This window comes from Arachis hypogaea, chromosome 18 (assembly GCF_003086295.3).
Source record: "Arachis hypogaea cultivar Tifrunner chromosome 18, arahy.Tifrunner.gnm2.J5K5, whole genome shotgun sequence".
Lineage (NCBI taxonomy): Eukaryota > Viridiplantae > Streptophyta > Magnoliopsida > Fabales > Fabaceae > Arachis > Arachis hypogaea.
The window spans coordinates 123,889,657-124,010,968 of record NC_092053.1 but is presented as its reverse complement, the minus strand read 5'-3'; the positions used below and the strand labels follow the sequence as shown (position 1 = coordinate 124,010,968).

Here is a 121,312-nt window from a genome sequence, read left to right as displayed (position 1 = left end):
TGTTATTAATAGTAGATATTATGAAAATGGTAATATTAAAGAAAATAATAACTCGAAATTATTTAATTTAATTTAATATTCATTTATAATTTTATACCTACAATATTTATAATAATACACTAATTACATCTAATATTACAGAATTATTCTAATAATAATAATAATAATTAAAGAGTATAAAATAAAATAAATGATAATTAAAAAATATAAGATAAAATAATTTTAAACTAATTAATTAAATTTTTATTCTCTTTCAAATAATTTTTTTTTGGAAAACCAAAAGAATCTTAGTAGAAATAATTTTAATAATCGAAATTTATCATTATTATTAGTCCATTTAAATAAGTATTAAGGATATATAAATTTTATTTTATATATTAAATAATTTATTGATTAATAACAAATTTTTAAATAAAATTTAAAATATAATAAATTAATCTTTGACTTATCAAAATAAAAGATACGGTCAAAAATAAAAAAGCTAAGTTAGTATCCTAATAAATAAACAAAATAAAAGTGGATACAGCTAGCCTGTGTCCATCATCTTTAATACGTAATTGAGTTAATATTACTTATATTAAAACAAATGATCTCATCAGCTTTTTTCCTTTTTCTTTTCTAAATATTAAATATACGATCTTTAATAAATTATTTGCAAGTTGCAACCATAGCCGCATAAAAATATACATGAATTTGCACTTTGCACTTTACACTTTACAATATTCATTCATCTTTCTCCGATGCTAAAGTATATATGAACGTGCGTGGGACTTTCACACAATTTTTTTTACTGTGTTTTCAAAAGAAAAGAAAGAAAATTGTAAAGGTCGTTTAATAAGCACGTGATCAATATGATCAGTAGACTTTAAATATTAATAAAAACAATAAAATACGTGTAAACCTTTTAATTTATTAAATATAAAATATCAATTTATATTTTTGAAAAATAATAAATTCTCCTCTAGTCCTGAATGAAATTGTTATATATACACGAGAAGGAGTTAGATCGTGCTTAGTTGTATTTTTTTCCAAAATAAAATTAAGGATAAAGTATTAAATTAGTCTCTTACGTTTAGATGTAATCTTAATTTGGTTTTTAATATTTAAAGTATCCTATTTAAATCCAAAAAAATTTCATTTAGTTTCAATATAGTCCTACCGTAAAGTCAAAGTTGAATAATTAATGGAATGTCTTACATGATAGCATTACAAGAACAAGGTCGATAATTTGGAGAATAAATACAAGTTCTAAAGGTACAAAATTAACCGTGGATGCATCAATATATTTATTTATTATTTTTCTTATAATTTAAATAAAATATGATGAGTTTTTCTAAATTAATATTTGTGATGACTAAACATTATTAAAATAATTAATTACAAAATTATTAATTTGATTTTCATTTAATATATATTAATTAATAATTTTGTTGCAGGTTTTTAATATTGGGCCGAAAATGAAATTCTGGTGCAAGCCCAATATGCCTATGAACACTCAGCTTTGATATTAATCTAATTGTGATCATAGTGGCTGAAACAATGTTGTGTTTTATTTGGGCCAAATTGAAGTTATTATTGCTACAAGCCCAAATTAATTTTGATGCTACAAGAACCAATGCTTGATCCAATATCTATCAGGAAAGCAAATGTTATCATTTGCCTCATGCTTTCCCACGGATTCCATTTCTTTACTTTGGATGGATTTCAAATTTAATTTGCTAGCATTGGAAACATAAATGTGAGAGAGAAAAATTGATTTGATGGGTTCAGTAACTCTACACGCTACCTTATGCAAGAGAAGTTGGACTTTAATTTCACTTTATCATTACCCATTAGCTAGTGTTCAAATTTCTCTCTCCTCTTTCTCATCTTTGCTTCTCTTCTTCGGTTATTACACAGGAAACCATGAAAGCAAAACTTAGCTACCAAATTGAAGAAAGAGCAAGCTACAAGACCATCACAATGATGGCAAGAAAATATAACAAAATAAAAGTGTGCTGTGGTTGAGATTTTCACCAAATATGGTTAGATTTGGTGAAGTAATCTCGAGCTCTTCATGCTCAAAAAGAAGGAAGAATATTCGGCCAGCAAAGAGACTCTTGGAGGCGTGACTTGTCTTTGATTCTGCTCAACCACCACAGGAAGTAGCTAGAGTGGCGAAGTGATGGTAGAGGCAGAGATTGAAGCAGATGAAGTCATCATCATCATGAGGCATCAAGGGCCATAAATTCATCTTGGAGAGCAAGCCAAGCATAGAGAGCTCGGATTGATGAAGAGTGGTGACCAAGAAAGGACTAGAGGTAATTGCATGTTGGGTTTTGCATGGTTATCTCTTCTCTCTCTGTGTGGCCGAACCGGTTCTGTTTCTTGAAGAAGAAGAAGTTGGCTTGGGTTTTGGCTTCAAGTGTGGAGGCTTCTCTCTTCTATAAAAAGGGAGAACAGCCACTGTTTGGAGCAAGGAGTTAGAAGTAAGCAGTGAGAGTGCAAGGCACAGGATTCTCAGAGCTACCTAAGCTAGCAGTTTTTCTTCTCCTTCAATGTATTCTGTTTAGTATTTTTCTATTTAATTTTGTCATGTCTTGAGTCTCATGAAAAAAGGCAAACAGTGAGGTTTGTATGAAAAAGCCATAGAGCGAAAAAAGGCAGAGAGTGCAAAATTAAAAGAAAAAGCCATAGATGTCTTAGAGTTCCTTTGTTCATCTATGTTGTGTTTCATGATTCTGTGGGAATCCCCTTGTAAGTTGTGTTAGTACTTTACAGTCTGTAATCAAGAAGATTATAGTGAAATTCCATCATGGTTGTGATGGAGACTGGATGTAGGCTGCACTGCAGTTAGCAGCTGAACCAGGATATATCTGGGTGTAATTTTCTCTCTTCTCTACTCCAATTCTATTTCTATTGCACAGGAGCTCAAACTGAAAAATATCTCGTGCCAAGTGACGAGACAAAAAGAAAAGTCTCGTACCAAGTGACGAGATAAAAATAAAAGTCTCGTGGCTAGTGACGAGACAAAAATAAAAAAAGTCTACTAAAGTTATCTCAAAAGCCAGCAAGTGTTACTAAGCAAAAAGGTGGCTAAGATTCAACCCCCCTTCTCTTAGCCACTGAAACCATCAATTGGTATCAGAGCTTGGTCTCAAAGAGATCAATTTTTGCAGCTTGGAGAAAATATCCAGATGGCAGAAAGCAGTGGCTCTAATCTGGTGTCCTACAATAGTCAAGCAACAGACCGCCTATTTTCAATGGGAAAAACTATACCTATTGGAAAGAGAGAATGAAGATCTTTGTGCAAGCAGTAGACTACAGACTCTGGAAGATCATTCTGGATGGTCCTCAATTTCCAACTATCACCAGTGCTGAAGGAATAGTCTCTCTTAAACCAGAAGCAAGGTGGACCGAGGAAGATAGGAAGAAGGTGGAGCTAAATGCCAAGGCTGTTAACTTGCTCAACTGTGCTATCAGCTTCGAGAAATACCGGCGGGTATCACGATGCCCAACGGCAAAGGAAATCTGAGACAAATTGCAAATCACTCATGAAGGAACCACCATTGTAAAGAAGACTCGGACAGATATGTTGAACATAGAATATGAAATGTTTGCAATGAAGGAAGGAGAGTCCATTGATGAATTGTTTGAACGATTCAACATCATTGTTGTTGGCTTAGATGCTCTGGGAATTACATATCCTGATTCTGTGCTTGTGAGAAGAGTGCTGAGATGTCTCACAAAAGAGTGGGAAACAAAAGTTTTAATTATTCCTGAGAGCAGTAGTTTAGATTCCATGACATGTGATGATTTGAGAGGAAACCTTCTTGCTTTTGAAAACACCTATTTGAAAAAAGATTCAAAAAAGAAAGGAATTGCTTTTTCTTCTATGACTAACCATCTGGATGACGAATCCAGTGATAACTCCTCTGAACATGAATTTGTGTTATTTGCCAAAAAATTCAGGAAAATGATGAAACTCAAAGGCAAAGGCAGCAACTCAAGGAAAGTGAAGAAAGACCTTAGCAAAGTAACCTGTTACAACTGCAAGGAAATGGGGATTTCAAATCTGATTGTCCCAAGTTAAAGAAGGAGGAGAAGCCGAAAAGAGGAAAGAAGAAGGGACTGATGGCTTCATGGGAAGATTTGGAAAATGACTCAGATGATGATGAGAAAACCGAGACCAAGTCCCAACCATGTCTCATGGCAGATCACATAGATCAGGTGTGCCTAGCATCCAAACGGAAGGAGAATATGTGGTATATGGATAGCGGATGTTCTAGGCATATGACCGGAAAGATAACCTTCTTCATAAAGATTGATGAATATGATGGAGGACTTGTCACTTTTGGTGATGATGCAAAAGGAAAAATAGTGGCTGTTGGAAAGTTAGTAAAATTTTTTCATCTTGTATAAATGATGTTCTTCTTGTACATGGCTTGAAACATAATTTACTTAGTGTTAGTCAATTATGTGATTTGGGTTTTGAAGTTATTTTTAAGAAATTTGTATGTTTGGTCGTGTGATGAGCGGATATTTCATACGCTTTTTGGGGATAATTTCATATAGTTTAGAGTATGTTTTAGTTAGTTTTTAGTCTAATTCTAGTAGTTTTTAGGAAAAATTCATATTTCTGGACTTTACTATGAGTTGTGTGTTTTTCTATAATTTCAGGTATTTTTCTGGCTGAAATTGAAGGAGCTGAGCAAAAATCTGATTCAGGCTGAAAAAGGACTGCTGATGCTGTTGGATTCTGACCTCCCTGCACTCAAAGTGGATTTTCTGGCGCTACAGAACTCGAAATGGCATGCTTCTAATTGCGTTGGAAAGTAGACATCTAGGGCTTTCCAGCAATATATAATAGTTCATACTTTGCACAAGGATAGACGACGTAAACTGGCGTTCAACGCCAGTTCTCTGCCCAATTCTGGCGTCCAGCGCCAGAAAAGGATCAAAAACTGGAGTTGAACGCCCAAACTGGCATAAAAACTGGCGTTCAACTCCACAAATGGCCTCTGCACGAAATCTCAGCCCCAGCACACACCAAGTGCGCCCCAGCACACCAAGTGGGCCCCAGAAGTGGATCTCTGCATCATCCATCATAGTCCACTCATATTTTGTAACCCTAGGCTACTAGTTTAGTATTTAAACAACTTTTAGAGACTTATTCTGGATCTCATGACATTTCAGATCTAAACTTTGTATTCTCTGACGGCATGAGTCTCTAAACCCCATTGTTGGGGGTGAGGAGCTCTGCTGTGTTTCGATGAATTAATGCAAGTATTTCTGTTTTCCATTCAAACACGCTTGTTCCTATCTAAGATGTTCATTCGCGCTTAACTGTGATGAAGGTGATGATCAGTGACACTCATCACCTTCCTCAAACCATGAACGTGTGCCTGACAACCACCTCCGTTCTATATCCGATTGAATGAGTATCTCTCAGATTCTTTAATCAGAATCTCCGTGGTATAAGCTAGAACTGATGGCAGCATTCATGAGAATCCGGAAAGTCTAAACCTTGTCTGTGGTATTCCGAGTAGGATTCAAGGATTGAATGACTGTGACGAGCTTCAAACTCCTGAAGGCTGGGCGTTAGTGACAGATGCAAAAGGATAGTAAATCCTATTCCAACCGGATCGAGAACCAACCGGTGATTAGCCGTGCTGTGACAGAGCGCGTGAGCGTAGTTTTCACTGGAAGGATGGAAGGTAGCCATTGACAACGGTGATCCACCAACACACAGCTTGCCATAGGAGGACGTGCGTGCGTGAATCAGAAGACAGAGGAAAGCAGAGATTCAGAAGACAAAGCATCTCCAAAACTCCAACATATTCTCCATTACTACACAACAAGTAACTTTTAATCCATGCTCTATTGTTTATTCGCAATTCAACTGATAAACATAATTGACTTCCTGACTAAGATTTACAAGATAACCATAGATTGCTTCAAACCAACAATCTCCGTGGGATTCGACCCTTACTCACGTAAGGTATTACTTGGACGACCCAGTGCACTTGCTGGTCATATGTGCGAAATTGTAAGAGAGTAATGTGAACAGTAACATTACAATTTCGTGCACCAAGTTTTTGGCGCCGTTGCCGGGGATTGTTCGTGTTTGAACAACTGACGGATTATTTTGTTGCTTAGATTAGGAAAAATCTTTCTTTTTTGGTTTAGAGTCTTTTATTATTTATCCCTTGTTAAAATACTTTAAACTTATAGCTCAGTTATTTAGAACGTGGTGTTTATGTTCATGATAATTGGCTATCATATTTTTTAAAAACCTTTTTCAAAAATAATTTTTCTATTAAATCCTGTGCCAAACTTTAAGTTTGGTGTTTTCAAAAATAATCTTTCTTAAAATTTCATCCTAAGGTCCCATAACTCATTTGGCTAGAGCATTAATTTGATTGGGTTAGAATCTTTTATACTCTTTTCAAAACCTTCTTTTTCAAAAATATTTTTTTCTATTAAATCTTGTGCCAAACTTTAAGTTTGGTGTTTTCTTGTTGATTCCCCTTTGATTTTCGAAAATTTTGGTTTGGTTTTCTAAAAATTTTAAGTTTGGTGTTCTTCCTTCATGTTCTTGTGTTCTTGTGAGTCTTCAAAGTGTTCTTGAGTTTTCTTGTGTCTTGATCTTAAAATTTTTAAGTTTGGTGTTCCTTGGTGTTTTCCTTCCAAAATTTTCAAAAACAAGGAGCATTAGATCTAAAAATTTTAAATCTTGTACTATCTTATTGTTTTTCTCTCTCCTCACTAAATTCAAAAATATCTTTTCTAACTTCCTATCTTTTCAAAATTTATTTCAACCAACTAACCAACTTTTTGTTTGTTTCTTAACTTTTTCAAAACTACCTAACTAACTCTCTCTCTCTCAAATTTTCGAAAATATCTCCCCTCTTTTTCAAAAATTTCTGTTTTTTTAATTATTTTTAATTTTTTTACGAAAAAAAAAATTTATTTCAAAATTCAAATTCTTTTTAGTTATTTTATTTTATTTAAGTATTTACTTCTTATAAAATAAAATAAATAAAAAGATAAATCAGTCCAAGTTATATCCATATATCCATCATGGACATAAGTGGAGATGGACAGTCCAGGAGGACTTTGGGGTCATATTCTAACCCCTCTACTGCTTCATATGGGAGTAGCATATGCATACCCTCCATTGGAGTTAGTAGCTTTGAGTTGAATCCTCAGCTCATTATCATGGTGCAGCAAAGTTGCCAGTATTCCGGTCTTCCACAGGAAGAACCTACAGAGTTTCTGGCACAATTTTTACAAATTGCTGACACAGTGCATGATAAGGAAATAGATCAGGATGTCTACAGACTATTACTGTTTCCATTTGCTGTAAAAGATCAAGCCAAGAGGTGGTTAAATAACCAACCTAAGGCCAGCATAAGGACATGGAAACAGCTGACAGAAAAATTCCTGAATCAATATTTCCCTCCAAAAAGGATGACACAGCTGAGGCTGGACATCCAAGGCTTTAAACAAGGAGATAATGAATCTCTTTATGACGCCTGGGAGAGATACAGAGAGATGCTACGAAAATGCCCCTCTGAAATGTTTTCAGAGTGGGTTCAGTTAGACATCTTCTACTATGGGCTTGCAGAAGGAGCTCAGATGTCTTTAGATTACTCAGCTGGTGGATCTATCCATATGAGAAAGACAATCGAAGAAGCTCAAGAGCTCATTGATACAGTTGCCAGGAATCAGCATCTGTATCTAAACAGCAACCCTTCCATGAATGAAGAGGTTAAAACAGTAACTGATGAATTCAGTACTGTAAAACAAGCTGCTGAATTCAATCAGCAATTAGATTTTCTAACAAAGCAGCTAGCTGAATTCAAAGACAGGTTACATGAGACAAGGATAGCTAATATACATATGGACGAACAGTTTAAGCAAACAAAGCAGCAGCTATCAAAGCAAATAGCAGAAGAATGCCAAGCAGTTCAATTAAGAAGTGGGAAAACATTAAATACCCCACCTCAAGGCATCAAAAATTCAAGAAATGAGCGACCCACCAAAGATTCCCCTGAGGACAGTAAGAGCCCAGAAAAAAATAATTCTGGCACTAAAACGCCAGAAAAAGGGTGGAAGGCTGGCGCTGAACACCCAGACCATGCCCAAAACTGGCGTTCAGCGCCAGAAACAAGGCAGGATTGGCGTTCAACGCCAGAAATGGGCAAGAATCTGGCGTTGAACGCCCAACTGGTGCAGAATCCAGCATTGAACGCCCAAAATGGGCACATTTCTGGCGTTCAGGCGCCAGGAACAGACAGTGAGTTGGCGTCTAACGTCACTCCAGCTTCTGACTCTGGTACGCAATTGCCAGTGAGGGATCAGACACACACAAGTGCTGATAACAACCCCTCTAAAAAGGCTTCTTTAACCACTAAGGTTGAGGAATATAAAGCCAAGATACCTTATCCTCAAAAACTCCGGAAAGAGGAGCAGGATAAGCAATTTGCTCGCTTTGCAGATTATCTAAGGACTCTTGAAATAAAGATTCCATTTGCAGAGGCACTTGAGCAAATACCTTCTTATGCCAAGTTCATGAAAGAGATCTTGAGTCATAAAAAGGAGTGGAGAGAAACAGAAAGAGTTCTCCTCACTGAAGAATGCAGTGCAGTCATTCTGAAAAGCTTTCCTGAAAAGCTTAAAGACCCTGGGAGTTTTCTGATACCATGCATATTAGAAGGTGATTGCACCAAGACAGCTCTATGCGATCTTGGGGCGAGCATCAACCTGATACCTGCATCCACTATCAGGAAGCTTGGCTTAACTGAAGAAGTTAAACCAACCCGGATATGTCTCCAACTTGCTGATGGTTCCACTAAATACCCATCAGGCGTGATTGAGGACATGATTGTCAGAGTTGGGCCATTCGCCTTTCCCACTGACTTTGTTGTGCTGGAAATGGAGGAGCACAAGAGTGCTACTCTCATTCTAGGAAGACCCTTCCTAGCAACTGGACGATCTCTCATTGACGTCCAGCAGGGGGAAATAACCCTGAGAGTCAACGATGACGAGTTCAAGTTGAACGCTGTCAAAGCCATGCAGCATCCAGACACATCAACAGACTGCATGAAAGTTGACCTTATTGACTCTTTGGTAGAAGAGATCAACATGGCTGAGAGTCTCGAATCAGAGTTGGAAAACATCTTTAAAGATGTTCAGCCTGATTTGGAGGATTCAGGGGACATGAAAGAGCCTCTGAACTTTCTTCTGAAAGAGGAAAAACCTCCTAAACCAGAGCTCAAGCCACTGCCACCATCCTTGAAATATGCATTTCTAGGAGAAGGTGACACTTTTCCGGTGATCATAAGCTCCGCTTTAAATTCACAGGAAGAGGAAGCACTTATTCAAGTGCTAAGGACACACAAGACAGCTCTTGGGTGGTCCATAGGTGACCTTAAGGGCATAAGCCCAGCTAGATGCATGCACAAAATCCTATTGGAGGATAATGCCAAACCAGTGGTTCAACCACAGAGGCGGCTAAATCCAGCCATGAAGGAAGTGGTGCAGAAAGAGGTCACCAAATTACTAGAGGCTGGGATTATTTATCCCATTTCTGATAGCCCCTGGGTGAGCCCTGTTCAAGTCGTCCCAAAAAAGGGAGGCATGACAGTGATTCATAATGAAAAAAATGAACTGGTTCCTACAAGAACAGTTACAGGGTGGCGCATGTGTATTGACTACAGAAGGCTCAATACAGCCACCAGAAAGGATCATTTTCCTTTACCATTCATAGACCAGATGCTAGAGAGACTAGCAGGTCATGATTATTACTGCTTTTTGGATGGCTACTCAGGCTATAACCAGATTGCAGTAGATCCCCAGGATCAAGAGAAAACAGCATTCACATGTCCATCCGGAGTGTTTGCTTATAGAAGGATGCCCTTTGGGCTATGCAATGCACCTGCAACCTTCCAGAGATGCATGCTCTCTATTTTCTCTGATATGGTGGAAAAATTTCTGGAAGTCTTCATGGATGACTTCTCAGTATATGGAGACTCATTCAGCTCCTGTCTTGATCACCTGAAACTTGTTCTGAAAAGATGCCAAGAAACTAACCTAGTTTTAAACTGGGAAAAGTGTCACTTCATGGTGACTGAAGGAATTGTTCTTGGGCACAAGATCTCAAACAAGGGAATAGAGGTGGATCAAGCAAAAATAGAGGTAATTGAAAAATTACCACCACCTGCCAATGTTAAGGCAATCAGAAGCTTTCTGGGGCATGCAGGATTCTATAGGAGGTTTATAAAGGATTTTTCAAAAATCACAAAACCTCTAAGCAATCTGCTAGCTGCTGACACGCCATTTGTGTTTGACACAGCATGCCTGCAGGCGTTTGAAACGCTGAAAGCTAAGCTGGTCACAGCACCAATCATTTCTGCACCAGACTGGACATTGCCATTTGAGTTAATGTGTGATGCCAGTGATCATGCCATTGGTGCAGTATTGGGACAGAGGCATGACAAGCTTCTGCATGTCATTTATTATGCCAGTCGCGTTTTAAATGATGCCCAGAAAAATTACACAACCACAGAAAAGGAATTACTTGCAGTGGTTTACGCCATTGACAAGTTCAGATCCTACTTAGTAGGATCAAAGGTGATTGTGTACACTGACCATGCTGCTCTTAAGTATCTACTCACAAAGCAGGATTCAAAACCCAGGCTCATCAGATGGGTATTGCTTCTGCAAGAGTTTGATATAGAAATAAGAGACAGAAAAGGGACAGAGAACCAAGTAGCTGATCATCTGTCCCGGATAGAGCCAGTGGGAGGGACGTCCCTCCCCTTCCTTGAGATCTCTGAGACATTCCCTGATGAGCATCTATTTGCCATTCAGAAATCACCATGGTTTGCCGATATTGCAAACTATAAAGCTGCAAGGTTCATACCCAAGGAGTACAATAGAATACAAAAAAAGAAACTAATTACTGATGCAAAGTACTACTTGTGGGATGAGCCCTATCTCTTTAAGAGATGTGCAGACGGAATTATCCGTAGGTGTGTCCCCAGAGAGGAAGCACAGAGAATCTTATGGCATTGCCATGGATCTCAATATGGAGGCCATTTCGGAGGTGAGCGAACAGCCACCAAGGTCCTCCAATGTGGCTTCTATTGGCCCACACTCTATAAAGATTCCCGAGAGTTTGTACGTAATTGTGACAGTTGCCAAAGAGCTGGTAATCTGCCTCATGGTTACGCCATGCCTCAACAAGGAATCTTGGAAATAGAGTTGTTTGATGTATGGGGAATTGACTTCATGGGACCTTTCCCACCATCATACTCAAACACTTATATTCTGGTGGCAGTTGACTATGTATCAAAATGGGTTGAGGCTATTGCCACACCCACCAATGATACTAAAACAGTGCTGAAGTTCCTCCAGAAACATATCTTTAGCAGGTTTGGTGTCCCTAGAGTGTTAATCAGTGATGGGGGCACTCACTTCGGCAACAAACAGCTTTACTCTGCCATGGTTCGGTATGGAATTCGCCACAAGGTGGCCACTCCATATCATCCACAAACCAATGGGCAAGCTGAAGTCTCTAATAGAGAATTAAAAAGAATCCTGGAACGGACAGTAAGTACCCGTAGAAAGGATTGGGCACGGAGCTTGGATAATGCTCTGTGGGCTTACAGAACAGCATTCAAGACCCCTATAGGGACCTCTCCATACCAACTTGTGTATGGTAAGGCATGTCACCTGCCCGTGGAACTGGAACATAAAGCTTATTGGGCAACCAGATTCCTAAACTTAGATGCCAAATTAGCAGGAGAAAAACGATTGCTCCAGCTAAATGAGTTAGAGGAATTCAGATTCACAGCTTTCGAAAATGCCAAGCTTTATAAAGAAAAATAAAAAAAATGGCATGACAGAAAGCTGTCATCTAGAATCTTTGAACCAGGACAGAAGGTCCTGTTGTTTAACTCTAGACTCAGGCTATTCCCCGGGAAACTGAAATCCCGGTGGAAGGGACCATACGTGATTACAAGTGTGTCACCATATGGTTACGTGGAGCTTCAAGATATTGATTCTGATAAGAAGTTCATTGTCAATGGACAAAGAATCAAGCATTATCTTGAAGGCAACATTGAGCAAGAATGCTCAAGGCTGAAGCTAGATTAAAAGCTCAGCAAGGTCCAGCTAAAGACAATAAAGAAGCGCTTGCTGGGAGGCAACCCAGCCATGGGGCAACAATCCTCTAAGCATTTTTGCCCTATTTTTATTTTTATTTGTTTATATAAAGTTCACTGACACTAAGGTAAAGAATCATTTGCATAAGTTTACAGGGTTACAGAAGGAATCTATACACAAAACAGAGATAGGGAGCTTACTGGCAAGAAAACGCCAGTGAAGGCCATTTTGGGCGTTCAGCGCCCAAAATAGGCATCCAGTGGGCGCTGAACGCCAGTAAGGATAGCTATCTGGCGTTCAACGCCAGAAAAGGGCAACAACTGGGCGTTGAACGCCCAGAAGAGCAACATTTGGGCGTTGAACGCCCAAAACAGGCAGTGTTTGGGCGTTCAAACGCCAGGATGGTGGGGAGGAGCTCTCCTTCTACCCATCTCCTTCTTTTTCTTTTGCTTGAGGACAAGCAAAGCTCTAAGTTTGGTGTGCTTATCCGTGATCACTAAGATCATGGCCCCTAAAGGAAAACAACCCACTCCAAGAGGAGCAAGGGCATGATTTAAAGGAACTGAAGCGCCAGAAATTCTCTCTTGAAGGACCAAGCACCTCACAGACTAGAGGAACATCCACTTCCCAAACCTCAAGGTTGTTGAGTTCTAATCTTAGCCTTAAATCTGTGATAACTGTTCTTATTTTAATTTTACCTTAGGAGTCATATAGTAGTAATTAGTATCTATTTTGATTTTATCTCCAATTAACCTATAGTTTATTTTTCTCATCATCATTAAACATGAATAAAATAGTAGATCTTTTGAATAAGAAGCAATAAAATTTCGAGTTTAAATAAAACAAATTCTAATTGGTTAAATGTGGTGGCAATGCTGTCTGTCTTCTGAATGAATGCTTGAACAGTGCATATGTCTTTTGAATTTGTTGTTTAAGACTGTTAAATATGTTGGCTCTTGAAAGAATAATGAACATGAGACATGTTATTGATAATCTGAAAAATCATAAAAATGATTCTTAAAGCAAGAAAAAGCAGCAAAGAACAAAGCTTGCAGAAAAAAAAAAAAAGCAAGCAGAAAAAGCCAATAACCCTTAAAACCAAAAGGCAAGGGCAATTAAAAAGGATCCCAAGGCTTTGAGTATCAGTGGATAGGAGGGCCTAAAGGACTGAAATCCTGGTCTAAGCGGCTAAACCAAGCTGTCCCTAACCATGTGCTTGTGGCGTGCAGGTGTCAAGTGAAAACTTGAGACTGAGCGGTTAAAGTCAAGGTCCAAAGCAAAAAGAAGAGTGTGCTTAAGAACTCTGGACACCTCTAATTGGGGACTTTAGCAAAGCTGAGTCACAATCTGAAAAGGTTCACCCAGTTATGTGTCTGTGGCATTTATGTATCTGGTAGTAATACTGGAAAACAAAGTGCTTAGGGCCACGGCCAAGACTCATAAAGAAGCTGTGTTCAAGAATCATCACACTGAACTAAGAGAATCAATAACACTATCTGAATTCTGAGTTCCTATAGATGCCAATCACTCTGAGCTTCAATGGATAAAGTGAGATGCCAAAACTGTTCAGAAGCAAAAAGCTACTAGTCCCGCTCATCTAATTAGGATCTGAGCTTCAATCAAAAACTCTGAGATATTATTGCTTCTCAACATATTAGTCTTCTATTTTATTTGTCTAGTTGCTTGAGGACAAGCAACAGTTTAAGTTTGGTGTTGTGATGAGCGGATATTTTATACGCTTTTTGGGGATAATTTCATATAGTTTAGAGTATGTTTTAGATAGTTTTTAGTCTAATTCTAGTAGTTTTTAGGAAAAATTCATATTTCTGGACTTTACTATGAGTTGTGTGTTTTTCTGTAATTTCAGGTATTTTTCTGGCTGAAATTGAAGGAGCTGAGCAAAAATCTGATTCAGGCTGAAAAAGGACTGCTGATGCTGTTGGATTCTGACCTCCCTGCACTTAAAGTGGATTTTCTGGAGTTACAGAACTCGAAATGGCATGCTTCCAATTGCGTTGGAAAGTAGACATCTAGGGCTTTCCAGCAATATATAATAGTCCATACTTTGCACAAGGATAGACGACGTAAACTGGCGTTCAACGCCAGTTCTCTGCCCAATTCTGGCGTCCAGCGCCAGAAAAGGATAAAAAACTGGAGTTGAACGCCCAAACTGGCATAAAAACTGGCGTTCAACTCCACAAATGGCCTCTGCACGAAATCTCAGCCCCAGCACACACCAAGTGGGCCCCAGCACACCAAGTGGGCCCCAGAAGTGGATCTCTGCATCATCCATCATAGTCCACTCATATTTTGTAACCCTAGGCTACTAGTTTAGTATTTAAACAACTTTTAGAGACTTATTCTGGATCTCATGACATTTCAGATCTAAACTTTGTATTCTCTGACGGCATGAGTCTCTAAACCCCATTGTTGGGGGTGAGGAGCTCTGCTGTGTTTCGATGAATTAATGCAAGTATTTCTGTTTTCCATTCAAACACGCTTGTTCCTATCTAAGATGTTCATTCGCGCTTAACTGTGATGAAGGTGATGATCAGTGACACTCATCACCTTCCTCAAACCATGAACGTGTGCCTGACAACCACCTCCGTTCTATATCCGATTGAATGAGTATCTCTCAGATTCTTTAATCAGAATCTCCGTGGTATAAGCTAGAACTGATGGCAGCATTCATGAGAATCCGGAAAGTCTAAACCTTGTCTGTGGTATTCCGAGTAGGATTCAAGGATTGAATGACTGTGACGAGCTTCAAACTCCTGAAGGCTGGGCGTTAGTGACAGATGCAAAAGGATAGTAAATCCTATTCCAACCGGATCGAGAACCAACCGGTAATTAGCCGTGCTGTGACAGAGCGCGTGAGCGTAGTTTTCACTGGAAGGATGGAAGGTAGCCATTGACAACGGTGATCCACCAACACACAGCTTGCCATAGGAGGACGTGCGTGCGTGAATCAGAAGACAGAGGAAAGCAGAGATTCAGAAGACAAAGCATCTCCAAAACTCCAACATATTCTCCATTACTACACAACAAGTAACTTTTAATCCATGCTCTATTGTTTATTCGCAATTCAACTAATAAACATAATTGACTTCCTGACTAAGATTTACAAGATAACCATAGATTGCTTCAAACCAACAATCTCCGTGGGATTCGACCCTTACTCACGTAAGGTATTACTTGGACGACCCAGTGCACTTGCTGGTCATATGTGCGAAATTGTAAGAGAGTAATGTGAACAGTAACATTACAATTTCGTGCACCATCGTGTGTGAGAAAACTGGGGATGTTTTATTTGAAGCTAAAAGATGCAATAATGTGTATGGATTAACTCTTGAGGACTTAAAAGAACAAAATGTAACATGCTTTACATCTCTTGAATCTGAAAAATGGCTATGGCATAGAAAGTTGGGTCATGCTAGCATGTACCAAATTTCCAAGCTAGTTAAGAAAAATTTGGTTAGAGGAATTCCAAATATCAAATTTGAGAATGATCTTACTTGTGATGCTTGTCAATTAGGCAAACAAGTAAAATCCTCTTTTAAACCAAAGGATGGAATTTCTACTAAAAGGCCATTAGAGATGTTACACATTGATCTTTTTGGTCTAACAAGAACACAAAGCTTAGGAGGTAAACACTATGGTCTTGTGGTGGTAGATGATTACTCTAGATTTGGTTGGGTACTTTTTCTTGCTCATAAAAATGATGCCTTTCATGCTTTCTCAACTCTTTGCAAGAAAATTCAAAATAAAAAAGATTTAAAACTTGCTCATTTGAGAAGTGATCACGGAAGAGAATTTGAAATTCAAGATTTTGAAAAATTCTGTGATGACTTAGAAATATCTCATAACTTTTCATGCCCTAGAACACCTTAACAAAATGGGGTGGTTGAGAGAAGGAATAGAAGCCTTCAAGAGATGACTAGGGCTATGCTTTGTGAGAATGAGATTCCTAAATTTTTATGGGCTAAAGCTGTAAATACAGCTTGTTACATTTTGAATAAGACAATCATTAGAAAAGGGCTGAAGAAAATCCCTTATGAGCTATGGAAAGGAACCCCTCCAAATCTTAAGTATTTTCATGTTTTTGGATGCAAATGCTTGGTACTTAATAATAGAGAAAACCTTGGAAAATTTGATCCAAAATCTTATGAAGGAATGTTTGTTGGATATTCCACCACAAGCAAGGCCTATAGAGTTTATCTCAAAGAGCATAGAACCACAGAGGAATCCATACATGTTACTTTTTGTGATTCTAACTTAATTCCCAGTGCTGTGATAGATAATGATTCAGATGGTGAAGAAGCTGGAACAAGTAAAGAAAATCCCAAATCTGTTCAAAGTGAGGAATCTGCCAGTCCAGTTTTGTCTCGTCAGATTGGAGGAGATATTTCCATTTTGTCTCCTGAGCAGACACGAGAAACTAAGACAGTGAGACCACCAGAAGCTCATCAAAGCTCAACACCACTTAGAAAGCCCAGAGAATGGAAGTCTATGAGGGGTTATCCTCATAACTTTATCATTGGTGATCCCTCTCAAGGAGTAACAACAAGATCCTCAACCAAAAGGCAATCCGAACCAAGCAATTTTGCTCTCTTGTCACAAATAGAGCCCAACAATGTCAAACAAGCTCTTGAAGATCCATCATGGGTCAAAGCAATGCAAGAAGAGCTTGCCCAATTCGACAAGAATGAGGTTTGGACACTAGTACCTCATCCGGATGGTAAGAAAGTTACGAGTACTAAGTGGGTGTTTAAAAATAAACTTAGTAAGGATGGACAAGTTATTCGTAACAAGGCTAGATTAGTGGCCCAAGGTTACAATCAAGAAGATGGTATAGATTTTGATGAGTCCTTTGCTCCGGTGGCTAGAATGGAAGCAATTAGGTTGCTTCTTGCCTATGCTGCCCATAAGGGTTTCAAAATGTTTCAAATGGATGTTAAATGTGCGTTCCTTAATGGCTTTATTGATAGAGAAGTGTATGTGGCACAACCCCCCGGTTTTGAACATAAAGATTTTCCAAATCATGTTTTTAAACTCTCAAAGGCTCTTTATGGCCTTAGGCAAGCTCCAAGAGCTTGGTATGAAAGGCTTAGTGCCTTCCTATTGGAAAACCACTTTCAAAGAGGAACCACAGACACAACTTTATTCATTAAAGCATCTAATGATGATATTCTCCTAGTTCAAGTTTATGTAGATGACATAGTATTTGGTTCGGCCAATGAGTCCTTGTGTGAAGAGTTTGGAAAACTCATGACTAGTGAGTTTGAGATGAGTTTAATGGGAGAGCTTACTTTCTTTCTTGGCCTCCAAATTAAACAAACTCCTAGTGGTACCTTTGTTCACCAAGGAAAGTATGCAAAAGAACTCATCAAAAAGTTTGGCCTAGAAAATTTCAAATCAATGGGTACACCAATGCATCCTAACACAAAACTTGAAAAGGATGATGATGGCCAAGATGTGGATGAAACAAGGTATAGGAGAATGATAGGTTCACTCATGTACCTTACCTCCTCTAGACTGGATATTGTTCAAAGTGTGGGTGTATGCTCAAGGTTTCAATCTCACCCGAAAGAATCCCATCTTACGGCTGTTAAATGCATCATTAGATACATTAAGGGAACTTGTAATTATGGGTTATGGTATCCTAAATCTGCTAATTTTTGTGCAGTAGGGTTTTGTGATGCAGATTATGCGGGAGATAGAGTGGATAGACGGAGCACATCGGGCATGTGTTGCTTCCTTGGAAGCTCACTCAACATATGGTCAAGCAAGAAGCAAGCCACAGTGGCTTTATCCACAGCTGAAACTGAATACATTTCCGCATCTGCATGTTGCTCTCAATTAATTTGGTTAAAAACACAATTGGAAGATTACAAATTAAAAATCAATAGTATTCCCTTATTTTGTGATAATATGAGTGCTATAAACATATCAAAAAATCCTGTTCTGCACTCAAGAACTAAGCACATTGAGATAAAGTATCATTTTATTAGAGAACATGTGCAAAAGGGTACTATTGATATTCAATTTATAAAATCTGAAGACCAAATTGCTGATATTTTTACAAAACTCCTCTGTGAAGACAGATTTTGTACATTGAGAAAAAGTTTGGGAATGTTTGATTTAAGCTCTATTGATAACTTGTGAATATTTGACTCTGTTCAGTTTTGTCTCGTAGGTTTGGACGAGATAAAAATGAGGGCATGATGGAAGAGCTATAATTAAGGGGGAGGTAACGCAGAATTTAAGTTTCATGGGCCCCACCAAATATCTTTTGACCCCACCATGATAGTTTTGTTAGTTCCTCATTTTTTTGAAAAATAAAATCACAAAATTCCTTAGTTGTCTTATCAAATCTTGTTGGAAGAAGCATGTTGTCAAATCAAATCTTTCCTTCCAACTAATCCCTTGATTCAAGGAAACTCCTTTTTTTTTTTCAGTTTTTGAAAAACTTCCCTAGTTAATAACCGCGCCATTAATGGTTAATAACTCCCTCCACTATCTCTCTCCACTCCACATTTATTGCACCACTAACCTCCATTCTCCCTCATATCTTTCGGCCTTCCTCACCCTTTCATATTCAAACTTCTCCACTCTCCCAACCATGAAAAAGAAAACTTCCCCCAGGAAAAGTGAAAGGATCCTATTCTCTCAAAAATCGTCCACTCCACAATCTCATACTCACATCCATATTCACTCTACATCATCATCATCACCTTCACCTCCCACAAAGCAAACCGACACCATGAGAAGGAAAGTCATTGCCACGAAAACCTCTTCAAGAAAGAAGAAAGGAAAAGGTCCCGTGGAAGAAGAAGAAGAAGAGTCTCACACATCACCCATTCCGTCTCCACCACCTTCACCACCGAAAAGATCCACTCCCCATGCATCCGAAAAGAGCTCTCAAAAGGCCAAGGATTTCATGCTTCATGAAACCAGAGAACCCACGAACCTTGGTTCAATGGAGTTCAAGAATAAATTTCACAAACCACACTCCCATTTTGATCCTTCAAGGTTTTCAACATGTGCTTTCTATGAATTCCACAAAGAGGTTTTGGAAAAGCGGCATCTGTGCCCCTCCTATCTGGTTAATCTCGAGTCTCTGGCCTCCAAAGGAATCAACCTACAACCCCTGTTTGATGGTCTCAAATGGTCACCCTTACTCCTTATCCATAAAATGGTTTACCTAGGGTTGGTGAGACAGTTTTATGCTAATCTGAGATATATTGATGGCAGCCTTCACTCCTACGTGAAAAGGGTGCACATCACTCTGAATACTGAAACCATTACTTCTGCCCTTGGTTACATTGATGAAGGGCCGAAGGTTTACATGAGTGATAAATGGGACTCACATGTTGGGGTTACATACAAGCAAGTTCTTCATCAAATCTGTGAAAATCTATCTGGACTAAATGGAACCGTTCCTACTCACAAGGCTTTGGGTCCAACCAACTCCCTGCTGCACCACATCATAACCCACATCCTCACCCCACAAAGTGGTTCTCATAACAGGGTAACTGTATCTGACTGTCTCATAATATTTGCTCTTGTTACATCATCTTCCATTTTATTTAGTTACCTCATGCTTAGACATATGTGGGAGTCTGTAAAGAGTACAAAAAAAGGCTAATTTACCTTATGGAATGTTCCTCACATGTATTTTTGAGTACTTTAAGGTAGATTTAACAAATGAGGATGTAGAGAACAAGGTTTCTATGATTAAAGGAGGCGGCGCTACTAAAAAGGGAAAGAAATCAATGGCTTCTGATGATGACTTTGAGAGCCGGCCAGAATCCTCAAAGGCGACCGATTCCCTAAGAGACATTCTCACAGAATTCTCTAACATGTCTGATCTCATGGTTCAATTTCACAAGTCTGCTCGCAAACTTGCATATGAAAATAAGTCGGCCTGAAAGAAATGCCAAGAAAGGGTCGGTTTAATGCTAGAGAGCCTTGATGATGAAGCTGGTAGTGAAGCAGGGGCTGAGGGATCTGACTTTAATCTCTCTGATGATTAAGTTTTTGTTTACTGTTTGATATTGGCACACTTTGGCTCAATTTGTTACTTTGCTTTGTTAGGTTGCAGACTGATAATAGCATACCTATGTGATACTCTGTTAACACTTTTGGATTATGTTCTGGATTATATTTTGTATATTATGTTTCTATGTTAAATATTTCTTGCAGGAGCCCCTTTGATGATAAAAGGGGGAGAAAAGCTGAAAATTGAAATAAAGAAAAACAGGGGATGAAATTTTCGGTTGAAAATTCATGATCACCCTTGTTATATTTTGATGCTTGATATAATATTGAAACTGCATTTGTTTTGATTACATGGATGATAGGTTGTTAATTAACCTTGATGAATTGATGAATATGCATGCTTATATTGAATACTTTGTTTTATCCTAGTTAATATGCTTGATATTTTTGGCAGTTCCTTTAAACTATGTAAAGAATAAAAACTGCCATGTTTTGATCATGTGTGCTTCAAAATATTTTTCTTACCATAATAATTTTGCTCTGATATCTTGACTGGAAAATTTTTTGAACAACATTGTTTTGTACTCCATTGATGTGTAAAAAGTTTGAGCAGACAATCAAATTATTGATAACAAATGAGTTTTGTATATCATTCAAATCTGCTCATAAATCAAGCATTTAGCATCATGTAATAAAAATGCTAAATAACATTGTTACTTGAAGCTTGATTAAACTATTACAGGTTAGTGCTTCCCTTAGTAAAAATAGCATATATTAAGGGAGAGTCATGTGACAATTTGAAAAGGGGAGAAATTCAAATTCAAAGGGAGTATTCTTTACTCAATCTTTAAATTTCTTTCCATTCTAATTTTAATAATGTTTGTCATCAAGGGGGAGATTGATGAGTTTGGAAAACTCTAAATTAATATTTGTGATGACTAAACATTATTAAAATAATTAATTATAAAATTATTAATTTGATTTTCATTTAATATATATTGATTAATAATTTTGTTGTAGGTTTTTAATATTGGGCCGAAAATGAAATTCTGGTGCAAGCCCAATATGCCTATGAACACTCAGCCTTGATATTAATCTAATTGTGATCATAGTGGCTGAAACAATGTTGTGTTTTATTTGGGCTAAATTGAAGCTATTATTGCTACAAGCCCAAATTAATTTTGATGCTACAAGAACCAATGCTTGATCCAATATCCATCAGGAAAGCAAATGTTATCATTTGCCTCATGCTTTCCCACGGATCCCATTTCTTTACTTTGGATGGATTTCAAATTTAATTTGCTAGCATTGGAAACATAAATGTGAGAGAGAGAAATTGATTTGATGGGTTCAGTAACTCTACACGCTACCTTATGCAAGAGAAGTTGGACTTTAATTTCACTTTATCATTACCCATTAGCTAGTGTTCAAATTTCTCTCTCCTCTTTCTCATTTTTGCTTCTCTTCTTCGATTATTACACAGGAAACCATGAAAGCAAAACTTAGCTACCAAATTGAAGAAAGAGCAAGCTACAAGACCATCACAATGATGGCAAGAAAACATAACAAAATAAAAGTGTGCTGTGGCTGAGATTTTCACCAAATATGATTAGATTTGGTGAAGTAATCTCGAGCTCTTCATGCTCAAAAAGAAGGAAGAAGATTCGGCCAGCAAAGAGACTCTTGGAGGCGTGACTTGTCATTGATTATGCTCAATCACCACAGGAAGTAGCTAGAGTGGCGAAGTGATGGTAGAGGCAGAGATTGAAGCAGATGAAGTCATCATCATCATGAGGCATCAAGGGCCAGAAATCCATCTTGGAGAGCAAGCCAAGGATGGAGAGCTCGGATTGATGAAGAGTGGTGACCAAGGAAGGACTAGAGGTAATTGCATGTTGGGTTTTGCATGGTTATCTCTTCTCTCTCTGTGTGGCCGAACCGGTTCTGTTTCTTGAAGAAGAAGAAGTTGGCTTGGGTTTTGGCTTCAAGTGTGGAGGCTTCTCTCTTCTAAAAAAAGGGAGAACAGCCACTGTTTGGAGCAAGGAGTTAGAAGTAAGCAGTGAGAGTGCAAGGCACAGGATTCTCATAGCTACCTAAGCTAGCAGTTTTTCTTCTCCTTCAATGTATTCTATTTAGTATTTTTCTGTTTAATTTTGTCATGTCTTGAGTCTCATGGAAAAAGGCAAACAGTGAGGTTTGTATAAAAAAGTCATAGAGCGGAAAAAGGCAGAGAGTGCAAAATTAAAAGAAAAAGCCATAGATGTCTTAGAGTTCCTTTGTTCATCTATGTTGTGTTTCATGATTATGTGGGAATTCCCTTGTAAGTTGGGTTAGCACTTTACAGTCTGTAATCAAGAAGATTATAGTGAAATTCCATCATGGTTGTGATGGAGACTGGATGTAGGCTGCACTGCAGTTAGCAGCTGAACCAGGATATATCTGGGTGTAATTTTCTCTCTTCTCTACTCCAATTCTGTTTCTATTGCATAGGAGCTCAAACTGAAAAATATCTCGTGCCAAGTGACGAGACAAAAAGAAAAGTCTCATACCAAGTGACAAGATAAAAATAAAAGTCTCGTGGCTAGTGACGAGACAAAAATAAAAAAAGTCTACTGAAGTTATCTCAAAGGCCAGCAAGTGTTACTAAGCAAGGTGGCTAAGATTCAACCCCCCCCTTCTCTTAGCCACTGAAACCATCAAAATATTTTCTATAGAACTAAGGAGAATGATAAATAAATGTATTGATGCATCCACAGTTGATTTTGTGTCTTTGGAGCTTGTACTTGTTCTCTAGATTATCAACTTTATCCTTGTATTGTTATCATGTAGGATATTTCATTAATTATTTAACTTTGATCTTACAGTGAGACTATATTGAAATTGTTCGGTAGGTCGGGTACCGGACGATTCGGATTCGTATCCTGGTTGATGAGGGGGGTCTCGCCTGGTCGTGAGTCACCGGGTTGGAATAGACGATGTCCCGAGCACTTCGTGTAAGGAGGGGGGTGTCACCTGCAAAGACACTCCGACGCTCTAGTCAGTAAAGTGTGCAGGCGAAAAAGGGATGAATGGTATGTGACGTACCTTGGGGGAGGGGCAGGACCTTCCCCATATATACCGTGTCAGAGGTAGGCCCTGCAGGGGTAGGCCCACCTTCTTCGATGTTTCCTTCGTACAGCTGTAGCAAAGCTGTCAGGGACGCGCGTCCGGGTTGGCGACTGAGCGCCTCACTTCTGACCGTTCGGGTCGGGTGGTGCTCGGGTCGGGCTGGCCCGCAAATGGTTTGGGCCAGGCCGTAATAGTGTCTCCAACACGCCAGCGCTAACCGTGAGGGTCGTTGGTGGCGTGTTATCTCTTCTTTCGTGTGTTGTCGCCAGGTCGGCCGCCCGTGGAGGGGATGTGCCTCTTGCGCGCGTGTCTGTTCGTTGCTGAGGTAATCGTTTGTTGCCTCGTTCCTCGCGTAGAGCATTAAATGCTCATAATGGGTTGAAAGCCCCACGCGCAAAGACTGTTTGCCCCTAGGCCTTTTGCGCTCCTTGAGTGGCAGTTTTAAACAGTTTTTCCTTTGTTTTCTTCTCATTTCTTCACTCCAATCATCTTCATCTTCCCCTTCTTTGAGTTTTCCAGAGTGTTGTTTCTGCATTCTTGCGCATTCACTCATCCAATCATCTCCTTCGAATCTTTGCAATTAATCCAGGTAATCATTCATCTCTTTGTTTTCCGCTTCGTGTTTATTTTGCCTTTGCCATTAGTTCTTCTGCATATATGTTGTTTGCTTGGTTTTGTATGGTAGATGGCCTTTAGTGCCAAGTAGGTGCGTAAAGGGGGTTACCATTCCAGGGTAGGCTTTTGTTTGAATTTTTCCTTAGCCATGCATGATCTTAGCTATTGAATAGGTTTAAATGTAGTTTCTGGGTTTTTTCCGGACTCCCGACCTCATAGACTAACTGAGTGGTACCCCCACTGTAGGTATGCCTCGCGTCGTTTCTCGAGCTTCCCCTTCCGCCGTGAATTACGACCCCTACGCCTGGGTGACTTCCGATGTGAAGGACTCCCCGAACCAGATGGGCGAGGAGGAGCTAACGGAGTTCCACCAAGGCGAGTACTTGTGCGGGGGGACTGATGAAGAGGCCAACTACGACGTCTTTGTTCCTGCCCCCAACGAACAATAATACGAGCTTAATTTCCATTCCCCTCGGGTCCCCGACTGGATCTGGTTTTATAAGTACATGTTCACCCAAGTGGGGGTTCGTATCCCATTTTCTGCTTTTCAAATGGCGCTCCTTAATCGGATCTTTGTGGCGCCGTCGCAGCTACATCCAAACAGTTGGGCTTCCATCCGCTGTTTCGAGATGGTATGCGAATATCTGGAGTTGCCAGTATCTGTTGATGTTTTCCTTTTTTTCTTCAACCTCACGAATCCTTCGAAGGAGGGGAAAGCGAGGAGAGGGTTCATGTCCTTCTGATCTGCCCAGGGTCGGAGGATCTTTGGCTTGTTCGAGGACTCTTATCATGGGTTTAAAGACAAGTATTTTAAGGTGCGTTCGGTCAAAGGTCGTCACCCCTTCTGGCTGTCGTTAGAAGGGGAACGCCTCATCCCGATGTACTGGAGCTTCGGGGCGGGATCTAACACATTTATTAAGGTGTCTTATAAGGGGATGTCCGTTGTGGACAGGAGGGTTCCCGACGTGTTGTTGGCTGTTTTTGGGAAGAATCATGTGAATCCCCACCTGTTGATGGGTGATCGGGAGGTCGCCAGAAATTATATTTGTGAGTTGTTTTGCCTTGTATTTTTGCGTTGTTATTCATTCGCTTGGTTGTGCCGGTTTCACGACTAACATATTTGCTTATTCGTTGCAGTGGAGATGTCTGCTTCGGTGACGGGGCTTGAGGGTTTATACAAGACCTTCTTGGCGGACAGTGATGAGGAGAAAGTCGACGGGAAGGTTGATGGGAAGCCAGAAAACCCTTCTGAGAAGAAGAAGGATCAGTCAGTGCCTTCACCTCGTGACACCGAGATGTCTGACAAAAACTCTGCCGGGGCGCATGCTTCCCTTATTCCCGAGGAGACGGCCGGCATTGGGTATTTGTCCTCCACTCAACAAGAGGATGATGACTTGAAGCTTATTCCCACTCCCAAAAGGCAGAGGGCATCCTCCAGCCCTGAAGGAGCTCTCACCGTGATGGAAAGAAACTTCGACGCTGGGGCTTTCATAGACTCCCAACTGATCCCCAGTACGGAAGATCACTTCCTCGGCTCCGAGCTTGCGAGGCAGGCGAGGTGGATGTACCGTATGCTTCTTCGCGGAGATGTAATAGCTCGGAAGGCCGAGTTCGAGTTGTCAGAGATGCAGTCACTACGCAGGAAGCTCGAAACTGCTGCCAAGGCCAACAATGAATTCAAAGCTCAAGTTGAAACGCTTCAGGAACAGCTTTCCGAGACGAGGAAAAAGCTTAAGGCTGTTGAGGAGAAAGCTGCGTCTGCCGAGGAGAAGCTGAAGGCCTCCGATGACACCGTGTCCCATTTAACCGAGTGGAAGATGACTCTGGAGAGCCAACTTAATGCCGCGCAAGGTCGGGTGGTGGCTTTGGAGAAGGAATGTGACGTGGCCGTCTCGTCGGCTAAGGCCGCTCAAGCTGAGGTTGAGGAGTTTAAGAAGAAACATAAGGTGACCAGGGAGCAGGGAAAGAGCGTGATCTTCATGACTGAGGAGGCCCTTAAGGCCCAGGTGAAGATCGTGGCTCCCGACTTCGACACGTCGGCAATTGGAGTTTTCAAAACAATCAAGGATGGCAAGATTGTTGATATGCCCAAGAAATGAGCTCTTGTACCTTATGCTTTTGTATGGATTTGTGGTTTTGTTGTAGAACTTTTGGAGCTTACTTTGTCATACTTTAAGAGTCGCTTGGTCGGCTTGTGATTATCGTCTTCTTTGCTTGTTTGGTAGCGTTTTCGTTTTGTTTTGTTACCGTTTTGTCGGTGTGAGCTTTCCGCTCGTGTTTATTTACCGTTGTGTTGGTAATTCGGCGAAGCCAGGTCGTGGCCTTGCTATCGTTGTAGCCGTTTGTTATGGCTTTAATTTAGGTGGCTCCCGGGGTGATCAGTCCCGGGGTGCCGTAACGTGGTTCCGTTTAATGCGTTGTGGAACTTGTTGTCGTGTGATGTGTAAGTAGAAAAAAGAACAGTAGAGATGTAATTTTTTGACAAGTAAACATTAATCGGTAATTAAACAAGTCTATTACCATAGCGAGTACAAAGGTAAATGATTAAGCTCGTTAGATCGCCTGGCCGGCGCGCTTGAGCTAGGAGTAAAACCTTCTTAGGTTACTTGCATTCCAAGTTCTCGGGACCTCCCTTCCATCGAACTTCTCCAGTTTGTAGGCACCCTTGCCGATCACTTCTTTGACTCTGTAAGGGCCTTCCTAGTTCGCCGCCAGTTTGCCTTCTCCTTGGGTCGGTAGCCCGATATCGTTACGCCGTAGGACGAGGTCGTTTTGCTCAAATTCTCTCTTGAGCACTTTGGTGTTATAGCGCAGGGCCATTCTTTGCTTTAGCGCTATTTCTGACAAATGGGCCATCTCCCTAGCCTCATCTGCCAGGTCTTTTTCTACCGCTTCCTCTACTCTCTTCAGAAGTAATCGTGGGCTCGGCTCGCCGATCTCTACGGGTATCATTGTGTCCACCCCGTATGTCAGGCAGAAAGGGGTTTCCTCTGTGGACAATTGCTCGGTCGTCCGGTAGGACCAGAGAACCGAGGCAAGTTCGTCGGCCCATGCACCTTTTTTGCTGTCCAGCCGCTTTTTGAGGCCCAGCAAGACGACCTTGTTTGCGGCCTCAACTTGACCGTTTGTCTGGCGGTGCTATACTGAGGAGAATTTTTGCTTTATGCCCAGGCCGGTGAGGAACTTCACAAATTTCTTGTCGGTGAACTGTGTCCCGTTATCAGAGATGACGACTTCCGGGATGCCGAATCGAGTTATCACCTGCCTCCGCATGAACTTTCGACAATTGGCTGAGGATATGCTTGCCAGTGGTTCAGCTTCTATCCATTTGGTATAGTAGTCGACAGTGACTATGATGTATTTGACTTGTCCCGGGCCGACCGGGAAAGGTCCCGGTAGGTCGACTCCCCATTGTGCGAAAGGTCGGGAGGACGTCAGTAGGCTTAGTTCGGTTGCCGGCGCTTTGTGGAAGTTGTCATTCTCTTGGCACTTGACACATTTCTTTACGAACTCTTTTGAGTCGACCATCATCAACGGCCAATAATATCTAGCTCGAATGAGCTTTCTTGCTAGGGTTTTGCCCCCGATGTGGTGACCACAGCATCCCTCGTGGACTTCTCTGAGTACGTAGTCCGTTTGGTCGGGATGAAGGCACTTCAGCAGGGGCTGGCTGAGTCCCTTTTTGAATAGTTGGTCTTGTATGATCGCATATCTGGCCGCCTCCCTTCTCAACGCTTTAGCTTCCTTCTCGTCTTTAGGGAGTTTGCCATTTTCCAGGAAGTCAGTGATGGGGGTCCATCCACGAGGGGCCTATCTTTGTCAGGTGGAGGGCGACTGCCGGTTCCTTTATCATTCCTTGAATGAGGGATCTGTTGCCAACTCCCGGTTTTGTGCTCGCTTGCTTAGATAAGAGGTCTGCCCGTGTGTTTCTTTCCCTCGGAACGTGTTGGACTGTGACCTCTCCGAACTGCTTGGCCAGCTCTCTGACCTTCTCCAAGTACTTTTGCAACAGCGAGTCCCTGGCTTGGTAGCTTCTGTTCACTTGCGAGGTAACGACCTGTGAGTCGCTGCACACTTCTGGCCTCGTAGCCCCGACTTCTCGAGCTAAGATCAAGCCGCCCAGAAGGGCCTCGTATTCCGCTTGGTTGTTTGATACGGGAAACTCGAACTTGATCGATTGTTCATATATGACCCCGGCAGGGCTTTCCAGGATGATTCCGGTGCCTCCGGACGTTTGGTTGGAGGCTCCGTCCACGTGGAGCTTCCACCGTGTGCCCGCTTCCTTGGTCGGGTCTCTCGTTACTTCCACCAGAAAGTCTGCCATTGCTTGTGCCTTAATCGCATGTCGAGGCTCATATCTCAAATCGTATTGAGATAGCTCAATGGCCCAAGTCATCATTCTTCCCGCCAAGTCGGGTTTTTGGAGCACTTGACGAATTTCCTGGTCCGTTCTCACGAACACTTGATGGCCTTGGAAGTATTGCCGCAGTCTGCGGGAAGAGGTTAGGAGTGCTAGTGCTAGTTTCTCCAACTTGCTGTACCTTAGTTCTGCTCCTTGCAGCGCTTTACTCACAAAGTAAATGGGCTGTTGAATTTTCCCTTCTTCCCGTACCAAAACTGCTGCCAGCGCTTCTTCCGCTATGGCGAGGTACAGGTAGAATGGTTCTCCGACCTCGGGCTTACCGAGCATAGGTAGTGTTGCAAGGATTTCTTTGAAATGATTGAACGATTCCTCGCACGCCGGGGTCCATTCAAATACTATTCCCTTTCTCATTAGGTTAAAGAAAGGTAGGACCTTTGCCGCCGATGCCCCAAGGAAGCGAGACAGCGCAGTGAGCCTTCCTGTCAGTCTTTGAACGTCTTTGACACAGCCTGGGCTCTTCATTTGGAGTATTACTTGGCATTTTTCCGGATTGGCTTCCACCCCCCTTTGGGTTATCATGAATCCTAGGAACTTCCTGACCTCCATGGCAAAGGCACATTTGAGAGGGTTGAGCCTCTTGCCGTGTCGTCGGAGGGTGGCAAATACAGATCCCAGGTCACTTAGGAGGTCCTCAGGCCGGGTGGTATTGGCAAGGATATCGTCTACGTAGACTTCTACCGTCTTGCCAATGAGGTCGCTGAATATCTTGTTCATCAACCTTTGATACGTGGCCCCCGCGTTCTTCAGGGCAAAGGGCATTACCTTGTAGTAATAGATTCCTCATAGCGTTATGAATGCTGTTTTTTCTTCGTCTGGCCGGTGCATCGGTATCTGATTGTAGCCGGAATAGATTGTGAGATAGCAGAGAAGGGAATAGTGAATCAAATAGCGCAATTCTTCAAGGCGTGTGTTACACACACTTTCCTTTAGGCTTAATTCGCCCCCACCAATATACAATGGTGTGCAAAATGGGTTACTGAAGAATTTCCTGTAGGATACAATGAAGAACACTTGACTTGTTTATGCACTCACACAGTCAAGCCTTACACTAAATGATAATTTACAGAATAATATTCTCTATTCTTTCTTTTGCGCATAAAGAAAGTGTTGAGATAGATTTGTTCTGCAATAATGAAATGAGGAAAATTTATAGATACGGAGTACATGCAACAACGTACTCAACAGACACAACTGTTCAAATAGTTACAACCTTTCAACAGACATAACTATTCAAATAGTTGCAACCTTTCAACAAACATAACTATTCAAATAGTTGCAACCTTTTAACAGATATAACTATTTAAATAGTTGCAACCTTTTAACAGGCATAACCTTTGATTAAGTCACAACTCTATGAAGAGATGTAACTCTTCAAAATAGCTTTTCACATATTTTGAAAATATATCTCACAATCCCCCACCATTTTCAAAATTTCTTTTCAATCCTATCATTCTGGAAGTTTTATGCTTTCAGTAGAGGTATCTTGCGATTTGAACCTTTACCTAGCAACCAGTGGTATTCACTCATCCAAATTTAAAATGGTAGACAAGCTTTGAACCATTTAACTCATATGAGCAAGCGTGCACTGATGATACATAAAATTTTGGTATTATTTAAATGTTATATTTAATATGACACATTTAGTATACTACATGGCCTTGTGTCTTATATCCTTTCGTGAGTGCTTTAAGAGTAAAATCTTAACTCTAAGAACCGGCCTCAGTTCACACTCATATAGGTAGACTCTATCAAAAGTATCCCATAATTAAATACTTCAGCAATAATATACTTGCTATAGGTCTATTAAGAGTAAAGCTCATCCTGTTCCTTTATACCATTATGGTTCCAAGTACTTTTCACCTTGGGATGAAAGAAATTATTATGAGTACTTGCAATTACTCTAATAGTGTACTTTACTGCATTGAACTCAAGACTTGATGTTACTCAAGTGTGAGTTGGGTTTCCACCATTGGTAATTTTTTAAAATACGGATTTTAGTCCCATCCCTTTTGATGTTTTAAACACCAAATCCCTTGTCAATTCTTTCGTCAAAGGATCTGCAAAATTTTGTTCTGACCTTATAAAATTTATAGATATAGATCCATTACTAATAAGGTTTTTAACATAGCTATGTCTTACTCCAATGTGCCTAGATTTTCCATTATAGACTTAGCTATAAGCCTTTGATAATGTTGCTTGGCTATCACAATGCATAGAGATTGGTGCCATTGGTTTTGGCCAAACTGAAATTTCATGTAATAAATCTCTAAGCCATTCAGCTTCCTTGCTTGCTGCTGCCAAAGCAACAAATTCTGCAGCCATGATAGAGTCCATTATGGAAGTTTGTTTCTTGGATCCCCAAGAAACAGCACCCCCACCAAGAGTAAAGATCCAACCACTTGTTGATGCATGATCCTCTGTATAGCTTATTCAACTGGCATTTGTATATCCTTCTAAAACAGAAGGTTCACCACTATACAACAAAGTATAGTTTATTGTTCCTTTCAAATATTTTAATATTCTTCGGACAGCATGCAAATGGTCTTTACTTGGATTGCTTGTATACCGACTTAAGCGACCTACAGCATATGTTATATCTGGTCTAGTACAAGTCATAGCATACATTAAGCATCCAATTATTTTTGCATACTCAATTTGTGAAACAGACGAACCTGTATTGGGTACTAATTTAATACTTGGATCAAAAGGAGTACTCACCGAATATCCTTCAAATTCATCAAACCTTTTTAATATTTTTTCTATATAATGAGATTGAGATAATCCTAAATTATGACAATCTCTAACAATTTTAATTCCTAAAATTATATCTGCAGCTCCCATATCTTTCATATCAAAATTACTAGACAAAAAATGTTTAGTTTTTTCTACCTTTTCTAAATCAGTACCAAAGATAAGCATATCATCAACATATAAACAAATCATAACACCTTTATCATTTTTAACTTTACTATACACACATTTATCCAATTCATTTATTTTATATCCATTAGCACGAACATTTTTATCAAATTTTTTATGCCATTGCTTAGGGGCTTGTTTCAGTCCATATAAAGACTTAACTAATTTGCACACTTTATTTTCTTGACCAGCAACTATAAATCCTTCGGGTTGCTTCATATACACCTCTTCGTCTAGTTCACCATTTAAGAAAGCTGTTTTAATATCCATTTGGTGAATGATAAAATTAAAGATTGAAGCAAGTGCTATAAGCACTCTAATTGTAGCAATTCTTGCTACTAGTGCATATGTATCAAAGTAATCAATTCCTTCTTTTTGTGCAAACCCCTTAGCAACTAACCGTGCTTTAAACTTATCAACAGTTCCATCTACTTTCATTTTCTTTTTGAAAATTCATTTAGAACCAATGGCTTTTGACCCACGAGGAAGATCCACTAATTTCCAAGTGTTATTTCTCATTATTGAGTCCATTTCATCTTGTATTGCTTCTTTCCAAAAATCTGAATCTCGAGACCTTATAGCCTCTTCATAGGTCTCAGGATCACCTTCCATATGAAGGCATATAGGTGCAATACTATCTATTGATTCTCCTGTCCCTTCCACAAGGAACATAAAAAAATCTGGTCCATAAGTCTTTGCTTTTCTTATTCTTTTACTTTTTTTAGGTTCAATATTTTCAACGGGCTTATTTTCTACATTTTCTTCTATTTCTAAGTGAATTTTACTTTCAGGTCTTGGAGTTGAATTAAATCTATCCTCTAAGAAAATTGCATCTCTTGATTCAATAACTGTATTAGCAGAGTATGATTCATTAGATTCAATAACTACAAACCTATAAGCTTTATTGTTCTCAGCATATCCTAAGAAAATACATTCTATACCTCTTTCTCCTAATTTCTTTTGTTTAGGTTCAGAAACTTTTACTATTGCTCTACAGCCCCAAACTTTAAGATATTTAAGATTAGGCTTTTTATTCTTCCAAAGTTCATATGGAGTTATTTTATTCCTTTTATTGGGAATTCTATTTAAAATATAACAGGCAGTTAACATAGCCTCACCCTAATAACCTTTTGCTAGACCAGAATAAGATATCATAGCATTAACCATTTCTTCTAGCACCCTATTTTTTCTTTCAGCAATACCATTCTGTTGTGGAGAATATGGTGTAGTGGTTTGATGAATAATACCAGTGGACTTAAAATAACTAGGATTATAATATTCTCCTCCACGGTCAGACCTTAAGCACTTAATAAAGGTTTCATGTTGTAATTCAACTTCAGTTTTAAAAATCTTAAATTTATCCAAGACTTCATCTTTAGAATGCATCAAATATATGTAACAATATCTACTGAAATCATCAATAAAAGTTACAAAATATTTCTTTTCACCTATAGTAGGCCAACCATGCAAATCACATACATCAGAATGTATTAATTCTAATAACTTTGAATTTCTTTGTACTCTTTGAAAAGGAAGTCTTGTTATCTTGGTTAACATACAAGTTGTTTATACATCTGAATTTTTAATTAATTTTGGAATAAGATCATATTTTATCATATCATTTAATTTATGAAAATTAACATGTCCTAAATGATTATGCTATAAATTAAAGGACTCAGCAATATAAACAGAAACATTATTATTATTATTAGTATTTACAATATTCAATTTAAACATATTCTTACATAGATATCCTTTACCCACAAACACTCCACCCTTAGAAAGAATAAATTTGTCTCCTTCAAATACAGACTTAAACCCGTACTTGTTAAGTAGGAGAACAGAAACTAAATTTTTTCTGACTTCGGGTACATAATATACATCAGTAAGAGTCAGTACTCTTCCAGAAGTGAATTCAAGTTCCACCATTCTTTTGCCCATTACTTGAACAGTTGATTCATTTTCCATGTACAGAATAGTCCCATTCTCTTCTTTGAATGTTTTGAAAAAATCTCTATTCTTGTATACATGTCGAGTTGCACCAGAATCTATCCACCATGATCCAATGTCTTCAATCATGTTGATCTCAGAAATTACAGTAATAAGATTATCTTTTATTGCTGTGTCATTCTTTTCTTTCTTTTTCCTTAAGAAACGACATTCTTTCTTAAAATGTCCTAGTTTTTCACAATGAAAACAATTTCTTTTCTTTTTATTTTTTCTGAAATCACCATTGTTACCTTGAGATTTATTAAAATCTCGATATCTCTTCTTGTTGGGCTTGTTGGATTTTTCATCTTCCATTACGTGAAGATTAGCATGAGCACTTTGCTCTTTAGTATCGTCTTGTTTACAATACTCTTCTTCAAGACAAAGGTGATTACTTAGTTGCTCAAGAGAAACATCATCCTTTCTATGTTTCATAGTTCTTTTGAATTCTTTCCATGATGGAGGGAGTTTGTCAATAATTGAAGATACAATGATGGTATCATCCATGTGCATGTTATGTTGCTTAAAATTATTTAAAATACGCTTAATTTCATGCAATTGTTCCATGACAGATCTACCATCAACCGTCTTATAATTATTAAAGCGAGTGACAAGAAATTTCTTACTTGTTGCGTTCTCGGCCATATATTTTGCCTCTAATTTGTCCCATAATTCTTTTGCGCTCGCAACATTTTGGTAGACATCAAATAGTGCATCAACCATGCCATTGAGTATGTGCCCGGTGCATATATAGTCATCGTTGTCCCATTTTTGCCTGGCTCGTGTTTTTGCAATGGCCTCCCCTTCAACTTCTGGTGGTCTTGGCATGGTAAGAACATATGCCACTTTTAGTATTGTGAGAAGGAAGTGCATCTTCTTTTGCCATCGTATGAAATTTCCACCATCAAATCTTTCTAACTTGACAAAATCCGATGTCATCTCCTTAATTGATGTGGTGACCATTTTTTGTTTTATTGGTGAAAAATTAAGCCTAAAGATTGTGAGATAGCAGAGAAGGGGATAGTGAATCAAATAGCGCAATTCTTCAAGGTGTGTGTTACACACATTTTCCTTTAGGCTTAATTCGCCCCCACCAATATACAATGGTGTGCAAAATGGGTTACTGGCAAATTTCCTGTAGGATACAATGAAGAATACTTGACTTGTTTATGCACTCACACAGTCAAGCCTTACACTAAATGATAATTTACAGAATAATATTCTCTATTCTTTCTTTTGCGCATAAAGAAAGTGTTGAGATAGATTTGTTCCGCAATAATGAAATGAGGGAAATTTATAGATACGGAGTATATGCAACAACGTACTCAACAGACACAACTGTTCAAATAGTTACAACCTTTCAACAGACATAACTATTCAAATAGTTGCAACCTTTCAACAGACATAACTATTCAAATAGTTGCAACCTTTTAACAGGCATAACCTTTGATTAAGTCACAACTCTATGAAGAGATGTAACTCTTCAAAATAACTTTTCACATATTTTGAAAATATATCTCACAGAATAGGCATCCATAAAGCTCAGATACCGGTACCCCGCCGCCGCGTCAACGAGTGCATCGATGTTGGGTAGGGGGTAGCAGTCCTTGGGACATGCTTTATTGAGGTCGGAATAATCCACACACATCCTCCATTTCCCATTATGCTTTCTTACCAGGACTACATTCGAGAGCCAGGTCGAGTAGTCGAGTTCTCGGATAAATCCTGCTTCGAGAAGGCTGGCCGTCTGCTTGGCCACCTCCTCTGCCCTTTCCTGTGACATCTTCCTCTTCCTTTGGGCCACTGGTCTGGCCTGTAGCATGACGGCCAAATGGTGTGACATGAGTTGGGGATCTATCCCTGACATGTCAGCCGGTGTCCAGGCGAATAGGTCGCCATTAGCCCTGATCATTTTCACAAGGGGTTCCTTCAGTTCGTGAGGGAGGTTTCTGTTCATGAAGGTGAACTTCTCCTCCGTGTCGCCGACTCTAAACTTCTCCAGGTTCCCTTCTAGTTCGGGTCTGGGCTTGTCGTCGACCCTGGCATCCAGGTCGGCGAGGAACACCCCTGACGCTTCCTTAGATTTCTTTCTTAAGGAGAGACTGGCGTTGTCGCAAGCGACTGCCGTTTTCAAGTCTCCTTTCATGGATTCCACAGACCCGTCCTCAGCGACAAACTTCATTATTAGCATCTTTGTGCTGATGACTACCCCTAGGTCGTTGATGGTTTTTCTCCCTAGAATGATGTTGTAGGCTGTGGAGTCTCGTAGGACCACGAACTCGGCCATTATCGATCTTCTCGCCTGACCTTGTCCTACGGAGATCGGGAGGGAGATTATCCCGTCCGGTCTGATGAAGTGGTCGCCTAGTCATACAACACCGTGTTGGTGAGTCTTCAGGTCGGCGTCTCGCAGGCCCAATGCGTCGAACACGTTGCGGAACATGATATTTAAATCTGCCCCAGTATCTACGAGGATTCGCTTAATGAGGCCGGTTCCCACTCTGGCCATGATGACCATGGGAGGGCTCTCCGCGACCTCGTCGAACCATTGGTCCTCCAGGCCAAACGAAATGGATGGAAGTCTTTTGGAGTTCCGCGCCGAGGGTGAGAAAACCGCCAGGATTTTGGCGTCGTTTTTATGTGCCGTCCTCGACCCTGGCGCCGCGTTCCTCGCTGTTACCACGTTCACTATGGTAAGGCCGTGATCGTCGTCCTCCGGCTCTTGGCGTCGCTTTGTTGCCCGGGTCTTGTCCTCCCCCTCATCGTCGCGATTCTGTCTCCTTGGCTCCCTAATGAGGTGGGAGAATTCGGCTAGTTTTCCATCCCTGATTGCTTGTTCCAGCGCGTCCTTCAGGTCGAAGCAGTCCTGTGTCTTGTGCCCGTAGCCTTTATGGTAATCACAGTAGAGGCTCTTGTTCCCCTCTGTTCGGTCCTTAAGAGGTTGGGGCTTCGACATGATTCCCTTCTCGGCTATTTGTTGGTAAACTTCCATGACCGGTGCGGTGAGGGAGTGTAATTAGTGAACTTCCCGACTCGAGGAAATGGCCTGGGTGTCTTGCTCGGACCGCCGTCTCTGGCGTGTTCCTTCTGTCTTTCTCCATTCCTGTGGTGCCGGGCTTGATTGTAAGAGGGCTGCCATTTGTTGGCAGCCACGACCTGGCTGACTTCTTCATCATTGATGTATTCCCTAGCTACACATTGGATCTCCTGCATTGTCCATACCAGCTTCGCGGTGAGGTGCTTTCTGAAGTCTTCGTTTAGGAGTCCGTTCGTCAGGTATAGGCTAGCAACCGAGTCAGTTAGCCCGTCGATCTCCAAGCACTCGTCGTTGAACCAGTCTAGATATTTTCTGGTCGGTTCGCCGGACTTCTGCGTGACTCCGAGCAGATTGATCGGGTGCTTTGCCTTTACTATTCTGGTAGTAAATTGGGCTAGGAAGGCGTGGCTAATATCTAAAAACCTGGCCACCGAGCCCTGCGGGAGGCTATTAAACCACCGTATTGCAGGTCCCGCAAGGGTGACCGGGAAAGCGTAGCACCTTACCTCATCCCCCACTCCCTCCAGGTTCATCCTGGCCTCGAAGGCCATAAGGTGCTCCTGTGGGTCTTGGGTTCTATTGTACTTCATGTCCGTTGGCTTGTCAAAGTGTTTTGGCAGCCAGACTTCGAGGATGGAACAATGAAATGGGGTCGCGCCCATTATGACGGGTCCGCGGGTTCTCCTTGCTCTTCCTTCGTCGTCTTCCCGTGACCGTCTTCCCGGTCACGATCTGCGGTGTGTCTTCTCCCGCGCCTGGCATAGATGATGGGGTCGCGGCGCCTCCTTGTGCGTCCTTCCTCCCTGGCGCTCTCGGGATCAGATCTTGGGCTAGCTGTTCGCCGGGAGTGGCTTCTCGGAGGGGAACGGGAGTTGCTTGATTCGGGAGTTTGTTGGTGATGTTCTCGGTCTGCCAGTCGGTGCTCTAGGTCCTGCATCCTGTGACGTAGTTCTTGCATTATTCTGGCGCTGTTGTCGCCAGTTCCCCTGAAGGGGCGTCTTTCAAGAGATCGTGAGGTTCTTCTTGGAGGGGACCTCGTGCGCTCCCGGGAAGAAGCCACGGAGGCTTCTCCTCTGCGCTCGGTCTCGCGGCCTATTTTTCGTGGGTCCAGTACAACGTCCATTCAGGCGTTCCCCACAGACGGCGTCAATGTTCGGTAGGTTGGGTATCGGACGGTTCGGATTCGTATCCTGGTTGATGAGGGGGGTCTCGCCTGGTCATGAGTCACTGGGTTGGAATAGACGACGTCCCGAGCACTTCGTGTGAGGAGGGGGGTGTCACCTGCAAAGACACTCCGACGCTCTAGTCAGTAAAGTGTGCAGGCGAAAAAGGGATGAATGGTATGTGACGTACCTTGGGGGAGGGGTAGGACCTTCCCCATATATACCGTGTCAGAGGTGGGCCCTGCAGGGGTAGGCCCACCTTCTTTGATGTTTCCTTCATATAGCTATAGCAAAATTGTCAGGGACGCACGTCCAGGTCGGCGACTGAGCGCCTCACTTCTGACCGTTCGGGTCTGATGGTGCTTGGGTCGGGCTGGCTCGCAAATGGTTTGGGCCAGGCTGTAACAGAAATTAAATAAAATTTTTTTGAATTCAAATAGAATATTTTAAACCTTAAGGACCAAAATAAGATTACGTCCAAATATAGAGGACCAATTTAGTACTTTATCCTAAAATGAAAAAGATTTATGAAGTTGTTTAGACTTGTGACTTTGTGAGTAGTAAAAGTTATATGTTAGTGGAGAAAAAACAAAGATACAAGTTTAGATATTAGTTTTTGAAGTGTGGGACTATTTCAGAATTGTTTTAGTTAAACATAACTTATAAGGTATCCAAGAAGTATAAATAATATTTATTTATTTATTTATTTTAAATTTTGACAAATCTCGCTTGTGAATTAGGCATTATCTATCGCTGTGCGTATATCAATCATCATTCATAAAATAATGACTTCAACTGTGGACTGGTTTGGTGTTCACATCATGTATGTAAAACCTATGGAGATTTGAAATTTTGAATGTATGACAATTATGTGAAAGAATAAACATTTTTAAAATGGGAACGTGTAATGTGAAATGTATTTAAACTTTGCTTAATATATATCTCTATCAAATATCATCGTAAGTTTCAAAAATATAATCGGATCATCTAGTTTTATAAATTCTAGATAGATATGAAATTATGTTGCCATCTTCACATGTCATATTCATTTATATATCCAGTTAAAACTTAAAAATAATAAAATAAAGTCAACACGCTCGGTTGACCTGTCAGAGAAAATAAATCAACGTTTTTACAAGTTGTAGGATATAGCTAGGAAGTGAATATTGTACAATGTACACCTAAATAATTGATCATCTTAATTACATTTGAAAGATTTAATTTATTTTACTTCTAATATAATAAGGTACACTTACAATAACATCTTATCAAAATAAAAATGATATTATGATAAATGGAATGATAATATTCACTATTTAAAATTTAATTTAATTTGTTTAATTTTAAAAATAGATTTAAATTTTATCTATTATATATTTCATTATGTATGTTATGAATTATTTTTATAATCACTTTCAAATACAACTATAAATATATTATTTATGTAAAAATTCAACAACCACATGTCTCACCCTTATCAACCTTAAGTCATATATATAATAAGATTGTATATCATATCGTGAATTGCAAGGGATCACACTTAGCCAATATGGCAATATTAATAATATAACGAAATGTTGTTTTCATTATTTTAAAAAATAAAAAAATGGTGAGCAAATAATGCAATACAATTTTTTATTTATTAATCGAGTATGATCTTTAATTATCAGGGATTAGCTATCACCTTCTAATAGACTGTACTATTCAAATGTCAAAATTAATTTAAATATAGATTATAATTCTTAAATGCATTAACCATGCGTTACACGTGAGATCATTCACTAATCACTAACTACGTTTTTGAACAGTTAACGATTGATTAGATTTATTTGATGGATATTATTTTTTATGATTATAAATTAATTTTAATTTTTTTTATGACAAGATTTGTTAGAATTATAATTTTTTATGATCAATTTTAATCCTTTAGAAAAAGGACAATATATGGCTTGTTATGAAGATAACTAGTAGACGTTCTCATGAAATTCTTCTATAAGGACAAAGAAATCATCAAGGAATTTACCCTTTTTGATGAATTAGAGTAGAATCTTTAAGATAGTTGCTTAATCATAGATTAGTGAGAATCCAAAATAAAAAGACGGTTGTGTGGAAGCGTAAGATTATTTAGAGAGTTTCTATTATTTTATATTGTATTTATTTAGTATTTTTACTGTATTGAAAATTTATGGGTTAGAGATTATTATTTTGTATATATTTTTTGTTTTTTAGATATAGATTCTGGTGTTTCGCAGTGAACTAAAATTCGTCTAGATGGTGAAGTTTATTTTGACTCTGCTTTGTATTTTGTTTAGAATCTCTCTCCTTATTTTAAAAAACATTATATATATATATATATATATATATATATATATATATATATATATATATATATATATATATTGGAAACTTTGTCTATAGAGACTTTGATGTGTCTTTGGGAGAGTTAGGATTTATTATCAACTGTTTTATTTTACTGTAATCTTAGTCAACCTAAACTTCGTAAGTCGTGACTAGTGGTTATCATACACATACTTATATATATTCTGTCTTTAATCTATTCTATCTTTAAAGTTTTATTTTACCCTACTTTTCAAACGCGTTACTTTTCGTCACATGTGTGTTTCGGATCGCAATTTTCTTTTACTCCCTTTTTAGATTCCTAGATTAATAATTTATTCTAGTTATATATGTATTATAAATCCTCCTTGAGTCATACCACCTTAGTATCATTGACTTATGACTCGAGTATAAGAATTTAAATGTTAAGGTATTACAAAAACCACATCACCATTGACGACCCTTATGATGTGAACCTGGTTCTCATTCTTGGTGACCCACCACAAAGCACCCCTGATAGAGGTATAGAGGTGAAACAAAAACGACAGGAAGAACAAGCGGTAAGAAGAGAAGGTAGAGGGTGTGGACATGAGGAACCTCGCCGTCATGGAACCTGGCCCTATGAGTGGTCTGGAAGGAGGAGGGGCGGGGAATGGAGAAGAGCCAATAGAAGAGGAAATTGAAGACGGCAAGGTAGTAGGCGACATTGCGGATACTGACAGCGGAGACAGTGACCCAAGTGGAAATGGAGGAGGCAGAGATAGGGACAGAGGCGAAAAGGAGACGCTTGAGGGAGAGGGCTATGGAAGGATTCTCGAGAGGGAGGAAGCGTAAATTGAGAGAGCATCAGACACCGACAAAAGACTACCGCATCGGCTTCGCTGTCTACATCTTCCTCCTCTATCGTGCCGTTCGTAGTGCCACCACCATCTATTGCGGCTTCTCCTCCGATGGTAGCAATAACCGCCTCTAGTTCAAACTCGTGAAGAAGCTTTTATTGTTGGATAGATGAAGTCTTTTTGTTTTGTGGTTCTTTAATTTGTGTGTGGATTCAATTTTTCTTTTTTGTGATTTTGTCGATTTTTAGCAAATCGATGGTGGTTCGATTCTAATAGTTTGGGAGCGAAACCTACTCCTCTTTTGCAGGTACCAGTTTTCTATAAGTGCATCAAAGTGTCTTGAATTAGATGAGTATTGAAATAAAAAGTAAATTAAAATTTGCAACAGAATAAAAGAAACAAAAAATAAAGAATTCGAAATGTAAATTGACTGAAATCGAAAAAAGGTTGTGTTAAAATTTAAAGAAAGCAGTACCAAGATGCTTTCGACTGAGTCAAAGGAGTTTGGGCGTGAAGATTAAAAATGCTAGAATATAAATTGAATTCGAAAATTAAACATTGCTTAAAACATAAATTTGCTTGAAAGATAAACTTGCTTGAGAGATAAAGTTTGCAGACAATGTAAATTGAAAATAAAGACATGTGGAAGGAACTCTACAGAAAATTGACTCGAAGCAGACTCAGAAAGTCCTTGGGATGTGAGTGTACGTGAGTAATTTCTGAAGCAAAGTTCCAACCTTTATTTCCTAAAACTTTCTAATATTTATAACCCATGTCTGTAACCGATCCTTAATTACACGACACAGTCTTGTATGCGAATTCTTAGGTAACCGTTCTCGCTCTTCTGCCCATAGACATTACCCATAAATTCCTCACTTGGAGAATGCCTTCAACTTCTCTACTTCTCGTAACTGCACAATTCACTATTGGATTTCTCATTCAAATGTTCGCTCAACCATGCTTGCTCGATTTAATAAAGTGTCTAATATCAAGTCCGTATCGAGTAATTCCCAATTAATGCCTGCACGTGCACCTTTTCGACCTCTGCTTATATCTTAATTAGGGCTGGAAGTGAGCCGAGATGAGCCGAGCTAGACCAAGCTCAAGCTCGGCTCACGAAAATTGAGCTTGGCTCACGGCTCGACTCATTAACAACCGAGCTTATTTCTTAAGCTCAAGCTCGGCTCACCAAAAGCTCACGAGCTGGCTCGAGCTCATGAGCTGGCTCAAATAAGAGAAACATAGATACATAATCTATAATTTTATATTAATAAATTATAACTTATATATTTTAAAAATATTTGAAAAGATCAATTTTATATATTGTTTATCTATCAATAAATTATAAATTTTTTATTTATGTCCTATGTTAAAATTATATGTAAAAAATAAATATAAATATTAAATAATTAAGATTGTTATAATATATATATATATAATCGATACAGCTCACGAACTAATGAGTTGAGCTTATCCAAGCTCAAGCTCGACTCATTTAATTTATGAGCTCAATTTCAGGCTCAAGCTTGGCTCACCAGCTCACGAGCTTAGCTTATCGAGCTGTTAACGAGTCGAGCTCGAGCTAGCTCATGAACTGACTTGACTCACTTCCAGCCCTAATCTTAATCATCTCTTCAATATTTCGAATTGGCTTATCCTAGTCAAAAATATTTTTCGACTACCGTGATAATGGTAAAGGTGATGGTCATGAGTAGAAGATTAGTGAAAAATTAGTAGTGAGAGTGGATAGGAGTTTGGGAGAGAATATTTTTTTAATTTTATTTTTATTAGGAGTATTTCAGTCTTAAAAATTAATATTTAGATAAAAAAATAATTTTAAAATAATTTTTAACATTAATAATGATATTAATAAAAAAATATTAAAACAATTTTAATTTTGATCTAAAATATTAGAAACAAAAAAGGGTACCTAACCCTGAAATGAGTGTCAGTTTTAGCACATTTCGGATTAAAAAAAAAAAGAGGAAACAATACTTCTTCAATCATACGTATAATATAACCGTATATTAGATTCGAGCTTTCACACACTATACCTTAACGTTAAGAAAGGAATATGGACAACCTGATGAAGTATTAATTTAAGTCTTAACAACATTATTAATGCCTTTTGCATAATAATAGTGACAATGGAAAGAAGAATAAAAGAGACCAAATAGATGACTATGACAAAGGAATAAGAGTTAAAAATAATTTCCCCCTGGCATGCACTTCACTTATATATAATATATTCTTTTTTCCTTGTATCTATCTATCTATTATTAAAATAATGATTCTGCTATATTTTAGATTATTACCACGTTCTGATGCAACAATATTTTATGTATACTGGGCCATAATAGATAGAATTTTTATTTACCTTTTGGAAATTGAAGGGGCCAAACAAGAAATTGAAACAAATCTATGGCGTTATTTGTATATACACACAAAAGAGGGACATGGCCGCAATTACAAAATATTCACATCTTTTATTAACTTGTTGAAAGAACAATGAGTAGTGCATGAATAATCTCTCATTATTTTTTATCGTATATATCATTTGTGACAGAAGCATCAACTAGAAAAAATTAAAATTAAAATTAAAATATCTATCAGGCTTTTGTAACTCAAGTCTGTATGTAACTTAAAGTTAGAACTAATTTGGGTTTTAAACATTAATTAGTTAGATGCAACTTTAACATGTTGATGGGTTTGTAACTTCAAATTATAACATAACTATCAACTACTTAAGTTGAGATTGGAAAATTTATTTGTTATCAATTTATCCTAATCTATTTTCTGTTAGGATTATACTTCATTTTTGTTCTTTTAGTTTTACAGAAATTTTTTTTAGAATTATGCATAGAATAACAATTTTTCTCCTCTTCCCATAAAAATATTTTTTTAGTTAAATTGACAAAATCGGAAAAAATCTAAAAAACGTATCTAAAATCTAAATCATAACAATTTTAGACAAAATAAGTCAACAAATGTTAATAATTATTATTTATAGGTAAAATTAAAGTCATTAAATTTTTATTATAAATTATTAAAAACACAAAAAATATTTTTGGCTATTTTCAGTTTTATTTTAATAAAAAAAAAAAAAGAAAAGTTACATTGAAGGTTTTATACATTACCAAACACAGAAGTTTAAACTGGTTCCTAAGGGACAAATGTGTCATTTCAAATCTTTGTGATGTAACCATTTTCTAGAGTATTTATTCCACGTGCAAAAACTACATTATTAATCAATTAATAAATATGTTGTTACAGCAAAGCAAGCCTTAATTTTAATTTTTTAAAATTATTCCTACATTTCAATACATACACACTAAAATGACGAAAATAACCTTCCAGGCTAATATAAAGTGAAACATACATACATGCCCTTCGTCATTGAACACATCTCAATCTCATAATCTCATTTTCTTGTGCTACAAACACAAAACTCCATAATCTTGGAAAATGGAACTCAATCAAGAGTTAGAAGCTGTCACCCAAGCACTCTCAGGTTCTTTTCTAATTTCTTTCAAATCTATCCAACTTCTATACTATTCCATCCTTTTAATTTCAAGAATTATATTAAGTCACTTTCACTTTTATAGCATATTAAAAAAATATATCTATTATTTTATTTATTGATTTTATCTATATATATTTAAAGAACCAAAATTTCATGTGGTCCCTGACATATTAATAGATAATCATTTGACAATCTAGTTATATGAATCAATTTAACTAAATTAATGCATAAGTGATTGAGAATCGATTAGGTATTTTTAAATTATAAAAAATATTTAATTTTATTGTCATTCGTGTAAATGGTTAGGGATTGAAAAAGATATTTATTTTTTTTTATAAATTTAAAATTTTAGTATAGAATTATAATTCAATAGATTATAATAAAAAATTTAAATAACAGATAAAATATTTTACCTAGATTTCTTTGTTTTCTTTGTTTTTCTTAAAAGTTTTTTGGAAATTATTATTGACAAAATTAAATGATGGTTGATGAGTAATGAAAGGGCATGGAGTGGAGGAGAGTGCATTGGTAAGAATATTGGGAAAATGGGATCCATTGGAGAGAGAAGCTTTCAGAAAGAAGACACCAAATTTGTTCATTGAGGATAAAGAACGCCATTTTCAGAGATGGGATGATCACTATGCTCGTCTTCTCAAGCATGAATTTGTCCGTTTTAAGGTACATTCATTCTTAATAATAATTATTAATTTTATTTCTTCGGTTTATTTACTTTATATATATTTCACAATAATTAAACGTATAGTCGTGTATTTATCCCTTATTTCGATCTCCTTTTTTTTTTTTAATATTTTTATAACCTTTATTATCTTTACTGAAAGAAAAATATGAAATTCATGCTGACTAATTCATATATGAACATATAAAAAATGTTAATAAAACAATACTAATTGGTTTAATAATATAAGGGAATTCCACGGCGGCCATAACTAGTGATTTTAATGATTATGAAAATTTGGTAAAAATTAAAAAATATAACTAAAATTAAGGTCTTTTTTATTATTTATAAGTAAAACTATTTAATTTAATAATTTTTTATTTTTATTTTCAAAATAAAAATATTTTCAAATAATAAAAAAGATTATTTTAATTTTAGTTAATTTTTTAAAATATTATTAAAATTCATGATCACCATAATTATAGTGCATAAAATGTACTTTTATATAACATATTTTATTTTAGATATTTTGATTTGGATTTTTTTAGTCAAAAGATATTTTTAAATTAATTAGTTTAAGATTGCATTTGACCTAAAAAGAAGAGAGAAAGAGTAGGTAGTTTTTTTTTAATTGTTAAGTTACATGCTCGATCTAAACAGGGAGAAGAGTTCTATGAGTGACTTATGATTAATTATATAATCTCTTCGACATTATCATCAAGATTAATTACAAAACCACTCAAGTCTTCTACATGCAAAAAAAGACAGTATTACAATACAAATATCAAAACAAAAGGACTCAAAATACAATACCAATCAATATATAGTCTTCAATTCATTGAAGATCTCCTTCAAAAATTACCAATGCTCTTGATTTTTTTGTGATATTGAAGCCAAACTTTAATACTCAGTACCTAGTCAAAGAAATCTTCTCACACAAATTGACAAGCTAAGGACTTTCACAGCATTTCAATAAATATCTTTAGCTACGGCAATCTCATCTCTTTATAGCTCATTAGTATATTTTAACATAAGTCCGTCTATTAATAGCAAATTAAATTTCAGTCCTAAAATTCACATATAAACTATTGATTGTTACCCCAAGTAATTCTCCTATTTTTATTATCTTTTGCAATAATCCTCCATCTATAGATGTATCTAAAATCCTTTTACAGTTGCATGTTGAAATTCCAGTATCCGAAGATCTTTTAATTCCATTCACACCAATGATATAATATTTTTTTTCAAACCTCTTCTCCCTTAACTTATTTATTCTCAAATATTCTTTTATTTCTCATCTTCCATATGGACCATATAATAGCAAACCACTAATTAATCCATTTTTTTCTTACAAGTCTAACCACATTTTAATTTGATTGCACCATATATTAAAGAAGGCCTTAAGGTCATTCGATCTAACCCGGTTTATCCCACTTATTTACATTGCTTTTGTCCACATCAAATTCACATAATTGTGATGGATAAAGAGGTGTTTCGTCCTCAACAATCTTTCCACATAACACAGCCAGCTTCATTATGATTTATAATGTTCAAATTTACCAACTTCTTTTTGTGTTTAATCTTTCAAGGATTGCACTCCAAATCATGATCTCTATCCTTAGAGAAATTGTTCCCCTCCACACATTGTCAAAGATATGTTTCGATTCAATCACTTCCAGATTTTTTTTTTCCACTGCCACATTAATGAGAGATTTAATTGAAAAGCTTCCATCTTCCGAAAAACACCATCTTGCCTCATCCTGAAACTAAGAAAATATTTTGTAACAAGTAATGTAATTCTTTATCGTGTTTACTCTCGCATTAAAAAAAACATCTTTACCATTGTAAATTCCAGCACCAAAATAAATCGTCCCAAAAATCACAATTTGCTATTAATTCGACTTTGTTTGATGAGATTGCATAAAGTCTAGAAAACTTATCTTTAATGCACAACTTTTTCACCTATGTATCATTCCAAAATCTTGTTTTACATCTATTCTCCACACACATTCTAATCCCTTTTCATGCAATATCTTTCAACCAATTACATATTTGATGCCTTTAATTATATCAATCCAAGACCTATTTAATTTAGGTTCTCCATTTTCTATGATAAATTTTGTCATATTATTACCATTACACGATGTCACGATGTGCTATCAAAGGGGCTTGTCCTCTACTGAAAATCTCCACCATCATTTAAAAAGTAATGCTACGTTCTTATGGTAATATCCTCAACTTCCAGACTTCCGTACTCTTTAGGTTTTTATATTTGGCTCTGACTGATTGTAGGCATCACCTTTTTTTTTTAATCCTTTTCTTCTTAAAAAGAGCTTGATTAGAAAAAAATAATTTTTTGGTCACTGTTTTCGGCATTTTGAATAGGCTCAGATGATATAGCGAAAGATTATTTATTACAACTTTATTATGACTAGTTTTCCTACTTTTGATACTAGTCCTGCCTTTTATTTTGCAAGCTTTTTTTCAATTTTTCTATCATCGACTTTTATATAGACATTCTCTTTGGATTTGTCCTCATCGCTATATTCAAATAAATCATCAGGACTCTACAAATTAGACATCTTATTTTCTCTACTAACACCTTTGGCAATGATATTTGATATATGTATGTTTACATCTTTCATAAATGCAACTACACCAGATAAATTGTTTGATAAGTGTAACTAACAAATTGTTTTTATTTTTTTAATTAATGTCAAACTAAACTATGTTTGAAATAATCAAATTTGAGTTATATTAATTAGTTATTTAAATCCTTTTTTTTCAAAAAAATATTTTATTGTCAATAATCTAAAATGTGCTATCCTAAGTGTATTTGATTTCATCAGAACACAGTTTTGTTGTGGTCCATGCATCCATGGGAGAGGGATGCCCGTTTAGTAAAAGAAGCAATAAAGAAGGGAAAAACATCATATGGAGTGTTGGTTGAGATAGCATGCACAAGGTCCTCTGAAGAGTTATTGGGAGCTAGAAAGGCATACCATTCTCTCTTTGATCACTCCATTGAAGAGGATGTTGCCTCTCACATTCATGGCATTGAACGCAAGGTAATTCAAAAATACTAAATTACTGAAATCGTCTCCAATTTTTAAAAAGCCAATAAAATATGAGATTCTTTCAATTTTTTTTTTTAATTGTTTAGTATAGTGTGATTTTTATTATTTAATATCTTTTTTTACATATTTTTTTTGGTTCTACAATTCTACTCAAAGATTGTAAGGCCAGAGATCCACACTTTATCAGACAATTGAGAGAATCTATTTTTTAATAAAATATATTCAGTTTTGTGAATAATAAAAATATCTTTAAAATATTTTAAAATATGACAAAAATATCTAATATAAAATAGATATTCTCAAAAAATATTTTAGAGATTGGATTTTAATGTGATTTTTTGTAGGTATATTTTTAAAAAAATTAGATATTTTTATTCATAAATTTTGATGATTTTATATTAAGTAATTTTTTTGCGATTCTATTTTGTCAATGAGAAGAATACTTTTAAAAGTAAAAAATTATAGAGATTGAAATTATATGCACTTTCTTATTTGTATATACTTTTTAAAGAGTTATCCAATTATTCTAATAAAATTTTGGATTAATCGTATAATTATTAGTTTATGTGAAATACAAAAAGTTATTTGTCATTTATATAAAAAATAATTTTTTGTGGTCTTTAATTTCTAATATATTTTGAGGATATTTTGTACGTTATCAAAAGTATAAAATCTTTCTGTTTGTATTATAAAAAATTGGAGACGATTTTGATATAGTTTACGCTAAAAAGAAAATAGAATAGTTAAACCTGCTTCAATTATAGTTGTATTTTGTTCGAGAAATTAATTTGAATTAATTCATTATTAACTTTTACATCGATTTGATCGTATATATTTTATGCCAATATTTATGTTATTTGTAACTCATGCGTACATCTCTTTTTTTTTCTTTATTTTTATGTTTTTGGATGGTGACATGCAAACATCTCGAATTAATTATTAACATTGTCCATACTTTGAAACTAATGACATGTGAGATGAATTTGATAAAATAAAAGTGAACATCAAATATGACGATAGATCTAATTTATAATAGTTTAATTGAATAACATTATTTATTGCTTTTGGAAACAAACAGCTCTTGGTAGCACTTGTAAGTGCTTATAGGTATGAAGGACCAAAGATTAAGAATGAGCATGCAAAATCAGAGGCAAAAATAATTTATGATGCGATTAAGAATGCTCATAAGAAACCTATCAATGAAGATGATGAAGTCATAAGGATATTAGCAACAAGAAGCAAGCCTCATCTCAAAGCACTATACAACCACTACAAAGATATTTCTGGCAAGAACCTTGATGAGGTATTTAATTATCCATAATATTAGAAAGATAAAAAATAATTAACTTGAATAGTCCAAGTTTATCTTATTTAATATTTATTTGTTATTTTATCTAATATTTATTAATTGTTGCAATAATTAATAAATGTTAAATAAAACAAATTCTTTCTATTTTTTTTTTTGTTTCTCTAATATTATCGTTATAGTTTCTAATATATTTTAGAAAATGACAAATTGATCATAGATTTTTTTTATGAACAAATTATTTAATAGAACAAATTAATTAAAAAAATAAAGAATTAATTAAATTTTCCTTTTATTTTTATTAAGAATTCATTCCATTAATATTTTATTAAATGATCATAGACCTATTTTTTAGTTTACAATCAAAACATTCACGGTCGAATACAGTGATTAATTAATCATAAGAATTTGACCGTCTATTATTAAAATTTTGGTTCGGCCTCTGTGTCTATTTGTAGACACTAAAGAGCAACAATTTTATAAGAGGAGTGTTAGGGGCAGTAACTTTTGTGTTTTGTAACCATCAATTGGTCATTAATAGTATTTTTAATGGTGTGAGATTACATCCAATAATGGAAGATCACTCACTTTTCTTTTGATAGTTAAGTACTGGCCACAAAACACAAAAATTGCTGGCCCTCTAAATTTTTTCATTTTATAATAGTAGTGTAGTCCTCATGTAATTTTATTGTACACCATTTTCTGTTGATAAATCTTAACTAGTTCTTACAAAAAATTTCACTTCCTTTTACTAGGATCTTGATGACATAAGGTTCAAAGAGGCTGTGCAATGTCTTTGTACCCCTCAAATATATTTTTGTAAGGTAAGATTTGAAGCTGTATATACCTACATTGAGAAATTAAATCATGTTTAATTTCTCTATTAATCCTTGTAGTTTTACTGAATTTTTAATTAGGTCTCTATGTTTTTTTTTTTTTTCGATTGAGTCTCTATGCTATATCAGATTTTGTAATTAAATCTCTACCATGATAAAAACGCTAGAATTAATAGAATATTCTATTAAACAAAACGAATATGCCTAACACTTGACTGAATATTCTATATAGTTTAATAGAATATTCCGTTATATAATTTCAACATTTTTGTCATGGTAGGAATTTAGTTACAAAATCTGATATAGTATAGGGACCTAATTAAAAATTCGATAAAATTATAGGACCGACAGAATAATTAAACCTTAAATTATCCATCTCTAAAGAATACATTATTATTCTTTTAATTTATTTTTTATATCTATAAGTATTATTATTATTATTATTATTATTATTATTATTATTATTATTATTATTATTATTATTATTATGTTGTGTGGTCAGGTTTTGGATTCAGCATTGAAAATTGATGTTGATAAGAACACTAAAAAAGCACTTGGTCGTGTGATTGTTACTCGAGCTGACATTGATATTAAAGAGATAATGGCCGATTACAATAACCTTTATGGAGTTACTTTACCACACAAAATACAAGAGACTGCTAAAGGGAACTATAAGGATTTCTTGCTAAACTTAATTGCAAGAGGATCTAATTAATTAATTGAAGAAATTCAATTACAAAAGAGACCTCGGTTGTCATTTGAAAGACGAAATTTGAGATTTGATTTTGTATTATCTTCTTAAATAATTTGTATCTCCCCCCTTCCCAAAAAAAAAAGAATTAAAGGGAAAAAAATATTCCTTTGGTTTGTTATTGATCTTTCAAAGCATGATGCTTTACCTATTGCTTCTATGATTATCTGTTATTATTAAGAGAAAATAAAATAACGTATTACTAGATAAATGTTGCTAGTATTGTTTAATTTTTATACGGTGAATTTTAATATGAATATTTTGCGGTGACTATAATAATTATGTAAGTATTATTAAAATTCAAGTTATATTTTTTTATATTTTAATAATATTTTTTTAATTAACTTTTTTTTAAAAAATATTATTTTAATTTTAATAATATTTTTTAAAATACCATAATTGTTATAGTCACTATAACATAGTCATACTATAACACCCTCACTACTAGAATGTCACGCTTCCGGCTGCGCCACTCTGATAGTAAGAAGTATTACGACTACTTTATATACTTAATATTAAAATAGGAGTCTTTGACTCGATACCGTATCGCTGAATTCTTTGAAAACCGGAAATAAATACTTTATCTTAAAAAAAACAAACAGGCATAGATTCATATACAAGACTTCGTACATAATAGCTTATAATGTAATATACATATAAAACAAACAACTCCTATCCCTCTTACAAGATTGTAATAACAAAGACGAGGGAAGAAAAATTATCTAATTAATACCATATCATATAAACCAAAACGCAGTATAACTCTTCATAATGCTCTTTTATCTGATTCCTGAAAAAGTAAAGCTGTAGGGGGTGAGAACCTAACCACACGGTCTCACCATGGAGTTTCAGAATTGTCATAAGAAGATATTTAATAAGAAAACTGTTTTCAAGCTCAGTGATTATCATTGTTTTATGAATCCTTTTAAAAATCAATAGCTAATCGTTCAAAACCTTTTCAAAGAAACAATGTATAATCTTTCGGAAATCCAAAACCTTTCTTTTCTTATAAGAAAATCAAATCGTAATCATAAACCAACCACGCAATTAATCAACACAGTCATCAATTCAACAACGAAGTTCATTCTCAGATGTAGCACACTAGGACAAACACAGGCAAGACAGACAAGGAAAGCACAAGTTTAGGTAGCAGTTACAGTAAATAGTTCAGGTAGCAGTTAAGAGAAGTTTAACAATTAGGCAAACCAAAATAAGTTCATACCCAAGCAAAGCATACAAATGCATATGATGCATGCCTGTCCTATGGCTGATGAGGCTCATCTGTCGGTTATCCAGCCAACTCGACAGATCTGAAAATACTTAGACTGTCCCCCAACGTGCATCCCCAAGAGTCTATGCATAACTTTTTCTCAAATAATCAATATTGCTCAATGGGGGTTACGTTCCCGGAAATTTATATAGTGCTCGATCACACTTACGTCGTAGGGTCAACAGAGTATCGAGTTTTCAACCTGGTACACGTGGTGGCAAGCCATGGTACTTTATCCAAGAAACCTCGTATCTCAGATAATTCAAATTCATGAGCCATATGAATAATTCAAAGTTCATATCTCAACATTCTCAATCGATATTTCAACATCATCATCATTCATCAATCCATAACTCATTTCCAAATTCATTCAAAATCATATTTCAAAATAAATCCTCATCATCCTTCTTTCCGTTCCGTTCACTAACAATTCCCAATTCAAAACATAACTCTTCTTTTGATAAATAAAGTAATCTTAAACCATATAATGCTTAAAATTAAACCCTTTTAAAATAACTACTTCAAATAAAACTTCTAATTCTATAAAATTTCGGCAGTATCTCCTCTAAAACTCATATTCTGCCACCCTTTTTGGGTCTCAACAAAATCATTTCTCAAACTCCTTTTAATTCAATTTCAATATCTCAGACCATTTTCAATTTAAACTCATTTTTCAACAAATCAAGCTCATTTCCAATATTATAATCCTTTCCAGATCTCAATTCATTTTCAATAAAGCCAACTAACATTTACTCAAGCCTTTTCCAACGGTTTCAAATCCGAGTCATTCACAAATCTCAAGCCGTTTTCCGAACACAAATTAATTCTAACATCAAATCATTTTTCAATTCTCAAATTATACTTGATAAACATTTAAACCAGATTTTCAAATTAATCTTTCACTCACTATCTCAATATTCAGAAAGCCACAGTCAAGTAAGCAATCACATTCATTCAAGGCAAATCAGTTCAATTCATAAGACTCCATAATCACCAAAAATATTTATTTGCTTAAATATCAATTTATAACAATTCTTAAAATAAAAATGAGTTTAATGAAAACGCCCCTACCTTGAAAAGTCGAAACCCGAAAGCCAAACGCGTCAATTGAACTTTTTTCTCTCAGCCCGAAATTCGCGGCAGCCGCAATTACGGCAACTCTAATCACGGCACATAAGGACCGAAACTCAAACCTAAAGAATTAATGTTGCAAGGACTTAGAAACATATAATAGAGCAGCGACTGAGAGAATTCGGAACAGGGAGCAGCTTACCGAACTTACGAATAGCCGAGAAAACTGAACGGCGGTGACTCCGTTGGCGATATTTCGCATGCACGACTACTAAACTCAGCATGCGAGAACCACAACTCCGCCCTACGTTACCATCATCACAGTTCCTATAATAGGCTATGACGGAAAACTGATTTCAAAGGTTTTAGAGACGATAACGCTTACCAAGGGAAAAGGGACTTCAGTGACAGTTTCCGACAACGACGTGGCGTGGTGTGGCGCGGCGGACGATGGCGGATATGTGGCGGTGAAAGGCAGTGGAGGCACGGCCGCATGAACAGTAACCCCTCCGTCAATCTCTCTCTCCTCGAGCTTCTCTCTCTTCGAATCTTGCCGGCGGCAGCCATGGGAGCTCGGCGACGGTAACAGCATGTGGCGGCGCAATTTCGCGCAACGGGTTCTGCTTGTGATGGTTCGATAGCAACTCGCGACGCCGGTGCGACACGGAGGTCCGGCAGCTATGATGACGACGAGGTGCGACGAAGCTGGCAGCACAAGGCACGACGGCGAAGGCTTCTCCTTCCTCGTGCGTCTTCCCACCGTTTACCGACCTCCATTAACGGCGACGATGAAGATGCTTCCAGCGGTGGCGTGCGATTCTGACAGCGACAGAAGCGTGAACGGCGGCAAAGCAGCGACGCAGCGGGCGGTGATGACTGCATGTGGTGGTGCGGTCTTCCTCCAAGGCTCGGTGAGGACGCGATGGCGGCGGCGAGGCCCAGCAATGCCGGTGCGCCTCCTTCCCCTCTTCTCCTCTCGGCTCTCCCCTTTCCTCCGATTTCCCTATTCTCTCTTTCCCTTTCCTTTTCTTTTCTTTCTTTCTTTTTTTTTTTTTCTGTTCGGGTGTGTGGGTTCTGTTTTGTGTGTGTTCTTGGGGAAAGGAGGGTGTGGCGGTGGGTAAGGCGGTGGCTAAGTTAGGTTAGGGCTAGTAGGTTCAATTTGAAAATTTTTAGATAATTTAGATAATTTTAATAAAATTATGGGTATAATGTATAAATTTAAAATTTAATTTAATTTTTTAAAATTATTTTAAAATTATTACTTAATTATCAATTTACTAATTGGTTTTTAATTCAAGTATTCTAATTTAAAATTAAAGATAATATAATTTATTTTATTTGTTTATAAAATTAAAGTATTAAATTTTAAAATCTCAATTATTTAAAATTAAATCATATAAAATTTTTTATTATTTTACAATTACTAAATTTTATAGTTCAAATACAAAAAATTATCTAACAATTATAAAATTAGAGAAAAATTTTAATTTAATTATCAAAACTTGATTTAATTAGTTTTAATTAAATAATTTCTAAAATTAAAATCTTTAATGAATAAATAAATTGAGATTAGCTCATAATAAGGCTTTCAAAAGTTTTGGGTCTTACACATACTAATTAAAATGATCCCTTTATATAGATAATAATAAAGTTGGTTAACAAACAGTAAAATCGAATATGTCTAAGACCATCTCCAGCAGGGAACTCATCCCAGTTCCTGTTTATGGCCCACCTGTCATAAAAAGTAACTCCACATCAGCTTTTGCGTCATAAACAGTAAATAAAAACTCAAAACATCTCTCTCTTCTCCATTAGGAGGAACTAACTTTAGTCCCTGTTATGGTCCCACTTAATTAATTAATTAATTAAAATACTTGAAATTAATATAATTAATTTTTTTTCAATAATATAATTTAAATTTATTAAATTTAAAAATAATTCACTATTAAAAGATATTAATATTAAATAAATTCATATATAATAATAATATATAATATATAATTCGGGGTTACACTAATTTGTAAAATTACTTAATACAAAGAAAAACATAATTAAGCTTTATAGTTGACGACAAGCATTGTGAAATTGCCATATGTGTTCAATCAAGTCCTCTTTCAATTGTCTATGCTGCTGCCTATTTCGAAGTTAGGCATTTCTTTGGAGAAATTGATGGTATGGTGCGAAAGCTTCTTCTCCCAGCTGAGGTTGTGATAAGCCATTTTCGACATCATCATACTCTAAGCCTTGAGCAAAATTTCCTGCATAAGTGTCTCTTTCATCCTCAACAATCATATTATGCAATATAATACAAGCTCTCATTATGTTGGCAAGCTTCTTCTTTTCCCAAAAACGAGCTGGACCACGTATAATTGCAAAGCGTGCTTGCAACACTCCGAATGCTCGCTCCACATCTTTTCTTTGCCCTTCTTGGTATTGTGCAAATAACTTGCATTTCTCCCCTTGTGGCTTTGAGATTGATTTGACAAATGTGGCCATTCAGGATAAATACCATCTGCTAAATAGTATCCCATAGTATAATTATTACTATTAATAGTATAATTTACCTCCGGAGCACGATCGTTTAGAATATCATCGAACACTGGAGAACGATCTAACACGTTGATATCGTTATTTGAACCAGAAACTCCAAAGAACGCATGCCATATCCAAAGGTCTGAAGATGCTACAACCTCAAGTACTATGGTTGCAACCCCACGATAACCACTCATGTACATACCTTTCCACGCCTTTGGACAATTTTTTCCATTGCCAATGCATGCAGTCAATGCTACCCAACATGCCAGCGAAGCCACGACCCTCCGCCATTTGTAGCAGGCGTTGTACGTCATTTGGTTTGGGTTTTCGCAAGTATTCATCCTCGAACACCGAAATGACACCTTCAACAAATTTTTTCAAGTATTCAATTATAGTGCTCTTGCCTATGCGCACATAATCATCAACAACATCAGCTCCTACGCGATATGCTAACATCCGTATCGCAGCGGTACATTTCTGGAGTGGCGACAAGCCTCTTCTTCCAGTTGCATCAACCCTCTGTTGGAAATACGGATCGACGTTTGAGAGAGCGTCTACTATCCAAATGAACACATGTCTTCTCATTCGAAATCTCCGTCAAAAAATGTCAGCATTATACACCGGTTCATCTGCAAAGTAATCCTGAAAAAGGCGATCATGTCCTGCTTCTCGATCTCTGTTGATCCATCTACGAGTAATTGGGATAGAGCTTCTATCGATATCTTCTTCTTCTGAATCTTGGAGTAAACACTCATCGATCCAATTATCTATGACTGTGTTATCTTGCCGTCTTCTTTTGCCATACAAAGCCTCATTAAACATATCATCAAAATTTCTAGCCATATTTAGAAATGTAATTTTTAGTTCTCTTTCGAGGTAAGAAACAAGAGTTGAAGTGGAGTTGCAGAGTCATTGATAGTTGATATTTATAAGTGTGTCTGCAATAAGTACCTTAACGGTTAGTTAACGGCTAGTTTTACAACGGCTAGTTAACGGCTAGTTAACGGCTAGTTTTGCAACGGCTACTTAACGGCTAGTTTTGCAACGGTCACTTTCATGAACAATAAGGGCACAATAATATTGACTAATTTAAAAACTTACATCAGAAGTAAATAAAACAAACTACATCATAAACCAGTAATACGCAATAAAAATAAGAACATACTACATTACTCTACGAATACAAGGAATCATTAAGTAAACCACTTGGCGATTATTTTCTCACATGCAATCTCATGAAGAGCTCGTCGTTTTTCACTCATTGTAGACGTGTCAGCATTAAGTATTTGCATATCCATCTCCCTTTCCCTTTCCTTGGCCATCCTTTCCATTTCCCTTTCTTTTACTTTTATCTCCATTTCTTTAATATACCTCTGAGTTTGTAATTCTTTTTCTTTCATTGCTGCTTGAGCTTGTAATTCTTATTCTTTCATTGCCGCTTAAATTTGTAACTCCTTCTCTTTGATTGCCATAATCTTTGCTCTATGTTCCTTCTTCTCTTCTCTTTCTTTTTCCCTATCCATTAGTTCCTTTTCTCTAACATTCTTAATATCTTCCATGATAGATAATTTTTTGACAACCGATGATTTTCTTTCGCTAAAATCTTCAGACATCTATGCTTTTTCCTTACCTTTTCGCTTGCTCTTCTTCGATCCTTGTGGGCGAACGGGAGAGTCCACAATGGGTTCGTCAGCCAACGGTGTTTTTGGGTTTGATGAGGATGAGTATGCTCTAGTTGCACTAACCTTGGTTCTCTTTGAGCCGCCACTCTGTGTAGGTAGTTGGCTTCTCCATTTTTGCTCCAACCGAAGCATGTTCCAATGCCTCTCAAAAGTAAATTTTTTACCATAATTTGTGGAATAAAGTTTATAAGCCAACTCCTTTATGTCATCAGCGTTTGAACCACTCCTTATGTTTCGACTAGCTTGATCGTAGCAACCAGCAAATTGTGCAACAGCCTTGTTAATCTTATACCATCGTTTCTTACATGCAACTACCCCCCTTGTCATGTCGGAACAAAATTCTACACAGTAGCTATGAATTCGACTCCAAAATGTTTCCCCCTTTTGATCGGTACCAACTACAGGGTCAGTTGAAACATTTAACCACGCACTGATCAACATCTCATCCTCTTCCCAATGGCAGTGTTGAATACTATCTTCTCCGATCTTCAATATCATCATCATTGAGGTCGATAGCATCTAATCCACGAGGGTTGGTAAAATCGAAATATTGCGAATTTGGACTAGATTGTATAGGAGTCTGAGAGGATGGGTTAGAAGAGTCACCAACACCAGATAAGTTACGTCTTGATGCACTGAATTGAGTTGGAAACGGTAAGGAAGTTGGAGTAACATTTCCGATAGAGGGGTTAAATATGGATGAAAATGGAAAATGGGATGTTTGTGAATTTTGATTTTGCGGTTGGAATATAGGAAACTGATTATTATAAGGAGCTTGAAAATTGAAATTAGAAAGATTTTGTGGATTTGGATTTTGAAATGTATTTGGTAGTGTGAAGTTTTGATTTGGAACTTGAGTGTTTGAGGTTTGAGATTGTTGGGTATTTGGAATTTGAGAAAAGTTTTGTAAGTAATTGAAGAAAGAGTTGAGTTGGTTTGGATCTATTTTTTCGAACAAAAACTAATAGTAGTAGAACTTTGATTTTGTAAACTTGGAAGAAGATGAAGAAGAGTAGTAGAGAGTGTGAGAATAGAAGTGTATCTAAGTGGTATATATAGTAACAAAATATTAATTTATTAATAATAACAGTAACATAGTAACAGCTAGTTTCCAACAACTAATTTTACAACGACTAGTTTTGCAACGGCTAATTTAATATAATAATATAAATTATTATATAAATAAAAATTTAATCATTTAATTAATTAATTATGTATATATAATATTAATATGTATGATGTACATGAAGTATACTATATATATAACGGTCACCTCAATATATATATATATATAAAGTATTTATTTTATTAATAAAATATTATTTTTTTGAGAGAGAATCCTTTTGAGCAGTACTTTTGTTGCTCCGAACTTTGTGAAAAAATTCATTTTTTATTTGCTCCAATAGTAGATTCTCACTTTTTACTGACACATAGTAAATGAGGTTTAAAATTTTTGAACTGTTGGAGTTGATCTAAAATCTCAATTAATTTATCCGACTCTAATTACTTTGAAACTAATTGATTTAACCTAGTTATCAAGAATTATTCTCGTGATGGGATATGACAAATTGACAATACTTCTCTTTCACTTAGTATGGTCCCATATATTTACCAAATCTGCATCCCTTATTAAAAGTTTGGTTCTCGTTTTGGGATTAAAAGTGGAGTGCAAATTTTTATGAGAAATTTTATTTATTTTTTAATTAAGCTTGCGTTTCAAGCAAAACATGGGAAGAACAAACTAAACAAAATGGACTTCAAAGGGAATATTCCCTATGCTTTCAGGTTGAGAATCAAATGCTTTTCAACACAATTGTTCAAGCTATTCAAATTTGAGGGTAATACTATGAATTTCATTAAAGTTTAATTATTTTATTAGTAGTTATAGGTTTACTAAATTTATAATTAGATCTCTATATTTTAATCATTAAGATCTTATGTTTTGCGAGAATTTTTTTAACTTGAGTTTCATTAATTAACCCCAAATCGAACAGCCACATTCACAACATTATCATCGTGACAGATCCCGAGATATCACAATTTCGTCTCAAATAAGTCGGTACAACTTTAAAAAATATTTAATTAAAATGTTCTTACTTATATAGTTATATTGAATAAGTATTTTATTATTATTCATTGTGCAATCTACAAAAAAATTGAATCTTGAACAGCATGATACATTATCCATGAAGATTATTCAAGAGGATCTTTCCCCATCAAAGTCATCAAGAAATTTTGATAGCTTCCTGAGGTATCTCCACAGACATCTTTTACAAGGTTGGAGTCAAACATGGCAGCATATTCAATTTCTATTTTCAACATGTCAACTTCTGCTCTACTCACAATTGCTCTGTTCAGCGATTCTTCATCGGTTCCAATCCCAATCATAGATTCTCTTATAACCTGTTAAGGATTCTTTTTAATTTATTATTCTTAACAATAAATATTATTACAAAGCACTCACCTTTGCAAAATGTTTTTCAGGATTGCATGTGCACCGTATTGCTGCAATTAACAGATTTTCTAAATCATCCTCGCCACAATTTGCTATGTCCTACAAACAAAGAAAAAAAAAATCAAACGTGCATCTAATAAGTAATGTGCTTTTATAAATACCAACATGGATAAATATCTACTCAATTTAATTACATAACTAACTATCTTTTGGTTGATATTAATTTTTTTTAAATTATATTTACTTTTTTTTAATCTCTCTCGTCTTCTTTCTTTCAACAACTCAATTTCACGCACTCTCTGCCGGCTAGTCATTGTTATTGCTGGCCACTTTAAATCCTAAATCCTAAACTTTAAACCATAACTCATAAATTCTAAATTCGAAACGATAAATCTTAAATCTTATATTCTAAACCCTCCAAAAAATTAGTGTTAAAAAAATAATTTTAGTATAGAAAAAAGTTGACTAATAGTAGCTAATTAAAAAAATAAAAAATAAATAATAATATGAATGATAATAATAATAATAATAAGAATAAAAAAATAATAATGAACCTGCTCCAATGAGTGGTGAAAGAGTTGTTGGTAAGTTGCAAAAGTTTCCCGGAGCTGTGAAATGGATCTGGTGGAAAGTATCCAAAGAAAGCTATCATCATCTAATCTCCTTTTCCTAATGGCTTCATGTATTTTAGATGCATCTTCCACTGCAATTTCCTTCTTTGTTGTCTCTTTTGAATGCCTGTTTGAGCTTATTAGAGCTAGCAAACTCTGCACAAAAATACATAAAATTATAAATATGTTCATCCTTACATGTATATTTGTTAATTTGATTCATGACATTTTCAATGGCAGTAATACAACGAATAATTGTTTCTTCAAAATGTTAGATGTTCACTACAAATCAGTCATCAAATTAATTATATTATGTATGTATTTATATATAAATATATGTGTTTAACTCATTTGTAAAATATATTTTATATTTTAACATATATTTTATATAAGTTATTAAGTTGGTAACCGATTATATATATATATATATATATATATATATATATATATATATATATATATATATATATATATATATAGTTTTTCAAGTTGTATCTCTAATATATATCTCACTTTTTGAAAATTGAAAGTACATAAAATGTACCAATTAAATTTTGTATTTCGAAATATAAGTTTTTTTTTTTATATTTTTATTTTTGTGTCCATAACTAACACAATTTTGTGACCCTTCTGTATCTCTTTTAATTTTAAATATTTTGTCCACTTAAAAAACAAACAAACATATAACTACTTAGCACACATTTCTCCTGTTCTTTCTTTTGCTTTTCCTTTCTTGTTTAATCTCTAGTAAAAAAAATAAAAATAAATAAAAATTAGCACACATATGCATTAAGAAATTATTAAAATTACAACTTTAGGGAAAGACTATATTATTTTGACTGAAAAATATTTTTTAAGTAATAATTATTACATGTATGTTAATAAAAGTCATTAAAATACAACTAAAATAATTGGGAAGAGAATTTGAGATAAGTTTATGTTCTCACCTTTTTAAGTGGCATATCATAAACACAATCTAGAATGTCCTCCTCAATTGTGCAACCATAGAGATCAATATAAGCTTCTCTCACACCATTAACATACACAGTTTTATTACCACATGCTATTTCAACCACAACTTGTAGTTCTCTAATCTTATTAGTCATAGCCTTCAATGCTTTGTTTGCCAACATTGCATGCCTTACTTCAGGTTCATGAACCCAGAGAACTAGGGCATTCTGGTGCATTTCACAAATTCTCAAGTCAGTATGAAAAAAATATCATATATGATAATATAAGTAGATGAAAATAGAGTCTAATTAGGGAATAAACTTCAAGTAATTAATTTCAACGTCTCTTTCTAAATGATCTTTTTATTTTTAGAGAAAGTATATAGGAATAATATTTTTTCTGAACAACATAAACAATAGATTAAAAAATAAAAGTTAATTTTAATTTTCAAAATCAAATTTTGAATTAATTAGGTTTAATCATAATTTTAAATTTTTTTTTGAATTATTTTTTTTCAAACGATGTCACCTTTTGTCTCTTCGCATCGTTCTCCCATTTTCTCTAACCGCCTACTGTTCAGATCTCCATCGCTAGGTTGCTGCTGCTGTATCGCGATTCCAGTATTCTTCGTAGTTGCTGTCTCGCTACTTGTTTTTTATTAACTAAATCAGATGTTCATTTTACTATGTATGCAGATAGTTCTTTTTATTCTAAAATGGATGTTTATTTAGATATACTATTAGTATTTTACTTGATTTGCTTGATTATGCATGCACATGCTTCGCAGGATGTTTATTTTACTATGTATGAGAATAATTCTTTTCACTAAGATGTGGATGTTTATTTGGGTCATACTATTTGAGTGAACGAAGCAAAGCGGCCTGCGATGAAAGTACTGAAAACACGACGCAGCAGCGTAAGAATAACTCAAGTAAGGGCAGAGGTGCAGCATTGGAGCAGTGGCGGAATAAGGCCTCTGTCTCGGCGATGGTGCCACGTCACGGAGGGGAGAAGAAGGCGCGCAGCGGCAGCATCGCTTGCAGGAAGAACAGAGGCAACGCAACGCATGGGAGAAGAAGGTGCGGCGGCGTCGAGAGCAGGGGGCGCGACGCAGGGAAGAAGAAGGTGCAGTGAAAGCGTCAGTTGTAGGGAGCATAAGGGCAGCACGACGCATGGGAGAAAAAGGTGCAGTGATGGTACAACGCATTGCCTCTTCAGACGGTGTGGCGGCAGCGGCGAGGTGCGTTGGTGACGGCACAACAGGGGAGTGAAGCAGCTGCGATAAAAGGAGAGAGACTAGGATTATGGTGGATAAATGAGATGACATATTTTTTTGTTTTAGTGGACATAGAGTGCGTGTTTAAATCCAAACTGATCCAAATTAAACCATTCATCCAATCTAATCCAAACTGAAAATCGATTAAAACCGCACTAATTCAGATTTGATTGGATTCTATTTTTTACAAATTGGATCAGATCGGTTTTCGAATCTACTTTTCATAACCAATCAAATCCAATCCATACCGCATACTGTGCTATAATATTATTATTTTATTATTATATTTACAATTATACTTATAACATGTTTAATTTGTTATACATTTTTATATTATTCATATATTACTATTATTTAATAAATATTTTATGTTCAAAATGTTATTTATTTATTTTAACTAACCTATAATTTTATTTATATTATTATGTTATCGTAGGCTTTTTAAGATATTGTTGAGACTTGTTATATTATTGTTGATTATTTAAATTTTGATGTTGAGACTTGTTATATGTATTTATTTTTTTTTTTATTTATAAAACCGCAAATCCAATCCAATCCAAACCGCTGAAAATTAGATCAGATTTTTTTTAAAAAATCATCCAATCCAAACTACACCGCAAGGAAAATTAGTATTTAAATCAGATGAATTTTTGACTCAAAACTGATCCAAATCGCACTACAAACATTCCTATTCTCACCCTCATTGTCTACTTAGCAGAATTCTTACTTTTATATTCACAATTTTTTCCACCTTTGTTTTCTAATTAACACATTCTTAACACTATAACAACTTTATTTTTATGATTGTCATAATTTAACTCTAAATTTTTAATTATAAATTTTAAATTTTAAAATCTAATTTTTAATTCTTAAACCTTAAATCACAATCGTCATTTTTAAATCCTAAACTCTACAAAAAAGAAAATTAAAAAATAATTTTAACAATAAAAATTATTTAATATTAACTAATATATTTGTACACTTTCAATAAAATAATACTAAAATTTCTGCAATAATCAAATGAGAAGTAGATCAAATTTGAACAAGTAAGTAATAAGTAAAATACATGATTTTATTAAGGGTTAAGTACGATTGTGGTCCTTAACGTAGAGGCCGAAAATTTTTTTTGTCCCTGACCTTTTTTTGCCTACAAAATAATTCCGAAAGTTTAACTTAGTTTTAAAATCATCTTTTTTTACCAAACTTTTTATTTTTATTACTAAATTACCTCTAAGTAAAAAAATATAAAATAAAATAAAATAAACGGAAAAAGGAAAAACTGGAAAGGGAATCACGCTTGGGAGGGAGGTGTTTTCAAGGGAAAAGACGGAAGGTGGGGAAGGAAATCTGTCGTCGCTGCTCCTCACCACCAGATCTAGCTGTTTCCTTTCTTCCTCAGCACAAACTCACACTAACGGCAAGATAGGAGAGAGCAGAGGGAGAAAGAAAGAGAAGCGGAGAGGAAGAGAAGAGAGAAACGGAGGCACTAAGGGAGACCGCGTCCAGTTCGTCACGCCCTGCCGTCGTCCTTATCGCGAACCGCCGTCGTCGGTCACCATCGAGCCATGTCCCGTCGACGCCAGCAGATCCGCGAGGTTGGACGGTCGTCGATGCTCCTCTCCGGTCACCGTTACTCCTTGTCCTCCTTGCCCATTGTTGTTGTTGTTCTGATTCATGTGGTTCTTCTTCTGATTCTGGTTGTTGTTGTTGTTTTATTGTTGGTGCTTCTGCTTCTGCCTGCTTCTGTTTTTGTTTTTGTTTCTGGTTCTGCTTTTGTTGTTGCTCTGATTTTATTATCTATTGTAATTATTGTTGTTGTTCTTCTGGTTGTTGTTGTTTCATTGTTGTTGATTCTGCTTCTGCCTGTTTCTGTTTTTGCTTTTGCTTGTGTCTCTGCGTCTTTGCTTCTGGTTGATTTTGGAAAAGAAGGGGGAAGGATATTTTCGTCCGAAGGATGATTTTAAAATTAATTTAAACTTTCGCGACCATTTTGTAGGTAAAAAAAGGCTGGAGACGAAAAAATTTTTCGACCTCTATATTAGGGACCAAAATCGTACTTAACCCTTTTATTAATAATGCTTGTTATCTAAGAGCCTACATATGCATTCTTAATTAATCAAATCTTTGCATAAAAAAAATTAAACCTGACAACTTCAAATAGTATATAGTCTCTCCATACATATTTAAAGATCGCAAATTCGAGTCTCGCTCACTCTTAACTTTAAAAAAAAATTACAGAAAATACACTACCAATTGCTAAATAGACTATATATATATATATATAATTTACGCATTATGAAGTTTATTAGATTACCGATCTTTTGATATTATAAACTTCTAAAATTCGGCATACTTAATTATCAAAATAATATAATATGATTTAAAATTAGATCAATGAAATTTGTATAGTAAAAAAAGCTATTTTATTATTCAATAATTTAAACCAATTGAATTTACTCGTAGTAAGTAAATATCCACATATCCAAACATATATATAAACAATTTTGTTAAGTAATTAATTAGGATACTAGCTAACTATAACCAACTACTAGTTAAGTTGAAAAAAATACCTCTTTCACGCAACTTCTTTTTTTTTTACAGAAACACTCTTTCGCACGGCTGCCTTTGACACTTCACTACAATTGGTTCCCCACTGTCGCTGTTTACGGCCTCATCCGTTGTCTACATCGTCATCTGTTGTCTACATTGTCGTCTACGTTGTCTGTCATGACTCATCTGTGTTATCTCTGTCAAAGCATCATTGTCGTTGTGGAGCTTGAGCTTTACCGCCTTTTCGAGCCCTAACTGTTGTTGTTCGGAGACCTAACCTTGGCTACTCTCCTTCACTCCGTCACCGATGATCGAATACCTCATCGCTCACGATTGTCGTCTCTCGCCGTCCCGCTGCTTCTCATGTTAGTATTGTGTTTAGGTTTCACATGTTTCTTTTTGTTAGGTTTTAAATGTTCTTTTTCAATTATTTTAAATATTTTCTTTTGTTCTAACTATGGATGTTTTTTTTTTAATGTTCTTTTTTAATGATTTTAGATGTTTCTTTTTGTTTTAATTTAAATATTTCTTTTTAAGGTTTCGAATCCGTTATTCAATTATTAATTTTTACGAAGTACAGGTTTTGGATATTTTTATTTGTTAGATTTTAAATGTTTTTTTTATAATTTTTTATATTTTTTTGTTTTGTTGGACGTTCTTTTCAATAATTTTAGATTTTTTTAGTAGCTTTTTGATATTTTTTTATGATTTTAGATTTTTTTTTTGTTAAGTTTTGATTTTTTTTCAATGATTACAGATTTTTTTTTTCCAATTTTTTGTTATGAAATTGACTGAATTGTTAAAATATTAGCAAAAGAAAGTGTTGGTTACATACACTTCTTTCTATTTCATATATAGTTAGTTACCTATGATCAAATGACATTTATATAACTTAAACCAAGATACATAAAATCATATGTGCCAACTTTCATCGAAGTTGAACAATAACCACACGAGTGTAACATCAAACAACTAGTTTTTATATCCATTAAAGACAAATAAATTAAATTTATTTAAAATGAAATTTTATAACAATAATCTACGAACTTCAAGATTCTAATTCAAAATGGGTTTCATAAAAAGAGTATACACGGATGAAATGGGCTTTAATTCATACACCTATAAAATGATTACTTGCAATTTCTTAAATATAAAATCAGAGATTCAATAAATTGCTATGCAGTTATACATGGATGCAGTCATGGTTGTAGATTTGTGTAGTTGTTGCAAATGCGAGTATTGTGGCATGAAAATTGGTTTTTTTATGACTTTTTATAATCTACTTTGATATGACTCACTCTTTAAGATTATTTACAAGAATAAGAGCCAACAGAAAAAAAAATAGAAAAAGACAAATAGGTCATTGACTTTTTGATCTACGGACATTTAAGTTTTTGAGAATTTAAAAATATATTTAAATCCCTGACATTTTCAAAACCTAGACATATCGATTCCTCATGTTTACTAAAAAAAATCAAACATGACACTCATTGTACTGGCCTGATTGATACGGATGCATACGTTTTTAAATGGGACAAATTAGACGCAGGAATCGATGTGTCCAAATTTTGAAAAATATTATGGCTTAAATGTATTTTTAAACTTTTAAGAATTTAAATGTTCGTAGATCAAAAAGTCAAAGATCGATTTGTCATCTTCTAAAAAAAAAATTAACTGGGGGTAAAAACGGAACATACTCTTAAATCACCAGAGAGTTTAGAATTGAGATCATCAAGAAGGGAGTGATCGTAGAGCTGTTGATAAGTTTCTTTCACTACTTTTATTTGCTCAGCATTCCTATGTCCCAAAATTGACACTATTGTTTTCTCATCTCTTAAGAATGCTGTGTAAAAAAAAAAAAAGGGTTATGTTATTTGAATGTAATATTTGAACCACATTTTGTTTTCTTAATAAGGAAGGAGTTCAACACTAAAAAAGGGAACTTACTATAAATTAGGAAAAGAAATGAAAAAAAAAATGTCGATGATGAATAGAACATGTTTTTGTATATTATTAGATGTAATATGAGATTCAACTCGAATGAAGCTCGATATTTCATCAAATAATACATAAAAATATACTAATACTATATCGAAAAATGTTATATATACATAAAATTCATATTTTGAAAGCAAAAATCTGATATATGTAGAGAAAGGGAAAGAGTTTACACTCTGAAGCTTTTTTGAGTCGTGCACAGTCTTCTTCAGGAGGAGGCAGAAAACTTGGGAGTGGCACAATCAATGAGGCCATTTCTCTGAGAACCTTTTTTTTTTCCTCACCGAAAGTAAATCTTTCCGCAAGACAAGAACTTTTGAAGTTGAAGAAATTGAACCTTTAACATTTTGCTTATTAAATAGCTAAGTTGATTTCCAATTTTCTATTATTGCCCCTGGTTCTAAATTTGCCAAATAAAAGAGATTTTTTTTATGTTATATTTGACATGCACATTTGTTCTAATGAATTGCTTTTTTTTTCTTTTTAAATCAAATTTGTTTTATGCTAAATTGCTAAATGCAACTCTCCAACCTAATTTCTAGCGAAATTGACAAATTTGACCAATGTTACTTGGGCGGTTTAAAAAGTGATTTTTATGGGCCAATTATTTTAAGGGAACCACTCATATACATACACCAAAAATATATATATTTTTTTAAATTATGCATGAGAATGTAATATGTAACACCCTAATGCTTTTAAATTAGGTTAAGTTTTATTTGGATTATATTTAGTAATTGATATTCAAAATCTTGCGAAATTTTTTTTTTAAAACAAACATGAAATATTTATATAAAATAATTTATATATAAAAATATTGAATAACTAGTTTTTATTAGAATAGTTACTAGTCGAAAAATATAAGTGGATCTGAAAATACTAACATGAAAAACGGGCATGCTAAACTATGAAAGCACAACAATGACAAGCTTTACTCATACCAAATAATCATAAAAAGAAACATCATAGTTATAATTGCAATCACTCAATAAAAACAAAACAAAACACACAGAAAATCCTAATTCTCTTAATTTGCATAACTATGGCTAAAACAATCCCATATTCTTCCTTCTTAAGGTAAACGCTTATTGTTTTATATCTACGTCCTCGATAGCTTGCTCCTAATAGTGCACTTGTCTTTTCACCTCAACTGAGCAGTGTATTGCTTTATACTGCATCGTTCCTAAAGATGGTACGGAGAGAGAGGTGAGAAACAAAAGTTTCTCAATAGTTTATCTATATGGTGTCATCGTATCCATCCCCAGACACCCCGAGTTTTAAAATAAAAACAGTGATGATGCAATGTTGTTCAATTATTATTTCTAAAAGTCTTTGTTAGTTAGAGTGGTGTGATTTTTAGATACTTCTTATTTACTTATATTATGACATGTGTAACACATACAAAATACCTATAGCATTAAAACATATAGAATACAAACTCATAAATCTTGATTTGATGTTTTCATAGGCCGTAAAGCAAGGCAAAATAAATAATAAATAAGAGAAGAATACTAACATTGGTATAAATAAGTCAAATAGAATAGATCTAAATAAAATAAAGATCTTAAACAATATCATCCATCAAATAAAAAGAAACTTTAGATAAAAGAAGGATCTTTGAATAAAATAATAAACATAATCATGAATTAAAAAAAGATAAAAGAAGAACAATCATGCTCACACTTTTTATTGTATTTTTCATTATTTTTTTCGTAGCTTTTATGGAAGGTATTGAGCTCAAACCGGTATAAAAGGTGGGAGTCTCCTTCCCTTACCGAAGGTTCTTATCCCAAACATTTTGGCGATCACCTTCCCTTACCGAAGGATCATATCGATATCTTGTCTTTGGGGGTCACCTTCCCTTATCAAAGGATTATTCCCTCAATTCAATTTACAATCAAGATTATTTACACATACACAAGAAGGGAGTTATTAAAAATATATTATTATATAAAATTGATGGGAGTCTCCTTCCTTTATCGAAGATTTCCAAAAGTTTTTCGATTACCTTCCCTTACCGAAGGATCATCTCGATTATCTTGTCTTTGGGGGTCACCTTCCTTTACCGAAGGATCATTCCCTCAATTTTTTAATGCACATAAGATTGTTATTATAATGCATAATGCGTATGAAGGAAAGAGACATTATATCATGACATGCAATGCTAACATCTATATTAAAAAACATTTAACATATGACATATAAAAATTAGCATAAAATCCCTTATCTCGAGTGAAGTTCCTATATGTATTCTGATGCAAATAGACGTGATTTTTTAGCAAAGAGAAACTTGTTCCATGACTATTCTTTGTGTATATTTTGATGTAGGTATGAATCCTTGACTGGACAGAAAGACTTTTCATATTCTGTAGTTCGCATAATTCGAAAGGATATCTTCTTGAACAATATATGAGTAGACTTTGTGAATACTTTGGCTAGAATACTTTGGAAAGGAAGGACTCAAATAGCTCTTAGGTATGTACAGATTGTGTTAGGAGAATCTAATTCGCGTTTATGTGAAATCTCCAATCTAAATCGTCACTTTGTAAGCCCTATAACGTTTTCTACGTTTGGGATTTGGAAATAACTATTAGATACAAATTTATAGATAATTGAGTTAGCTTTAAAACGAATTTTAAACAAAGTCAATCAAATAACCAAAGCTTGAGATATTCCCGAAATACTGTTAGTATATCAGGTTGGCTGATAAGAGCGCGATTTTCTACAATAGACTTGGAACAAATTTATCTACCTAATTTAATTTGAATTTGATTTTGTACTGAACTTAAGGAATAAATCTAGTTTTCTTATCTTTTCATGTAACTAAATATCATTCAAATCCAATAAATATAGAAATAATTATGACTATATCTTAAAAGGTTGTTTATTGTCGGTTAGAGATTTATTATCACTAGGACTTTCATATATTTAAATTTTAACCTAGATATGTTAGTCTTTTAAATGCATTATTTCTTAATTTTTTATTTTGAATTTAAATTTTAAATCATTACTATTTTAATTAATTAATTAGTTATTGAATAATGACTTGATTCAAAAAGTTGAGATGTTACATGACAACTGTCCTCACCTGTGTTTTGATTTATTCGAATCGATTATTATAAAAAAAATTCAAAATTTTGAATAATTTGGTTCATTTTAAGCGATTTTTTTACTTTTACATAAAAATATACATTTTTGGACAAACACAAGATTGGGTTTGGACTGTGTATGTTTAACAAAAAAACAATGAAAAAAATCAAAACTAATCCATTACATTTGACCAAGAAAATTCATTACAAATTATGCGCGAGTTTGCAGGTTCTATATTATTTATCAGTTTGGAGGTGCTGCACAGTTTTTTGGTGCTTGTAACACCCTCACTATCAGAAGTCACATTTTCGGCTGCGCTATTCTGATAGCAAGAGGTATTACGACTACTTTACATACTAAATATTAAAATAGGAGCCTGTGACTCGACACTGTATCGCTGATTTCTTTGAAAATCGGAAATAAATACTTTATCTTAAGAAAATACAAGCAGGCATAGATTCATATATAAGACTCCTTACATAATATCTCATAATATAATATATACATATAGAACATACAACTCCTATCCCTCTTACAAACTTGTAATAACAAAGACGAGGGAAGAAAATAATCTAATTAACACAACAACATATAAACCAAACTCAGTATAACTCTTCTTTATGCCTCTTCGTCTGGTTCCTGAAAAGGTAAAGCTGTAGGGGGTGAGAACCTAACCACACGGTCTCACCATGGAGTTTCAAATTTTTCATAAGAAGATATCTAATAAGAAATCTGTTTCCAAGCTCAGTGATTATCATTGCCTTATGAATCTTTTAAAAAACCAATAGGTAATCGTTCAAAACCTTTTTCGAAGAAACAATGTTTAATCTTTCAGAAATCCAAAATCTTTCTTTTCTTATAAGAAAATCTCAATCAGAAACCAACCACGCAATCAAACAATACAATCATTAATTCAACACCAAATTTTATTCTCAAATGTAGCACGCCAGGACAAACACAGGCAAGACAGACAAGGAAAGCACAAGTAGGTAGCAGTTACAGCAAATAGTTCAAGTAGCAGTTAAGAACAGTTTAGCAATTAGGCAGACCAAAACAAGTTCAAACCCAAGCAAAGCATACAAATGCATATGATGCATGCCTGTCCTATGGCTGATGAGGCTCATCTGTCGGTTATCCAGCCAACCCGACAAGTCTGAATTGTCCTTAGACTGTCCCCCGACGTGCATCCGCAAGTGTCTATGCATAGTTTTTTTTCTCAAATAATCAATATTGCAAAATGGGGGTAACATTCCCGGGAATTTATATAGTGTCCGGTCACACTTACGTCGTAGGGTCAACAGAGTATCGAGTTTTCAACCTGGTACACGTAGTGGCAAGCCACAACACTTTATCCAGGGAACCTCGTATCTCACATAATTCAAATTCATAAGCCACATCTCATTTCCAAATTCATAAGTTCAACATTCTCAACATTCTCAACATCATCATCATTCATCAATCCATATCTCATTTTCAAATTCATTTAAAAACCATATTTCAAAGAAAATCCTCATCATCCTCCTTTCCATTCCATTCATTAACAATCCCAATACAAAATATAATTCTTTCTTTGATAAATAAAGTAATCTTAAACCATATAATGCTTAAAATTAAACCTTTTTAAAATAATTACTTCAAATGAAACTTCTAATTTTATAAAATTTCGGCAGCATCTCCTCTAAAACTCGGACTCTGCCACCCTTTTCGGGTCCCAACAAAACCATTTCTCAAACTCCTTTCAATTCAATTTCAAAAATCAGACCAATTTCAATATCTCAGACCATTTTCAATTTAAACTCATTTTTCAATAAATCAAGCTTATTTCCAATATTATAATCCTTTCTAGATCTCAATCATTTCCAACAAAGCCAACCAACATTTACTCAAACCCTTTCCAACGGTTTTAAATCCGAGTCATTCATAAATCTCAAGCCATTTTCCAACCCAAATTAACTTTCCATCATATCATTTTTCAATTCTCAAATTATACTTGATAAACATGCAAACCAGATTTTCAAATTAATCTTCCACTCACTATCTCAATACCAACTCAATATTCAGAAATAGCCACAGTTAAGTAAGCAATCACATTCATTCAAAGCAATTCAGTTCAATTCGTAAGACTCCATAATCACTAAAAATAATTATTTGCTTAAATATCAATTTATAACAACTCTTAAGAATAAAAATAAGTTTAATGAAAACGCCCCTACCTCGAAAAGTCGAATCCATAAATTAAATCTGTCACCAGAAACCCTTTCCCTCAGCCCCAAAATCAATTGCAGCTTTAACTCCAGCAACTCTAATCATAGCATATAATAACTGAAACTCAAACTTATAGCAATTATCGTGACAAAACCTCAGTGTAAGATAACGGAATAGCAACTAAAGGGGTTTCGAGGCGAGAACAACTTACTGAAGTTAAGAATAAAAGAAGGAACGGCATAGCAGCAGCTCCGGTGAGCTCCAGCAACGGCAGCTGTGGTTGGTGACTACCCAGATGGCAACGCAGCTCGAAACAGAACCAAAGCTAGAATCAAATGGGGTTTGGAACTGCAACTGCAGCAACATCAACACCGAACAACAACAGTTTATTCTGACATAAATTAAAAGTAACATAAAATGGCTTTTAGGTGAAACTAAAACAAATTATCATGGTGAAGGAAGCAAAACAAATTCAGTCTCACCATGAAGAACAGCAAACTCCACTGGAACAGAGGCGGGCAAAATGGTGAATGGATCCAGGTAGTACAGGGCAGAAATCGAAGCATGATTTCAGCAATGGAAGGACAACTCCACTTAACTTCTACGCGTTATCCTTGAGCTCCACGATAACATCCTCAATCAACGGCAGTAAGGCTTCGATGACGGTGGCTAGGCAGGACGTGACGGCAGCAAGCTCGCTTCAACGGCTCCTCCTTCCACGTCTCCTTCTCTCTCGTTCGCTTCAACGATGGCAATGAAGATCCTTCCAGCGGCGGCGTGCGATTCTAACGGCAACGGAGGCACGGATGGCGGCGACGGGTTTCATTACTGACAGCGGCGGTGACTGGCGCGAGGATGGCGGTGCTGCGACGGTCGCGGCGATGAGTTTCTCCACGGCGACAGCTCCCTCGCGAACGCGTCTATCCCTCTCCTCTGCTCGCGATTCGCAGCGGTGATGACGTGCGGCTCGGCAACGGTGATGGCTCCAAGGCGGCGACGGTGACTACCCTTGGCTACTGGCTGCGTTCCTCTTCTCCCTCTCTTCTCTTCTCGGCGACCACGACGGCTCCGTGGCAGCGGCGCGACGAGCTGGATGGTGGTGGCGCAGCTCCCTCCCCTCTTCTTCTCCGCTGGCGCCCTCTCTTTCTCTCTTCTCCATCTCTGTGCATGTGTGTGTGTTGGGGTTTCAGAAAGGAGAAGGGGGTAATGGCAGCTGGGAAAGGAAAATTAGGTTAGGGATTTGGAATTAGGTTCCCAATTTGGGAATTAGGATTAGGGGTAGTTCAATCATTTCACTAAAATTAGGAGTAATTGAAAACCAAGAACCAATTTTTAATCCACTAATAATATTTGTGAAAATACTATTTAATTATCAATTTATAAATTATTTTCAAATAAATACTCTAATTATATAATTAGAGATAAATGTAATTAATTTTCTTTATTCATAAAAATTAAAATATTAAATTCTAAAATCTCAATTCTTTAAATCAATTTATACAAAATTCTTATTATTTTGCAATTACTAAATTTTATAGTTCAAATATAGAAAATTATCTAACAATTATAAAATTATACAAAGATTCTAATTTAATTATCAAAACTTGATTTAATTAGCTTTAATTAAATAATTTCTAAAATTAAAGTCTTTAATGAACAAATAAATTGAAATCAATTTAGAATAAGGCTTTTCAAAAGTTTTGAGTCTTACATCCTACCCACCTTATAAAAATTTTCGTCCTCGAAAATTAAAAGAATACACAAGGTAATATAAAGAATCAGTACTCTATTGTCCAAATGCTTTTTAGATAAGAAAATTTAGCATATTACAGGAAATATTACATGATTTTAATACCTTTCTTTTGAATACTCTAGAAAAACAAAAAATTTTGGTATATATATATATATATATATATATTTTCAAATAGTAGATAAACCATAAGACTTAGAAATAAAGGAAAAGCATGGTGTAAAGCAGAAGTTACAAAATAGGGTCAAAAGAAAAGGGGTTACATGGTGTCAACCTTGAGGGTTTTAACATAGCTCACTATCACAACTCCTTTTGATGTCACATACTTATAGGCTTCACCTTTCGCATTCACGAACCGTGTCCTAAAGAACTACCGTGTTACAAGTTTCACCTTACACCTATCTATCTCACGTTGCTCCGACTACTTAGCTAACTTGTTGCGAGTCGTCATTTTATACGAATTGAGCTACCGAAAACTTGAATATCTTCTCAACAATATTCATTTCCTGAAGTTTAAACGTCATAACCTACGGCGTTTTTAAACTTGTCCAAGTTCACCTTCTCAACTACTAGTTATTCCTTGAAAACTAACGCTTTGGTTTTTAACTTCTAGGGACCACGTGTGACATTGAGATAAGCACCAGTATATTCAAGGAGTTACAAATCTAAGGAAAAGATGAATAAGTGACGAGGATAAAATTTATATAAATTTAGGAGGGTGCGTAAGATTGCAACTAAGTAACAATTTACAGGCACGAAAAAATGTTCTGGAAAGAAAATTATTTTACATCTAAATAGGAAATTTGAATCCAAGAACTCTATAAGAAATAAGAAAAGTAGTGATGATTTAAATTGAAATAAGTTCAAGCCAAAACAGAGGAACATTAAGTTCACAAAAGAGGAATAATTGAATTAACGACATCATTTGCAAAACTCAAAAGTATGGAAAAATCTAAGAAAGTATGATTTCTCATTCTAAAAAGAAAAAATATGAAATAGATATCCTTCAAGAGAGGTAACAGAAGCGTAAATATTGGGTTATGTTAAAACAAATTCAAGTTAAATTAGATTTGTGCAAAACTTGAAATAATGAAATTAATTGAGCTAAAAATGTTGAAAAATCTTAAAAGATCATAATCAAACAAGAATATGCATAAAAATTTATATCAAACTTAGAGGTAGAACTAAATTCTATTCAGAAGAGAAAGTTCGAGGTAAATTAGTCAATAAAAGAATACTTAGTACGTTATAAACAAATAGGTTTCGATTGCATAAGAAAGTTTTAAAGCTTCATATCAGTGAATATATGCTAAGTTTCAAAACGATTTTATTGAAATTTAAAGTAGAGCTACGAATAGAATCCAGCAAAAGAACTAAATTGAAAATTTTTTTCTATGGAATCCGAAACAAAAACCTTAGAACGAGATTATAAAAAGTGGTATGTTGTACCAAAATAAGTTTGAAGGTTGCTCAAAGGAATACAAATTTTGATAAAGAAGAATAAGCAATCAAAATGGTGTTTTACAAAAACTTGGAGAAATATTTGAAATTATAAGTAAGCAAGGATGTACAAAAACAAGAAGATGTACCGAAAGGAAAAATCAAGTTGTAACCCTATGAAGGAATAAATTCACTTTCCCAAAATAATTACTAGAAGCTTTAATAAGGTATTGCGTCAAAACAATCCAATTTAAAATAAATTATATGAAGTTTGTCAATTAGAGATTAACTAGAATAGAAGCAAAAATTTCTTATCAAGAATCTTAGAGTACATAATCAAGTAAAGACATAAATAAAAATTTGAGTAAATATTGAAGGAGAATCAAATTATGTTCAAGGAAAGAAATCTAATGTAAAGTGTTCCTATATAGTTAATAAGAGTATAGATAGTACCTTTAAAAACAAGTATGTTTTTAGCTACATAAAGGATTTATTTATTTCTTGTAGGAAAGTACATGTAAGACCAGAGATAGTCATATCCAGAATTTAAAGAATGGTTACAGACAAGATCAGATAAAATAAAAAGATCAAAACTCTTCTCAACGAAGATTCTGAAACAAAAACTTCGAAAGAATATTACTAGAATTGTTATCTCATACCAAGACAAACTCGAAATTTTTACCAAGGGGAGTACTTTATTCATTTAGAGGAAAACAGGATCAAAAATTGTAACCTGTGCAAAATACGCATAAGTTGTAGAAGGCGAAGTAGAAGAACCAAATTACACAATTAGCTTGCTACGAATCGTAACTCTCACGGTTTCAAATCACTCAAGTATTAAGAATTATGTGTTACGCTAGAACAAATTTAAGATCGAATAAAAGGATACAGAATTTATAAAGAAATGCATAAATAATAACAATGATGGATAATCAAATCTGGTTCCAAAAAGAATTGAAACAAGGAGTGAAAAAGATGATAAATCGAAGAATAAGCAATACGCGCATCATGTGGCATGACTAAAGCACCTACCTTCGGTGTAAACTAATCAACGAATAACATCTGACGTTTTTCAAAGAATTAAGAACCATTGTCATGCGAAACAAGTTCAAAACCAACTCAAAGGAAAAACTCATGATTCGTAGAGAGAAATATGAGCAACGTCAAGGATAAAGGTTCCAAATGATTTCAAGTGAATAATCAGGATTATAATCAAGCAGAAATATATATATAGAAATGAATAAGTATCACTAGGAACAGAGTCAAATCATATCCTAAAAGGAAAAATCTAGAACAAGAAATTCCAACATAAAACCAATAAAAGAGAAAACGGTGTACTAAGCTACACGACACGAACAAGATTATACGTCAAAACGGAACTAACTTCAAAAATTAATTTCTAACTCTCCCAGAACCCGTGAACCGCATCACTTATTAATTCTACTTTGTCCATGATAACCCATTAACTTTACCGTACACGTAAACCATCAACATTAAGCTGGCCAGACTTAATATCAACATATATGCAATGGTAAGCTAACAGCGTTAATCAAAAGACTGTCATGTGCATAAAGCTCTAATTCTCATCATTCGGACAATACCTATAACATGACAGACACTCAGAGTATGCAATTGAAGCATAATCGGTCCATTCCTCAGGCTCTACAGGAAAGACCGCTCTGATACCATAATGTAACACCCTCACTATCAGAAGTCATGTTTCCGGCTGCGCTACTCTGATAGCAAGAGGTATTACGACTACTTTACATACTAAATATTAAAATAGGAGCCTGTGACTCGACATTGTATCGCTGATTTTTTTGAAAACCGGAAATAAATACTTTATCTTAAGAAAAATGCAAGCAGACATAGATTCATATATAAGACTCCTTACATAATATCTCATAATATAATATATACATATAGAACATACAACTCCTATCCCTCTTACAAACTTGTAATAACAAAGACGAGGGAAGAAAATAATCTAATTAACACAACATCATATAAACCAAACTCAGTATAACTCTTCTTTATCCCTCTTCGTCTGGTTCTTGAAAAGGTAAAGCTGTAGGGGGTGAGAACCTAACCACACGGTCTCACCACGAAGTTTCAAATTTGTCATAAGAAGATATCTAATAAGAAATCAGTTTCCAAGCTCAGTGATTATCATTGCCTTATGAATCTTTTAAAAAACCAATAGGTAATCGTTCAAAACCTTTTCGAAGAAACAATGTTAAATCTTTTAGAAATCCAAAATCTTTCTTTTCTTATAAGAAAATCTCAATCAGAAACCAACCACGCAATCAAACAACACAATCATTAATTCAACACCAAAGTTTATTCTCAAATGTAGCACGCCAGGACAAACACAGGCAAGACAGATAAGGAAAGCACAAGTAGGTAGCAGTTACAGTAAATTGTTCAAGTAGCAGTTAAGAACAGTTTAGCAATTAGGCAGACCAAAAAAAGTTCAAACCCAAGCAAAGCATACAAATGCATATGATGCATACCTGTCCTATGGCTGATGAGGATCATCTGTCGGTTATCCAGCCAACCCGACAAGTCTGAATTGTCCTTAGACTGTCCCCCGACGTGCATCTCCAAGAGTCTATGCATAGTTTTTTTTCTCAAATAATCAATATTGCTCAATGGGGGTAACATTCCCGGGAATTTATATAGTGCCTGGTCACACTTACGTCGTAGGATCAACAGAGTATCGAGTTTTCAACCTGGTACACGTGGTGGCAAGCCACAGCACTTTATCCAAGGAACCTCGTATCTCAGATAATTCAAATTCATAAGCCACATCTTATTTTCAAATTCATCAGTTCTACATTCTCAACATTCTCAACATCATCATCATTCGTCAATCCATATCTCATTTTCAAATTCATTTAAAAACCATATTTCAAAGAAAATCCTCATCATCCTCCCTTCCATTCCATTCATTAACAATCCCAATTCAAAACATAAATTTTTTTTTTGATAAATAAAGTAATCTTAAACCATATAATGCTTAAAATTAAACCTTTTTAAAATAATTACTTCAAATGAAACTTCTATTTTATAAAATTTCGGCAGCATCTCCTCTAAAACTCAGACTCTGCCACCCTTTTCGAGTCCCAACAAAATCATTTCTCAAACTCCTTTCAATTCAATTTCAAAAGTCAGACCAATTTCAATATCTCAGACCATTTTCAATTTAAACTCATTTTTCAATAAATCAAGCTTATTTCCAATATTATAATCCTTTCCAGATCTCAATCATTTCCAACAAAGCCAACCAACATTTACTCAAACCCTTTCCAACGGTTTCAAATCTGAGTCATTCATAAATCTCAAGCCGTTTTCCAACCCAAATTAACTCTAACATCAAATCATTTTTCAATTCTCAAATTATACTTGATAAACATGCAAACCAGATTTTCAAATTAATCTTCCACTCACTATCTCAATACCAACTCAATATTCAGAAATAGCCACAGTTAAGTAAGCAATCACATTCATTCAAGGCAATTCAGTTCAATTCGTAAGACTCCATAATCACTAAAAATAATTATTTGCTTAAATATCAATTTATAACAACTCTTAAGAATAAAAATAAGTTTAATGAAAACGCCCCTACCTCGAAAAGTCGAATCCATAAATTAAATCTGTCACCAGAAACCCTTTCCCTCAGCCCCAAAATCAATTACAGCTTTAACTCCAGCAACTCTAATCATAGCATATAATAACTGAAACTTAAACTTATAGCAATTATCGTGACAAAACCTCAGTGTAAGATAACAGAATAGCAACTAAAGGGGTTTCGAGGCAAGAACAACTTACTGAAGTTAAGAATAAAAGAAGGAACGGCATAGCAGCAGCTCCGGTGAGCTCCAGCAACGGCAGTTGTGGTTGGTGACTACCCAGATGGCAACGCAGCTCGAAACAGAACCAAAGCTAGAATCAAATGGGGTTTGGAACTGCAACTGCAGCAACATCAACACCGAACAACAACAGTTTATTCTGACATAAATTAAAAGTAACATAAAATGGCTTTTAGGTAAAACTAAAATAAATTATCATGGTGAAGGAAGCAAAAAAATTCAGTCTCACCATGAAGAACAAAAAACTCCACTGGAACAGAGGCGGGCAAAATGGTGAATGGATCCTAGCAGTACAGGGCAGAAATGGAAGCATGATTTCAGCAACGGAAGGACAACTCCACTCAACTTCTGCGCGTTATCCTTGAGCTCCACGATAACATCCTCAATCAACGGTAGTAAGGCTTCGATGACGGTGGCTAGGCAGGACGTGACGGCAGCAAGCTCGGTTCAACGGATCCTCCTTCCACGTCTCCTTCTCTCTCGTTTGCTTCAACGATGGCAACGAAGATCCTTCTAGCGGTGGCGTGCGATTCTAACGGCAACGAAGGCGCGGATGGCAGCGACGAATTTCATTACTGACAGCGGCGGTGACTGGCGCGAGGATGGCGGTGCTGCGACGGTCGCGACGATGAGTTTCTCCACGGCAGCAGCTCCCTCACGAACGCGTCTATCCCTCTCCTCTGCTCGCGATTCGCAGCGGTGATGACGTGCGGCTCGGCAACGGTGATGGCTCCAAGGCGGTGATGGCGACTACCCCTGGCTACTGGCTGCGTTCCTCTTCTCCCTCTCTTCTCTTCTCTTCTCTTCTCAGCGACCACGACAGCACCGTGGCAGCGGCGCGACAAGCTGGATGGTGGTGGTGCGGCTCCCTCCCCTCTTCTTCTCTGCTGGCGTCCTCTCTTTCTCTCTTCTCCATCTCTGTGCATGTGTGTGTGTTGGGGTTTCAGAAAGGAGAAGGGGGTAATGGCAGCTGGGAAAGGGAAATTAGGTTAGGGATTTGGAATTAGGTTCCCAATTTGGGAATTAGGATTATGGGTAGTTCAATCATTTCACTAAAATTAGGAGTAATTGAAAACCAAGAACCAATTTTTAATCCACTAATAATATTTGTGAAAATACTATTTAATTATCAATTTATAAATTATTTTCAAATAAATACTCTAATTCAATAATTAGAGATAATGTAATTAATTTTCTTTATTCATAAAAATTAAAATATTAAATTCTAAAATCTCAATTCTTTAAATCAATTTATACAAAATTCTTATTATTTTGCAATTACTAAATTTTATAGTTCAAATATAGAAAATTATCCAACAGTTATAAAATTATACAAAGATTCTAATTTAATTATCAAAACTTGCTTTAATTAGCTTTAATTAAATAATTTCTAAAATTAAAGTCTTTAATAAATAAATAAATTGAAATCAATTTAGAATAAGGCTTTTCAAAAGTTTTGGGTCTTACAGTGCTGTGCTATCTTGGTAAATCCATAGAATGTCACAGAGGTTACTGCTTCTATTAGTTATGCATTGGATGTGCCAGCTAATGAAAGAGAAAAACGGCATTACAGATGCCAACATTTGATACTTTCAAGTTGCTAATAACGTACTTTCTATATTGTTTTGCTGAGGACAATGGTCTAATGCATCTAGTTCTGATGAAGTAAAAAACAGAAGCACTTTTTGCTCCTAAAATGACCCAACAGTATGACATCTAAGATGGACAATTCAACCTTGAGAATTTGTTACAAAATAATGGTGGAAAGATACCCACTGGCAGACTTGTTAGCGTGAAATTCAGTAAGAGGGAGGAATTATAGAGAGTGACATGGGCGACGGCAAATTGCAGCGTAGCAGAGCTTTCTGGAGAAGATGAAATCGGTAGCAACAACAAGGAAGAAGAGTTGCGCAAAAGGGGAGGAATTATGATGCCGTTGCCAAACCGAGTGTTAACCAGACTACGAAAATGGCGATGGACCTCGGACAAAACAACATCACCGCCAAAAAAGATCCAAGCAAAGGCGAGGAAGTAGGCTAATGGAGGCAGCAGTTGGATGAAAAAAGGTGAGGAGGCAAGTCGCATATTGGGAAACAAAAGAGTTTGTGTCAATGACCAAGCAAATGGTCCAATCAAGCTAACAAACTTGGAAGATTGATATTCGAAATAAGAAATCTTTGATGAAATTTCATGATAGGATTGAGGTACTTTTGAAGCACCTTGATTCACTTGATGAGGACCAAGTCATGTCAGAAAAAGAGGAAGACATCTTGGAGACTGAAGAAGAGGAATCTGATGCCTAGTCTTGCTCCCTGCTACCATTAGAAGTTTGATACCTTGCTGTCTCTAAATTCTGAATTTCGTTGACTATTTTCTAGTTTCATTTGAATACTATTTTATTTGGGATGGTTGTAATAACTCTAGACCTTTAACTTTGTTAATTATGCCTACTTAGCTTGCTATTTTGCTCTATTTATTGATGCCTTTGCCTGCAAGTTTCCCTCCTTGATAACAAAAGGGGGGAGAAAGTATGAAAATGAATTGAAACAATATTTGTTTCGATGCTATTTCTATTCTGATCAAAATGAAGTGTGTAGCTCTGATTATGAACATGGGCTATACATGTTTTGAGCTCTTGAATTGTTATAATCATGCTCTGACTAAGTATTTGAAGTTTTTGTATATTTTGAATATTGGCATTCTTTCTATGAATGGATTGTTCAAATCAGGTTGATCAAAGCAAATATTCAGGAGGAGTTTGGTGATCAAAAGAAAGGGAGAGTCTCATGTCAAAGGAAAACACCAACGGAAAGTATCTAAAACTCATCTCATTTTTTTTTCAATTCATTTTATAATGTTTGTCATCAAGAGAAAGATAATTAAAGTGATGAACAGACATTATTTGTTATTTGTTTGTATGATTTTATTGTGTTTGTGTGCTGAAAATTCACACACACAGGCCCAAGGTAAAAATAACCAAGGTCCTTCAAATAGCAAGCCCACACATACAAATCTTGACCAATTCCAATTCAACTATAGCAACAATCCAATCCAAAATTGAATGGCTGAATCATGAGAAAGAAAGAAAACAAATAGGCCTAAAGAAAAGATCCAAGCCCGTTCAGTAATTCCACCAAAAGCTCACCATTCAGAAACTTGAAGAACCCCAAGTTCAACTCAATTGATACCCATTTAGCTTCCACCGAAAGCCAAACTCTCGCTTCTCGCTCCACTCTCTTTCTCTTCTATCACATCACTCTCTGAACAAAGAAAAAAGAAAGAATAGAAAAGTTCTGGGGCTAGGTCTCGGTGAAGAACAAAAAGTTTGTTACCAAGTTCAAGCAAGTTTCGGGATACAACAAAAAGGAAGATTGCATCCGGTCGGAGCATCTCAAGGCTGATTTCCTCATTTAAGCTACACCAACAAAACTGTGAAAAAATCTGCCAAGCCTCAAGTACAAATCAAGCTACCATGAAGAAAATGAGGTCAAATATGTTCAGAAGCTCATCTACAATCCAAAACCAAACTTGGAGCCAAAGAAAGAATTCACGGTCAAGATCAAAAGAGCTTGAAGAAAAAGGATGAAAGAGAAGGTATGTTGCATGTCAAAGATTTGACTTTCTCTCTCTCTGTTCTGACACCGCTGCAAAGTATGATGCTAGAGAAGAAGACAACAAAGGAATTGAACTTGCTTCAACATTGGAAGCTTCACTCTTCTATAATAAGAGTGAACGGCCAATGGTTGGAGGCAAGAGAGAAAACAGAGCACTGAGTTCAGTTCTCATAGCTTTCTAAGTTGTTCTAAGTTATTCTCCTTCATGGTTACTATGTTGTATCTCTATTTCTCACTTTAGTCTGTCTGAGTCTCATTGAAAAAGGAAAACATGGTGAGGTTTTGTAAGAAAAAGCACTAATGAGAGGAAAAAGGCAGAGAGTTTAAACTTGGAGAAAAAGCCAAAGATATCTCAGAAATTCTTTGTATATTTTTTTGTTTTGTGTCACGAACATATGGGGATTCTCTTAATAGATTACAATCACCAATTCTCCCTAGGATCTATCCAATTCTGGGACAAATCCAGATTCTAACCCAATCTGAATTTGACTAGGACTCAGCCTAGATTTCAATAGTGAAATTCTGTCATTGTTGTGACGAAAACTGGATGTAGGCTACATTGCACTGGGTAGCTAAATCAGGATACATTTGTGTGTCACTTTCTACTCTCTTTTCTATTTCTGATTCTGCAATCCAGGAGATAAAAAGAAAATATCTCCTAATGTGATGAGAGACAAAAACAAAGTATCTCCTAAGTTTTCTTGATTAAAGCAAAAATTAAAAGTTAGCATAAAGGAAGGCCAAGATTCAACACCCTCTTCTCTTAGCCACTGATAACCATCAAACTGAAACATGTGCATTTTATAAATTCAGAAACTTCTGCATTCTATCCAAATTCAAATTCGTAAACAATATTGATTTTAGCAAAGAAGGACAAAATTATTCATTATCACTTTATTCAATTGCATTCTATTCCATTCAATTCAAAATTGTTAAAGAATGAATCGAAATACTATCATAACAAGAAATAAACCAAAAATTATCCATTATATAAATTCAAATTCAGAAACTCCTACATTTTAGAATGAACAAAAAATATTATCAAAATAAAACTATTATATATTACCAACTGAACAAAAAATTGTGTTTATAAACAACACTGGTTTTATTAATGAAGAATGAAATTATTCATTATCATCACTTTATTCAATTGCATTCCATTCCATTCAATTTAAAATTGTTGAAGAATGAAACTAGATAAAATTAAGACTGATCCAAATCTCGTCCACTTGATTTAATTCAGAAGAATAATCGTAATCGCTCTCATTTAACTGATTTGAACTTGAATTATTCATTGTTTTGATATAGAAGAATAATACGAAATTCGATTCAGAATAATAATACGTTATTCAAATGTAGATCAAAATTTGAAGAGAAAGAGAATAAAATCAGAGGAGAAATACAACGAAAACGAAGAAGAAAACAAAAATCTGAAGAGAAAGAGACAATAATCAGAGAAATCAGAAAAGAAGAAAAGCTTTACGTTGAAGAAGAACGAAGAAGAAAGCTTTACGTTGAAAAGGAAGCTTTACGTTGAAGAGGTTTACATTAAAAGTCTGTTATAAAGTTTACGTTGAAAAGGTGGCGCGGCGCATGAGAGAAAATTACAATTAGTTAGACTAGGTCAGTGAAATTACTTGGATGCAGAGTATTATTGTAAAATTATTTGATCATTTCAGTTATTCATAGTTCGAATATCTAATATTACTATATTAGGTCACAGTCTAATCTAAGTCTTAATTGAGAAGGTTAGTCGAATATCTAAAATTCTTGGTTGATGAAGTAACGAGTCGAATTTCCAAAGGCTTAAAACAATAATATTTATGGTTCTTAAACTGACAGATAATACCCTTTTGTACATTTATTTTAATAATAAAACTCTAAAATAGTATTTTAGAGGACTAGATATAAGCATTTTAGTCCTTTTCACTTATTTTAATTAAGAAATTCTCAGTTATGTATCAAATCACAATTTGTTGATATCTCATATTTTTGTCTGACCTGATTTGAAGTTGTCCAAAGATCTCTTAAACAATCTTACCATTTAAAGTATCTCATGTAGCGCTTTTAAAATATATACTAACATATAATTCAAATAATCATATTTGTTCTTTACTCTTTAGTTCAGAAGTTGTTTTATATCAATATGTTAAAGGATCGGATCTCTAAAAAAATGATGTTTATTATAAATAGAAGAAAACTCTACAACTTTTAATGGTTACCAAAAATCAACTCTAGGAAAGTCCAAAAGTCTATTACTTTCTGAACTCTCAACAGTGAGGCATAGTCCCAACATCAATCGAAAAATATGAAACACATCAAATTTTGAGCTTATTGATAGTCTCCATGGTGACATGTGATAAATGTTGAACAATTTATAGAATCAAATATCATTCCATCTTCATCGAACAAAAAGTACAAGGAAGTTTTCCACAGAAAGAAACTGCCAATGGAAAAAGACAAATTGGTAATAAGTTTTTCATTGTATATATATATATTCACAATTGTCATCAACATTGAGTTTTCACACACAATAACTTTATGTATGAGGTATATTTCAATTATTAAGTAATTGAATTGATAAAGTAGCTAAACAATTAGCACCTCTCCTTTTTTTTTTTTTTTCTTTTTCAACCCACTTTATCATTTAATCCATAAGGCACCCTAAACTATCGGAGCTAGGAATAATTATAATATAATTGTGTATGTGCCAACCTTCTAGCTATAACAAAATTAGTGAAAACTACTATAATATTCTTTAGATTTCTAGGAATTTATTGAGTAATTATAGCTTGGTCATTCTTTGGAGGGAAAAAAGAAAAAGGAAAAAGAGAGACAAAATAAAAGAAAATCTTTTGTTAAAAATAAATTTAATTCTAACTACTTTTTGTTTTTGAATTAAACAAATATATATGACCTTTCTTTACCAAAAAGAGCACATGATTTATATATATAGTACAAAATTTATTATGAAACAATGTATACTCAACTTGAAATAAATTCCTCAAATCATTTGATTATGTAAAGTTTTTTCTTACCACAAAGATAGCCATATAAAAGGATTGTAGCGAATCATTGTTCGATAAATCTACGGAATTTGCACGATACCAAAGGATTATGGACATGATGAAATGTGTCACAACCTAACAAGTTGAAATGTTACTGAAATAATGAATAACTTAACTTTTATTTGATATCAATCAACTATGACAATAGAAGAAATTAAATCAGTAAAGAGAACCATTGGTTTTATCTATGTACAGAAGATTTTGTAGCACAATGGTTTCTAAAATAAATATTACTACTCTCTCTCCCTCCCTCTCTTCCAAGGTTCCTAGGAGAGGAAATGCAAATAGATTTTTGACCTTTCGACTCGAAGACATTTATATCCTTGAGAATTTGAAAATATATTTAAGTCCATGACTTTATTGATTTCTGAGTCTAATTTGTCCTATTTTAAAAATTCTCTCACGTGTGCATCCAAGTGAACAGAGGGATCGATCTATCCAAATTTTAAGAAGGTCAAGGACTTAAATATATTTTCAAATAGTTAGAGATTTAAATATTCGCAAACCAAAACGTCAATGATCTATTTATCATTTTCTCTAATAATTAATAATAATAAGTAAAGAGAAGAGGTGGTGGGTATGGTGATGGGTGGTGGTGATGGCGACCATGTGGTACGAAGAGTTGGATGAGGAAGAATCGATGGTAAAGAATTATGGATTCAAATGGTGATGGTAAATAATTGGGAATTGGAGATTGAGATAGATAAGTTAAGGTAAAAAGAAGAACTAAAGAAATTTAAATAATATTTTAAGATTTAGATAATTTTATCAACAAAAATTTATCTTTCATAAATACAAAGTTAGTTTTTTTTTTTTAGGTAAATTATCAGAGTCTTAAACATTCGTGGGTAGAAACAATCGTTTGTTAATAACTTTCTATCAAATATTTAAACTAAAATAATCATAATAAGATTACTGAATATTACATTATCAAAATAAAATTCTAAATAAAAATATTTATTTCTTAAGTTCATTGATCAAAATTTTACTACATGTCTAAGTAAACATTTGTATATGATAAAATATAGTTGTAAATTGCATAAGTAAATAGCACATTACCGTAAAAATTTTGCTCCATAGGATAGGAGATAATGCTCCCATTATAATAGCAATTCCATATGTCATTTGAAGGAGCGAAATGCAAAACCAAAATACCTAGTAGAAGATGAAACAAATAAAAAATGTGGGTATATAAATAATAGCACAAAAATTTAGTATTCATATATTGCATGAAATAGAAAAATATATACTCGTCTAGGACCCAAATGTATTGCCAAGGTTTTGTGACCTGCTGCTTTATCCCCTTCAATGTCAGGTATATCCTATTTGAATTCAAGCTAATAATATTACATCACATAATTAAACATATAAAATAAAAAGATTCATGTAAAAAAAAAAAAGATTTATTCAAAAAATTTAAAATATTACCTTTGCCAAGGATATAACTGTATAGAAAAGGCTCACGACCACAACAGTAAAAACTAGTGATCTCGGATAGTCAAGTGCCTTCTTGAGCACAGTCTTCATATCATGTCATGTATTATTTAAAATAAAAGAAATATGTTTTAATCATTAGAGGAAAATTTTAGTTATTAGAAACCATATTAAAATATGTTAAACCATTTTAGTTCTTGAAAGCTTGAAGTATACTTTTTTTTCTAATGTTTGTCAGAAATTTTTAAATTATCTCTAATGTTTTTTATATATCTCAATTTTGTATTTAATATTTTAAGTAAATTTTAACTTTACATTTTCTGTCAAAATTTAATTTATTAAATAATTAATAATTTTTTTTTAGTTTTACCGTTATTCCTTTATCTTTCCTTATTTTCTCTTTCAATCACACAAAGGAAGATGAAGAAATAGGGTTAAGATTGGAAAAAATATTAGGTGGATACTATCATAAAGATTTTATAATTATCTTTATGTAAAAATACATTTTTTTTACTATTAGATGATGAATTATAGAATTGGATGTGATATGCTATAAAAATATATTTTTTTTAAAGTATAGCCAAACAAATAAAGGACACTTTTAACTCAAGATTCTTTATAAGAAGATGTTTTTAACATCTTCATTGAGTAGGTGCCAAAATGTTAAACCATTAATTGTTGAAGGGATTTGGACGAAAATGATAAAATTGAATTTTTTTTTACAAACATTAAGGATAAAATTATATTTATTTTTGTTGTTATATACTGTTAAAGATATAATCATTCCTGTTATTTTCTCCTATCAATTTAAGTTTTTGGGAGAAGTGGTTAATATCATAACATGGTATCAGAATTCTATATCCAAAAGATTTAAAATTTGATCATTGGCGAACTTCAAAAGTAAAAAAAATAGCATAAGACAAATAAAAAAAAATAAGACCTATAAAAAAATCAAACAAACACAATAAAAGTTCTTATTTAAAAAAACTATTAAAGATATAACCATTTATGGTATTTTTTCATATAAACTTAAGTTGCACTTTTTTTTTTTCACAACATTAATAGGCTTATCTTTCAAACCTCTCATTAGTTTTAATACTTAACAACAAAATTGATCATATCAATATGGGCAATATTGGGCATTGGAAATATCTAGTCTATTTTCTAATAAATAGTTAACGTGAATATATTATTTTATTTATTATTTATAATGGTCTCAAAAGAATCTTAAACTCAATACTTAACAGGTTTCACCAACAATGAATTTGGTCCTATTGTGTAATTTAATATTTATTTTTTTTACTCTTAAATTTTAGTATTCATGATAACATTCAGAGAGAAATGCATAAGTTGAAAGAATTGATAAACTCAGAAGAACAAAGAGAGTAATAGCAGAGGTGAGAGAGATGAATGGAAACTTATGTTAAAAGTAAGTGATTATGTGTTACATTGAAAGTGTGAAGCTATCTAGATTAGCATAATACCTAAAATCTCGATTTAACTCTTAAAATTTTTTAATATTATAATTTTAAATTAATCAATTAATTTTATAAAATTTGTACTAGGTCGAACGATTTTACAATTTAAATCTTATTAAAATTTTACGTTTTACGTATTTAATTTACTTTTTTAATTTTACATAAAATTTCGATTTTCTCTACTTGCTGTAACTTGGATACTAGTATAAACTATAAACTCCACTGCAATTATAACAGAAGTAATAACAGAGTGAATTTTCTAAAAAAAGTAAATAACAGAATTTTGAGTTTTTTAACTGTTATTATTCTGATCATTCATGTGATGATTAATAACTCTAGAACAATTTTATTCAATATACATTATTTGTAATGTATTTTTGGAAATTTTTTTCAACAAAATATTGTTGTCACTGTTTGTGAAAGCTAATGAAAAAAATTTGCAACAAGAAGTCTCTAAAGATTATATCTTAGTTGATACCTTCATGTGAAGAAATGGTGCAATATGTTGTCCTATTGTCATAGAACTTGCAAGAGAGAATGTTGCAAGGATTGTGGATCTTTTCCATCTCAACAAGGGCAACTGAAAATTTCAGAAATAAATAAGTTACAAGATTATAAATAGTGTTATCGTAATTAAATAAATATTTATACTTGAGAACATTAAAAAGCGTGAATAAATTTGTACCATTAATGATTAATAAAAAAGACTATATTGTGTGACAAAAATAAATATTAAAATTATTTTATGTATTTTAAAATTTAAAAAACTAAAATATTAATTTTTAAAAATCTCAAAAATTGATTTGAGTAATTATTCTATATATTTTTGCCATGAAGTTGCAACAGTGGCAAAGGAACTTCAATTTCAAACATTATGGCATCACTCTCTCCATCCAAGTCCAAATTAAGATTACCCAGTTGTATTTTGTGAAAAAAAAAATGAATGATCTTACAACTTTCATGAAGACAGTGAGAGTTGGTTCAAATATTTAGAGGGTCAAACAACATTGAGAATTAGAAAACTATTAATGATGACCACCCGAGAGATCTTGGATCACTTAAACTAACGGAAGAGTTTCAGGTATACCAGGAATACTGGTGTTCCAGTTGTTTTAACCGTTGATCTGAATTATAAATAATATATATAATATATATTAATTAAAATCAACGATTAAAATAACTGGAACACTGGGAATACCTGATAACTTTCCGCTTTCTAGATTTTATTTTGATGTTCTCATTATTGTGGAAAGTGGAAACCCTTTTTCTAATGGCCTGAATTTGCGAAGTTATTTTCAAATCAAATTAATCTTTAGTGATAAAAATGTGTCTTTATAAGAAGATAAAATCTAAAAGCAATTTAAATGAACATATATTTTTTATATATAACTTAGAAAACAAACTCACATTAACTGAATAAGCAGTCATGAGCATAGTACTGATGACTAAACACCAAAACATTGGCCTTGATCCTAACACCCACGCAGATCCAAATCCCTATAGAAAAATTAAAGAAACATAAAGAATAACAAGCATTGCTTTAACAATATTAGCAACATTTATCTTGAAACAATAATATAATTAAAGTAATTACATCAAACGAGTTAAAAAATAGCTTTCATCATATCATATAGGCATTTTACATGTGAAAAGCTAATGAACAATAATTTAGAGAATTTATTAAAGAGTAATCGAGTGTGTGTTATCATGTTATTTTTTAAACTGCCACAAAAATAATAAAAAAATGCCACAATGCATTAATTCAAAACCCTCCATTCCCACAAAATGAACAAAGAAACCGCCACTAAAGATGTCCTGATGGTTTTATATAACTGCCACAAATAAACTTGTGACACTTCTAATTTTAAGAGTTTGAAAAACTGTCGTAATACTTTATTGGAGTTTGAAATCGCCACAAATAATAAGAATTCTGTAGAGATATATGTTACCATTAGAAGAGATGATGCCACAACTATTACTGCATTTCTTAAGGAATATTTCCCGGATGCCAATGGAAGATATGGTTTGTTAATCTATAATGAAACATACAGCACATGTCAAAAATAAGGGGAAAAAAAGCCTTATGAAAAGGAATAAGCAATTAACAAATGCTTAGTGACCAAAACAAAATACAATATATATATATATATATATAGTTGAAAATGTATATGTAAGTGTAGATTTAGAGTTAATTTGATAAAAAATTTATTTTTTAAAAATATTTTATTAAAATTATTTTTTAAAATATAATATTTTGAAAGTTGCTGTATTTATGTTTGGTAAAATTAAATTAAAATTAATTTTTAATAAATACAAGTAACAATTATATTTGATAAAATAATTTTTAAAATTTAAAAAGATCATAATATGCATAAATATAAAAACAAATTTGGATATTTATTAATATATGATATTATGTTAGACTTTTAATTTTGATAATTTGCCTTATGTACTTGCAAAAGTATTTTTAACTTTTAAACGTTATAAACGTAAATATGTAATTTTTTTATTTACTAAATATAAAATTACATATTTTAAAAAATTTTAATAAATGAAGCCTTATTTGTTTTCATCATTTCATCTTTACAAGTGATTGATATCTACTTTCATGAAACCATACTTATGAACAAAATATTTATTATTATATCATAATGATGTTCAAGTAACTATATAAAATATAGAACTTTGAAACTAAAAGTAATAAAACATTGAATGTTCGTTCAAATTGTTTACCTTGTCTATTTCAACATCGGCTAATTGATTCACACCAACAATATATTGAAACATGATGCAGTTAGGTATCAGAAACTGAAATAAGGGGGAAATGAGGATTAGGAATTATTCCAAATTAAACTACATATTAATACTCCATAAATACTAAAAGAATTGATTATAAAGACATTTCCGCTGTGAGATTGTACATAATAATAATAATAATAATAATAATAATAATAATAATAATAATAATAATAATAATAATAATAATAATAATAATAATAATAATAATAAACAAAAAAATAATGATTCATCCTATTTTTAGACCAAATCATAACTGTGTGTATATAAATATATATTATTAATTTTTATGAAATAGTTTCAAAAAGAGGAAAGAAGTTTAATTGAATCGTAGATAAGGGTGGAAATGGGTTTAGTCGAGTTGAACTTCGGCTTAGACAAACTTGATTTGTGTTATAAACATATGGTTCAAGGCTAAGCCTGTTATTTTTTATAAGCTTTTTTTCAGGTTCAAGTTTAATTTGTTTAAAAGTCTGACAAATTCATGAACTTATTTAAAAAATCTATTTTGTGAATTATAATTCAAACCAAAAACTTTAAAAAAATTTAAACTAACATTAAATGTATTCTATAATTTATAATTCATATTTTATAAATCATAATTCGTTTATATATATCATCAATCGGTTAGTCACATGTCATAACCTCTTACAATTCATAAACATAAACTTTTTTTTGAACAAAAAAAAGCTAAAATCTTATCTAATTTTGACTATTTATTTTTTTAGTTTTACTTTAGGTTTATTATAAGTGAATAGTTAAAAGTTCAAATTAAAAATAATTTATTTTTATAAAAAAATATTTTGATGAACCGGCGGACGAGTTTCATAGCCTATGACCTAATTTTTTTAACTAATAAATTTTAAAAAGAGTTTGAACTTGGCTTGTTTAATTGAGTCCAACCAAATCTAAAATAAACCGAGTCACAAACTCCCATTGGATAGCCTGACCTACTTTTACGCCTAATTATAAATAAAAAAAATAATATGTTCCAATAACAATTGGCTATGGCTACTGCAGCACATACAATCTTGCTAGATGATTAATTAAAGAATGTGCATCAAGAAACATAATATTTTTATTCCAAATTTTATAAATCATTTTGAGAAATATAAAATATTGTTATTTTTCAGGGGAATAATCATAATGAAATCCATGTAAGTTCAATAATCTTTTAAAATGAAAATGTACACTAATAATATAATAACTAGCATTTGAACATATGAATCTGTTGATTATTGCTCTTCTTTTATAAGAAGAACGGGTATCAACAATTAATATAACATAATAATAAAAATTTGATAATGATATAATAAGTTGCCTTTTTCTTCTTCCATGCCATTTGTAATAAGAACTGAAATCTTAGAAACTACCTGCAAGAAGCCTATTAAGAACATTTTTGGAGAAATATTTGATAAATTGTCCACCGCAAGGAGTGATGAAGAAAGTCCACTTGATATCTATCCAAAAACACAACATTAGCAATTCTTGATTAGTTGCTTGGTTTCAAATTGCAGTCACACATAATATTCAAACTGAGAAAACTAATAAAATAAAAAATATTTGTCTAATCATCTTTAGAAAAAATAATTCTTTGCATATATGTCTTTTCTTCGATTAAAAATTTTAAATAAGTTCTCAAAATAAAAAAAAAAATAATGGTTACTTATCTTTATTTGTCTGTCCATTAGCCTATATTCTATTATATTATGTTAAAATTGAATTTTTATACTTAATATATAATAAATTGACGTGATATATTTTTAAAAGTATTTTTTGATTTATTTTTTATAATATATTAAATCAAATTAATTATAATTAAATAATTATATCAATAAATTAATTTAATTAAATATATAAATATCATACAATTTATTATAATTTATATCAATTAATTAATTTGAATATTTATAAGTTGTATATAATAATGCTACAAAGAAAACAGAGGCAAGATAGATATGTTTTCTTAATATTATTATGTTATTATTGTATTATATTAGTATTAAAAATGATAAATTAATTATATATATATATATATATATATATATATATATATATATATATATATATTTTGCATAATTGTCAGAATTGAACCAATAATCAAACTAATCAGATTACTAGGTTATTGGTTCAATCAGTAGATCATTGATTGAACTGATTGACCTGATCCTATGTAAATAAAAAATAGTAAAAATTTAAAATTAAAATTTAAAATTCATATTTTCACTAACATTTTAACAATATCTATCTATTCTAAAACAATATAGAACAAGAACAATAAATATTTTGTTATTTTTAAAAACGATGTCATTTTAGAATTCCAACAAAACAAAAAGTTAAACCTCTCCTTTTTGATCACTTTGTCTTCTCCTTCTCCACTAAACTTCAAACAAAAAAAAAATTAACTCTTCTATGGGTGAAAAGAATTAAAAGTTTCTAGAGGAAAAAGTGTTTGTCGTCACCTTTTGATTTCCACGAAGTGTGTATCGGCATTGTAGAGGTTGAAAAGAGGTTTAAGGTGATCACAAACACTTTCTCCTCCAGCAACCTTCAATTTTTTTTATCCATAAAAAAGTTAATTTTTTTCGTTTGAAGTTCAGTGGAGAAAAAGAAGACGAAGTGATCAAAAGGGAGGAGTTTAACGTTTTAATTTTGTTGAAATCCTAAAACGATGTTGTTTAGTACCTTTTTTAATGTCAAAATGGGTACAACGTTGTTTTAGTATGTCTAGTGTGACAAGAATTGAGCTACATTATTAAGGATGTTGAGCTCCGATGATGGAAAATATACGAGAGACTACATTATTAATACACTTTTTTTAATTTAAAAGATCGAATTGTAGCAATTGAAAAGTCAAAAACTAAATTGGTATAATTCACCAATCTAAAAGATCAAAGTGTAACTTAACTCATACTTAAACTTTAAAATACCACTACATATAATTGAGGATTCTATATGGGACATCTAACCCTATTCTACTAAGAAAATAATGTTAGTGAGAAGCAAATTTTCAATTTGGAAAGAGATTTTTATGGTTAATAGATACGGTTAATTATGAAACACTTGAAAAATACTTAAATGCTAGTAGAAGTTTTTTCTTTTTTACATATAATAAAGATTTGTTTTTTGAAAAAAAAGTAGATATAGTGTCATAGGTAGATTTTGACAAAAATAATTTTTTATAATAGTGTTTTTTACTATTATCATAAAAAAATTTTAAGGACAAATTTTATCTTATATTAGTTTTTACTTTCTTAAATTAATTTTAACATAAAAAAATTAAAAAATTAAAAATTTTACTCATGAATGATGAAAATATATATGCAATAATTTAACTATTAATATTGTTTAAAAAAATTTTAAAAAAATAAGATTCTGATATAAATATTTCAGTTTAAATAATTATTTTACTTTAAAGACAGATAAAATAATTATTCATTGTTTTTAATATTAAAAATAGTTAAACTTTGAATTTATTAAACTTTTATAGCAATACTTTTTATGCGCTAATGTTTTTATTTAAAAATTAAAAATAAATATTTTATATATTTTGGTATATTATCCTGTCTAAACATGGGTACATATGCTAGGAAGTTATAATAAATTGTGGTTATTCTCAAAATTTATAAAATGAAATATTTTAAGAAAAACCAAAACTTATAAGAAAAAACTGTTTCATCTCACAATTTATAATTTAAAAGTAATGGCCTAATAAACAAATATAAAAAAATAAAATGGGTGTTAAAAAGAATTTAGGAACAAATTTGAGAATTTTACTCTATATATATTTGTAAACCATTTCCCCATTCCAACAAGAGTAACATAGTTTCAGAATAATGTGTTTGATTATAAGCTGATACAGAAGAAATTTGTATAGAAAAGTTTCATCTCGTGTAATTTTGTCAATCAGATGAAACTTATTCTTAAAAAGAAAAAATCAATATATTTTCAGCCAAATATATATATAGTTGATGCTTAAGGTAGGGAATTGAGAATGAAACTTACGAAGCTAAAGAATGCGTATAATCTGGAAAACTGGCGAAAAGCATCCATGCCATCTTTGATAGACTCCAAAATAGGTTGTGGTTTTTTCGGTTCATCATGTGAATTTTTTGAGGTTGCATTCACCAAGTATTTTTTCTCAAATTTATCACTCATCATAGATCCTCCTTTAATGTTGTTGCAATGATACTTCCAATAATTATGCTGCATCTTGATACAATATTCTTTTGATAGTTTTCCATTATTGTTGTGCCATAAGGTTCTTCTTGTACTAGAATCTAAACAATAATGAAATTAATTACCTTCATATTGAGAGAAAAAATTTACTATTCGTTATTGGAGAAGTGGTTATTAACAAAATAGTGACAATAAGGTCAGGAAGAGGAATATGTAAATAGGGGGAACGCGGATCGGATCGAATATGACCAAAATTTTGATTCGATCTGCACTTAAATTATCAGATCGGATCGGATCCAATATCTGCAGTTTTTAAGTTTGAATCTAATTCGATCTGCATATTTACGAATCGGATCGAATATCGGATATATTCGCAAAATACAAAAATATTTTTAAAAATTTATTTTTATTAAAAAAATATTAATAAAATTCATTTTTTCTATTCTTTTAAATATGTTTACTATTAAAAAATATTAAACATATTTTTCTTAAATAATAAATCAAAATAATACAACATATATGATAATTATTAGTTGAAATAAAACATAAAAAGAATATTTACTTATTTATTTCTTTATTTTTGTGGATACGCAGATATGCGGATACTTATACAAAATCTGCAATCCGATCCTATTAGTATGCTGATTGGATATGATCCGATCCGATAGCCTTGCGGATTGAATTCATATCCGCAATTTTCAGATCGAACTCAGATAAACACTGTAGATATGCAAATCGGATCCAATCTATTAACATTCCTATATGTAAAAACATACTTACGTAATGGTTGTTTGTAAATTTCTCACTTTTCTAGAAACTTCTATACCTACATATATTAATCAGAAAATTTAATTAGTGGTACGTACAAATTTTAAGATTTATTAGCTAGGGTTCATAATTCATGTAATGGTTTATTTATTTATCCGTGACGAGAGGGTTACAGTGAGATAAAGGTGGAGGTAATTGCGTGCAAATAGTGGCGGATGAATATAGATGAAAATAGGTCCGGTGGTCTGTTAGAAATCTACAATTTAATTTGTATTTAATCTGATCTATTATGAAATAGGTACAGATTTAGATTCTTGTAAAAGTATCAATATATTAATAAATCAGATTAAGGTTTATTATTTAGTTTTATTAGTCTCTCAGGTCTATCTGAACTTGTTAAAACATAATTAAGTATATAAATAAATTTTTATTATTAACAAAATTATTAGATATTTTAAATTTATTATATTTTATTATAAATATATTTGTATATTTTAAATACGTTAAAATTTTAAAAATTCTTATAAATATAAAATACGATATATTACATATAAATATTTATTAAAATATATTTTTTTAAATAATAATTTTAAATATTTTTATTTTTCGTAAAAAAAAAATTTTCAAGTCTTTTAACAAGTTTTAGATTCGATCAGATTAGATAACAGGACAGACTTGGTACTTTAAAAAAAATTAAAAAAATCTATAATAGACTGTAAATTAGACCCAAACCAATTAATTATATCACAGGCTTGATCTGTTAAAAATAAAATTTGAACTAACTTAGCCTGTTTTTACTCTTAATTACAGATGAATGAGAAATGATAAGCGTGGAGTATTGGATGGTGTGCATTGTGGTGGTGGTGGTCGTGGAATGAAACTAGCAATAGTAAGTTGAAAGTTGAAACGAGAGAGAATGAAGCAGGAATAGATCTTCTTATTTTTTTTTTCAATTATTTTATAAATTATAATATTTTTTAGTGGTAAATTTTTTAAGACAAAAAATATATATATATAAAAAATACAACTGAAAAAGAAAATTGAGAAATTCTCTCCCAAGACGAAGAGGGAGGGTTTGGTCTTTGATGAGAGGGTCAAGTGGAGTAGTTAATGAATGAGATTTTTTGAATATTATAATTATTATTTGTATTAAAAATAAATTTGTTAAGATATTTTAAAATAAAAAAAAAAGACATTAAAAATGATTTTAGCTTTTGATAAAAATTTTAAACAACAAAACAGTAATATGTAACTTCTATGTAGGGAGCTGTAGCCATAGTACCAATGTACCATTCTTTCATACAAATTTCTATGTTTAAATATTCATTTCTGATAGATAGTTAGATACATTAGCTGATGTTGAATTAGTGTAAACAGAATTAGTTTAGCTTGTGATCAATTTATTAGTTAGCTGATTGTAATTAAGCACATGTCAATCAGTTTATTAGTAATTAGTCTAGCTTGTGACCGCTGTAACTCTTCTGCTATAAGTAGTTAGAGCTAAATGTATTTACTATAGGCATCAATGAAAATGACAAAGTAATAGTTTTCATTTAAGTCAGGTATCACAGCTTTCTTTTATTCAGTTCAATGGCAAGCAAAAGTCAAAGATCTGAAAATTCAATGAATCAGTTGAACACAGCTCCAAATTTCACTTCTTCCCCAATTTCAATGAAACTCGACGATGACAACTTCTTGCGGTGGAAAGACCAGGCTGAATCAACGATCGAATGCCACAATTTGCTTCACCACATTATCGGAGAAGGAATCCCGTTGAGACTTGATGAATCAAGAAATGTAACACCCGAGTTTGCTGCATGGAAGAGACAAGATGCGCTTCTCAAATCGTGGCTTCTTGCTTCAATGACCAAGCCGTTCACCACTCGAATAGTAGGATGCATCTATTCGTATGATGTTTGGAAAAGGTTACAAGATCACTTTTCTTCACAAATTAGAGCAAAAATAATGCAATTGAAACACAGGTTGAGCAGTATTAAGATAGAAAATTCAGTAAATGAGTATGTGTTAGCATTAAAAGGAATAATTGATGCTTTAGCTTCAGTAGGAGAACCAATGCGTGAGAGTGATCATGTAAACGCTATTCTGAATGGACTAACCGAAGAGTATAGTTCAGTAGTCACCTCAGTAGTGGCAAGACCAATGAACATCTCGGTTGGAAAATTAGAGGCTTTGCTATTAACTTATGAAAGTATGTTGGAGAGGTTTCGAAAACCAGAGTCATTTATACAAGCAAATGTGGCACAAAGTTCACCAGGTTACTCTCAGAACTTTAACTCAAGAGGTTGCTTCAGAGGAGGTTTCAGAGGAGATTACAGAAGTAGAGGTGGTGGCAGAAAGATGAGAGGTGGTAGAAACTTCTATAATAATAGTCAATCTGGTGGCAACAATTCCAGATTTGGAACTCAAGCTTACAATAATCCAAGTTTTGGTGGTGCTGAAGGGGCAAGAATGTTCAACAATGAAAGGCAGCAGTAGTATAATGGTTTAAGAATGTTCAATGGTGATAGGCCTATTTGCCAAGTATGTGACAAGTCTGGACACACTGCCAAGACATGCTGGTATAGGTATGATCCACCAGAAGGCTCCAGAACTCAATATAAAGGCACAAACTCACAGACTCTGCAAGCATCACAAGACAACTTGAGCAATGTATTGGCCACACCTGCAACATTACAAGATCAAGGCTGGTTTCCAGACTCAGGTGCTAAACACCATATGACCTTAGACCAGCAAAATCTAATTGAAGGGGAGAAGTATGAAGGTGCAGACCAAGTGATCATAGGCAACGGATCAGGTTTGCATATCAACCTTGTTGGAAAGTCTTTCTTTAAAACTGATTTGACCAATAGAGAATTCTTGTTAAGCAAATTACTACATGTGCTTGATATCACTAAGAACTTACTTAGTGTACATAAATTCTGCTGTGATAATGATGTCTATTTTGAATTTCATTTTAATGGCTGCTGTGTGAAATCTCAGTAAACTAAAGAGATTGTTATACAGGAAAAAGTTGACAAGGGAATGTACAAGTTCCTCAATTTCACTCCATCTTTCACTTCATCAAATAAACTAGCTGCCTTTGCCTCAAATGTGTCCACTATTGATCAATTTCTCTTATGGCACAATAGACTAGGTCATCCAGAAAATAATGTTGTTTCTTCTGTGCTGAAATCTTGTAATATTGTTGCTTCATTAAATAAAAATTCTTGTACTTCCTGCTGTATTGGAAAATTTCATGTACTCCCTTATCCTTCCTCAAATACCTTATATATTGCTCTCCTGCAACTTATATACACAGAAATCTGGGGCCCTGCCCCTATACCTTTCTTGTCCTCATGAACATCAGCAAAACGGCAGTGCTGAGAGAAAGTATAGGCATATAGTTGAAAAGGGTTTAGCTATGCTAGTAGGTGCAGGCATGCCAATTAAGTATTTTGAAGAGGCCTTCATGATGGCAGTTCACTTAATAAATAGGTTACCAACATCAGTGTTGCAAGACCAGTCACCATTTGAAAAGTTGTTTGAGAAGAAATTTGATTATACAAGCCTTCGGGTCTTTGGTTGTTTGTGTTTTCCACACCTACGACCGTACAATAGGCACAAACTGGAGTTCAGATCAGCACCATGTACTTTTCTGGGTTATAGTGCAGTGCACAAAGGCTACAAGTGCCTCACTGCAGAAGGGAAGATAGTGATGTCAAGCAATGTGATCTTTGATTAACAGAATTTCCCTTTCAAAAATTCGAAAACTCCCTCAACAACCAAGCCTGATTTGTCTTCTGACTTTCACTCAACTCCAACCATTCCATTACTAAATAGGAACATGTCTCAACTCTCACCTAACATTACAGAATCAAGGTCTCTACATCCTACACCAAGCATCACAGCCACACCAATTCCCCTATCCTCACCTGTACCTACTATACCAAGTATTCCAGAGTCCAGATCTCATTCTTTGTCTATCACAGCCACCTCTCCTACCTTACCTTCACCAGTACCTACAGCACCATCAGCCACACCCATTCGAATACCTATTTCAGATTTGGAAATTATTCTTTCCTTTGATAATGATCACTCAGTCTCGGCAGCATCAAATCAAAATGTTTACCCCATGATCACAAGGAGCAAGAGTGGAGTCTTAAAGCTTAGATCCTTTCTAGCTAGCATTGAACCAAGGACTGTCAATGATGTCTTGTTCAAACCTGATTGGAAAGTTGCGATGGATGATGAATACGCTGCACTTATACAAAATCAAACCTGGAAATTGGTTCCTCTCTCTCTCATGGCAGAGGCTGTGGGTAGTCGTTGGATTTTTCGAGTTAAATACAGCCTTGATGGAAGTCTCAAAAAATACAAGGCTTGCCTAGTAGCTCAGGGTTTCTCTTAAAGGCCTGGGTGTAATTTCACTGAGACATACAGCCCAGTGGTGAAACCAACCTCGATTCGCATTGTCCTCACCTTAGCACTGTCAAGGAATTGGAGAATCAGGCAGCTTGATGTGAATAACGCATTTCTACATGGTGATTTGGTCAAAGATGTATATATGAAACAACCAAAGGGCTATGAAATTGGAGATGGAACTCTAGTGTGCAAACTCACCAAGGCCCTTTATGGTCTGAAACAGGCTCCAAGGGCCTGGTACTATAAGCTGTCAACAGCTCTCCAGCACCTTGGTTTTCATTCAACAAAGTCTAACATCTTTGTATTCACGAGGTTCAAAAATGGCTCATCACTATTTGTCCTGGTATATGTAGACGATATAATCATTTATGGAGACTCAGATGAAGCAATTTCTTAGGTCATTAAGCAGCTGAATGACAAATTTGCGTTGAAAGACATGGGTGAGCTTCACTATTTCCTTGGAATTCAAGCCACCAAGACTGCTAATGGAGGTCTATTACTCTCACAAGAGAAATATGCCAGAGATCTACTCAAGAAAGCTGAAATGGAACATTGTAAGCCCTGTCATACACCCTTACCTTCCTCAATTCGATTTTCTGCTTTTGGAAGCTCCCCATTCAAGAATCCTAAGCTTTACAGATCAGTTGTGGGAAGTCTACAATACCTCATAGTCACTCGTCCAGAACTAGCATACTCAGTGAACAAAATTTTACAGTTTATGCAAAATCCCTTGGAAGAGCATTGGAGATTAGTAAAAAGAATTTTGAGGTATGTGCATGGAACACTTAGCTTTGGTTTACACTTACACAAAACAAAGGTGCAAACCATCAAAGCTTATAGTGATTCTAACTGGGCAGAGACCCATATGATAGGAAGTCCATTGGAGGTTTTTGTGTCTTTTTTTGGAGCAATCTAGTTTCATGGAGTTCAAAGAAGTAGGGTGTTGTTGCCAGGTCTAGTGCTGAAGTAGAGTACAGGGCGATGGCTAACTTAGTTGCCGAACTAATTTGGATTAAGAACCTTATGGTTGAATTAAGAACCAAACTCTCAACAGCTCCATCAGTCTACTGTGATAATTTGAGTGCTGTGTTGCTTGCTGCGAATCCAATCTTGCATTCTAAGTCAAAACATTTTGAAATGGATCTCCATTTTGTAAGAGACTATGTTACAAAAAGAGTTATTCAAGTAAGTCATGTTCCTGGGACTGTGCAACTAGCTGATGTGTTGACAAAACTACTGCCCAGTGTTGCCTTTCTTGAGTTTAGAAAAGAACTAATGGTTGAAAGTTTGGAGACATCCACTGATGAAAGCAGGCTCGGCAAAGAGGGTCATAAAGAGGGTCATGATAGATACATTAGCTGATGCTGAATTAGTGTAAACAGAATTAGTTAGCTTGTGATCAATTTGTCAGTGATTAGTTTAGCTTGTGACAACTGTAACTCCTCTGCTATAAGTAGTTAGAGCTAAGCTATTATTGTGTGATATTAAAACTCACTTTACCAATACACTTCAGATTCAACCAGATCCTTCTCTACACGTAGTACTCCTTCTTCTTTCTTAAATTCTTTCCCTTTCTACTCTCTCTCTTGCTTGAGCCTGGTACCTTTCAATTTCTATTGACTTAAATGAATATGTAAGATTTACAAAAAAGAAAAACTAATCTACATAATTTTCTTTTAAATACTGGTATAGTAAGAAATCTATTTTTAATTACTTTATTCTTTTTTTCTCATTATTTATTCTAATATAAGGGTCATTACTCGTTAGCAGAGTCTTAACAAATTAATATAATTAAAAAAAATTAATAATATTTAGGAATTTGGGCATATAATGGGAGGTGATGATGATAATGAGACTTGTTCAATTATTTTGATTAGTAACTCATCATGTTTAGCAATTGTTTGATATGGTTGGATAATGTTATTTATCAATTATTGTGAGTATTTGTCATGCGACTTTGAATACTCATATTCTATTACTTATCATAAAAATAAGTTCAACCGGTTCCCATGATGTCCAACTTTTTATTATTCAATAAGTGCCTTGCTGCTAGAAGAAACTAAAATTTTATTCACAAGAGATAAAATATATGTATTCAAATATTTCACGTCAGATGTGTTATTGTTAACAAATAACAACTATATCCTCATTGATTATATAAGTGTTTTTAAGAGCAGATTAATAATTTTAAAAAAAAAAATATATCGTTTGATGTGTTTTTTTTTTTTTTGGTGACTATATAGTTTGATGTGTTTAATTATACTAAATACATATAATAAAAATACTTTATATATATATATATATACCTTTTAAGCATTTATTAGTAAAATTTAAAGAATGATGGAATCAAATATTAAAATAATATCTGAAAGATTTAAATTCTAACAAAATAAATTCTCAAAAAAAAAAAAATTAAGCCTCTCATGACTTTTAAAAAATTATAAACATGTGACAGAAAGAATACTCCATTTAACTCTGATGGTAACATCTGCACTTGACTTTTCCTATTTGTTCTATCTGGTATATTAGAGAACTCATCAAATTAATTAATCATTGATATTAAATATATTTAACTTTCGTTTCGAAATAGTTTTATTCTACAATTAATATTAATATCTCTATACTTTTTGTGTTTAGAATTTTGAAAATGATCAAGGGTATAATAAAATTGGCGTTGATATTTGCTGAATGAATGCCTTAAAGATATAAAAGTAAAAACTTTCTAATGTACTTTATGTTATAATAGAATTAATTGAAGAATTTAGTCAACAATGGTTCTAAGGCCACCTTTTATTAATTCATAAAAAAAAATTAGCTTTGTGTTTCACTACATAAAATTAGTAAATTATCATTTTTATTTATAAAAATTTAAAAAGTTAATAAAAAAAATTAATTTGGTTCTTTCATATATATATATTTATTAATATTCTAAATTTATAAACAAAAATAATAATTTATTTTAAGATCAAACTCTTTTAAAATAAAAAAGTTGATGAATTAAAAAAGTAAGAGTCTAATCACCTTTAAATTAAGATAATAAAACCTGCATATGATAAAAATTATACATTCGATAGTAATTAATCTGTTACTTTATCTAAGGGTATTTACGGATATGAATAATCCGATCACCTCACAAAAATTGACCCAACTAATATATTACTTATGGTATTGGTTTTGAGGTTTAGGGTTTATATTAGTTGGTTCTGTATCCAATTATCCGGTTACGTTTATATTGCTTTTTTTTTTAAATATAATAATATATATAACTTTATCCTTTTCTAATTCAAATTAAATTATAGTATTTATTTAAGTATAACTTTAACGGTGTATTACTTTTTTTATATTATATATAAATTTTTTTTTCAATTTCTCTCTAAGTTCCATTTTTAGTCGGATATTCCAATTATCTAAATCGATTAAATCCGTCTTTTATTGGTTAGGATTAGTTAAAATTTACATAAAAGATCTCATATCTAAACTAAGTCAATCCGTGACACTCCTAACTTTATCACTTTGTAATTTTCCTTGGTTAATAAGATTTTTTTTTAACATAGAAATAAGGAAATCAACAAATAACTAAATTTGATCTTCTTTTTTTTGTGAATAGAAATTGAAAATAAGGTTGTTGCCTAGATTGAAAAACTGTTCATGACCAACTAAAATACGGAGAAAATCATTAATAAGAATAATCTTTTATATAATGGCTTCAATAATTATTTATCCGAGTTAAATTATTTTTAATTATTTCCTTAATTTACGTGAGTAATCATAACTGATGAATCATATATATAGTTATTTTCCTTCTCTTTTCTCTTGGTGATTTTATTCTTTTAGAAATTAAAGCTTAATTGCTTTCTCTGTGTTTCTCTACTTTTGCAAAAACTTGTCACAAGAAGTCGATAAAAATATAACTATTTATATATCTATTTTTATTAGTTTAATTTTTTAGGAGGAGTAATTTTATAATATAATATTAGAGTTTTTATAATTTAAAAGTAAAAAAAATTCAATCCTCAATTTTTGCTGATGTCAAAAGAAAAAGTTTTAACATAAAACAAAATAAAAGACCAAAAAAATTTATGCAAAAATTTACGCAAATTAATTCAAAAAAAATTTATATAAAGAAACGCATAAAAAATATAATTATTCGTATATTTTCTCGTTTAAGACAATAAATAGCTACTAACCCCGTGTTTGTGAAAAATAAAGGCATTATTTGAAGCAATAATAATAATAGGATAAATTATATTTTTTATCTCTAAAAATTGTTAAAAATATCAAAAATATTCTTAAATTTTATTTTGTTTTAATTTTGTCCAAAAAATTTTCAATTTGCATTAAATATACCCTTGACATCTAATTTTTTTAAAAATTTAGGATTAATCCAACAATAATACATGATAACTATATGTGATTTACTTATATTGAAAATTGTTCTTATGAAAATATTGTAAAATTAAAATAAAATAAAATTTAAAAATATTTTTATCCTAATAATAATAATAATAATAATAATAATAATAATAATAATAATAATAAAAGTGTACCTGTGGTGGTGGGAGGAGACTTGAGAGATGAGCCCGAGAGGCCAAAAGCCATTTGAAATCAGCAAATTTCGGCAATGGGAAGTGCGAAGTTGGAAGTTATGTTGAGTCTCTCAGCATTATTATTAGGAAAGTAAGACTCAAACTAAAAGAGAGCTCTGGCCTCTGTGTGGAAAGACTAGATATTCCACCACTTTTATATATACCACGAAACACGAAACAATAAACAATGTAGTCACTGTCAGTCTGTCACTACTTATTATTATTATTATTGAAAGAATTTTAAATGTACCGGAAAGAAGGATCTAAAAACCGAACCGATCATTAAATTATTCTAGTTATTGGTTTACTGATTTATTGGTTTAACCGGTCTAACCAGTAGTTTAATTAAAAAAACCATTTTAAAATAAAATAATAAATAAATTATAAATAAACATTCTAAAATATCTTCCAAATTTAAAATACTGCACAAAAAATGATCAACCAAATTCATATGATATTATCAAAATACAAACTCAAAAATTAAATAATAATAAAAATCTAAATATTAAATTTTGACTTTGAGGGTTAACAGGATCACTTAACACCTCAGACTCTAATTTAGAAATGTCAGGAGATAAAGGATTATCAATTTCAAAAGAATGTTGAACTAGTTCAATTAGAAAATGTTGATCATTCTGTGGTATTATGCTAACTGAACGTGAACCTGAACCTTGCAAGATAACCTTTTCGGTTTAATCTTAGGTAGCGTGCGTTCATTTGTTGTAAGAGAGCTCTCTTAGCAACAGATTCTTCATGCTGAGCAAGCCATAAACGGGACCTAGTGTTGTTTCCAAGTTGAGATATCAACATAATAAGTAGTCATTGAATAAGAAAGCATAACATATAACTAACTACCTATACACTTTGACTCTCCTTCTACTACCATCATCATCATTCATCAGTTTATTTATATATGGCATTGGCATGTAGCTACCCTACTCATTTAGCAACAACCAGTATTTGATTTGATTTTCATTTTTAGCATTCAGCAACAACCATTACAAAACAGCAGCATAACAACAACAGTGCCATAACAAAACAGCAGCATAACAACAACAGCATCTTAACAAGTCATTAATCACAAATTCCAAATTCAAACACTGATCAGTGATCACACAATCACAATGCCATAACAAAACAGCAGCATAACAACAGCAACAGCTTAACAAGTCACTAATCAGAAATTCCAAATTCAAAACACTGATCAATAATCGCAGAATCACAGTGCCATAACACAATCATAGTGCCATGACATAACAGATATGAAATTAAAAACAGCCACAACACAATGAAAAATAAAAAAAAATCCTCAACAAGACCATATCTAAATTCTGCCTACCGTATTCAACAATATTGCAACACAGAGCCATCAGAGCAATTAGAAAACAGCAAAACACTAAAACAGAGTAACAGTTACTGTATTAGGTGTTCTGGACTCTAGTTGGTAAAAATGACATAACAGAGTAAGTTTCCAACATTAGCAACCAATTCATATATACAAATTTCTACAGCAATCAGAAGTTCAAAACCATACATACAAAGAAGACCGAAGACCGAAGAAGAAGAACTGAAGAACCAAACTTCAAGCCAAGACCCACGAAGAATTGAAGAAAAATAGAACAAAAATTGAAGAAGTTCAGAGAAGATGAAGACGAGGAGCCACTAACCTGAGTTCGAAAGCCAGCGAAGACGAAGAGGACCTGCCTAGTTACTGGGTTCCTGACACAGCGAAGAGGAAGAAGCAGCAGTGCTGAGGACCTGGGGACGGCGGCAGCGCGGAGGCCCTGAGAACGGCGGCGACGATGGAGGGCTACGGTTCGGGGTTCCTTTGCTTCAGAGGGCTAGGGTTCGGCAACCAGGGTGAGATGAATGAATGATTGGGGGAAGAGGGGGGTTAGTCACGTTACTGGATCAGGTTTTTTTTTTTTTTTTTACAAATTTAAAAACACTGTCGTTTTATCCGAACCGGTCCGGTCCAACTGATCGATTCTCGGCCGGTTCGACAGTTTTTCAACGATTTTCTCTCGAGCGGTTATAGGAAGAGGACCGGACCGCTTGCATTGCCAGTTTCCAGTTGAACCGGTTCAATCAACCGGTCCGGTCTGATTTTTAGAACTATGACCGAAAATACTGGTGTTCTAATTGTTTTAATCGTTGATCTGAATTATAAGAAATATATATAATATATATTAATTAAAATCAACTGTTAAAATAACTAGAATACTAGTGTCCTCGGTACACTTGAAACTTTTCCTTATTAAAGAAAAGTGTTTTCAATATATCGAAAACACTGGTGTTCTAATTATTTTAACCATTGATCTGAATTATAAAAAATATATAATATATATTAATTAAAATCAACGATTAAAATAACTAAAACACCGATGTTCTCAGTACATTTGAAACTTTTCCTTATTATCAAGAACTTCGAGAGAGGAATTCTCTATTCTCATATTCTTTAACTGAAAAGTCACCAAAAAAATATATTCTCTAATTAAAACCGCCCATCTCTCCGCATATCTTTAGACTTACAATAGTCTTATTATTCTGTATTATTTAAAAGGTTCTATTGATAAGAATTCAGTGCAAATAAATAAAATTATTAATTTAAAATATAAATAAAATATAAATTAATTAAAATGAATTTAAATAATAATAAAATATATAAGTAATATTAATTCGTTTACATTATAATCGAAATATGAAAGTAAAATGAAGATAGGTAAATATATTACAAATTAGAAATTACCTATATTTATTATTTAAATAAAATATTTAAATTATTTATTTAAAAAAAAATTTACAACTAATCGGTCTAAAATATACCCTAAATAAGAGGGGCTCATCTAAGATCTGGCTTTTTGGTTTGAGAATTCAATAAAAGAAAATCACTCTATTTTTTACCCAATTTTTCGATACAACAAGAGATACTTACTCAATTTCACTTGTTCACATTATGATTTTCTCACGAAATCACAAAACTAAAAAGGATTTTTTTCACCTTAAATTACTTTATGACAGCTACAATAGTTTAGGAGGTATTTATAACTTCTTATCTATTTATAACCTCTTATTATCAGCTTACTCATTCGTTTAAACAAGTGTTGGAGATTTGAATCCCGTCTTGTGTATGCAGTAATTAATTGGCCAGTCAAGTTTGGGGATACTGCGAAAACAAAAAACAAATTGAACATTATACTTAAAATATAAACTAATAACTATAAAATAATATTTAAATTCTTCATATTAAAAAAATTTGAAATTAACTATTTTCCTTCTCTTAGTATGTAAAAAGGACAAACACAGAGAATTTTTCTTATTATTTTATATATTTTTTTTAAAATGACATCAACAAGAACGACAAAATAATAAAACACAGAGAAGGACAGCAAGAACGTAAAGGACACAAGAAGAATAAACATAGATTAATAAGAATTAATTTAATACCTAATATCAAATGATACGAAATAAGAAATAAACAAAAAGACAAAGATTGAAATTGAATAAAAAAATAAATTGAAATTGAAATAAAAAACAAAAAAATAAATTAAAATTGAATAAAAAAATAATCACTTCATCTTTTATCCAATTTCTTAATGCAACAAGAGATTCACTCAACCTAACTTGTCTATACCATAGAGCGAAGAGAATAACTCAACTTTTTACTCAATTTTCTGATGTATCAAGAAAGGGACACCTGATAACACGGGACATTGGGGTTATATTAATTCCTAAACGGTAAAAATGACTTTGCAAAAAAAAACTATTTCTAACTACTGAAGAGCTGACAAAACCAACAATATTTTTGGAATCGATTTGAAATAAATTGAATTAGAAATGAATTATTATATTTGAAATTAATGATAAAAATAAGAATTGATATAATCATCTAATTTTACATTTTTACCTTTTATTTACTATATGTTTTCACCACCACTAATAACGGCAGTTAGCCGGTGCGGTCGGTCTAGTCTTCTTGACGCGATCGGCCTGGATGGCCAGTCTGATATGTCTAGCTACACCCGATATGGTTTGCCTAGGTCAAGGTTATATTAACCCTAAAAGGTAAAAATGGTTTTGAGTAGATAACTATCTCTAACCACCAAAGAGATGTTGACAAAACTAACTACTAAAAAACCTAAACTAACATTATACTCATAAAAGATGAGTTTCGTGTTCAATCCTCAAATTTAGAATTAAATTCATTAAAAAAAAATTTAAAATTTCTGCAATATCCTTTCTATCATCTTCCCCATTTCCCTCCAAGCTCTTCATGCTTTCGCCCATTGCTCTTTTTTCCTTATTCCCATTACCAATCTGTTTCTTCTTCTTCTTCATTTATTCCAATTATTTATAAGGGTGTTTTAGTATACATAATGATATAACATTTTTTTCTAAAAAATAAATGCCGACAGAAATATATAATTTAAGTGTCATATTTTTATTTATTTATATTTTTTATTATATTAGAATTATATAAATTAATCACCATATAGAAGCAAGTACTGCTCAAAAATAAACTAACCCTGAAGTATAAATATTGAAATGAGAATTTATGTATTAAATTTTATTACTTTATGTTACATAGCACTCAAACACGTACATTATATAATGCATAAGGTCCACTCAATTCGATCCAAGTCTTTTTTGAATTGTTATATAATGGAATTCGGGTCTTGTAAATTTTTATCCGATAAAAGCTATGGTCATTTTCACTGTTCATGTCTGGCCTGGTGCTGTAGTCCATGTCATGCATCCCCTCAGATATGCGTGTATTTTGTGCTTTCTAGTGGGTATAAGTCTACAACACTTCACTGCCTTAATTAGGAAGCAACTAAGGAATGCGCCGAGACATCAATTATTCAATCCTCTCTCCCTTCTCTCTTTAAAATTGCTCTCTTTATTAGCAATTTTCCTCATTTCATTGCTGCAATTTAGTTACTGCTGTCTAGATACTCTTTTTCTTTCTTTCTTTTCTAACTTTTTGAGAAAATGATTCCATTAGAAATTAAGCGCTAAACTGATGTTGATTTTTTTCATTTTCTTTTCAATCTAATGTAAATTCTTACATTTTCTTTTGAAACTATTTATTTATTTCTTTCTTTTTTCTTTGCTATGTGTCTATGATCTTTAAGGAATATACTAGGTCCTCTGCACAAATCGTTCTTTGAGGGGAGTTCTTTAACTTTTTTTTAATTAGATTAAGTATATTAATGTTATTGCAGTACTGATGTTGTGTTTTAGTTTATAGGTTATAATTTTTTCCCATAGATATCATATACCCGATGTCGGAACATTTACGCAGCCTTGTTACTCAAGTGTGAGTTGAAAATTATAATTTATTTTTTCTAAATCTGTCATTTTTTTTTCTTTGTTACCCTTAGATCTGTCATTTAATTTGATAAATTATGTTTGCATTTGTTATTTCAGCCATTTCATGATCATTTGCAAATTAATTATGATGGTATTTTCTCTATTTTTTTTATTCAATTAACAGTACTACCACTTGTAATTCCTGCATTTTTCATATGTTTAAGTGAAAGCTTTTACTTGTTGTCTCCTAAGAGAGTTTATATTTCTTTGGTATCAGCGGCGTTTCTAGATTGGTCTTTGATAAGAAGATAGATAAATTTAACATCTAAGTGCATTTTGTTTTAAATGAAATACTCATATCTGAAATTTCATATTTTTAGGGAAAACGTTTAGCCTCTGTGACTTTGGATGGCTGTTCAACCATTCACAATGTTGATCATCTCTATAATAATCGATCCCATTAATTTATTTAACTGGTAAAATCCAAAACAAGCTGATCTTTTGATGTTTGCCCTTATGTATGGGCTCTATTCTATAAATTTCTCCTTTTATATTGTCCAATATTTTTCTTACAGCGGTGTTTATTGATCTTTTAACAGATTTTAAATCATAGTAATAATAATTTTAATTTGGTTCTTTGTTGACAGCACTAGTAGAAGAAAAGTTACATACAGATCAAGTAGAATTAGGAGAAAATATCAGTAGAATTTCATCTCTTAACTGGTTTCTTTATGAATTAAAAAAAATAAAAAGAATAGAATTGAAAATACAAGATAGGAAATTATAATCCTATCAACTCTCTTAGGTTTTGGGCATAAGAAGCTCTTTGAACCTCGTAAAGAGATAATCCAGAAAGCGAATAAAATCCTAAATCTAAATCCTAATCCTAAAGAGAGAGGAGAGAACCTCTCTCAAAACTAAATCTAAATCATGAAAAGTAACTAACTGGAGACTCTCCTGAATGGATGCATTCCCCCACTTCATAACCTCTGGTCTATGCCTTTCTGGACTTGGATTTGGGCCAAAAAAGGCTTCAGCATTCGCTGAGCGTTTTTTGCAATTTCTGGTGTGTGGCCTCTGTCACGCGTCCGCGTGGGTCACGCGGTCGCGTCATCGGGAGTTTTTCCTTGTCACGCGATCGCGTCAGTCATGCGACCGCGTCATGTGCGTTCTTGCTTGTGGCGCGCGATCGCGTGGCTGCCAGTTTCTTCAAACACTCTGTTTTATGCTTTCCTTCCAATTTTGTATGTTTCCTTTCCATCCTTTAAGTCATTCCTGCCTTAGAAGATCTGAAACTACTCAACACACGAATCACGACATCTAATGGAAATAAAAGGTAATCAAAATAATTATTTTTAAGCATAGAAAACATGTTTTTCACATACATCACATAATAAGGAATGGAAAATAAAACCATGCAATTAATATGAATAAGTGGGTGAAGGATTGAATAAATCACTCAGATTAAGCACAAAATATATCATAAAATATGGGTTTATCAACTGTTCGGTAGGTCGGGTACCGGACGGTTCGGGTTAGGACCCTGAGGTCAACGTTTCGGATGGTGGAGAAGCTCGTCTGGTCGTGGTTTCTTGGTCCCGGGTGAGCGAGATCCCGAGCACTTCAAATGGAGAGGGGGGTGCCACCTGCAAAGACACTCCGATGCCCTTGTCAGAATATGTGCAGGCGGAGAGGAAATGGTGCGTGAATGTGACGTACCTTGGGGGGAGAGCCAGTCTCCCCCTTATATACATGTCAGTAGTGGGCCCTTCCAATGGGCAGGCCCATACCCTTAAAGGTGTTGTCCCACGGCTGTGTGCGAGCCGTACGGGACGCGTGTCCGGGTCGGGTGGAGGACGCACCACTGGGCCGGCGAGAACTCGGGTCGGGTTGACCCGTGCGAGTTTTGGGCCAGGCCGTAACAGTGCCCCCGACGCGTCAGCGATGGCCGTGGAGGCCATTGGTGGCGCGTGATGTTTACACTCGTGCATTGTCGTTGGGTCGGCTGATCGTGGGAGGGACGCGTCTCTTGTGCGCGTGTCTCTTGATCTGCTGTGGCATCTGTTTGCCGTTTTGTTCTCCGCGCTGGGCATTTAATGCTCATAATGATTTGAAAAAACCCGCGCGCAAAGACTATCTTGCCCTTGCTTCCTTTCGCGCTTTTGGGGGTGGTTTTTAAACAGTTTTCTCCCTATCCACCTCCCACTCTTATCATTTCCAACTTCTTCTCTCCCTAACATCCAAAGCTTCCTGCGCGAACTCCTTCCTGCTTCAACTTCCAGCCCAGATCTCCTTCATCGTTCCAGGTAATCTTCTGGTTTCTCTCTTCTGGTATCTGCGTTAGGCTCTGTTGTTGTGTGATTTGTTGTTTGCATCTACTGCATGGCTGGTTTTATTTTTGTTAAGAGGTTTTTGTAGTGTTGGGATAGGTGAGTTAGGGAAGGGGTACCATTCCAGGATAGGCCTTTTTGGGTGGTTTGTGAGTTAGGTGTAGTTTCTAATTGTATATGGTTATGATTGGGTTGAAAAGGCATAGTTTCTGAGAATTTTTCGGGCTCCCGACCTCATAGACTAACGGAGTGGTACCCCGCTGTAGGTATGCCTCGCGTTGTCTCCCGGTCTTCCGGATCTGCTGCGGCTTACGACCCGTATGCTTGGGTGACTGACGATATAAGGAGTTCACCCAACCAGATGGACTTGGGGGAGCTGACGGAGTTCCGGTAAGCCGGCTACTTGTGTGGGGGTACTGATGAGGAGGCCAACTACGAGGCCATTGTCCCGCTTCCTCATGAGCGTATTTGTGAGCTCAATTTTCATTCTCCCCGCGTCCCCAATTGGATCTGGTTTTATAAGTCCATGTTCACACAAGTTGGTGTTCGGATACCGTTCTCCGATTTTCAAATGGCGCTGCTGAACCGGATATCCGTCCCCCCGTCTCAACTTCATCCGAACAGCTGGGCTTCGATCCGCTGCTTCGAGATGGTCTGCGAGTACTTAGAGCTACCGGCGTCGGTGGACGTTTTTTTCTTTTATTTCAACCTTACCAACCCCTCCAAACAGGGGAAAGCAAGAAAAGGGTTTCTTTCTTTCCGTGCTGCCCAGGGTAGGAAGATTTTTAGCCTTTTTGAGGATTCCTACCATGGTTTTAAGGATAAGTATTTCAAGGTTCGTCCCGTCAAGGGTCGCCACCCCTTCTGGTTGTCGTTAGAGGGGGAGCGCCTTATCCAGACTTACTGGAGCTTCGGCGCGGGGTCGAATCCTTTTGTGAAAGTATCGTACAAGAGGTTGTCGGCTGTAGATAAGAATATAGCGAACGTTCTTCTTGCTATCTTTGAAAAGAATCCTGTGAATCCCCACCTTCTTATGGGTGAACGGGAGGCCGGCCGGAGCTATATTCGTGAGTTGCTTTTCTTGTTTGTCTATGTTTCTTTGTCGTTGTTCTTCTTGTTTCCGGTTTGACGACTAACGTTCTTGTTCTTTATTCGCAGTGGAAATGTCTGCCACCGTGACCGGTCTCGAGAATCTGATGAAGACCTTTTTTGAGGCTAGTGATGATGAGAATGCCGAAGAAAAGGACGCCGGCAAGTCGGAGGGTCCGTCAGGGGAAAAAGAGGGCCAGGCTTCCCCTGCCCAGGATACCAAGATGTCGGGAAAGCAGGGCTTAGGGGGTCAGGCTTCCCCTGCCCATGAGGAGGGACCTGCTGACGGGAAGGCGACCCTCTCCCCTCATCCGGATAGCGACGTGGAGCTTATCCACACTCCTAAGAAACGAAAGATGTCTTCCAGCCCGGAGGGGGTCCTAACCGTAATGGAGAGGAATTTTGATGCTTCCAAGTTCATTGACTCCCAGCTGATACCCGGGACAGAAGAGCATTTTCATGCAACCGAGCTGTCCGGGCAGGCGAGGTGGATGTATCGCACCTTGCTTCGTGGGGCCGTGATAGCTCGGAAGGCCGAGTTTGAGCTATCTGGTATGGAGGCGCTTCAGAGGAAGCTTGAGTCTTCTGTTAAGGCGAATAATGACTTTAAGGCTCAAGTTGAGCTCCTCCAGGGTCAGCTATCCGAGATGGGGGGAAAGCTTAATGCTGCTGAGGAGAAGTCGTCGTTTGTTGCGGAGAGGCTAAAGGCGTCCGATGAGACCGTGGCTCGGCTTCTTGAGCGTGAGATGACATTGGAAGGTCAACTGAACGCCGCTCAGGGTCGAGTTGTCGCTTTGGAAAAGGAGCGGGAGCAGGCCATCTCGGAGGCGAAAGCCGCTAGGGTAGAGGCCGTTGATCTTAGGAAGAAGCTTAAGGTGGCCAAGGAGCAAGGGAAGAATGCAATCTTGATGACCGAAGATGCCCTGAAGGCCCAGCTGAAGATTGCTGCTCCTGATTTCGAGACGTCGTCAATTGGTGTTTTCAAGACTATCCAGGATGGGAAAATTGTCGATATGCCGAGGAAGTGAAGTCTCGTAACTTAGGATATTTTGTAATGCATTTGTTGAACAACTTGTTGATACTTTGTCGTTTTGTTTGCCTTGAACAATTTTACTTGTCCGTTCCGTATTTTGACGCTTTATAATTTATCGCCGTTTGATTGCTATGATTTTTGCTTGTTTCATTATTTTGTCGTGTTGTCGTTTTCGTGTTACCGTTTATTCTGGGCGGGCTTATATCTTGTGCCCGTCTTAACGTTTTCGCATTTGGTAGCAGTTCGGACCGGTTCGGTCGCGTAGTCGTCGAACTGGTTGAGGCCTATGAGCCGTCTGGCTCCCAGGGTGATCAGTCCCGGGATGCCGTTTTAGATTTTGGTCACGAGGAGCAGATATGAAGTAAGAAAGTTTTGACAAGTAAAAAATTTGAACAAGTGAAAATTACTCGTCAGTTGGGTAAGTATTTGACAAAGTAAATAAACAAGTTGAATTAACATGTGGATGGGGCGAATACTAGCTATCTGGCTAGGCTCTCTGGTCGGTGAGCCGGTGTGTCAGGAGTAGAACCTCTTTAGGTTATTCGCGTTCCATGTTCTGGGTATTTCCTTGCCGTCAAGTTTTTCGAGTTTGTAAGCGCCCTTGCCGAGTACCTCCCTTACCCTGTAGGGACCTTCCCAATTTGCCGCCAGCTTGCCTTCTCCTGGGGTCGGGACGCCGATGTCGCTGCGTCGCAGGACGAGGTCCCTTTCTTCGAAGTCTCGTTTGAGGACTTTGGCGTTGTAACGTAGGGCTATTCTTTGTTTCAGCGCCGTTTCTGTTAGGTGAGCCATTTCCCTTGTTTCTTCGATCAGGTCTTTCTCAATGGCTTTGCTCATGCCCGCGAGGAGTAGTCGGGGGCTTGGTTCACCGATTTCGACTGGTATCACCGCGTCGACCCCGTATGTTAGGCGAAAGGGGGTTTCCCCCGTGGCGCTTTGCTCGGTTGTCCGGTAGGACCATAAGACGGAGGGGAGTTCGTCGGCCCAGTTTCCCTTCTTACTGTCTAGGCGCTTCTTTAGACCAAGAAGGATGACTTTGTTTGCGGCTTCTACCTGCCCGTTTGTTTGGGGGTGTTCTACTGAGGAGAACTTTTGCTTTATCCCCAGGCCAGAGAGGAATTCCATGAACTTCTTGTCGGTGAACTGGGTCCCATTGTCCGAGATAACGACCTCTGGGATGCCGAAACGGGTTATCACCTGCCTCCACATGAACTTCCGGCAGTTGGAGGACGATATCGTGGCTAGTGGTTCAGCCTCTACCCATTTGGTATAGTAGTCAATGGCTACAATGAGGTATTTGACTTGTCCTGGGCCGACTGGAAAGGGTCCCAGGAGGTCGACTCCCCATTGTGAAAAAGGACGTGTAGTCGTTAGCGAACTTAGCTCGGAGGCTGGCGCCTTGTGGAAGTTGGCGTTTTGTTGACACTTTGTGCATTTTGTGACAAATTCCTTCGAGTCCTTCATCATTGTTGGCCAGTAGTATCCTGCTCGGATGAACTTCCTTGCCAGGGCTTTGCCCCCGATGTGATGTCCGCAACACCCTTCGTGGACTTCTCTAAGCACGTAGTCCGTTTGGTCGGGGTGCAAACACTTCAATAGGGGCTGGCTGAGTCCCTTTTTGAATAGTTGTCCCTGTATGATTGCGTATCTGGCCGCCTCCCTTCTTAAAGCTTTGGCCGCCTTCTCATCTTCAGGCAACTTGCCGAGTTCCAGGAAGTTGGTAATGGGGTCCAGCCATGAGGGGCTCGACTCCGTCAGGTGGAGGGCGACCGTTGGTTCCTTCACCATGCCCTGGATGAGCGACCGGTTACCCGATCCTGGCTTTGTGCTCGCGAGTTTCGACAAAAGGTCTGCTCGTGTGTTCTTTTCTCTTGGAACGTGCTGGATAATGACCTCCTGGAACTGGCTTGTCATTTGCTTAACCTTTTCCAAGTACTTTTGGAGGAGGGGGTCCCGGGCTTGGTAGCTTCCGTTTATCTGCGAGGTGACGACTTGGGAGTCGCTGCATACTTCGACTCTCGTCGCCCCGACTTCCCGAGCCAGCATTAGTCCGCCTAGGAGAGCCTCGTATTCTGCTTGGTTGTTCGACACGGGGAACTCGAACTTGGTCGATTGCTCATAGATGACCCCTGCTGGGCTTTCCAAGATGACCCCTGCTCCTCCGGACGTTTGGTTGGAGGCTCCGTCCACATGAAGCCTCCACCGTGTGCCCGTTTCCTCGGGAGGGTCGCTCGTTACTTCCACCAAGAAGTCTGCCATCGCTTGGGCCTTAATTGCGTGTCGCGGCTCATACTGTAGGTCATATTGTGAGAGCTCGATGGCCCAGGTCATCATCCTACCAGCCAAATCAGGTTTTTGTAGTATTTGCCGAATCGCCTGATCTGTCCTCACGACTATACGATGACTCTGGAAGTATTGTCTTAACCTTCGGGAGGATACTAGGAGCGCCAGCGCCAGTCTTTCCAGTTTACTGTACCTCAGCTCTGGTCCCTGGAGTGCCCTGCTCACGAAGTAGACGGGCTGTTGTGTCCTTGCTTCTTCTGTAACGAGGACCGCGGCAAGCGCTTCCTCGGTTACTGATAGATAAAGGTAGAGCGGTTCTCCGGCTCTGGGTTTCCCGAGGACTGGTGGTGCCGCCAAGATTTGCTTGAAGTGGTTGAATGCCTCTTCGCACGCTGGTGTCCATTCGAACGCCATTCCCTTTCTCATTAAGTTGAAGAAAGGTATGGCCCTTGCCGCCGATGCGCTGAGGAAACGGGACAAAGCTGTCAATCTCCCGGCAAGTCTCTAGACGTCTTTGATGCAACCCGGACTCTTCATTTGAAGGACCGCTTGGCATTTTTCGGGATTGGCTTCCACTCCTCTTTGAGTGATCATGAAGCCTAGGAACTTTCCGGCCTCCATGGCGAACGCGCATTTGAGTGGATTAAGCCTCATGCCGTGTTGTCGTAGGGACGAGAAAACGTCATTAAGGTCACTCAGGAGATCGTCAGGTCGGGCGGTCTTTGCGAGTATGTCATCTACATAAACTTCCACTGTTTTGCCCAGGAGTTCGCTGAATATCTTATTCATCAACCTTTGGTATGTGGCTCCTGCGTTTTTTAGGCCAAATGGCATTACCTTGTAACAATAGATTCCCCCTGGCGTTATGAACGCCGTTTTTTCCTCGTCGGGTCGGTGCATCGGTATCTGATTGTACCCTGGATAGGCATCCATGAAACTCAGATATCTGTACCCTGCCGCTGCGTCGACGAGCGTATCAATATTAGGTAGGGGGTACCAGTCCTTGAGACAAGCCTTGTTGAGGTCAGAGTAGTCTACGCACATTCTCCACCTCCCGTTGTGTTTTTTAACCAGAACCACATTCGACAACCAAGTCGAGTAATCCAATTCCCGGATGAATCCTGCTTCTAAGAGGCTGGCCGTTTGCTTGGCTACCTCGTCTGCCCTTTCCTGCGACATTTTCCTCCTTCTCTGGGCCACTGGTTTGGCTCCTGCCTTTACGGTCAGGCGATGCGACATGAGCTGGGGGTCTATCCCTGGCATGTCGGCAGGCGTCCAGGCAAAGAGGTCGGCGTTAGCCCTGATCATCTCCATCAAAGGTTCCTTTATTTCGTGCGGGAGGTTTCTGTTTATGAATGTGAACTTATCGTGCTCCTCGCCGACTCTGAACTTTTCCAAGTCTCCTTCTGGCTCTGGTCTGGGTTTGTCGTCTACCCTGGCGTCCAGGTCGGCCAGGAAAACCCCTGACGCCTCCTTGGATTTTTTCCTGAGAGAGAGGATGGCATGGTCGCAAGCGACTGCCGTTTCCAAGTCGCCCCGGAGGGATCCCACAGATCCATCATCGGTGATGAACTTCATCACCAGTAGTTTCGTACTGATAGCTGCCCCCAAGTCGTTAATGGTCTTTCTCCCCAGGATGATGTTATAGGCCGTCGAATCTCGTAATATTACAAAGTCTGCCATGATTGTCCTTCGTCTTTGCCCTTGTCCCACAGAGGTCGGGAGTGTGATGATTCCGTCTGGCTTAATGAAGTGGTCTCCTAACCCTACCACACCGTGCTGGTGGGTCGTCAGGTCGGAATCTCTCAGTCCCAGGGCATCGAAAACGTTTCGGAACATGATGTTTGAGTCTGCCCCCGTGTCTACCAAGATTCGTTTGACGAGACCAGTTCCGACCCTAGCCGTGATGACCATGGGCGGACTTTCCGGCACTTCGTCGAACCATTGGTCCTCCGGGCCGAAAGAGATAGGTGGGAGACCCTTAAGACTTCTAACAGGTGGGGTGGAGACCGCTAAGATCTTGGCATCTTTCTTCTGCGCCGATTTCGACCTCGGGGCGGTATTCCTGGCCGTCACCACGTTTACCACCGTGAGACCGTGGTCGTCACCCTCTGGCTCCTGTCGTCGTCTTGTTGGTCGGGATCTGTCCTCGTTATCGTTGTCCCGGTTGCGTCTCCTTGGTTCCCTTATAAGGTGGGAGAAGTCGGCAAGTTTGCCGTCCCTGATAGCTTGCTCGAGGGCATCCTTTAGGTCAAAGCAGTCTTAGGTCTTGTGCCCGTAACCCTTGTGGTACTCGCAGTAGAGGTTCTTGTTTCCTCCCGTCCTGTCCTTCAGTGGTCGGGGCTTCGACAGTATCCCCTTTTCTGCTATCTGTTGGAAAACTTCAGTGATCGATGCCGTGAGGGGGGTGTAATTGGTGAACTTCCCAACTCGGGGGAACGGTTTGGATGGTTTACTCGGACTGCCGTCCTTGGCGTGTTCCTTTGGTCTTTCTCTGGCTTCGAAGTGCCGGGGTTGGTTGTAGGCGGGCTGCCGTTTATTGGCAGCCACAACCCGGCTGACTTCCTCGTCATTAATGTATTCTTTGGCCACGCCCTGGATCTCTTGCATCGTCCAGACGGGCTTCGTGGTGAGGTGTTTCCTGAAATCCTCATTCGAGAGCCCGTTTGTTAAGCACAAACTTGCCACTGAGTCCGTCAGACCGTCAATTTCCAAGCACTCGTCGTTAAAACGGTCCAGGTACTTCCTGGTCGGCTCTCCGGGTCTCTGGGTCACCCCCAGTAAATTGATTGGGTGTTTGGCTTTGACAATCCTAGTTGTGAACTGAGCCAAGAAGGCGTGGCTAATGTCGGAGAATTGGGTCACCGAGCCTTGTGGGAGGTTGTTAAACCACCGTATTGCCGGGCCCGCTAAGGTGACCGGGAAAGCGCGACATCTGACCTCATCTCCCACCCCTTCTAAGTTCATCCTGGCCTCAAAGGCCGTCAGGTGTTCCAGGGGGTCTTGCGTTCCGTCATACTTAATGTCTGTCGGCTTGTCGAAGTGTTTTGGTAGTCGGACCTCGAGTACAGAGCGGTGGAAAGGGGTCGCTCCTATTATGACGGGTCCTCGGGCAGTTCTTCTCGACTCATTGTTCTCGCGGTGGGCTTCCTCGTTGCCTCTGTTCGACGCGCGCCGCCTTTCGTGTCGGGCGTAGATAATGGGGTCGCGACTTCTTCTTCTGGGGCGTACCCGTTCCCCCGTGCCCGTCTTGCCGTTTTCGCATTTGGTAGCAGTTCGGACCGGTTCGGTCGCGTAGTCGTCGAACTGGTTGAGGCCTATGAGCCGTCTGGCTCCCGGGGTGATCAGTCCCGGGGTGCCTTTTTAGATTTTGGTCACGAGGAGCAGATATGAAGTAAGAAAGTTTTGAC

General features: G+C 35.2%; 5 protein-coding genes across 8 annotated transcripts; 1 reads left to right on the top strand and 4 right to left on the bottom strand.

Annotated features, from left to right (window-relative positions):
• Positions 1-36,178: 36,178 nt before the first annotated feature.
• Positions 36,179-36,907, bottom strand: LOC112770438 (uncharacterized). The gene has a single exon (XM_025814794.1). It carries the CDS (start codon positions 36,905-36,907, stop codon positions 36,179-36,181), a length of 729 nt encoding a protein of 242 aa, XP_025670579.1.
• A 7,075-nt stretch (positions 36,908-43,982) lies between these two features.
• On the top strand, positions 43,983-50,980 carry LOC112773125 (annexin D4). The gene is made up of 6 exons (XM_025818169.3): positions 43,983-44,095; positions 44,610-44,785; positions 47,633-47,851; positions 48,939-49,163; positions 49,922-49,990; positions 50,505-50,980. Exons 1-6 carry the CDS (start codon positions 44,050-44,052, stop codon positions 50,715-50,717), a joined length of 948 nt encoding a protein of 315 aa, XP_025673954.1. The 5' UTR covers positions 43,983-44,049; the 3' UTR covers positions 50,718-50,980.
• A 6,262-nt stretch (positions 50,981-57,242) lies between these two features.
• Positions 57,243-57,809, bottom strand: LOC140181462 (glutathione S-transferase T3-like). Its single transcript, XM_072225055.1, has one exon. It carries the CDS (start codon positions 57,807-57,809, stop codon positions 57,243-57,245), a length of 567 nt encoding a protein of 188 aa, XP_072081156.1.
• Positions 57,810-59,500: 1,691 nt separating this feature from the next.
• Positions 59,501-62,655, bottom strand: LOC112770434 (annexin D3-like). The gene is made up of 6 exons (XM_072225054.1): positions 62,225-62,655; positions 61,849-61,972; positions 61,325-61,555; positions 60,321-60,533; positions 59,776-59,844; positions 59,501-59,714 (listed from the first exon to the last, which is right to left on the bottom strand). The coding sequence occupies exons 1-6, from the start codon at positions 62,653-62,655 to the stop codon at positions 59,505-59,507; spliced, it is 1,278 nt and encodes a 425-aa protein (XP_072081155.1). The 3' UTR covers positions 59,501-59,504.
• Positions 62,656-85,287: 22,632 nt separating this feature from the next.
• LOC112773029 (naringenin 8-dimethylallyltransferase 1, chloroplastic) lies at positions 85,288-106,043 on the bottom strand. Of its 4 annotated transcripts, XM_072224203.1 has the most exons (13): positions 105,816-105,952; positions 96,859-96,904; positions 95,905-96,179; positions 93,273-93,359; positions 91,837-91,911; positions 91,053-91,136; positions 90,511-90,600; positions 89,582-89,683; positions 87,620-87,712; positions 87,442-87,513; positions 87,251-87,346; positions 86,162-86,266; positions 85,288-85,566 (listed from the first exon to the last, which is right to left on the bottom strand). In XM_072224203.1, exons 3-13 carry the CDS (start codon positions 96,109-96,111, stop codon positions 85,525-85,527), a joined length of 1,053 nt encoding a protein of 350 aa, XP_072080304.1. In that variant the 5' UTR covers positions 96,112-96,179; positions 96,859-96,904; positions 105,816-105,952; the 3' UTR covers positions 85,288-85,524. The 4 variants fall into 4 exon arrangements, with proteins under 4 accessions (XP_072080304.1, XP_025673857.1, XP_025673859.1 ...); XM_025818072.3 differs by lacking the exon at positions 96,859-96,904 and having other exon boundaries at positions 105,816-106,043; XM_025818074.3 differs by lacking the exons at positions 86,162-86,266; positions 96,859-96,904 and having other exon boundaries at positions 105,816-106,043.
• Between the last annotated feature and the right edge of the window lie 15,269 nt (positions 106,044-121,312).

Coding starts and splice junctions, on each gene's coding strand:
- LOC112770438 (XM_025814794.1), bottom strand. CDS start 36,907: ATGGGCGCGACCCCATTTCATTGTTCCATCCTCGAAGTCTGGCTGCCA.
- LOC112773125 (XM_025818169.3), top strand. CDS start 44,050: ATGGAACTCAATCAAGAGTTAGAAGCTGTCACCCAAGCACTCTCAG. Junction 44,096..44,609: donor TGTCACCCAAGCACTCTCAG/GTTCTTTTCTAA, acceptor GAGTAATGAAAG/GGCATGGAGTGGAGGAGAGT. Junction 44,786..47,632: donor ATGAATTTGTCCGTTTTAAG/GTACATTCATTC, acceptor TGATTTCATCAG/AACACAGTTTTGTTGTGGTC.
- LOC140181462 (XM_072225055.1), bottom strand. CDS start 57,809: ATGATATTGAAGATCGGAGAAGATAGTATTCAACACTGCCATTGGGAA.
- LOC112770434 (XM_072225054.1), bottom strand. CDS start 62,655: ATGTCATCTCATTTATCCACCATAATCCTAGTCTCTCTCCTTTTATCG. Junction 61,556..61,848: donor AAGAGACAAAAGGTGACATC/GTTTGAAAAAAA, acceptor GAAATGCACCAG/AATGCCCTAGTTCTCTGGGT. Junction 60,534..61,324: donor ATGATATGCCACTTAAAAAG/GTGAGAACATAA, acceptor ATTTTTGTGCAG/AGTTTGCTAGCTCTAATAAG.
- LOC112773029 (XM_025818072.3), bottom strand. CDS start 105,867: ATGGCTTTTGGCCTCTCGGGCTCATCTCTCAAGTCTCCTCCCACCACC. Junction 93,360..95,904: donor TATACGCATTCTTTAGCTTC/GTAAGTTTCATT, acceptor GTTTTTGGATAG/ATATCAAGTGGACTTTCTTC. Junction 87,347..87,441: donor TACATTTGGGTCCTAGACGA/GTATATATTTTT, acceptor ATCTTCTACTAG/GTATTTTGGTTTTGCATTTC.